The following is a 144,179-nucleotide window of genomic DNA, read 5'->3' as shown; positions in this document are numbered from 1 at the left end:
CTAGTTATTGCTGAAGACTGAGCAATTACTTCTCATACAAGCCAAAGAATGGATTTCTAAATAGATGAATAGCCCGCATCGGCCCCATTTGTGAGCCACTGTATGGAGCTGATGGACAAATTGTTACAAGCCTTAGGCCTCAAAATCAGCCATCAGTATCACAAGTGGGGCTCACATGGACATGTTGGTCATTTTATTCAAATGTTCCTCCAATGGGCTTTCACTTCAATCACAGCACTTAAATGCAATCAGTGTGCCAGGAACCGGAGCTCATTAGCTTTATAAGAATTGATTAAAATCCATCCTCATGGAGAATACCAGTATTTATTCAGTTAATAATGGTTCTTGTATGTAGGTCAGTCTGTGTCCAGTTGTTTTTGTACAGTTTTGTCAAAGTGCTGTCTCACCGGAAAACGCTGCAGCTAGAGGACTCCAGGGCTACAAGTGGGTCGCGGAGGGACGCTTTAGCTCTCTCACTCCTCCTCTCCCCTCCTTGTCTGTCATCATCCACACCCGAGTGCTTCTTTATAGTGTGGCCTTTAGTGAAATGGTCCATTGTGCATTCGTCTATGAGCTCACAAGCTCCCTGTGCCCCCCAGGAAATCTACTGTCCACACTGGACCAACAGCATGCTGATCAGTGGCTCTTTAATTCAGTGCGATAAATCTTGTAAAACCGCCTTTGTGTTTAGATTTTGTTCTTCGGGATGCTTCAGGGAGACAAAATTGTCTGCCTTGCACACACAGTTGCCTTTATCTCAGAATGAATGAAAAGCGGCTCCAAATCCTCCCTCGAGGCTATTTTCCCGGTGAAACCTGTATGTCCACAGGGTGAACACCATGCAATCCCCCTGTCCTCCGCACCACTAATCACCTCTAAATCAGACGCCTTCAGCAATTCACAGGACAATAGTGCTGCCATTTTTAAACCCTGAGGCAGATCACCATACGGGAACAAGGGTAGGAGGTATTTGTAGCAAAATTGGAGCACCATATGTTTCTCAAAGGTTTTTTGATAATAGTTTTCTCCGATACGAGCACAGTGGGATATAGAGATAGGCTGAAGGCTCAGGGAGGAGGGAAGCCCTAGATTGTTCACCAGACATGCTGGTTAAATTCTGACAGAGGTGTTTACCTTAATGCAGACTAGCTGCTTTGTCTTTGTTTCCAATCTTGAAGCTAAACTGAGCAGTATTGATCTTCTCATCTATCTCTCAGAAATGACACAATACTAAAACACACAAGACATAGAGCCGAAACCAAGATGCAGCGTCATGAAAAACTATGCAGTTAAAGCAACAGGATGCTAATGGAGTCTGACAATTCCAGGAGAGGGAAGTTGCTGTCACTCTGAAAATGTCAGCTAGCCTTCCCAGCAGCTAATAAAGACAAGAATATAATGAAGACAGTTCTTCATCAATGAAGATGCTATATGCCCAGAAATTTCAATAACATGCCTTGTTGCATGAAAGCAAAAATAGAAAAAAAAGATTTACATTGAGTTAATATATCTTATCTTCCTTTGATATCACAGTGAATTATTCTGCTAGTGCAAAAAAGATCTGCGGTTTGGAATCATCACACAATGGCTGGATGAAGAGGTAAAGGTCAGAGATGGGGGCATCAGTCATATCCAGACAATGGCAGCAGTGGAGAGCGCTGGCTGGTGCTGAGGAGGAGAAGCCTCAAGATCTCCTTTCAGCAGATGGGGGTGCATAGCAGGGCAGAGGCAATTAGGCTAGCTTTATCCTCCATCTGCTTTTCTCCACCACCATCCCATCAACCAGAAGAGAGTCTGCCCCCAAACCAGAAGCCGGCACCTAACTGTAGCAAGAAAAACCCTGACAGAGCACGATGGAACTAAATAAACTCTGTCAAGCCCTTTTCCTTTTAATTGCGCTCGACCACTTTCTGCTTTGCTTTCATCATCTGCACCTGCTTCGTTCAGGTCTTCTCCCTCAACCACTTTGCATCTCTACTTCTGCTCTTTTTCTTCACTTTCCAGAAGTGAGCCTTCAGCATCTTGAGGCTTAATGGTACTTGCTTGTATGCACATACTGCAGACACAAACAACATTTAGGCACGCTCCTGGTGTAAACAGCAAGATAGTGGAGCTATAATTCCCTGCATAAATAACACCTTTATGGTTGCTGTTGTTGTTTTTTTCACTCTTGTGGTCCTCATGCTGTACAGTTTAGTGAAATCCACAGCAGGAAGACATGAAGTTTTGTGGCTGAACCAGCTGTGATCTGTTGTCTCATGGCTAACAGAGAGAAACACACAGATGGGCCTAAGTAGAAAATGTAAGCATATCCAGCCATGATGCCTACTGTACCTGTTCCTTCTGGTGACAGTCTGAAGCTTCAGTGTGCTTTGGATGAAGGTTTTGTTGGCTTGTCAGACAGTGTCTGCATCTGACAAATTTTGCAGCTTTATAAATCCAACAATGTGAGATTTACACCCACTTTATACAGTATAGTCAGCCAATGTGAGGATGGAAGAACATACATCAGACATTTTTGGAACAGATAAATGCTGCATAAACAGGATCAGTGCACCAAATACAGCATGTGCTACAGTCAGGTGACTTAGGAAAGGAAATATTAAAGGGAAGACAAACAAAGTGTCCTAGTAAGGTGATGGGTCACCATATTCCACAGCGATTCTCCAAGTTTCTGAAACCCTACTGGAATAATGAACACCATCGTTCCAAAGAAAATCTCCCTCTTCTGTGTTTTGATGGTGGAGGTGGACAATTCTATCGAACACTTTGATCCAGAATCTCTTCTAAGGTGTTAAATTTGGATGAGATCTGGTGACTGGTGAAGACCATAGGATATAGTTCAAAAATTTCGAAATTCATCACATCCTTCAGTGACCCCTCGCTCCCTATGAAAGAGGAAGTTGTCATCCTGGAAGAAATCGCTCCCATCAATGATAGAAATGTCTCAACATAGGACAAAGGTGACCAATCAGAAACCATGACAGAGCCAACAGAATCCCTTTACTGTAGGCATTAAGCCATACAGGTTTTTCCTTTAATTTGTCACCTACCTGTCTGTCTGTCTGTCTGTCTGTCTGTCTGTCTGTCTGTCTGTCTGTCTACATGTGATGGAAGAAGCAATTTGATCTACTACTTATAGCCTATTATACAAGAATTGGTATGTTTTTTTCTGGTTAGCCCTATGGGGGATTTGAGATATAGAGTGAGAATGAAAGGCACCATTCTCCCAATTAACAAGTCAGTTTACCATCAAAATGGTTTTGATAATAGGCTGCTTTCCATAGCAGGAACTCATGACAACGTGAAGTGGCATTAACATTAACAGGAACGGCCTCATAATCAGCTTTTTCAGCCTTTCTCTTTCCTTTGCACTGCAGAATCTGACAACTTTCTCTGCGATAGCAAAGCTAAGTGTGGCAAAACAGCAGCAAATAGTAGTTATGTAGGACATAGAACAACAGACGGTTTGCTGTGATTGTCTTTATGAATCTTGTATTGTGGATGGCGATGTTAGAGAGGACGAGAATGGCATCGAGAGGGCAGATAAACTGCATGAGTTTTCTTTCCAAGTTTAACCATTCACACTAAAACAACTGAGTGCCATACCACATTATGGACTCACTAAAGAACTGGATTGAAGATGTTACCTCAGTAAAAGTAATTTCAAAAAAGTCAGGAAAATCTGTTTTAGGTGTCAAAAGTTAAATAATTCTATGCATGAAACTGACCCCACAACTATATAATGATATCATGAAATACATTTTTTTTGTCAATTTAGCAATACTTGTTGACGTGTTGAAGTGGAGCCATTTTAGCTTTTTTTTTTCTCAATTAACTGATTAATTGTTTTGTTTGCGAAACTTGAGAAAATAGTGACAAATGCCATCACAGTTACTCCCAAAGGAAACTTTCACATTGCTTGATGAATACAATTACTAGAACAGCAACAAAGCAATGGTTCTTCACAGGATGCCAAACTATTTCCTATGTTTAAGTCCAGTTTCCACATTCTTATCTCCATCCTCCTCATGCAGATGTTGTAGCACTTTCAGACTGGAATATATTTCAATACTTTTCTTTCAAAACAAATAAGAATTTAGATGCACACGAACAGAATTTTTGTTTTTGGGACCGTGGTGTTAAAGCAATCTTTCATCACTCTCACACTGAGTTGCTAAACTTTCCTTTGTGTATGAAGGTGCGATGATGTGAATACATCAGCCATCATGTGTTGGATGTTCCAGAAAATCGAATAAAGAATGGAATTCAGTAATATGTTCCTTGGTCTTTTCACCTAATGCAACACTAATTGCTGTAATTATCACCAGGTCTAAGGCTAAGTGACAGTCCACTCATTCAACTCAATTAAAACCGTGTCTCACAGCACAAAAACAGACTTTTCACACTGACTTAAGAGTAAGAACAGAATGTGTTTCCGGCAAAAAAAAAAAGCTTCTAGTTTTTAAATTGTGCACACACACAAAAAAAATCAGCTTCTTGATGGAACAAAATTGGCGCCGAACTGACTTTGCCTCCAGACTTCTGTTGTCACTGATGAATGTGAATGCTGCACATTTACTTCCTGATGTTGGAATCAGGCTAATTTTGGTCTGGACGGTTACCACTGAGCAGAAAGAAGTCCTGATGAGTGTGCACATACTGAACATAAAGAGACCATCTGCTCAAAGGTTTCTGCCTGTCTGGAAACAACATGACATTTGCTGGTTCATTTAAGCTGTCAGTCACATTCATTCCCCCATGTCTGTTAGTTACTGTTGTGAGTTTGGATTAGATGCATTATGATGTGTTGTAGTGTCTACAATTAAGAATAAAGTGGCTCATTTGGGTGTTTATTCAGTAATTGTCTATAGAGTTACAGACGTATTGTTCTGAGGTGGCTTGACACATTTTACTGTATGTGGCAGCTTGAAATCTGCACAGTGCAGCTCACTGTTATTTATAAATAAAGCCTTGCACGACAAATATAGATACAGAATATACTGTATTATGGGAGAAACATCCAGAGCTGTCAGCAGAACCAGGATAACCTATATATCATACAGGCTACTGTCTTCACGCCTACCTGCCCCAGGGAGAGTGTACAGCAACAATTCATAAATGTTTCTATTGCCACCAGTGGTACATTGACTTTGTGAAGTGTTAACAGGTCAGGGGGAGTGCAGCTCCTGCCTCAGGAATAATCCATCGAGGCTAAACAGCCTGACGAGAGGAGGCAGAAAGAACACACCAAGCATTCATGTCAATCAGATGAATTGCCTTCACGCAATTTTTTCCGCAGAATTAGCACCCGGTGTTACGCAAATTCACTGTTTATGTAAAAACTAATTTCATCTTGATTCACTTAAGTCCACTCTCACCAGATTGACCAACTCCCAGAAGAGATGAGAAATGAGTCGCTCAGCTAGAAAAAAGTAAACCCTCTTATGTGTAGTCATGCTCCTTCGCTGAAAGAAAAAGCTTTTTTTTCTTTTTTTCGGAGGTTGGTTCATGCTAGCACTCTATCCAGGGGCATCAGCGTTACTCTCTCAATGGTCTGCAGGAACACAGGTCAAGGGGTCAGTGCATTAGTTGCTGTTATTTTCTGAGTGTGGGACACAGAAGCAGCATGAGGCTGGATGGAGGAGAGGTTTTGTTAGAGGCACTTTCTCAGGTAGGCATTCTGTTGTGTCGTACGGTAGCTAATTTCATAACACTTAACGCAAAATTTTAAGTTATTATATTGAAATGTATGAAGCAACTAAGGAGAATTTGCAATTATATGTCCTAAATAAATCTGAATTACAGACTGTGCATAGTTTAAAAGCCACTACTTGAAAACAGACTTCACAGGACTTTGCCGATGAAATTGTATATAATGAATGGTTTTTATACCTCTAAAGTCATATGCTAACCAGACTCTTGATACATTGCTGCTGATTAAGCCCAAACCAGCTGCTGAGCATCCATACACCCATTTTCTTCTGCTTATTCTGAGTCAGGTTGCGGTGGCAGCAAGCTATTCCAGGCTATTCCAGATGTCTCGCTCCCCAGCAGCGTTTTCCAGCTCCTCCTGGCGGATGTCAGGCCAGATAAGACATGCAGTCTCTCCAGTGGGTTCTAGGTCATGTTCTCCTTCCAGGTGGACATACCGGGAAAACCTCCAAAGGAAGGTGCCCAGAAGGCATCCTGCTCAGGTACCTAAACCACCTCAACTGACTAATTTCTTCATAAAGGAGTAACTCACCTCCATGCTAGCTAGCTCTGACTTCATCCTCTCTCTGACGCTATTTCAGCCACTTGTATTTGCAGTTATATTCTTTTGGTTGCTACCCAGAACTCATGACTGCGGGTGAGGGTTAGAGAATGTAGACTGATTAGTGAATAGAGAGCTTTGCCTTCAAGGGTTTTGACCAGTTCCCTCTTCACCATGACAATGTCTGCATTGTTCCCCCAATCTGGCTGCCCATCTTATGTTCCATTTTTCCTGTCACTCGTGAACAACATGACTGTCATCGCAGCTGCTTCACACTCAGCTACAAAGTGCACAGTATATGATAAAGGTCATGGTCTAACAACGGAACCGTGTAATCTGCAAGACATGGTGATGTAACTCTGACATCGCCAAACTCGACACGATGTCACATCGCCTACACCTCGATATCCTGACCATGAAAACACAAAATGGATTGGAGGCAGGGGCAACCTCTGCAGAGCCCAACACCCATATTATACAAACAGGAAATACGGGGTTCCAATCTTAGAACCAGGCCTGGAAGGGGACCTCTCCGGTAAGCATCAGGTGGATTCTTCTATGAGGTTGTCAATGTAAAATTGTTGTCAGTACTACATGAGTACTCAGTAATCGTGGGTTTGACCACACCCATCTTGGTACTTCTTCCATACTTTGTACTTTATTTATTGGATCTTGGTACTTTATTCTTAAGTATTTTATGTGGCATTTGTTCTCTGTTCTTCTTATTGTCCTATTTTCTCCTGTATTTGTTGTTTTTAGATATTGACAGTGCACTTTGAGCTTCTTGTACCCCTTTCCAATGTGGTTTTATACTGAAATGGCAAATAAACTGAACTGAACTGAACTGAACTGAACTTCATTTTGATTTCAACCACGCATTTGTGACTGCATCTTGCATGGCTGTGATTCTAATGTGTTGATGAAAGACATAGCAACTGTCAGAATTTTGCCACAGGCTGTCTTTGGTCATCCAAGCTCCAAATTGGCCAATGGTATGTGTTTCATTGCTTTCTAGGACCACCCTGTTGGATTCACAGCCTCAGTTTTGTTTTTTTTGTTTTTTTTGCTTGTTTCTCTCTTGATTGACAATTTACATTTGAAATAGGTTTGTAATTAAAACTGTATGTGTGTGGAAAACAATATGGTTGGACTAAACACATCAGTACATTATGCTTTTCAGATTTTTCTAGAAACTCCACATGCAAGCCTCCCAATGGCCTTGAGAAATGCTGAGGGTTTAATGTTATGGTGCTGATGTGAATGGAAAGAGTTTATTTTTTAATCCTCCATCACTGAGAGTCAGAGGTCTACATTTCTAAACATCCTTTAAGTGCAAAAAGAGAACCATCATGTTATGAATATAATTTTTACAAATATGTGGATTGATTACTGGGAAAGCCATTTGGCCTCCAGATAGAAAAAAAATACATTTGGCATGGCCTCGCGGCCTGGGCAATCAGCATAACCATGGCCCCACTTGATGAAATGCATTCGGAAAAGGCCACCTCTTCACATTTGTAAAAGTCACCTTCCATTATCTTCCCATGGTGGGAGTCGGTTGTTCTTGGAGCTCTGTAATATTATCTTTTACAAGTGTGGCAAGACCAGTGTGACATTTGTAAACAGTCACTTTGCTTCCTTTTCTCTCAATTCAACGTTTTTACAACCAATCAGCTCCGACTGTCCTCGTGGCCGAGAAGGCAGCCAGCTAGACTGGAGCATCAGAAGCCTTCTAGAGCTGCACTCATCTTTCTGGCTAAATGCCACAGTGTCGTCGCTCTAGTATTTCCCTGAGCAGGTCCTCCAAATTGTGTGTCTCATGCCCCTCTACCAAATGTGACTGGATTTAGATGAAATACACCAGACTAATAATAACAGAGCAGTGTGACTGGTTTGCATTTGATTCCAAATAAAGTGTGTGGGTAAGAAACAATGTGTAACTGGCAGGGAGATAAGGAATGTGTGAGCTGGAAGTGTGAAAGACAAACAGTCCTTTGAGCATATTGGAAAATCAGCAATCTGCAGTCTGTTGTGGTTTTAGTGGTCAAGCAAGAATCTCAAATTACTGAATATTTTATTGCTTTGTATTTTGATGCAATATATATGTGGCTTACAGTACATATGAAGCACTTTCCCATTGTATTCAAATTGAGACATAATGACCACGACCACAATAACAAATGATGAAGCCCTTCATTACAGGCTTTCTTCTGTTTTTCCGTACTTACAAGCTAATTATATATATTTAATGGATCACATGCTGTTGACAGCGTAGCCCTTCAAAGCTGTGGAGAGGTCAATTTCTCCATGGAAATGACTACAAGCTAAACACTGTTAGCTTGGAAAATCCAAACTGAATTTCCATGTAATCTCCTATCTCCATGTTAGGAGATACAGGAGAATCAGTTTGGCATTGGGCGAATTGAATCGCGTTTCCCTCCCAGGAAAGTTTGGTACGACCAATCATAGCACGGGACGCGGGAGTTAATGCTGCGTCATCTTCAGTGCCTGGATTACCCATAAAACATCTGCGCACCTTTCGGCTTCTTGCCATTGTTTGTACAGAGGAAAATCCCGTTCCAAACGTGTGAGTAAATTTAAGCAACTTTTACACATACACACTGACTTGGTTTGGCTCCGATTTAAAGTTATTCCTAACACCGCTAATCGTTCGGAAGGAGTCTTTTGTTGCGCAGCCTTTTCAAAAATAAGTGTTGTACTTGAGAGTACCCCATGTATTCCCATCCGTGTTACGCTGATTGGTTCTTTCTCGTTCAAGCTGCATTCGTTAGCCCTTCCTTTTTGAAATCGTCTCCTATCATCACAATGCCAGACTGCTTTTATTTGTATTTATATTAATACATAAATAAAGTCAGTCTGGATTTTCCAGGCAAAAACACTGTTAATCCAGTAATAATTCTCAGTGCATTATTGGACAATATCTGAAATCCGTTTCATCTTGTTTTATTTATATTGAACCAAGTCATAACATAAACTATCTCAAAGCACTTTTAATAGCATGATGAAGACTATGCAACAGAAACCCAACAAATGCAACCACTGTCTTTAAGCATGAAAGTGGGAAGAAAAAACTCACTTTTAATAGAGATTTTCTAGCAGAACCAAGGGGGGCAGATATCAACTTGAACCAGTTCAGTGAGGGTATTTTTTGTCTCCATGTGCACTGTATGTCATGGCAATTTCAAATATTTGATCATTAAATTAATTACAAATATAAATGTCAGTTCCGAAGCCAATTTTTTCTTTAATTTTATGATTCACATTAACAGTTACCAGTGCGATATCACAAACTTGCAATTAACTGAATTGGATGCAGCAGTAAAACAGTAATGACATAGAGTTTATAGCAAACCTGTTAGCAAGCAACATCAGCTTCTGGTCATTTCTGGTCATCGGGTAAATATTGGCTGCAACATTTCAACCACTGGCGGGTGAAGATGGCATTGATCATGCTGTTACATGTTCTACAGGGGCACTTTGTGGTCCAGCAGTCGATGTTACCTAAATATTCTTGTAGACCAAACACACGGTGCCTCCACCATGGCAACAGCACTCTCCTGCGACAGTGGCATTCCCCAGAAGGACAAATGTATAAAACTTTTAAGCATTTGCTGGGATCTACAAAGCACTTTAGAATGTGTTTTTCATACATCCATTCACACACACAAGTCCCTACTGGCAGAGCTGCCATGTAAGGTGCTTGCCTGCCATTGAGAGCAAATTGGGGTTCAGTGTCTTGCCCGAGGACGCTTCAGCACATGGATCAAACTACCGACTGAGCCACAGCTGTTCTAAATGACCCCCAACACTACTAAAATTGCTAAGGAAAGGCTGGAGGAACACAACCAAGAGGCGGAGATGTTCCACTGGCCTCCAAACTCTCCAGATCCCAATCCTATCAAGCATCCACAAGATTTTCCGGAATAAACTCAATCCACAGAAGTCCCAAAGGATCCAGTGCCAGACACTAGAGAACATATCAGAAGTCCTGTGTTCCGGCAAAACACAATTATTGCCACTGGAAAAGGGAGGCCTGTGCAACATAGTTAAGTGGTTTTAATGTAGTCTGCTATTCACTTTCCTTCTAGTGAAGGTATTGGAGCCAGGTTTTTTTTTTCAGAAACAGCAGGTTGCTGCAGCTGGAAATGGTAAGAACATTGAAAGTGAAGTAAAAACAGAAAACTTTTTTTTTTAAAGTGGTCAAATGGTTTTGTGGAGCTAATATGAGCTGCAGAATTTTCCATAGGTTCATCGCTATAAGAGATCCCTTTTGCATACATATATAAGGATATTTACTGGAGCAGCTTTTTTTTCCCACAAAAACAATCTTCACATCACTGCTCCACATTTTTTCCCCAACAAGAAACAAGACAGAGAGTAGCCGTGGTGTGACAAAGACTGAAATCCAACATGAACACTGTTTAGACCCCAGCTGGCTGATTCATGGCAACAAACTCCACAGAGTGAACTGAGTGAAATATACGCCATGGTCATGTCAAGTGTGGTCATGTTAAAGATAGTGTAGCTGCCAAACCGCATCCAGTGGGACAGCTGCACTGAGAGGAAGAGGAGTCGTGCTTCTGGCAAAACTCTGCTGGTAGTAGTTAATGTAGCATGGAGAGTCTGAGAGACGCTCTGCACGTGCCGTCATTCATTTTCATTATCACTGAGTGGGAGTGCCAATGGACATATCAATCAGTCTGTGGATACACATGCTGGAGCTGTCATGTACCACCGTGCTGGAGTGTGCGGTGACAGAAGAAGATGGAAGACACATCCTGGCACGGGGGATGTCTTTAAAGTTGGAGTTTGTGATTCTGGAGAGATGTTGTTGATATTTATCCTAATGGCATATTTAGATTTAGCGTTGTGCCAGATTTACCATCATTTTTGCCCTACAGAGCCAAGGCTGTGTCCAAACACCAGATTTTGTTTCAGTGTACACAGAAATGACAGGTAGAAAACAGTGAGGAGATGTTCAAAATGCGTCTTGGATACTGTAAAAAAAAACTCAGTTCTAACTTTATTTAAATGTTAATGATCAGCTCATTAGTAGTTTATGTGCTTACTCACTTTAAGAGAAACACAGAGGGTCAAAAATATCTGAGACACTCGTGATGAATGGAGTTAGTCGGAGAAGTTTCATTTTTCAGTGTATGGAATATAGATTTAGAGTTTCTGATATGTTCTAGAAGACTCCAGGTCCTTCCAGTGAGATTGATTTTCATCTGTAGTCAGCTTTATGTCTTTAAAAGTAGGACTCAGCATTTCTCATATGAATGGAAAACTCACTATAGGTTCAACATACAGGAACTCGGGCCAAAGGAAAGAAGTTCTGTGTTCACTGTCATATGATACATAAGCTGGCAGCCATGTTTTTGACTTTGAGAGTGATGCTAGACAGATTTTATATTTATCTCCCTATTACAATGGAAAAAACTTAGCAATGCAAAGTTTTTAACATGTGTTTTGTTTTCTAGGGTCATAGGAATTGTGCCAGCACGCCCTCCACCTTTAACATAAGAAAAATGAGCCAAATGCAATTCAAGCAAAGAAAAACTTTACTAAGGCTGCATCTAGAGCGTTTCAAAGACAGTCTCCTTCTGGAAAAAATTTTTAGTTCTGTCTCAGAAACAACGTCTGCTCTTGATAACACACCTGCATATCCCAACCTTTCACTTACACTGGGCAGGTTGGTGCCAGTGGAAACAAGAAGCAGTCGGTTGGTTGCCTAGTTGCAGTGACTGACCTAATTCAACAGAGATCCAGCTAGCTGATGCAAGTAGTGTCACAATTAGTGAAATAGAGATCACCTGAATGCAGCTGATGTGTGTCAAGTGATTGTAATATAAAAGCACCCGTATATGGAATTTCTGGAATTTCCGATCTCTGGTTCATCAGTATTCCGCCTACAATTGCAACATGAAGACCAAAAGAACACTCCAAGCAATGGGCCAAATATAATGGCCGTGATTTCATATATAAAATCCAGAAAACGGGGGTGAATATTTTTATAGGCATTGTAACTCACAGTTTTAGTGGCCCTAAAGAGTAGCAGGTGTAAACATAGCAAAAGTTCGAGGTTTTAAAATGAAAACGCATTAGTGTGCATGTAGCCAATGATTAAACAAACTCCATGTAAATGTCCCTCGCTGACTTATTTCGTCATAATGACAAAAAGACAGACTTCACTGTCATGCTGCAGACAAGATATTATCTCATTTTGTTTGTTGCCTTCATGCATGTCCAGGTCCACCAGCTAATGAAGTAGGTCACAGAGTGGTAGTGAAGTGACACACCTGAGCCAGTCACTGGCTGGCAAACAGATTTGCGTGGCTCTTGCTGGAGCTCTGCAGCCTGGATGGAGGAGCGTCAGGTGTCTGTTCAAAAGATTTATAAATAGCACATAGCTGCTCCCCAAGCTGCAGATCTGCCTCCCTCTCAGTGTCATTAAGCCCAATTGGAGCGGTAATTGCTTATAGTGAGGCAGTCAACCACATCGCTGATGGATGGAAGGAGACGACAAGACTATTTTTGGAAAAGCCGACATGAATGTGGCGGCAGGAGCTGAACCTTTGAGTGGCAAACAATTTTCTCATCAAGTCCTACCTTACAGGTGCTGCCAAACCCCAAATCTAATGTTCTTAGTGCAACATTTTGTGCATTTATGCTAAATTATAGAGCAGAAATATGCACTCTTAGGACCATTTCTTCAGTATGCACAACATCAGTATCAGAGATCACAGAATCTTACATTTGACTGAGCTGTGGAGTGTTCACACAATGAGCTATTATAGCTTCCCTGATTGTTTTGTCATAAACATTACGCACACCAGCAGCCGGCTGCTGAAAGGAGAGCGCCCATCAAAAAGAAGAGGAACGATGCACTCCTCTTTTTCCATTCATTTTCTTTACTCATGAGGTTTCTTTCTGGCTCTCTGGAGCAACCATCCAGAAGGTTATTTTTCACCTCACCTGTCCTGCGGCCTGCTCAGTGACAGATAAACCCAGTGGGTTTGCTCAGAGTCTTGCGCCTGCAGATGGCACGGCGGTGCTGATGGGGCACTCTGCTGTGCTGGAGTCTGCACAGGGACATGCGGAGGGGAGGTCTTAGAGCCTATCTGTAATAGTAACACTACCCGCACTGTGAAATGCCAGGGAGAAATATGGAGAATGGTTGAGCCAGTGCCATGGCAACGAAAACAAAGGGAGGGCAATAAGACTCCCAAGGCAACTGTTCATGCTCTTTTCCTGGATTTCCCTTATCACCAAATACAAGATGTTCACTGGGACTGACAGCTCATTAATGTTGATGGGTTTGAGTGATTTCTATACAATATTTGTACATTTGCCACAAAGATAAATGAGAAAAGAAACAGAAGCTGCATTGCAGATAAATCCCAAATCAGATACAAACTTCTAATGGATGCACAATTAATTAGATTCTGAATAATGAACTGCATGTGCTCCCCTGAAATAGTTTTTACACTTTTTCAATTAAAACCGCCCTCCTACTCTGCAACAAATGAAGCCCGGTGGAAGATATATAAGCAAAAGACTAAAATATTTAACTACAAGAGCAGAAATGAGGGATAAATGGGGAGCCCAAATTCCAGACAGAGTTCAGTCGCAGCCGCTCCCACCGAGTCCGTGACCTCTGGGTCGAGCAGAGACAGATTCCCCTGGGTGTTTACAAAGGGCTCCTCAAGTTCATTTCCTCCACTGCGGGAGGACTGGCTGCTTTTGGGGACCTCCTGGGGAGACGTTGCAAAGTGACCTCAAGGCTCTGCAGTGGACCAGCTCCCTCCACTGTCTCTCTGCCAGCTCTGTGTTATTGATCTGACAGCTGTATATTAATAAACCTCACCACTCTTAGTGCCACTACATGTTTGCTGTTTTCTTGTTCTGCCCTTGAAACCGCTGTGGCCTTAATTCAGAATGTAACATGGTGTTCCAGAGTGAACAAGGTCAGTCAGGTACGAGGACGAAATGCAGTTTGCATTTTTGTTCGTGCTGCTGCAGATATTCGGAGCGGGTCAAACTGAGGTCGTTGTAAAAATGATTTCGTTTTCTGCCACAATGAGCTCCTCAAAGCCTTTCTTGTTCAATCAATGAAGTGTTACCACAATAAACACAGTTTTGAATTTCTCTAAAGGATAAACAAACCTAATTCCCTCCATTGCACCTTTCTGTATGAACAGAAATAAATGTTTATTGACAATCTGAACTGTAAAGCAGCAGTCCTCGTGCTATAAGAAAATCTGCTAACCTGCTTGTTTATGTGATATTATTATCCTTTTCTATTTATCTTTTTGCAAAAAACAAATTCCCTGCAGGCTGTTACACAATTTCGACCAAAACAAAGACACTTCTGCCTGTCACTGTTTTCTAAAATTGAGTTTATAGTTGTCATGATTTACTGCTTTCTGATCTTCCGTCTTGTTTCTCGTGATGCACAAATTTGCTTTACTTTATTCAAGGTGATGGAGAGAGTATAGGGAGCTAATTTGCAACACAAATCTTGGCCAGATTTGAACTCTGGATGTTGCAGATATGTGACATTCACCAAAACCATTCTGTCACATGAGGTATCAGAAGAGAAACTAAGTACAAATTACAAAAAACAAAGACCATCTATATTAAAGTTCCTCTCTGGTTGTTGGTTTAATCCCTAAAAACTCTTCTCTGTTTGATGTTTAGAGTTTCTTCTATCAAAATACCCCCCTCTTTACACCCGAAAATGGCTTAAATGCAACTTTACTGTCTCTCTAAACAACTCTATCCTACACAATGGCAAACTATAATATTGTAAAAATGAAGCCACACATGTTTCATTTCTGGCAAAGAATAATGACACTGAATGTCAAACAAGTCCGTGTTTTTGAGGCTATCATCTGCAGTTTTAAGATGCAAATGCTCAGCCATGGTGTTGATCACTGCTTTTTTTTGCACATGATGTGTCTCCCAGCATGTAAAAAACACCATATGGACATGTTCACAAGGTAAAAAAACAACAACTTGATTTCCTCCAGAGTTTTTTTTTTTTCTAACTACATCTGACACAAGAGCTGAAGTCTAAGTGCTGGTGAAGGAAGGCAACAAGAGCATGGGGAATAAACTGAGCCAAGACACAAAATACAAGACAAGACGGTACAAGAGACAAAAGTGAGGAACACAGGAGTGGAACTCAGGTGACGAACACAGTCTGACACCTGACAAGGGGAAGGGCTGAACTACAAATACACAGAGACAAAGGTAACAACACTCAAGGGAAAACAGTCACACAATCAGAGCTAAAACACAGCGAGCAAAACAACCGAAGACACACCTAAGGAGAGCAATTACCAACGTTAAACCAGACGACACTAAGCAATGGTACGAGACTGAAGGACAGAAATAGACCCAATCACTACCTCCACGCTCACAGACACTTAAAGGTGTGTTGACGCAAAGTACGTGAGGGTTCAGGGTTGTGCCACTGTCAAATCGTCAAGTGCAAGAACTCTGATGGAGACTTTTAAACACTATCATACACCCTTTCTGTTACTATGTATATCTGCAGACTTTTACAGAGGGGCTTGCCCATAGCTCATCATAACACTGGTGATATATAAGTCCTGAAGAGTCCTTATGTCTTTATCTGTAAGTGACAGCATCTGACTATTGCACATTAGTGGAGTTGTTTCAGTCAAATGTCTATACAGGATTTTCAGATGTTCATAGGTTTCCTGATTTTTGGTGGCTTGCTGAAATGTTTAAACGCCGTAGTGTCACAAATATTGAGAGATCAACAGAGCAGCTCATCAAACTTCAAATAAAACACGAGTCCAAGATCACTTGTGTGTGGCTGTGTAGTTTTCTGGCAATATGTGCTGTCACAGTGGTGTCTTTTTATACAGATTTGTGATTTCACAAGCTCACTCAACAGCTGTGACGCCAGTTAAGCATGACGGTTTAGTGTTTAGGCCTCGGGGTGGAGACTGAGACTGGGCCAGAGACAAATAGAGATACAGACAGGGGTAAACACGAAAGGAAAAGCAAACACTAGTAAACAGAGGGGGAAAACAAGACAACAAATGGCGCCACAAAGAACGTGACGCATTCAGCTACTGGAGCTAAATGCTAACATGCTGATGTTTATACTGTTTGTAGTGTGTTTATCATGCTAACACAAGGTCAGTGGGAATGTTATTGTTTTTGCAGGTATTTAATCCTAAACTAAAGCAACGGCACAGCATTTAAGCTACCACCAGCTTATACAGCATGTTTAACATTACATAAACAGAGTTTATTCTGAAGGATGGATATGAAGGTCTTCCATTGCAATCCATCCCAAAAGGTGCCAGGACATGTCACTAAAAATGAGCAATACAAATCTCATGGTGGCACTAGAAGAAAGCTCAAAAGGTTTACGGTTAGGGTTACACCTCAGTTCAAAAAAGTCAGACTGGTTTTGAAGGACTTCAAAAAAAAAGCCCACATGGATTAACATGAAGGCGTGGCATGCAACCAGCTTATGAAATACTTTTATGTGACCTCGCGGTTAAACTGGGGTTAGTTCAGATTGAGATGATTTATATCAAGCATTAAGGCATTTGATATAGGCTTTTGATGTATGTATTATTTCTAGTCTATAATGTTGAGTGCCACTTTAATCAATTGATATACAGTAAGTGTGTCTCTGCTTTGTGTGTTGAGTGAAAATTGACGTTCCACTTGTCACAGTTTTAACTGATCATGCTAACAGTGTGTGTTTTCTTGAATTTCACTGCCCTGTGGCTGTTTACACAGTTGTGAAAGTCAACAAAATAATATACAAAAAGGAACCACTGCAGGACAGAAAACACTGCCATAATCATTAAATTGCTAAACTAGGTAAATTAACAATTTGTGGCCTGAATACTTTTTTTTTAATATAAAATGCTATACTGTTTGAGGTCCTTAATTGATTCTTGGCATACAATTATGATTTACAGATTATCTGTGTGTCTTTAAGCCAAAAATACCCCAAATGTTATTCTGATATATAATGATTTACACCCAGTGAGCTTTCAAACAAGCCTCAATAAACACACACGCACATTTATTTAACTGGACTTTTCTTGGTGTCATGACACAGTATCCAAGTTTAATCCACTCTCATGCTCTCAAAGTGATGGATATTGATGTTCCATTTAAGTTTATCTTGTCTCGTGTAGCTGTGAGTCTGCTTATCGAGGTTTACTACTTCCATTTCATCTGGATAATTCATGCTCGGTGGTTGTCGCGTAGATGTAGGCAGCTGTAAGTCCCAACATTTAGCTGCGCAAAATGATTAATAATGAATCAAAGGACAGGAGTTCAAGTGAACCAGCCAAACATTTCAGATCTACTTTGTGTTGCAGAGGAAGAGCCTCATATTCCAAGAGCTACAGTCAGCATCTTATAGATATTTATCCTCCCTACAGGAATACTCTCAGCGAGATCTGTTTTCTCTGTCATTCTCCATTTCTTCCTCTCTTTTTCACCCTGCTCCCATTTTAAATTCCAAATGGCACTAATATCCTTGGGCTGCTCTTCATCGTCTGTTTGCTGCATTAGTGCGTTCACACTGTACAGGATGGGAAAGTTTAAGAGGACTCATATAGCTGCTCTTGACACATTTATTAAAATGTTGCAAGTCTCAGGGCTAAATTACTATAAATAGTGTGTTGGGCTCTTGTCGGATACGCAGAATTGTGTGTGGCCGCGTACACAGGGTAGCTATGCTGTGAAAGACACCCACCGCTCTGTGTGATCGCACAAGTTAAAACTGAAAAATCTTGTGGTATCAAATACTTTCATTCACACCAAGGGGTGCTTGGTAAAATCAGGATATTTAATGCTCCAGTCAGATCTGCCTCTTCCAGACTGTGACCCCTTTCAGCTGGAATGAACATAGACAACCTAACCCGAGTCAAGTGTCAAACTAGGGTCACGGCAGTTATCTGGCTGACAAATACCTCATATTAATAGCATTAGTAGCAGGTTAAAGGGTCAGCAGAGGAGGTATTTGACTCAGTAATTGTGAGGCAAAATGAAAACTATTTCCCTCTGATTATAATGAACTATTGTGACTATAGTCCAGTGTTGCTCTGTTCTGGTCTTGTGGGATGGATTTTCCTTTTTGACCACACGTACAAAAAAATCTGCTAAAGCACTTTGTTGAGTCTTTCTATGAGGCATCTCTGTAGTAGTTGTAAATACAGTATTTTCTTCAAAGAAAATGAAGTTTTTTTCAGCCTTAATGTGTCCATATGTTTTCTTTATATGCTAGAAGACACATCATGAATGAAATGAGCAGCCATGGCTGAGCATGTCAGCCTTGAAGCTGCAGTGCTCCATTAAAACATGTATTCATACAGCCAGGGTTTCATACATACAGTTGGGGATTGGAGAGAGAGGCAGGGACTTCATAAATCTGGAACAGAGGTACAGCTACATTTCAGCCATTTTAATGAAGGAAAGGCATATTTTCCTGGGGGAAAATATTCATATGTAGCTTTGATACACTGAGATGAATTTTTACGGTCTAAATGAATGACCAGAGAAACTTTAAAGTCAGTGCACAATATCCTAGTCTACTCAGCAAAGGTGGAGATTGTTGCTCATAGCATACAGTACAAATGGTCACTGGGGGAGTGAATGATGTTACAGGGTGTCCTGAGAGCCAAGCAAACATTGTTTCCTGTGAAGAAACAAAATACAAAAGTCTGAATGCGACCTCAGCATCCAACAGGAGTTATGTGTTTGAATTATTTACTCTGTTCAGGATTTGTAATCTAAAAGGGTTTCATTACAAATACTCTTTTCAGAATTTTAAAGAATTGTGATATAGCACTTATCTTTTATCCTTTTAACTTGTGCTTGTACATGCAAATGGTTGTTTATTTTCATGTCCAGCAGATAAGAATTAGTATTAATTTTGAGTCCTGTTTTGTGTCCATTGAGACAAATGCAAGAACTTTTGGCTCTGTTTAGGCCTGAACCAGCACCTAGCAAAGAAGTCTCACTGTTTAGTTGGTAAATGTTAGACTCGGCTCAATTTGCACCAAAATGGGATGCTATCAGCCCATTAAATGGCCATTGTTATTGCAGCTATTTCCCATACATATGGGCCAGTAGGGAACTCCTCTACCTGCAGTAGGTTATTATCCAGAAAACAGAAAGAAAACCTCAATAATGTGGGTAATCTCTCGTGGTTGTGTGCATGTACAATCTCCAGTGTAATGATCTTCCTGGAAATGGACTAAACTGAGCTTTATGATGTGATAAACAATCACATTTTGTATTTTAATCGAGTAGTTTTGGTTGTTTAAGCAATCATGGATTTAAATTGCAAGTAAACACTGAGTGACAAACAGTGAATGAAAACGAAAGCCAAAACAAGAGAAAGAAAAATTATACTTATGGACCAAGATGGGAATCAAAATCAACTTTTTTTGTGTGAAAATCTGAGTCAGGTGATGATTCTCTGTGGGTTTTTCACTGCAGACGACCCCTCCCACATAATAACTTAAGCCATTATTACTACAGGGAAAATATTGATTAGTGCAGCTTCAGTCGTTTCTGTTTTACATCTGGGGCTACTAGAGCAGCCAACGGTTTTTGCTGGACAGCATCCAAGAAACAACGTCACAGTCTGCAACGTTGTGTTGCTCGTTCTCTGTGGGTTGCAGGCTGGTTAGGACAGAGAGACGGACAGCTGCTGAGAAGCTGCATCTCACATCACCGGCTTCCCTCCAGGACACGAGGCCCTCTTAGGCTCATTAGGCCAAACCGGCAGCTCAAGCGAAAGGAAAGGGGACCACGTACTCGGCTTCCTGTCGCAGAAACCTCCCCATCACTCACAGGAGCTCTCATTACTCCCCCCCAACCCCACCGCCGTCCTGCAGCCGTCCTCCTAAAGGCAGTCAGCTCCATCCATCAGATGTATCGATCCTGTCTCCCCCTGGTGTGGTACCTGTCTGTTTTTTAGACTAAGTGGGAAGGATGGCAGAGCTGGCATGATATTTCAGCTTTCCAGTGACAGCCTCGTCCTCTTGGGATGTACAAGGTGAACCAGAGACTGGGCTTCTTGGACGAAGTGTTCCTCCATAGATCTAAATGAAAGAGCTCTCCCTGGAGGAATTACTAACAATATGTTTTTCCTGCCCGGACATGGGAGTCATAATCAATCTGTTGCTTCCTCCGCTGTTCTCACGGCTTGCTGAAAGAGACGATACCTCCAGTTCTCCTGATACCTCACACGAGACAGCAGTGCCAACACATCCTTGCTCTGATCAAACAGAACCTCTTGTTTCTGAAAACACTGTCATAACTGTTGTTTCAGGTTCACCAGTGATGTTTCAAAACAGCATGGGTACTGTGTCTTCTTGCAGAGATTTGATGGTGCGTCACACAGGGTTTCTCTTGACTTTGATCTTATTACTATGATGGTTTTTGGGCAGAAAAGCAAGCTTAAGCTTTTAAAGCGATTGCCTGTAAGAAAACCCTTTTAGATCAGTCTGACACGAGCACTTGTTTCACTTCTAACTGGGATTAAATTCACAGAGTGAGACATCGTTTAGAAGCATTTGTCTTTTTACCGGATTCATCCAAAACTATTTTAGTACGTTTCCTCCAGGTCACTCAGAGTAAACTGTGACTAATTTACTCAGATGAAGTTCATTTTCTTTATATAGAGAATTTTGCATGTTTGACTGGTAAAATTGATGCACAAGAGAGGCCATCCAGTGGCCCAGTGGTTACAGTGCATAACTCATTATTGCAATATCTACAATTTCAATCCCTCAGGTTGCATGTCAGTAGTCAGAGCTGTTATCTTCTTCGTCTATCCATAAATGTAAAAATATCCCCAAAAAATACAATATATATATGAGTTCCGCATTTCTCCACACATCCCACCATTCACAATATTTTGATCAGACAGCAGGAGTACACCAATTCATTCTATGTCCACAAAACCATGCCTGATGCATCTAATTGCATCTAATCAACTCCCTGAGGATCTGCGTGGACCCTTCCGCAATCGTCTGTTTGTTGCCCAAAATCTGTGTTAGCCGAGTACATACACCGATCAGCCAAAACATTGAAAACACTGACAGGTGAAGTGAATAACATTGATCATACTGGTGCTATGAGGTGTTCTGCAGGAGAACCTAGAATTCTGGCATCCGTGTCGATGAGACTTAGACACCCAAATAAAAGTTGTCCCAGAACAAGCAAGCTCCCTCATGCAAATGGCAATCCTGAATGTCACTGGCCTCTTCCACACTGAAAAAGCACCCCACTACATGGCAAAAACTGCTCAGGAACATCTTGAGGAATATCACCCAAGATGTTGATTTGACCTCCAAACTTCTTAGACCCCGTTGTAATTAAGCATCAGCAGGATGCCCAGAGGCCCCACTGCACAACCCAGAGCACCCAAAGGATCCATTGCGCAAATGTCCTGGTATCAGACACCATACAACACCCCAAGAGGTCCCCTGTTCCATGCCCAGTGGTTTAGAGCATTTGTGACGACATAAGTGGGACCTATGCAGTGTTAGGCAGGTGGTTTTAATGTTGTGGCTGATCGGTGTAAATGGAAAAGCAACTGAATGTTTGTCACAAAGAGAAACTGTGTCAAAAGATTCCTCACTATCTACACTTCATAAAAAGAATCAACCCAAGTAGTCGCTGCCGGATTTGGGAAGTGCTTTGATTTGTTCATGCTCTCCATCAATGGAGCCCAAACACAACGAAGTTCTAAATTCTCCAGAAATCCTGTGATACATCTGCCCGCTGTGCTTGGGATCGCAAAAAAACTAACTACAGCTGCAGGCTTGGTACACCTCAAGAAAAATCATTGACACGGTGCCACATGTTTGACCTATACCTAGCTGCTATATTTTTTTAAAAGGGCAACATTGCAGCCAATCTTCCAGAAACATCCATTTCAGTGTGTGTTCCTGTGTTCAGTGTGAGGGCTGGAAAATAGAATACTATCACAATTGTCTTGGGTGCACCCAGGATGCTATGACAGTGCCTCTGCAAAATAACTTATTTTGGAGGACATTTTGCATGTAGGGAGGTAAGCACTGTCAGTGACCCTCTGAAGCCTTGGCTATTTTTGAGGCAATTTAACTGCCTCACAATTCAACCCCTTTTCTTGGTCATTAAAAGATCCAGTTATGCATGGTGTATTGTATATGTATTCTTAGTGTCTACAGAATATGTCTAAAATTTTTTTAACCGTACTCTTGTGGAAAGTTGTGAAGTTCCACTTGATATGTGCTGCAACTTACTGAAATAAATACTGAACTGAACTGCGAAGAAGTGACGTGAATTTGAGCACAAACTGCATTTGTTGGGTTTTAATGATTAAAAAGGCAAATTGAGCAAAAATAAATGAATAAAAATAAGCCGACCTGCCTTATGTCACTGTCCAAATCTGCATCAAAATCTACTGTTTTCAGCATGCAGGTTGCAGCTTGGAGCTTATTATTGTTTTAGATAGAAAAGGGGATTTTGAAAACGGTAATATGCAGATAATGGAAGGAGAGGACAGTGTCATGTGAATTAAATTCTGAACATAAAAATACTAAAATTAGCTTATGCTGTACCAGCCACCATGCATTAGCACACAGCTTCCTAAGGTTGCTGAACAATCCACATTTCCAGAAAAAAAAAACTTTAGTCACAACCTTAGTTTCCTCCTTGTAATTATCATTAACGGAGTCTCTCCTTTGCCTTGTTCAAGCTAGTTTACAATGATTTTTATGCTACCTGCACAGTTCTATTCATTACAAACAGCTGAAAATGAAAAATACATCAGTGATTGTGCAAAAGAGCCGTTATCTTGGGAAGGAACTGCCAGAAACCGGGGCTCAATCACTGTTTATTCTTCAGTGAAAATTATATTAGTTGGAGTGGAGCCACCAGAGCTTACCGTTACCACAATGGTGTTAGACACTCTTCAGTGGCTTCTCGTCGCTGCAGTATTATCATTGTATAAACCCCTACAGTCCCAGTAGGTTGCAGTGCTTACAGACCCACCTGTAATATCAAAGAATATTAATATCAGATACTTTTGTCATGAAATACTTCAATATCTTTGGTTGGAAATGTTGGTTTCTGTCCTCCTGCTGGCCTCTTAGATCAACTGCAGCTCAATTAATCCACCTTAGAAAGCAGAAATATGTAAATAATTGTACATGTTGCACACATCCTCTTCTGGTCTCCCAAACTTCAGTGTTCCTTCAGAAACACTCCAAGTTGATTTATTAAATGCCAGTCTGTCAATTTCATTATATCAAAATACAGAGTAAAACATACAGCTTTGAAAATAACTATTAGACCACCTGTTGTTTTCTTTTACAAAGTCGACTCAACAGCCTTAATCCCTCTGATCAGTTCAGATTTCAATCATAGCGTTTAAATAATTACAGCGTTTTCTGAAAGACTTGAAAAAATCTAATACTAATTCAACACGTAATATATTTAAAAATATGAAATATTGCAACTATATGATGGTAAAATTCATGCTAGAGTCCACACTTCAAGAGATAATACAAACTAAATCATCACTAAACAATGCCTAACAGAAGAGAAAACAATGATCATAGTGGTCTACTTTCAAAGCTGCAGTATATTTAAGTTCATTTATTAGTTTTATTATAAACACCAGCCAACATACTGTATGAAGACTCTGTATAATATCAATTTCTCTACATATGCAAAAATCTGTCCAGTATCATTTATTGATAACAGTATCTTCTATTCCTGCAACAATCTGTGAGATACTAATGTTTATTAATATCACACACATTCACATAAATATGGTTTTTATATAAACAGGAAGCTGCACATCAACAGCACTTCTCTATTTTCCTTTTTTTTGTCCTGATCTCTAGATATTCATCATTTATTTGAAGCTAAACATTTTCTTTTTATCCAAATAAAAATACATATGTACTAAAAATATATATGCATGTGCGTGTTTCTGGGTGCGTTTCATCCAATCCTGTGATTTCTCATACAGCAATAAGTGATGGAAAAAAGGTCTGTTTCTAAGGAGACTACAGCTCCCTCAGGCACAGTGTTTATAATTGAGTGTGATTTTCAGCATCAGGCTCAGACCACAGGAAGAGAATAAAGCAGGATATTTCCTGTTGTACCAGCCCAGTCTGCTCTGGTTTTCATTTGTGCCTTACTGCTTTCACCGGTTTGACAGAGAAATATGCAGATTTGGAGTTGGGAAGACTTGCAATTAAATGATTTAAAATGCTTATTAATTCCATGGGAATTTCCCCCCCTGTTTAATTGCTCCGTTGAATTTATTCAACAGTTGAGTAAAGTGCAGAGTGAATTTGAATGAGCTCCTGAAAACACTGGAAAGAAGCGAATTAAAGGCCACTTGCAGACAGCGGTGAGTTTTGTGTCCAGTTTTGCTCGGTATAAAAAAAAAAACACCTCTCAGGAGAGTTAGCTTCACTGACTCAGTGACCAGAACTGACATGCAGTCGCTCACACATAGCAGAGGTGTCAGTTTTGGAGGAGGATACAGAAAACCTCCGAGGATGTGAAAGGCTCGAACACAAGAGAAAAAAAAAAACTCAATTTGCATTCATTAGTGGTGTCTGTGACGCAGGCTGAAGGGGTGCGAGAGCAAAATCTGCAACACGATCTATGATTCTCCCCATGGTTCAGAGAGTTTGTACATGTACCTGTCAGACAACACAGCAACTCAGCAGGGAATCCAATAAACAAATCCACATCCCAGAGCCAGATCCCCTGATACCAGACACATTCCTAAAATCACTCATTCATTCATTCATTTTTGGTCAGAAAATATTCTTCATTAAATCAGTAAAACATTCAAACAAGAGATGGAACACCACCTGCATTTGCATGTCATTTTCAGATGCTAAATTGACTCCTCTTTTTATCACTTTTTTCATCATTTTGAAGGTAGACAGACTTTTCCATGTACAAATTAATTTGGAAAGCTTGTTGCAATCCCAGCATTTGTGGCATGCAGGAAGTAAAGCTTGAGCAGAGGTAACAGAAACTAAGAGGATGTGACTGGATTGTAGAGGATAAATATGGAAATGTTTGAAAAATACAGCATTATAAGAGCATTGTACAATAACCTAGCAACCAGACTGCAGAGACAAAGGGCCCTACGCCGCGTGGCGCTTCGTTTTACATCAAGAAACATCTCGCCATGCTATATCTGCCCGCTGAAAACCATCTGGGTTTTTCTCTGTGGCCATTTCATGAGCAGAGCTGCCACGTGGGGCGCAGCATGGTGCAAGCGCAGATTCAATTATGAGGTGGGGGTGTCTGGCAGGAAGGTGTGTATGTGCCAGCTTCTGCCTGTCTGAAGCTGATAGATGTGGGGACTTCTGGCCTGGCAAGTGCTGTGCAACCTGGCAGCAATGTGAGAAAGGCCCATTGTGCCGTGGCGGAAAAAACCCCGAACACTCAGCTGTGTTTATAGCCCAGAGTGAGGAACGACAGATAGAGAGAATCCCCGAACAGCCCCCTGCTCCAAAGACGACACAGGGCCAAATCAGATGGAGACGGAACAACAGCGTCCCATTTTTCCTCACCGTGTCCTCTGTGAGGCTGCCTACCAATTAGCCACAGTGCCGCTGCTGAGGTGAGATAACAATAGAAGCCCATGTATCCCCTCAAGACCTCACTAGAAGACCTTTATTGCCGTATTGATATCTCCTACATGTCACCGCGGCCTCGTCTTGCCTGGCAGCATGCCCGCGCATTTTCTGTGAGGGAAAATCACCAGAGGGGCTGTAACTCAATACAAGAAGAAAACAGCAGGACACGACATTAGGCTGAACGGTACATGCTGTAATTAGTGAGATGCTGTAAGGAATAAATATGAAAACCAATACAGCGGCTTCAAGCTGCACAGTAAATTAAATAACCGATTAATGAGCGAAAGTACAAATATGCTTTCTGGCAAGAAGTCAAGTGACACCCAGTGAAAGTATTATCACAAATAAAATAAAAACAATCAGTGGCAGTCAGTAGGAGAACAACAACAAAACAGCAGTTGCAAATACTTTATGTGCCCGCTGATATTTTATCCTTCACTATTTCCGACATGCACGAAGCACAATTTGACTATTGTGGCAGATGAATTTTAAAAATTCAGAGCACGTCTACACTGCTTGAAGAGAGCAAAGAAACAATCTAAATATTGCATTTTCCACACAAAGAAAATAAAGTGTTCAAGTTAGGTCACATTTCGTAGCACCACAAATGTTATTTCATGGACAAAATTACATGGAAGTGAAGTCCAGTCGTACAGAGAACACACAAAAGTGGCCGGACGACCTGAAAATTAAACATAAGTTTTAGTTTATGTGCAAAACTGTTATCAGTAATACAAAAAAATAAACACAACGCACACAAAAAAACACCTTTAGATTGTCCACTTGGGCAAAATTCAACAAGTTTGTTCCTAAGAAAAGTTGTAGTCTTACTTTAATTTTAAACTTCTGAGACTTTGCAAATGACAACAAAATTGGTTGTTTATACAGTAAAAATTGAAAAAAATATAAATTGCTCAGCAAGACATGGCATGAAATCCAAAAACACCTTAATTTAAAAATAATTACCATATCAACTTGTTGGTCAAAGGCACTCTCAAGGTTTGAGAAACTTCTAAAGTTTGCAGGAAAGTGTCTCACATGTTGCATTTGTATGAAAATTCTTCATGTTTCTCCAACTGAAGATGGACGAATGTTACACAGACTTTCCAAGGCTTTGTAGTGGAAACTTCCAGCAGTACCACAGAGGCTGGTTGTGAAGCGCTTTGAGTGAGGCTGTACAGTAAATGGATATGGGGTCACTTCTACTGCAAAGCCGAGGTCAGGCTCTCCGAGAGCCCGTCTGTGTGAGAGCCCATAAAACACTACAGGCATCCATTTCAAATGTCCCAGCTGTCACTGAAGTACTGGTCCTCCTCCTCTTCCTCTTCTTCTTCTTCCTCAGTCCCATTTTTCATGAGGTCATTCAACTCATTCACTTCCTCCTCCTCTTCTTCTTCTTCTTCCACCTTGAGCTGTGCGAGCATAGTTTGTAAAGTGGATTTCACTTCCTGAACTTCTTTTTCTAAAGACTGTGAAGAGTGAATTAAGGAAGAATGTGATGCGACAGACAGACACTTATTAACATGTAAATAAAAAAGCATGCTGGCAGACAAATATCAAGGCAAACGTGACACTTGTGGCCCCCGATGGTTAACGGTAATAGCAGCGGACAGCTATAACCTGATGAAGTCATCAATCTCCAATTTGGCCACCAAATGGATTACTGGGACAGATCATCAAGTCATACCCAATTTAACCCCATCCAATTCACTATTCATGAGCTCGTCTCAACTGGGAAGCTGGGCGGCAATGTGGGGACCCAAGCAAACAGACTGCCCAGCTAAATTATTCATAAACCATCAATGAAACGGGATAGAGGCTGTCATCAGTGGGGGGATTGTTTAACCTGCTTAGAAACTCAAATTAATCGAGAGTGTCCAGCTTAAGTGGCAAATCAAAGGGATGGCTTTGATGGCAGATGGGGCCTGATGGCTCGTTTTACTGTCTGAATGGACACAGATTGTCCTCATTCATAATTAACCAGCCGCTAAAGAGATTCTTTTTGAATGCTGCAGAAGGTTCGACAAGCCTTTCAAGGCAACATGGTCCAAAATTGAAGAAGTTCAGAACTGAATAAAAAAACCTTGAAATAAAGTCTCAGCCATTGACAGAATTTTGCCTGTTCTTGTCTTCGTTTTAGTTCAGTCCCACTCTTTGTGGTTGTCCATGCACCTCCTGTTATTGAGAGCAGGGACTCAATTAAGACCCTTATAGTCGGTTTGATCTCCCTGTCACTATGGCAACAGTAGCGCCATCACTGGGTTCAGTTTCTTTTCAATTTGTGCAAACCAACAATGCCGTCCTGTGTTGTATACTCAGTGTCCTCAAGTGTCTATGGCCCTTTGCATGAGTCCAGAATCCTCAAATATGAGAAATAAATGGCACATAAGGACGTGGAAACAAAAGGTGGAGAGAGGCGGCCGCTCACTGTCCATCTGCGACTGCCAGGCTGCACTGATATCATGCAAACAGTGGAGGAGCCTGTCCTGACCCCTGACAGTACAGCGAGGGATGAGAATCTCTGAGAAGATGCAAAAACAGTCCAGCAACATTTCAACAAAGAGAGAAGGGAGCGTGCTGCGCAACACTCTGCTTTCACGGATCTCAAAACTAAATAAACCCTCTTCATCGCTTCGAACAGATTGCGGGAAGGTATTTTTGTCAGCCCGAAATAAGAGACGAGATGTGACAGAAAATAAATACATAAATAAGGTGGCAGGTTAGGTGACACATTTTCTTCATCCCCATGCTGGAATATCGCCTTTTCAATCTGCCTTAATAAGCTCGCCATGCAGAGGGGAAAAGTGGAGCGAGAAAAACACACTAATCTATTTCCAATCAGCTTTCTAATTAGCGCAGAAAATGATGTATTGTGACCTGTAATCAGCTTCAACAGTTTGATCTGAGTCATTATCATGGATATTGTAATTTCCTCCGAGCCCGATCCAGCAAGTGGAAGCGGGCTGATGGGGAAGGGGAGGCGAGGGGGGCTGAGGGGAAGAAGGGAGGGTCAGCAGGAGGATGGATGTTAAGATATGACCGGGGTGGAGTCATTACAGTGACATTCCTCTATCTGCCGCAGCACTGCCCCTGTCAGACGGCTTTAATCTCAGCACAGGGTGACTGGCAGTCCACATCAGCAGCCCTCTAATAACCACGCATGGACTTTCACTATTTCATTTTCCAGTTGGCATGTCCAGCCTGTCAAGTAAAATCCTCTGATCCCAGTTCATCTTCAATTCCCCCCCTCAATGGACCCATAACGTCAGATAAGACAAGTTGATTTTTTTCCCCCGCTGTGAAGGTGAAGTCACAGAAGGCTGGCATCAGTCAGCGTAAAAGGTAGTTTACTTCTGAGGAGTGAAAGGACATGAGGAAACTAGGTCCTTCAGATGGATGGACAGAGACACACATATATAGTATCATTCAGGTATATTAGAGAGATTTGGAAGGATATGGGTGAGGGCCTGATCCCGGTTCAGTATGGCTGTCTGCAATTCATCCTCTAAGGTCATCAGTCTGTCACTGATCAGTTCGCAGCGCTCTGTCAGGTCTGTAGCCTCGGCCTCGCTGCACCCGTCCTGGGTAAGAAAACGAAAGAGGATCAACACATAAAGCTGCAACTGTTCAAACAGATAGGTCTGATGTTGAAAATGTGGCAACACAGGAGTACAGGCTGTCCATACAGTCTCTTTACAATTTTAAGAATTTAATACAAAGGCAGCTGATAAGCTATCTTAACCAGATTTGTTTTATTGTAATCAGTGTTTATTAAAGTTTGTAATCACATTGAAATTGCGTGTCTCAGGTATCCTGTTGGTGAAAGAGGTGCTGTTAAATGGATTGGAAGGGATGGACCAATTCCTTGGCCACCATGTTCACCAGATATCACTTCCTTGGACTTCTTTCTATTGGGTTATGGAAAAGATATTGTGGATTGAACAAAGGTACGGGACATTACTGACTTGAAGCAAAAGATTTCTGATGCCATTGCCACCATTGAGGATATGCTGCAGTGAACAGCAAGAAATCGAGTACCGTCTTAATGTGCTTCGTGCAACTAATGGTGCCCATAGAGAGATGAATTAAATGAGGTACAAAAAACTTTGACAACCACTGATTACAATAAAATATATCTGGTTAAGATATCTGATCAACTGCCTTTGTAATAAATTCTTAAAACTGTAAAGAAACTTTATGGACAGCCTGTATATCTAAGAATAACTGCATGCATGCTTGTCTCAGTCCTGCAGATTTAGCAAATATCAAGTCGAAGCATCAAACGTCTTTAATTCAACTATACTAATTGTCATATTGTTGCTTAGTGCATCAAACTAAGCCCTCCTACCTAAGATGTCTCTGTGCTTGTTTACTCAAGAGGCTGTCTGACTGCAGTGGATGTGACATTTACTGTGCTTCATTTCACTTGCATCAAAGTTAGCAGAGTGGCTGCTTTGAAGTTTTAGAACATCAGTGTGTGCTGAGTAATTGCTACGAGGCTGTTATTCACTGTCTAATTTCCCGTTTTGATTAAGCCAAAGTAAAAAGCCCCATTTCTGTTGGAGTTTTTCACATCAAACTCTGTCTCTCGGTGATGATGATAAGAAGGCTGATTGTGTTTCAAAAGTCTCCCAAGTGTCTCTTATTCATAGAGTCCAAGGTTGTTCCGTTTGGCCTCACAGTTTTGCAGCTGCTACTCGCTACATTTTAGGATGTTTTTTTGGGGTGGAAGTTTTCAAAGTAGGTCAGCATTTACAGATTCCATGCAGGGACACTATTGCTGAGCATGCGTGTTACTGCCCTGGTAGCAAAGCACAAATTTGGAGCTCCATGCTTGTGGACTGGATGAGATGACAAAACTTACATCACGTGGATCCTAGCAGACCCTGGTACACTAACAGATTCATAAATATAAAACTAGTGTCATACTTTCTAAGTCTCAAGGGTCCAGTAGGATAAATTTCGCCCTCTATTCAGTCTGTGACAGTCCATATGGATACACCAATCCTACAAGGGCAGTACGCTCAGCAGGACATGTGAGGAAAACATAGATGCTGCATGCATGGTGTGCACATCTGCAAGACAGTATAATTTAGGCTCAACACTGACCAGACACTGGCTTTAGTCACAACTTGGCTTAAGCTCTAAACTCACTGGATAGATTTCACATAATGCAACTGGACAGGGTTTTTTTTCCCCCTTCCTGTGTGTGGAAATTTCGGGTTCCTAAAGCTCACTGTATGCAGACTCATACTTCAAAGCCTCTCTTAGGTTGCCTCCTGATTCGCAAAGCTCCCACCAACTTTGCTCTTCAGTCAGATGACATTCTGATGACATATTAAGCCACTTTTAAACAGCTCTTTGAACCAGCAGCGAGTGCGACTAAGCCAAAACATAAGCCTGCCAAAATCTTTATCTGGTAGAGTGCCAAGGTCACAATCTACACGAGACACAGCAGGTGAGCGGCGTGTACAACATTCAGCGGTATATCTGCAACCCACATGAGAAGATGCTGCAGGGCTGAGGGGGTTTTGAAGGATGGAGGGGGTGTGAGGTTGGTGGCGGAGCAGAGTGCAGCAGGGCAGAGCATTCAGAGAGCAAAGCTGGCCATAATTAGAACAGGCCCCTTCGCTCACGTTGTGTCCCAGTTTCTTCACACTTATCAAGCATAGAGAACACAAACACACACCCAAAAGTGCACTACAAGCAAACAGACACACACACACACACGTGCACGCACACTCAGTGTTCTCCTCAAGCAGCACATAGAAAGCCTAATCTGACTTATAGCTGCAGGTAGAAAATATCAACTCCCTGCAGCTCAGAGGTGTCGGAACAATCACTGGAAAGTCGTGTCTCTGGTCCCTGTCCTGGAATAGCTGCTCATTCTCTGGATGATGTAACACCCCAAAAGAAATGTACAATAGCAGCAGGCCTGAGGCGCAACACAATGTACAAGACGGTCCTGATGCAATTAAGGAGTTGTGCTCCAAACGCAGAACAGCCCACAGTATTTAATATTTAAATGAACATCTTTCCGTGTTTGAGGAACTTAACCTGAACAAACAATCGGTACAGTGAGTGTAACCTCAGTCTTCACTTTAGATGATACTGCACTGCAAAAACTGAACATCTAACCAAATCTATTTGTCTTATTTTTAGTTAAAACGTCTCATCCCACTTGATTTAAGATAAATTCACTTAACAAGTGACATTTCAGCAAGCTGCAGGGACTTGTTTTAAGACAATGCATCTTAAATACCTTGTTAAGTCAAATAATATTGAAATTATCTTGTTTTGAGTTGAATATTACAAGAAAACTCAAAACAAGTTTAATAAATTTCAAATTAGGAGGTTACATGAAAGTAAAAATCTATTTTTGAGTGGAAAAATTGCAATTTTTTTTTAGAATGGCTGGCTTATTTCTTAACAATCCTGGTCAAATATAGCTTAAAATAAGTTTCCCCAGCCAATTTTAAGATCTCAGTATTCTAAATATCATATCTTATTTCAAGAAATCTTACCAAGCCATTTTTCACTTGTTCTATTGGCAATTTTTTCACTTATTTCACGGTAAAAGTCCATTGAAATAAGTTTTTTTTTCTTGTTTTGAATGAGGCAGTTATTCCAGTGTGCCATCCTTGTGCTCCTATAACAAAAAAGATGACAACGAACTTATAGATTCGCCGAGCTGCTTGTTCATCGAGGTTGGGGACATCTTCAGCAGATAAGAGCGTTGTGTTTATGCAGCTGATTGATTCTTTACTTGCCAGTCTGCATTCTGCTTTTGTGAAGCCAATACAACCACAGGACAGAAAACAAAAGCTCACTGTGAAGAGTGACACGGCTGACAGTTTGCTACCAACTTCAGTCACCAAAAAAACTTGAAAAATGTATTCAGAAACTGTTTTGTTGCGCTAAGCGGAGATCAAAACAATACAAACCATAGTCTCTGCTATCCCTGCCTTTGACAAACAAGAAAATATTAGAAATGGGATTTCGATTTGCATAATACAATCACTGGCTTACATGCATTGATGTGTTGATTCCTGTTGCACATTAGTGCTAATGTTATTAGACCAAAGGTAAACAAAGCAGACTGCAGGAGCATGAAGTTGAGCAAATTATTTAGGAATTCAATAATCAAACTCATGTATACACAGGTACGATTATTCAAGCAATAATGAGTGAGAGGCAGCAGGTAATGTGAACGCTCCCATGGGTGCTGTTCTGCCTGACACTCAGAGCCAGACGGACAAAACAAAGCAATACTATCACACTGATGTTACACTGAAGGTTATAATTGTTTTTTTTATACAAACAATAAAGAGGCTTAATGTCAGGGTGGCTGTTGCCAGGTCTGGATAGTGCCCTTCCCTCATGCTCTTTTTAGGTGTTTCCTGTGGCTGGGTGACAGGTGATCACCATCTCTTTCATCAGCGGGATCCGTGACAGGTGGCGCACCTGCAACCGTGGCTGCATAAAGGGAGACACCACCCACCCTCCTTTGCTGGATCGTAATCAGTGCTCGTAGGGTTCACTACCTATGTTCTTAGATTCTGTTTGAGTTCCTGTCATCCACTAACCGCTGCTGTCCTCCGTTCATTTCAGGATTGGACTATCTGGTCTGGCGACCACCCACCTGGCAGTCATTGCGCCATCTTCCACCCGGCACGCCGTTCCCACCGGTTTCCAGTTCAGCTGTGACCCCTCCCGAGCATCCCCTGCAAAGACTAGTATTGTCGTAATCGTAGTATTGTTGGTTGAGACCGCAACCGTAGAGAACCGTAGCATTGCTCACGTAAGAGCAGCCGTCTGTTAGTTTGGTCTACTAGAGACCGCCGTAGAATCAAAGTGACTAGTAGTATTGCTCAGTAGGGAACAGCTGTGTCTAGTTTGTCTGCTAAGTGCGGCAACCGTGCCGCGGAGAATTACAGAGGTTCCAAGTTTTGTTATTTTATAACGCTATTGTTTTCAAGCCGTTGGTTTTCGCTTTACTTTCCGTTTTTATTCATAGCCCGATCTGTACGTTCTTTAATTTGGTTTGTGAATAAAGTTGGTGTTGCATTCACGTGAAGTCTGTTCATTCCCTGCACCTGAGCTCTCCCTCGTATACCGTAACAGTACGATCCAGCCAAGAAACATGAGCTCAGCGGGGAATGAAAAGACCTCGGGCGAAGCCCCTGGAAAATCTCTCCAGGTTTTTTCGTGCATTGAGACCGCTTTAGGTCGACATGATGAGACACTCCGTTCCCTTACTACAAGTAACTCCGCCTTGCATAGACAAGTAACCGCTTTGACTGAGAAGGTAAACCGGCTTTCCCACCGCGTGGATTTGGCCACCAACGCCTCAGCTGAGAAAGAACCTCATGCTCCCACTCCTGTGCGCTATGACGGGGATTTTGGGACCTGTCAGGCGTTTTTAACACAGGTGTCACTTGTTTTCGAGCTTCAGCCGTATTCTTATTCTTCCGATCGTTCCCGTGTAGCCTATCTGCTAGGTCTGCTAACAGGCGATGCTCGGGATTGGGGAACGGCGATTTGGAGACGCCAAGGACCGTTATGTGACTCATACGACGCGTTTGTGGAGGAGATGAGGAGAAATTTTGATTTCCCTGTCAGCGGGAGAGACGCAGCCACCCGCCTAGGTGACATTAAACAAGGATCCCGGAGCGTAGCGGAGTACGCCCGGGAGTTCCGGACCCTGGCAGCCGAGGTGGACTGGAATAACTCGGCGCTCAGGAATTCCTTCTACCGGGGTCTCTCCGAGGGACTGAAAGATGAATTAACACTCAGGGAGGAACCTGCGGATTTAGATCAATGGATTGCACTTGCCATCCGGCTGGATAACCGCATCCGTGAGAGACGAAGAGAAGGGAGGGGCCGCCCTTCGCCGGGGCAAAAGTTTCCCGGAACCATTGGCGGTCTCAAGCGTTCTGATCCTGTCGCTGAGGAACCGGAGCCGATGCAGCTGGGTCGAGCCAAGCTGTCTGAGAGGGAGAAGGAGCGTCGCCGAGAGGGAAAGCTCTGCCTGCTGTGTGGGGAGCCGGGTCATTTTGTCGCTACCTGCCCGCGGCGCCCGGCAAAAGGTCGGACTCACCAGTAGCAGGGGAGTTCCTGGTGGGTCGAGTTGTGTCATCTCCCCCTCGTCGTCTCCAGGTACAGACTATGCTTTGCTGGAGATCCGTCTCCCTACCTATTGCTGCTTTGGTGGACTCTGGCGCTGAGGAGAGTTTCCTGGAGGCTAACGTGGTAAGACAGTTAGACATTCCTACTGTACCTCTAGATCGACCTCTAAGTGCTTGCTCCTTAAATGGAATTTGTTTAGCGCGGGTTACACGACGAACAGTTCCTGTGGATTTATTAACGGCAGGAAATCATCGCGAACAGTTGTCGTTTTGTGTATTTGAACATTCTGACCCCCCCATGGTTTTGGGCTATTCGTGGTTGGTGCGGCATAATCCACAGCTGGATTGGCAGCGGGGGGAGATTTCTTCTTGGAGTCCCGCTTGCCACCAGAGTTGTTTAGTCTCTGCACTGACTCCATCTGCCCCTGTGACTCTAGAGGAGACTGAACCACTTAATTTAGAGGCAGTTCCCCCTCAGTACCATGATTTAGCAATGGTTTTTAGTAAATCGAAAGCCTTGTCTCTTCCCCCTCACCGACCTTATGACTGTTCTATTGAACTTTTAGATGGCGCTACATTGCCCTCCAGCCGTCTTTATAGCCTGTCTAAGCCAGAACAGGCGGCCATGGAGAGCTACATCCGGGACTCGCTAGCCGCAGGAATAATAAGGCCCTCTTCCTCCCCTGTCGGTGCAGGTTTTTTCTTTGTAAACAAGAAGGATGGCTCCCCTAGACCTTGCATAGACTTTAGAGGGCTAAACAAGATCACTGTTAAGAACTCTTACCCGTTGCCTTTGATGGATTCCGCTTTTACCCCTCTCCAGGGAGCTAGGGTTTTTACCAAGCTAGATCTCAGAAATGCTTACCACTTGGTCCGAATTAAGGAGGGGGATGAGTGGAAGACCGCTTTTAACACACCTTTAGGGCATTTTGAGTACCGTGTGATGCCTTTTGGGCTTACCAACGCCCCAGCGGTGTTCCAGAGCTTCATCAATGATGTGCTAAGAGACATGATTAATCGTTGGGTATTTGTGTATCTCGATGACATTCTGATTTATTCGCAGACCCTGGAGGAGCATGTAGGTCATGTACGCTGTGTCCTGGAGAGACTCCTGAAGAATCGCCTCTTCGTTAAAGCTGAGAAGTGTGAGTTTCATGCTACAACGATCTCTTTTCTGGGTTATGTTATATCTCCCGGGCAAATCCAGATGGAACCTGGAAAGCTGTCCGCAGTGCAGGAGTGGCCGGTCCCAGCAACTCGGAGACAACTCCAACGTTTCCTTGGCTTCGCGAACTTCTATCGAAGATTCATCAGGAACTACAGTAAGGTAGCGTCCCCACTCACGGCACTAACATCCACTCTCAGACCGTTTCAGTGGACCCCGGAGGCCGAACGAGCCTTCCTGGAGTTGAAGCACCGGTTCACCACTGCACCAATACTCACACAGCCTGACCCTGCTCTCCAGTTCATCGTGGAGGTGGATGCCTCTGACACCGGGGTAGGGGCGGTCCTTTCGCAACGCTCCTCGGAGGATCAGAAGCTTCACCCCTGTGCCTTCTTCTCTCGGCGGCTCTCGGCAGCAGAGCGCAACTACGATGTAGGTAATCGCGAGCTGCTAGCGGTCAAACTGGCCTTGGAGGAGTGGCGGCACTGGTTGGAGGGGTCAGAGCAGCCATTTATTGTATGGACAGATCACAAGAATCTGGAATACGTCAGGTCAGCTAAGAGACTGAACCCCCGCCAGGCTCGGTGGGCTCTATTCTTTGATCGTTTTAACTTTACTCTTTCCTATCGCCCTGGTTCGAGAAATGTTAAGCCTGACGCCCTCTCCCAGGCAGTTCACGGTAGAGGAGGATACTGAGGTCCCCGACCCTATTCTGCCAGAATCCTGCCTTGTCGCCTCTCTCACTTGGCAGATAGAGAATGAGGTACTTAGAGCCCATAGACTGACTGTGGTTCCAAATAACTGTCCTAATGGAAGATTGTTTGTTCCAGAGCCTGTCCGCCCTCAGGTTCTCCAATGGGGACATGCCTCTCGGATCTCCTGTCATCCCGGGGCTACCCGCACCCTGGAGGTGCTCCGCCGGAGGTTCTGGTGGCCGACTATGACCACTGACACCAAGGAGTTTGTCGCCGCATGCCCCACCTGTGCACGAAGTAAGGTCCCAAACCAACCCAGCCCCGGCCTCCTTCAACCGCTCCCCGTTCCTCGACGTCCTTGGTCACACATCGCTGTGGATTTTATCACCGGTCTCCCTGTCTCCCGAGGTAACACAGTTATACTCACCATTGTCGACCGGTTTTCTAAGGCGGCTCATTTTGTCCCCTTGCCCAAGCTCCCCACGGCTAGGGAGACCGCTGAGGCACTGATTCAGCATGTGTTCCGTCTCCATGGGATCCCCAAGGACATTGTCTCGGACCGCGGACCCCAGTTTACTTCAGAGGTCTGGAGGACCTTTTGCAACGCGCTGGGAGCTAAGGTTAGTCTAACCTCAGGTTTCCATCCCCAGTCCAATGGCCAGACTGAGCGGACTAATCAGTCAGTGGAAGTATTTCTCCGTTGCATGGTGTCGGAGAACCCCTCTACGTGGAGCGAGAGGCTTCCCTGGATAGAGTACTCCCATAATTCCCTGACCAACTCGTCTTCCGGACTGTCCCCATTCCTATGTTCTTTGGGATATCAACCACCAGTGTTCCCCTCACAGGAGGATGAGATAAACATTCCTTCTGTCCAGATCCTTGTCCGCCGTATGCGGAGTACATGGAAGCGGGCCCGTCAGGTTCTCCTGCAGTCTGTCCGAAGGATGACGGTCCAGGCCAACCGTCACCGGCGACCAGCGCCTGACTACCGGCCCAGACAGAAAGTCTGGCTTAAGGCCAAGGACATTCCTCTCCGGGTGGAATCCAAGAAGCTGGCTCCCCGCTACATCGGACCATTCGACGTGGAGCGCAGGATCAACCAGAGCGCTGTGCGTCTCCGTCTTCCTCCGTCTCTGAAGATCCATCCCGTTTTCCATGTATCCCAGCTGAAGCCGGTGGTGGAGAGTCCTCTGGCCCCCCCTGTCCGTCCCCCTCCACCTCCCAGGGTCGTCGGTGGGGCTCCTGCCTATTTGGTTAGGCGGTTGTTGGATGCTCGTCGCCGCGGCCGGGGACTGCAGTTCCTGGTCGACTGGGAGGGCTACGGTCCGGAGGAGAGAAGCTGGGTTCCCCGTTCACGGGTGCTTGACAGGACGTTGGTCTCGGATTTTTTTTCCGCTGGCACCCGGACCACCCGGCTAGGGCACCTGGAGGTGCCCGTAGAGGGGGGGGTACTGTCAGGGTGGCTGTTGCCAGGTCTGGATAGTGCCCTTCCCTCATGCCCTTTTTAGGTGTTTCCTGTGGCTGGGTGACAGGTGATCACCATCTCTTTCATCAGCGGGATCCGTGACAGGTGGCGCACCTGCAACCGTGGCTGCATAAAGGGAGACACCACCCACCCTCCTTTGCTGGATCGTAATCAGTGCTCGTAGGGTTCACTACCTATGTTCTTAGATTCTGTTTGAGTTCCTGTCATCCACTAACCGCTGCTGTCCTCCGTTCGTTTCAGGATTGGACTATCTGGTCTGGCGACCACCCACCTGGCAGTCATTGCGCCATCTTCCACCCGGCACGCCGTTCCCACCGGTTTCCAGTTCAGCTGTGACCCCTCCCGAGCATCCCCTGCAAAGACTAGTATTGTCGTAATCGTAGTATTGTTGGTTGAGACCGCAACCGTAGAGAACCGTAGCATTGCTCACGTAAGAGCAGCCGTCTGTTAGTTTGGTCTACTAGAGACCGCCGTAGAATCAAAGTGACTAGTAGTATTGCTCAGTAGGGAACAGCTGTGTCTAGTTTGTCTGCTAAGTGCGGCAACCGTGCCGCGGAGAATTACAGAGGTTCCAAGTTTTGTTATTTTATAACGCTATTGTTTTCAAGCCGTTGGTTTTCGCTTTACTTTCCGTTTTTATTCATAGCCCGATCTGTATGTTCTTTAATTTGGTTTGTGAATAAAGTTGGTGTTGCATTCACGTGAAGTCTGTTCATTCCCTGCACCTGAGCTCTCCCTCGTATACCGTAACACTTAATTCATTTTAAATAAGAAATTAACTAGCTTATGATTAACTTGTCTCACTGTTTCCATTGCTTCCCTGTTAGAAAGTTCCTCTTTTGTACTCTCCATTATCCATTCTGCCAAGACAAAGATCATCTACAAATATGTGCAGTAAAAATATGAAACGCTACCAGTTCTGAACTATAACTGTGTGTCAATGCTACAACTTCATTCAGGATAGGTGTTGAATTTGCTTGATTTTTGAATCGGTTTTCACATTCTTTTTTACACACATAAGACAACAGCTGGTGCACCAAAGTACTTTCCACTAAAAAAAGATTATGACTATAAAACAAACCCAACAAACTGAAATATTTGGGAAAAGACATAGTATTATTTGTGTTGATTTAAACTGAATGATATACACAAAATAATATAAAATACTACTTTACCTGACTATAATACAAATTAAAGCTAACCCTACACTTTTGTTGTTTATGGAAAATAACAGAACTAATATAATAATACTGCTAAGACTATATAGTATTATAACCATACTTACAAATACTTAAAGGCAAAGACCCTTACAGCATTAAATCAAGGCCTCCCTCGATCATGTTTGTAAATGCCAAGAGTCTGATTACATAGAGATCTATGAAAAAAATAACCCAATGTCTCTCCTAATTTGTTCCATTACTAAACATTTTCCCAAATAGTTGATGGTCTTTATTACTAGTTGCAAGTCTAATTTAATACATGGTGTTCATTTTGTAAATTATAGTCCCATTCACAGTAAAATATGTGATAAATCAGTGTATTCTTTTCAGTGTGGGGCTAAGTTGTGAGTGACCCGTTGCTACCAAAGCGTCCATCTGTCATTTGTCACCTCCTATTTGAAAATGACAAAATGGTGGTAGTTTAATTCCAATTTTGAAGCTTCTGTACAGAAGTGCAAAAACCAGGGACTGATGCCATGATGTGTAACTTTTATATATAGTCTGTGGTTTTGGCTTGTAGCTTTCATCAGGATCATAACTTATATATCAACTATATACCACAAGTGTCCCTGGAGTTTTGCTATGTTAAGGTGTTTCCCCCTTTTTTAAACTTTGGAAATGTTACCTTAATTATAAAAGCTACATCTGTGCACAGTTTAATAATGATGGAAAGGTGCAATACTTCTGCTTTTGGACATGAATCTAATTGCAACCTTTTGATGTTACTGACAATTGAACTTCAAAAATAGAAAGCAAAATGTTATTTTTTTAACAATGCAATTCTCCCAAAATTTTCCTGGGACTGTGTCACCACCATTTCCAACTGACTTTAATGTTTTGCTTTTCATTAGGAGACAATAGTGGTCATCAACAGAACACTCAAAAATCAGTCATTTCATAGTTTGCATGATGACAGTTCTGAGTGTACATAATTTTGCCACTATTCAAGAGTGAAGTGGAATTTGAATACAGCTTCAGGTTTGTGCACCTCTGTCCAACAATGCACAAATCTACACAGTTGTTAAAAAATATCAAGCATTTTTTACGTGGCTTTTGATTGGCAATGATATTCAAAAGTTGCAGTTTGACTAACATTTGGCAGCACGTGTACCTGATCACCTACTACTACAGACAGTAGACCACATATGAAGATTGTGCAGTTATTAGGCTGCACAGAACACAAACACAGTTGAGGAATAAAAGATTAATAAAAGAAATTAATGGACCAGTATTAAAAATAAGTATTAAATCTTTCAAAAGTCTTGAACATGTTTTTTTTAGTAAACTGTTAGAAGTATTACCGAGTCTCACTTTGATGTGTGTAAACATGGAGGAATTTCCAGTCGGTACAAAGTGGAAAATTCAATATACTTCTTGTTAACCGACTACAACAGCAATATACTGATATAATTAGTATACACTGGGCACTTCATGCAAACAGTAAGGAACAGTTGCACAGTAGTCAGACAAATCTAATCAAAAACTTTCAACACTTTGATTTGATATTGTCTCTACTCATGTCTGCTGCTGCGGGTCAGTGTGAGGAGGGGCATGTGAGGACCTTGAGAGGATAAAAGAATAATTAGTGGAGATGAGAAGAAAACACACACACACACACACACACACACACACACACACACACACACACACACACACACACACACACACACACACACACACACACACACACACACACACACACACACACACACACACACACACACACACACACCAATCAATCTCCATTGTGGCGGCAGGGCAGCAGCTAAGTGGAAATCATTTACTTAAAGTCATTATGGAAAGGAGAAAGAGGTCAGACGCTGTGCACGAGGCAGAGAATCCAGCTCCTCCACAGCGCTATCACAACACCATCAGGAGAAAGGTGCCTGCACTATTAAACCGCCTTCATATCCTTTGACTCAGCGATGCATCTTACTTTATTGTGATTGAACCATTTGATGTCAGCTAATTTTTCAATAATCCAGAGTGATTTAAAGTTGCACAGTTCATACAAAGAAGCCACTGTTCTATACACCTTTTGAAACAATGGATCCTTGATTTCAGACACACTTTCCAGCTGCCATTGTTTGACTTTACGGCTAAACTGTCACTCTGTTTCGCACAAATTACAGCCGAGTTTCAGTCTTTTTCATCTGATGTATCTCCACAAGCCTGTCAGCTGGCCTTCTTGGACCTTCTTTAACACTTAAATATGTACAAGTAGATACTGCTAAAACATTTGTCATGTAGCGAAACTGTCACTCCCACAAATGGTAAATGGTGACAGCAAATTTTGTGGTGCATTACTTTGCCAAAAATAAAAACGATATAGGTTTGCTAATGTCGGCCACAAGGGACAAACTTCCAGCAATATTCTGCTAATTAGGAGAAGTTTGCAACTTTGCAAACATGTTCACTGGTGGTTTTCCACCGCAGTTTGCCAGAAGCTTTAAACCCCTAGGGACCTTTTTGTGAAAAGTTTGCAATTAGTAGCAAACATGTCAGTTCATGTGTACCCTGAACAGCATTTCCAGTAGTAAAGGTGTTATTCATAGTTTTTCGGCAGAGTTACTGGTCAGTTGTAAACTGTGTACCTGCTGGTTTCCTCCCACAGTCTAAAAACATGCATGATAGATTTGTTCAGTGGTTCTAAACTGACTAAAGGTGTGTGAGCATGAATAATTGTCTGTCTCTTTAATTTTAACACTGTGACAAACTCTCCTCTCTGCCACCATTAGCTGGGAAGAAAGCTGAAGTGGATACAGCCAAAGGATAATTTTGTCCATAAAGTTAACTAGAAGTCGACTGCAAATCTGACACAAATATGAGCTTGCTGCAAATTTGAAGGCAAACATTAACCACAACTGTTTGTCAGAAACTTAATTTTAAGTTTAAGCTATATATTTTACATTTATCCATCACTGTCAGCTTTCAACAGTTTCAACAGTTAACCCACACGCTAACAGCTGCTAGTCATACCTGTAGCTCAGGGGTCGGCAACCTTTAACACTCAAAGAGCCATTTCAACCCGTTTCCCACAGAAAAGAAAACACCGGGAGCCGCAAAATTCTTTTGGCATTTAAAATGAAGACAACACTGCATTTATCGTTTTTTTTTTTTTTTTACTTCTATGCCCTTGTTAATCAGTCGTGATTAATTAATTACAAAGCCTCTAATTAGATTCATTTTTTAAATTGTGTCCTTCCACTAATATTTACCTTACCTGGTTAATGTCATTTTTGCTCCTGGACCTCAAATGTTACATAATGTTAGCTGGAAATCAATATTTTGCGAATGTCTATTTGACCTGTAAAATCTATTTATCTATTTATCTTAAGCTAATAGACCTTTTCGCAGTGACGTCAGAGTCTGGGACACGTGACCATACCTTCCTTAGCAACGCACGCCGCCATTTTAAGAGGGGGCAACAAAGTCATTAGCAACCGTGATTTGACCGCCGAAACCACGCGGTTTTGACCCGGAGAAAAACGTCTGGTGATTATTTCGGAAATCTTGAGCCAAAAGCCAAGCTACGGTATAAAGAAAAAATAGAACTGGTTGGTTTGCAGTCATGTCCGTACCAAATTGCACTGGGATCATGGGAAAACGACCCTACTACGTGTCCAGATCTTCAGTGGCACTCCATTTACGAGTACCTTATCAACAGCCCAGCCATCCACACAATGGAGAAGATGAAGACTTATAAAAGCCTGGACTCATACGTTTTCTTTGAGGTATGCTTATATTTATACGTTTTTGTGCATACAGGTCAATGTCAGAATGATAAATGCCTTGTAAGATACGGCTACACCAGCTCCGCTATGCTAAGCTAATGTTAAGCTAACGGGGTGAGCCATTACACCTTTTAATTTCAAGTGGAAGTAGTGTATGTATATTAGTTAGATGTGCATTATCAAAACTAAGAGTCAGATACCTGTAAATGAGCTCTACCCACCCTAGGCCCAAGGGTATGAGGTGCTAACAATAATGAGGACAATGCTGCTGATTACAGCATAGTAGTTAGCAGAACGAAAGGGAGGAGAGAAGGTTTAAAAATAGCAGTGTGAGTAGAAAGACCCCTGACTTTTTGTGGGAAGCACAGCTAGCACTAGCCTAAGCTAAGTAGCTAGCCCTCAACATTTCAGATATTTATAGACATCATAAGCTGCAGTCAATTCCAGCCATTTTCAGTACAAAAAAAAAAATGCTAATATTCTATTTGTAAATAAAAATATGACGAGAAATACAGGGAATATTGGACGCGCATCGCGAGGTGCATTTCCTTGAAAACGACCTATTCGTGGATTATATGCCGACTTCAAGATGTTTTGGACAAAATATGTTACTGGCTTGTGTCGTCTGGATGTCCAAGGTTGGATTATGGCCGTTTTTTGAGGAATATTTTCATCTGTGTGTAATAATGAATCCGGAAATGTGAGTCGCGCTGTGTATGTTGAAGCCGTGTATAGAGAACAGATGGATGGATATTCGTTGTTTGTCGGACAAATGTGTGTATATTACCCGCTGTGGTAATCACATCTGAAAGTGGTTTATGTCGGCGGATTCATGAGAATCTAAGCTTTCCATCGGCATATAGTGTTTGTATAATCGCGTTTGCAGTTTCAGACATTTAGCAAATTCCTTATGCAGATTTCAAAGTGTACCGCGGGCGGGACACTGAAGCGCAACTGGTTAAGCTTATTAATTAATAATTTCAGAAAATCAGTTAAGGGGTAATAATTTCATGAAACACAACATACCATTGACGAAATGCTGACTGCAAACATAGGACCATTTTGACTGTGGGCTCCATGTGGTTCCATTATTGTTTATCCGCCTCAATGCTGTGAGCCTTTTCTGGCCCTTTTCAGTCGGAATCCTGTAAAAGGAAATGTTCTTGTTGCTCCATGACTGAGAACTACAGCCAAAAACAGCGCAGGTTTTGGGCATATCTGCTTTTGGTCGTTCAAATCGGGAGGGAAACGTGGGAAAGTAATGGTCGTCAAGGCAAAGCATACCCCTCTTAAAATGGCGGAATCGCGTTGCTAGGGCCGGTGACCGGCGGTGACGTTCGAGGATGACGTTTCGGAAAAAGGTCTATAACTTTTCTCCGGTAAGTCGCAGCCCTGTTTTCCAAGACGTCACTCCTCTGACTCTCTGACCTGCTGCCGTGTTCTTGCGTGTAACGTGTATTACCCTACCATGAGTACTTTTGACTCAAAGACAAGACGTGTCTTTCTTGGAGTGGAGCTTTAATATACAGGCTTGCCATTCTTGAGTACAAAACGATGTGAAACTACAGGCGTTGTTTCTCCATTTCCTCCGCATCAACCTTGCGCTCTCATGCCCCAGCCAGGGGAAAACCCCAGCAGCACATCCGGTGAAGTGACACGTTAAAATAAGAGCGGTAATTTCACAATAAAACTCTCTATATTAAAATGCATTGAAACGCGCCTGAAAGGCAGAACAATTTATTTTCCAAAGTTACAGGGAGCCACAACAGAGGGCTGAAAGAGCCGCATGCGGCTCCGGAGCCGCGGGTTGCCGACCCCTGCTGTAGCTAATAACTTAGTCTGTTTATCAGTTTTAGTTTGTTATTTCAACTGTGCATCCATTATGGTTAGCTAACATTTAAACTTTTAGCTAAAAACTTAAACTGTTAGACAAAAAAAATTAGCAAACAATTTAAGTTGTCTATATTTACTTTTAGCAAAAGGTTTTAACTGCCATATTTCTAGGTGGCTAGTGGAGTGTTTTATTCACTTTTTCACTTTTAATTATCTGTTTTAATTATTTATATGCTTCTTTTTTCTGCTTAAACCTGTTCAGGACCATTGTATTCTTTAATTATTAAACTATAATTCCTGTGTTTTTCTGATGAGTTGAGCCAGTCTTTCCATGTAGCCCCTGACTACTACATGCATTCCTGATTAAGAATCAGTGCATTACAGTATATTGAGCTAAAGGGCTAAAGCGGTTTGCAGAATTTTAAAACCAGTATCATACATCCACATACTGCTATCCATGCACGTAGGTTGCACTCAAACATTGGGTGTCTGACCATTACACAGTTGTTTATCTGCATTCTGGTAAATTTGTATGTTCTAAATTTTGTCTTTTCTGCATCAATTCATGGTGGAAATTATTTTGTTATTTTTATTTTTGCAAAAGAAAACACCAAATTCAGGGAGCAGTGACATTTCAAAATATAACAACACGATACTGCGGCAAGACTTTCAGGCATTCTGTCCTGGTTTTAAATATTTATTTTACTTGTATAACAGCTTTTCTCCTTTACTATTAGGCTTGCTCAGTTGGCCAACTTGCTGGATGGATTTACTCTTCTGCCTTATTTTTGTGTTTTTTTTGGGGGGGGGAAAGAACATCTTTAAATGTGCATGTGATACCTTTTCCAAACAATTATAAATTATTTGAAATGAATTCATGAAATATTACCCACTGTGGACTCTGCTGGCTTATTTGGGTTTCAGCAAGATGTGTGCCAATGTCAGAACTTTCTCTACATTCAGAACATGGTACACATATCTATTTTGAGGTATGTTCCATCTTTGAATGAACATTATAGTTTGTGAAAAATAAAGTTGCACATGTGCATGTTCTAAATCTTGAGGAAGAAGTATCTCCTGCGTCCCACGTGAAATCTACTCCTCTGCTATTGTCAGTTTCTTCTGATTTAAAATTCCTGCATGGTACGCTCCTTTAACAAGCGTAGTTGCCTCTATACTGTTTGGTTATCCGGTGTGAATAAATGAATGAATACAAAGCAGGAAGGTGCTGGAAGGAGAACACATACTCAGCAAAACCCTCCACTGGATAAATAAAGGTCTTAAAAGGCGTGGTGCAAACTGAGACAGTCTGGGACACCAGGCCAGGCTCCTCATGTAGATCAGTATTGATCAGACAGGGAAAAAAGGTGACAGGGGTCGTGTTTAACTTAAGGTCAACTAACAGATTCTCCTGCTTCCCCCAGCATCAACATAACTTCAATTACACTGATGACATTCAACCATGGGGTGACAGAGATAACACTACCAACCTCTGGGTGGTTATCCTCCATGCAGAACAAAAACTCCTCCAGTTTCTGCAACAAAAGGGGAACATTTGTTAAGGTCCGTCATGAACCTGCTCATGAATTATTGAAAACGCAATTATGTTGGCTGTGTACTGTATGTGTGCAGAATCATCATAATGGGAATGGGTTGTAATTATTCATCACCAAAACTGACAAGAAGAAAATAGATTAACTGCCTCATCTGTACTGCAAGTTCCCTTTGTTAGCATTCAGACTATGTAATTGTACATTCTCCACTAAGGAAGGAGGTAATTACTGTACCTACTGGAGGTTAACATATTGTTTGTGGCTTTAGGGTAAGTACATAAGAAGTTTTAATTATAGTTTTTTTAATTAAAAATTGCCAAGCATCCAACAGCGTTCATTGCTTTGCTCTCAGGTAAACGCAGTTGGCCATCTATACGTCTTCATGCAGCATTTGAGCGTTTCAAATGCTGCAATTTTGAGCCACTCACACGAACATACTGGATCACCGCTGCGGTCTGTAATTACATCCATCACACAGCAACATGTAATCTGTCACATGTAGTTTTCTACGAAGAGATTGCACAGATAGTCTGGCATGCAACCAATAAAGCACTCCTCTACTGTGTGTTGCCTTGAGATGAAAATACTCATATTGGCCAAACCAGCGGTCAAATGAAAAGACATTTTTGATGGGCATGTCCTTGAGCATTCAGAAAAAGGAAAGGAGAAGCTTTATCCATGGAGAATGATATTAAATGGCAGAAACACAATATCAGTAAAAGGCTATTTGCTTCCTTCCAGCTGCACAACAAAAATTGTCCACTAAATGAGCTACTACACATATTTCGTCTTTTATTGGCGACTACCAGGGGCTTGTCCTAATATAAAACATGTTAGCTGCTTAGTTGACAATTAATTGCATTTTTATTCATGTTAAATTTACAATACCAATCTGTTTATACTCTCTGTCTGTGAATATTAGAGATTCTTTCAGCCATTTTCGGAAAAAAAAAAAATCTAAAGCAAGCACGTCCCACAGGATTTATGCTGAAATGTAAAACTAAGAAAAGTGTAATTCTGCAGCCACATGATAAACTCCAGGGTGAATTCTACTACATGGAGCTCCGGTGTTTCTAGCTCAGAGGACACAAAGAACAGAGCGCATAGGACAAAGACAAAAGAGAGAAATGGTTGGCTGTCTCACCTTTTAGTTCTTGGAGAAATGTTAGGAGGGGCCAGGCTTCAGGAGGAGAAAGAAAAGCAGAGAAAAACAAAGGGAAAGAAGAAAATAGATCCATGCAATTTGTAAAATGCAGTCAGGGGAATGCAGGGAAAGAAGACATTAGTACAAAGTGTGTTTCTATGGATGCACAGAACAGATCTGTGAGGGAAGTTAAAGAGGTTGTAAAAGAAGGGGAATTAAACATGGCAACGAAAATCCACAGATTCTGCCAACAGCACCAGTTAAGACTATTGACAAACTTTTGCTTATGCCTACGATGCAGTAAATCACTGCATTGTCTACTGAAACAGGTAGATTAAAGATTTACAGCAAACATGATGGTAAACACCAATCTGTGAGCTAAAATAACAAATTATAATTGCTCAAAAACATGCCTAGAAAATGTGCAATACATCTTTTTTGGCTCTGTTGGCTTTGTTCCTATCTCAGATGAGTCTGACAGACTACGTGGGAGGAGGAAAGTGTGAGAAGTGGAGAGAGGGAGTCGGACTCGGCCCCGAGGCAGCGGACCTCAACTCACTGTGGGATAGACCAGTGCAGAGAATTCACACAGCACACACATGCATTCCAGCTAAACGCATGTAATCGTGCAGAAACAGACTCTCAGATCTGCACTCCGCAGAATGAAATTTTTCAAGGAAGCCAAAGTGTTTCCAAGTGGTTGCCTCCCTTACGCCCACATTTTCCTCGTTTAGAAATACCTTCAAGCAAACACGCTAATAGACTTCTGCTCATCTGACTGCAGTCGACAGAATTCAGACTCTTACAATAATGAATGTATGAACTGCAAATGTCCTCTCCAGTCAAGTGGTAAATCTGACAGAGGGGGCAGACTTTATTTGAGGTCACAGAAAAGCAAGTAAATCTGAAAATGTGCCATTCATAGTTGACCTTTCAGTGGCATTGATGGGCTATCTGCAGAAAACATGTAAGAAGTCAGTGGTTAAAACTCTCATAAGGGAGTCTGTTATATTCAAGGCACTCTAAATCGAAGCCCCTCTCGTGCACTGTGGCATCTATACATAGAGATTTTGATGAATAATACATTGTGTTTTGTTGACAAGACTTTTCCTGTTACCTTAGTGAACTCTGAGTTCTGTAAGTTGGCCTCAGGACACCAGCGGCCCCCTAAAGCAGTCAACATGGCGCAGTCTTCTTCCTCTTTGGTGCATAGCTGGCTTGGAGGATAAACTGCTGCGGGGGGCAGGTCTTCCATATCTGCTCCACTGCAGCTGGGAGTCCGCAGCTGGAGACCTCGCAAGAAAAGGTGACATGCTTCGAGGTCGGCTTCCCAGATTCGCTCCAAGCCTGGACAACCACAACTAGAGAGAGAGGGGGATAAGTGTGTTATGCACTGCGATACAATTACATGAAATACACCGCAATATGAGATACAATGTGATATTTTATATTATCTGATATTCAACATGATATATGATAGGAGAAACACAAGAAACATCTCTCTAGGCTGTACAATGTAACATAACACTATACCATGTGAAATTATACGGTGTGGCACAATAGTACAATAAACTAGAATTACCCCTTTGTGGTTACATCCTATTCCAATGAGTGAGGTTAAATTTACAACCATGTCTGTCCAGACTTGTAATAAACCCTGAAGTGTGTAAGATCCATTGAGAGAAACAAAAAACTCCAAGTCCTTGCATGTGTTCACACGTCTAATAACACTGATTCTAATAGGACACTAAGTTGTAGCCATGACAGTGAACAATTCTTCAAATACGGATTGTTGCTGCAAAGAAACTACAAACTCTAAAACACATCTTTAACCCCGCAGCACAGAAGGTCTGTACAGCACAAGCACCACCTTTTCAAGGGAATCCAAAAATCAAGGAAACAAACTCAATAGTAAGTTCATAAGTTATCGTTACTCTGCCAAGGAATCAGGGCCTTGGTGGAGTTATGTGACGATTGGCGTACATTTATCCGTTTGTATGTCAAAAACGGACAAATGGATTTGGATGAAATTTTCAGGGAAAGTCAGAAATGACACAAGGACCAAGTGTTTAGATTTCGGCAGTGATGTGACTTATATTCTGTATCCACGGATTTGTTAAAGATTTCTCTATCATTGCGAGGTAGCGGCACGGCCTCACTGTAACTGTGACAACAAATGAACGCTACGTCAGCTGCTTGCTGACGATCACGATTACGATCCTACAATAAATCGACTGCTGCAGACTTGTTGGGACTTATTTGTTGGAAATCATACAAGGAACAACTGATTAGATTGCGGGGTGTTTCTGAGTCCCATCAATTCCTGTCGTCCACTACACAATTTGGTCACATGATTTGGTATCTGTACACAACGTACACATGCATAACACACACCTGTGCTCAACGCAAGGTAATTTTGTTTGTGGGTATATCTATAATAAATGGCCACAGTCTATAATGTTTTGGTTTCTGCGACAAATTTTTTTTAAGATTTCAGCCGTCGGAAATCATACGACGACTGAGCAGCCTTGGTGGAGTACTGTACTCTGAGTACTCTTCTTGTTTATTTATCCATTTTATTTATGTTAATCATCTATTTGTACTCAGTTCCTTATGTTTACTTTCCATGAAACAAAATGCAAAAATATGTATTTTTACATTAAGCTAACCAGGGCTCTCAGCATAACATGTATGTGCGTCATACATAGGAGGGTCAAGAACAGAGACCTCAGGCACTCATGAGGAATTGGTTTCAGTCTGAAGAAGCTCCTTTGGCAACATACAGAATACAGACTGAGAATGTCTGTGATTGTCGAGAAGAGCTCTGAAGGTTAAACTTGCTGAACCATTAAAAACAAGCCCATGGAAAATGGTTTTGTGTATACTCTCATACTATAAATAGCTGGCACTTTTGGATTTCTCTTCAGAGAAAATTCTCCTTCAGAGAAATTTCTCTTTCAGGCAAATGCTGGACAAATATCTACCTCACTCCTCTGCAAAAGATAGAATTACCAAGCAACCTGTCAGAGTTTCCTGTTTTATTTCCTGAGGTCATAAACATCGTCATCAACTCAGGATCCAACCAAAACCGAGCTCCCACTTCTGTTACTAACTTATGGTGTTGAATAATGGCTAAAAAAGGATTTTTGCAGAACATTATGATGTTACAGAGAAGTTGGTCTTTGATCTTTTGGATATAAAACATCATCCATTCACTATTTTATCCTGTTAAACATTTGTGTGTAGTTTTGCCATAAATCTGACTATATACAAAATGTGTCTGAGGTTACAGTAGCTTTGACTGCCAAATTCTAATCAGTTCAAGTTTAAGCAAAATTTGTTCCAGAAATATCACATTCACAAGAACATTGCTCCAACCATGACTATCACATATAAACATGATAAGATAGAATATGACATATGCCTGTATATATAAATAGGTAAACAGTATGTACATATTCTCTTATATACTGAAGAACAGTGAAATATGCACTGACTTCACATTTATATGTCTTTCAGATTCTAAGCACATAATACGTTGTGAAACAATGTAAACAAGAAGTGTAGGTGTCACAGCGACGCTAATATCAGCACTGCAGGTGATGAATATAATGAAAATGTACATTGAGAGACTGCATGTCTGTCCTGATGGCGTAGGCCGAGGCACAGCAGTTATACAGACACAGTAAAGGACATCTTGAATAGGCATCTCTAAAATAAAGCACTGAGTGACAGTGGAGGAGTGAATCATTCAGAGATTATAATTCCATTGACAAACTGTAATGAGAGTGAATGTTCTCCTGATAGGCTGCCCTTTTCTTCAAAGAGCTGCAGCAGAGAGAGAAAAAAGAGGAGCCTGGAAGTGTTCATCTCTGCTGGGGTCACTGAGCAGGAGTTCAGAGGGAGGACAAGAGGACTGTTTTTTTGTTTATCTACCCATTGAGTCACAATCAGTCATCCTCCTTCACTCTCCCTCGCCATGACCCTCGTGGCATCCAAGGTGTAAGTACGAAAACAGAAGAGAACAACTAAAGGAGCTGCAGCTGTTTGAACGTACTTCGAAAATGAACAATAAGGTCACCAACTTGGTTCATTGTTTAGTATTTAAGTTTCGTTGGCCAATAAGACATTGTGTTTTACAGTAAGACCAGACTTTTTGTTGTATCTGGCAATTCATTCCAATCATGTTACCTGTAAGAGGATGGGAGGATTGATGTTGAATTCTACGAAACTCCCCTTTTTCTAAATGTAGCTAGCTCTAATTCGAGACCTCTGACCTTTAAAATATTCATACTTTTTTGTTTTACCTCCTTCTTTCGGTGACCTTTACATAACAAATTCCCAAATGAGTGTGCTCCCAAGTGACATTTTAAGGCCCGAATCCATTGATCTTGTTCGAAAATTTACCTTTAATATATTTTAGACCACACACAAAACGCACACTCAATATCATAACTATTAAAAAGTCAGAGAAGATATTTTCTGTCTTTACTTCACAAATGGGGGTCAACTTTATTTCTAGAAATCCATCGCTTGTAGAAAACAAACTAAAGCTGACAGGATGCAGGGACAAAGGTTTGAGGATTTATACATATGAGATGGATCAAACATCCTTAAGGAGGAAATGTCCTCCATCTATCTCTATGCGCCAATTTCCATCCCAGGAGGAGATTCTCTGTCACAAATATTAATTCTCACATTGAGTGACTCAAAATGATAAAAACAACAATTTCACACTCCAAGCACAAATATACTTGCACATAAGCCTCTATAATATATTCAGTATTTTCACCTAGAGACTGCTTCCCTGCTGTGCAGTCAGATTTGAGAAATTGCTCTTTCTCCATCATATGTAAACAAACTCAAAGGCAAAATGCACCCAGACAATAATGTTTAATCTCTCCCTCTGTTCCTTCTCCGTCTCTCTCAGTGATGAGTCCCACTGAAAATTGAATGCCACTTGTTTTCCAGCCCATCTCCTGCCTGAAAAGGCTGCCAACCTCTGTACCCTGCCAGCGCACGCCTCTCAGCCGCTCTCTAACCTTCATTTGGCAGACAGACAATAGAAAAATTGCTCGGCCCAGCCCCTCCCCTGCCCCTGCCAATTCTGCAATAGTAGGGACGCACCCAATGAGCCGTGCCATTGTTATTTGTCTCTTCTGAAGTGGAGAGCGACGCACACACACAGATATGGCTTAGCACACATGTGTTAACTTACACACACATGCCCATAAATCACTCTCTGCTGGGATTCCATGTTGTACAATCATACATTCCTCTAAAAATGTCAAAGCTGGCCTCATCTATCACAAAAAGCTTCTCTTCAGCGACAGCCACAATTCATTACAAATAACTGGCTTTGGCATCAGGGCTCTGTGTACTGAAAATTCGGGCAACATGTCAGCGCTTAAGCATCCCGGTGATTGTGGCGTCCTGGTGCCCGTCGGTATGAACTTCTCGCCCAGGGGTTAATTGGTGGCAGCCGCTCGGCCTGCCATCTGACGGTGGCCGGGTGTGGGCGTGCTGCGCTGCTGATGGCCCAGTAATAAGAAGGAGAAGCAGGCAGGCACACTCCTTCCACAGTCCTCCCTATGGGACTGCTGACTGACAGGACTGCTCTTTCTCCTCAAGGCACTACGCACTCAGACAGCTACTGAGGACGGATTATAAATACACCGCAACTGCTGAATGGGTTTCAAATTCTGTCTGACCAACAGTCTGAACCAAACCCAGCTCATATGTTCGGCCGCATCTCCACGTCTCTCACACCAGACTATATTAACAGACAGAAAAGCAGCTCCTGTCTTCATCCACAGCTGACGTCTATATCAGTAGATTCTGAGTGAACTTAGAGCTCTCTCCCCAAGAAATAACTCACGTAGAGGATAATCAAAAGTCGTATACAAAAGGAGAATTCACACATTAGAACGGAAAAGGGAGAAGCTAATGTTTCACCTCACCATTGCCATCTGAAATAACACCAGCTGTGGAGAGGTGCTAATAATACGAAGAAATACAAGATGGGAACTATTGGAAGAGGTGTGATAGATGGTGGGTGAAGGCTGTTTTGGCTCGGGGATGTTTTTACAGCAACCAGCTAAGCAACTACGGTGCCTCTGTTTCAAAAACATTTCTCTGAGGTGCATTCAAGGGTTTGTGCATTAAAAGTGATAAAGGAGCACATTCCTGCTCAGTTTTCTTGCTTGGATGCCCACAGCGTGTCTTCTACTTTAACTAAGAGAACACGTCTGAGCATTTTAATGACACCAGTTGGTTTGTTTCCATCACACGGGATGAATGGCACCCAAAACGGCATAGAACAACAAATGTAGGACAAATACGAGAAGCATTTGCTAATGAAACATCCACGAATTGCATGAATCAACCGTATGGTGCTGCTAATCTGAATAAAATGTTTTTTGTTCTGGTGACACACTTACAGCATCTGCGCTGCTCTAACATCCTGTTCCAATCGTTAGCAAGGAAGAGATAATTGGTTTTTTCAACACCATCCGTCTCCACGGAGACCAGACATCTCACCATACTAATCTGCCTCTCTCCTCCCCGCCTCCCATCACCACGGCACTCCATCAACGATAATGTACATTAGAGCTGACTGATAACATTTACAGTGGATGATGGGTGCATGTGTGTATCTGTTGTGTGTGTCTGTGTGGTGTACGCACATGTGGGGGAAACTGCACATTCAATCAAACCAAATATGTGTCACTGTGCCAAGCAGGAGCTGGTGGAAGCTGCCGTTGTTCGCCAGAAGTCAGGGCTGCATTTGTGATTGGAGCTGGACCGCCTCTGGTTACAGAGGATGATCCAAGGTGGGAGAGCCAATCAATTAATAGAGCATGCGATGAGCAGAAAAAGGAGTTTAGAGCCACTGTAGAAGACGTCCTTTAATGTGATTTTTCTTTCGATCATGATGGCAGATGCATACAAACTACAGCATATAATCTGTATTCTCTGCAATAAAGTATCTGTTAGAGAAACTACAAAAAAAGGGGCTCCACAAAAAAGAAATAAAACAGCCAGTAGTCAGAGTGTTTGGAGGCCAAACACTCACTGATGTATTTTTGTTTTATTGGTGTTGTTGGTCTGGGACTAAAAGGGGCTGATGCTGAAACAGAAGCAGGCTTTCTGGATTTATAATCTCCAAAGTTTACAGCAGAGGAAAATAAACAAGCTATTTTTGTAATAAATTAAAGGCGCAACTCCACTGATTTATACACCAAGTTCTGTTTATTTTTGTTGAGGAGTTTAATGCTTTCTGTGGCCCCAGAGGAGCTTTCCAAAATCTGAAAAACAAAATAACCCTGACAATGTCATAGACTTGGAGAAGTTATTAACAGAAAGCCTGTGTTACAAACAGAAGGTCACAGACAGGGAGGGTGTTGCAATGATATCATTGAGATGCATTATGGGAATTTTGGGCTGCAGCATTTTCACATTATTTTTCAAAATTATTTTTTTAATTTGACCCTGAGCCTTTTGGCTTTATGGAAATGCAACACTGAATCACCATATGAGCAATTTTTTATTTTATACTCAAGGCTTTAATTCGGTTGTCTGTTCTCTGACATTTAACACAGTGTTTTAATATTTTGTTGATTTTTTTTTATGTTTCTGTTTGTAAATGTGTTGTATACTTTAGGGTCTTATAAACTGTTGTATGAAAATGTTCATAATGTGAGTGCGAGTACCTGGAGAAAAGCCACGCATGCACAAGGAAAAAATGGAAACTCCTTGCAGAAAGATCCCGGGAAGGCTTGGACGCAAACCCGGGATGTCCTATTTACAAGGCGAAAGGGCTCACCAAGAAGCCGCTGTGAGAATGAAATGCCATTCTTTCAAAAAACACTCCCTCATGCAATGTTTTCATGATGGCTGGAAGAGTTTTGTCTCACACTGGTCCAAAATCTAAAATAAATTTCAATTAGGTCAAGATCTGGTGACTGTGAAGACCACAACATATGATTCACATCATTTTAAAGCTCATCAAACCATTCAGATGCCCCTTGTGTCCTTTGGGTGAGAGCACTGGGGTGAAGTGTGATTCACCCCATATTACTTTTTTTCCATATCTGTAAGTAGTCTTTGCTTCCCTCTCATATGTACGTACATTCATCATTGTAATGAGATCTTCATGTAGCCTGCTCTAATATCCATCTCTATTTTTAATAATCAACGGACTGTTCTTACTGCAAATGCGTGCAGTCGACCATGACTTCCGACCCTATTTACTGATATCTTTAGTCCCATAGATCTAAATGCAGATGCCATTTTAGTCACTGTTCCTGTTGAAGCTGGTTGTGCAGTCTTTGTGACTACAGCTCCTGTCATCTGTGTCCCAACAATGAACCCTCTTTCAAAGTCACTTAGATCTTCTCGTCTTGCCATCTTGATGTAACATCTAAATCAGCTGGGGCTGCCCAGCACTTTTAGACATGCCATGGAGCATGACTGCATGTTAACTGTATGGCTGTACACTGCAAAGCACTTGTGTGGAATCTGCATTCACTGGGTCATTTTTTGAGGGGGTTTCCTTTAATCTGTCAAGTGTCTACATGAAGAAACTTCAGAAAACTGTCAGAAGTTTTGCCTGTATATTTTTTCACATTAGACACATGGTGCAGACAGGTACTCTCAGAAATATCACACAAACACCACACAAAGTAGCCATCTGCCCTATTGACAGAAAAGATCCACAGGCATACTTCCCTGCTGGGTGCTGAGATCGCAGCCATGTTGCTCTTTGACCAAGCAGACCCCCAGTCTGCACATTCCTCAGTAACAAACAACCCTGCAGTATGTGACTGATTCCTGGCTCCAGTCCAAGGAGGTGAAGTTGCCTCTCCAAGGACGCAACACAAAGAGCTAAACCTGCTCACACACTGCAAACAGAGACAAGGGTCAAACAGACACACAGGGTTTCTGATAATAAAGGCTTTTCCCATCTCAAACTAAGCCCATTCTGCCTCACCTTCCTCTTCAAAACACCTAAAAAAGAAAGTAGAAAATACAGCTCATATGGTGTACACAAAAACATTATCGGCTCTATTTATCCATCTGTAAAACACAAATTGCTCCAAAATGCTGCAGAACAAGAACCAGTCGCATCACAGCTGCTCGGTGCTGCCTGTCTGCCGAGGAGATGAGCTAAGCAGCTCTAATCTACATAAGGAAGCATAAGCAGCCGTATGGTGTCAAAAGTTGACCGGGTTCCAAACCCTCTGCTTGAAAATTCAGACACTCAGCTAACCAAATCTTTCAGGTGGGATGGGCATCCACTCACAACACAGCAGACCTGTCCTCAGTGGTTTGGAAGCTCTGAAACAAACAGAAAAAGACGCTGCTTTGTCTAAAATGGTTTACACAAAAGAAAGGGGGAAGGGTGGACGATGAGCTGATGTAAACGCCCGAAAAAGAAGGTATAGGAAAAATGTGAGACGGTGGAAAGAGGAAGACAAATTGTACAGGTGACAGAGTGAAATGTGAGAAAGGGACTCTAGGAGACAACAGCATGAGAAAAAAAGGTGTGAGTGCATGATGTGGTTGGTGAGGTGATGTGTTGGGGAGATGGTGCTCTGGTTAGAGGACAACGGAGGTGAGAGGAAATTCCTTGGAGGCTGCTGTTCTGTTTATTTCTCCTTGTTTATTAGTCTCGGGGAACACCGAGTCTTCATGGGTGCATTAAAAAAAGAGAAAGACAGAAGAGAACATAATTACCTGTGCAATCTGTCCTCCAGTAGCTCGATATACTTGGTAGTGTTCTCTTTCAGGCGGCTTTCTGTATGGAGAGAGAAGCACAAAGAGTGCAACAGCCTGTTACTTCACTTTATTTAGTACTTTTATTAGCAGCAGTGGGGTATCCTAGCAACAAATCACAGTCATAATATCATTAAAATTGACTTGTCATTAGGTATTTCATACATGGACTCTGTTCACAGTTGGTGATGGCATTGTGCACAGAAACTGCAACAGTACAGTTCAATACAGAGGACCAGCTGGCTCTCTCTCTCAACGCAAACACACAATCGAGGAAAGATCACTCCCTCTGCTCGAAGAGGAGATAAAACCATAGACGGCCTGAGGATAAAAGGGGATTGTATCGTGGCATACTTCCTTATATCATGCCAGATTTTCTGTGGGGCATGAAGTTGGATGGATAGCTTATGTTGCTTCCTGTGCCCTTCTGCCAGCAGTGAGCGGTGCCTCAGGAGGCAGACGGAGGCTGGCTGAGCGTTAGTCAGGATGGAGAGGAGGGCAATCTGAGCACCGTTAATGAGCTCATGTATGAAACATGAGAATATGCCCCCCACAGCAGCAGATCCTCCAACACAATGGGATGCACTTATACCAAACTGCGGCGTGTATATATGAGCACAAAAGCTATAACGTTCAATTTAAGCCCTCCTCCTTCTCCTCCTTTCTACTGAGATACAGACAGACAAAGCTGCTGGCCTCGTAAATCTGCCCATCCCAGCATCTTTGCAACTCGACAGACAGTTAGAATCAGTTCTTTCCCACAATCTGGAGCAGTGATTCCGACCTTTGAATCTTTGGGTCAAAGAGCAAGTCAGCCACAGACTTCTCTTTAGTCAATGCCATTTCCTTGCAGAATACTTGGTACTTTTATCCCTTTGTGCCTGTAAAAACACTCAGAAATCTTTCTGCTAAACTGAGCCAAACAACTGCATATTTACTTTACAGAAGCATCAAATGTCTCATTTAACTCTTGGCATGAAAAGCAAATAAAGGTAGTTCCCCATAAAGTCGAACTATTCCTTTAATCGAGCACAAGCCTTGATGAAAACCTCAGATTAAAGGTTACAAGAAGACAGTGTTTCATTTTAAGGAGAGATGAGCCAAAAATAGCAGGAAACTACACCAGTGTAATGCCACTTAGCCTGATCACATTGAGTAGAACTCACACAGAGACAAAGTCACCTAATTGGGTGTTCTGAATCACACTGATGCTTGAAATATAATTTGTATCATTGTCTTAATGGTGGTTATTAGACAGCATCAGCTCGGAGATGAGACAGGCTTAGGAGCAGGCACAGCAGGAAGAAAAGGAAAATGTCTCTGAGAAAGTGGCTGTGACAGACACAGACACACAGACACACACCTGTCTGTACTTTCTGAAAGAGCTGCTTTGGAGATAGTCGGGCTATTTATGGGGGCTGCATGCGTGTGTCACAAAAAGTGATCTTGCCCGAGTGTCCTTTTCATTCAAAGTGCCCAAATCTGCTCAATCAGAGTTACAGTAAGAGGGAGACCGCTGGAGGAGCTATCGCATATCTGATGAGCAGATCTGGTGTACGTGGACCAGACAGCTCACTTACCACCCCTCTAATTGCTACGTGAGATCCTGCCCTACCTGACAAAGTCTCCCTTGTCAACTTCCATTCGCGCTGGCTCCGTTAAGCAGCGTGCAAAGAGATAGCCACTGAATAATACATGGGGGCATTAAGCCTGACTTTGGATGGCACAGAGCCCGTACAGATGCGAGACGACTAAGTAGGCTATGTCTTGAACACGAGCCAGATTTAGAAATAATACAGTGTGAGCAATCAGAAACAACAGATGAAGATGGGAGGTGCAAACACAAATGTATTAACTGTTAACTTAATACTTCTTGCTGTGCTAATACTGTCACACGCAGGGGAGAGTCGGCGTGCCATCCAGTCGCCATGCCAACCGGTGGCACAACTAGTGAGCCTTTTCGGGCGTGACAGATGAAAATAATCTTTCCTTTATAGAACGGGACAAGACATCAAGCAGCACGGCCTCCTCCTGCGCTGAGTGGAACCAGAGCACTGGGTGCTATTACCACTTCCTGTAAGTCTGCGGGGGGCTGCTGTCATTGGCAGACCATGCGAATAAAATCGGCACTAAAAAGCCCATAAAGACGACAGCCAGTCCCTTACTCCCCGATACATGCGGCAGTATATTTGGTGTTGAAGGAACTTCACAAAGGCGTCTACAGAGCCTGCATTGAAAATTCATGAGCTCAGCCTCCCCCTCACACCAATGATCTCAGCAGGCGTTAAACATCACTGATTGCTGCCAAGGACCTTGGCCAAAATCGAAGAGGCCATTCATTCATAATACAAACAGGACTGAGACACTACTGAAAGATAAGAATGTGTTGCAAAGAGGCTGTTAGCTTCATATAGGTCAACATATGAATTCACCCGTCGTATGAGGAAATAATTACTTCTGTTAAATAGATAAGGTTGATTAAGATGAATCTGATGATTGAAATCAGTGATGTAGAAGCAGGCATATCACACAACTGATGCATCGTTCCCAATGATGAAGTTCTGGTCTTTAATTAGGCTGCAGAAGTAAGCAACGGCAAGGTGTTTAAATTTCTGAATTATGAGCATTTGAGCAGCTCTCTAATTGAAAGTGAATAATGCAGTAATTTCTTCAATGCCTTGTAACAATAAAAGCAGCCAACATCTGTGAGGCCTTCGTGTTGTCAAACAAATTAGAGGCGGCTCGTTGCTAACACAGCACCAGCGATATGCGTGTTATGAGAGCCCGCGCATAATAAGGCAGAAGAGAAATTGTGTGTCTTTGTAATTGAGTTGAAGGCACCGACTGTGATTAATGTGTTTAAGCTCGGCTTGGGCTGCTCGAGAGCGACATCACTGCAGGTAACACAAACACATAGTCAGCATACGCAGACGCCCACAATGTATGAATGTATCTGAACGGAGCTAATGGAGGAAGAGGGACAAGCTAATATCAGACATACACTCAATAACCAATGATGCTCTCGCTGTAGGATCACAAAGCGGAGCTGTACACAGATTGCAGCTGCCACTGTATCACATATTGTGGGGTTATGCTCGAATGCACAACAAGAAGAATCATTTGACAAAAAACTGCCTGCGCGTCCAAAATCCGTGCTTGGGTTGATGTATATCTCATTTTTAGATGCTGAATCACTTGGCTGAAATCTTAAGACGCGTTCACTGTCATTATAACTGGAATTGAACTTGCTAAACAGAGTTTGCTTAGAAGAGACTTTAAACTTTAAATCCACTGCTTCAGGCTGCAAAACAATATTTTCTCTGAGAACTGAGTCTGGAAAGCAGTAAGAGGGCCAACAAAGAGGAACTCTCCCAAAACATGCCGTCATAAAAACTGTAACACTTCACCTGCTCACAAACTGGCTCCACTGAACATCTTATTTTTTCCTTGGCTTCTTTTGGGAACTCCAGGCTAATGCATTTTCCACAAAAACCCATTTCTGAATCTGCCACTGTCACCTTCAGCAGAAGAATTTTGTCTAAACAAGACTAAGCGCCTATAGCCATCGGCTCTCTGAGGCTGTAATTAAACGTTGTTTAACCTTCTGAACCCCAAGCAGTTTCTGGGCATATTTTGCTTCTGTGACATTTTTATTTGCTGTGGGCTCACAGTTATAATGCCATAAATCATAGAAAATAAAAAGACTAAACCTGAATTTCTTTGACTATTTATTTACCTATTATTTCAATACTGTCATTTTTAAAAATTTTTGTCTACAAGCTATAGGTATTTTAGTATTTACATTTTATCAACCTCTACCACACCAGCTGTGCACATCAACTCTAGAAAGATATTTCACCATGCTGAGTGTATCTTGTACTAACAACTTACTCCTTCCTCTGTATGCTGTTTTTGAGCCATGCCAAATTCATTTTATTGCTCAAATATGTTTTGAGAAATAAACTAGATTTTTCCAGATTTGTCTTTTGTCTGAGCCTGCAGTTCAGCATAGTCCCGTGGGTAAATTATGGCTGCTCAGTTGTACCAAGAAGTATGTAATTTTTACACTTTTGATGAAATATCACAATTTTAAGTTTAGATTTGGTTAATTTTCCCAACAGAACCAGAAACCACACGATTACTTTTTTTTAAAAAAAAGTTCCGAAAGTTGAAAACTTAACCATGTTTTTAGAGTTTCTGGCTTTGACAAATGATATGATGTCAGTGGCTGTCTAAAGATCAAATATCTTTCAAACCCATCAGCATGTTTTTAGAGTTCAGGGGGTTCAGCTGGTGGTTTAAACTGAATGCTGACGTCAGCATGTTCACAATGATGATGCTAACAACTCGATGTTAGCACTATAAGCTATAGTTTGTCATGTTCAGAACCTTGGTGTGTTAATTAACACAATGTACAGCTGACTGTGATGGGAATATCATTTTTTTTTTGCAGATATGTGGACATGAGCCTAAGTATTAGAAAACCATCAATAGAAAGTCAGTTGGCATTTCATTATGGACCAATATGGTGGACAGACAGACAGACATTACAGAGGCACTGCTAACATGGCTGAAAACAAACTGTTGTAAGAAGTTTTGAGCTTTTCTTTGTTTGCAGTGAAGTGTAGAAGTGATATAACCAAGACAATAAAACTTCCTTCTGAGCTGTATTGATTTGAAGAAAAGAAACTGATTGATGCGCCCAGACTGGAGTGTCTCCTCAATCAACTTCCCTTTGTTTTTGCTGTAGTTCGTGATACTCCCGACAAATTCACAATGGAACCACATCCTCTAGTGAACCGCAGGAAAAATGAGCATTGCCAAAACTTCAGAGACAGAAACTGGAAAATATTCTCAGTGGTCCACTTAACCACCACGCTGCTCTCACTCATTCAGATGTTCTTCAGGAGAAGAGCTGTCATACGTTCCATCATGTTCTCAACAGAAGCACCCTGAAAGAGGCAGAGTCATGAATAAATCATTTACATCCTCGCCTTCACTATTGGCACTCCAGTCAAAGGAAATTGCATTTGTTTAATACCACAGAGTGACAGTTTTCTGATGTGCACTTCAGACACTGGACTAGTATGACACAGTTGGCCTGAACAGTCTCCAGAATCCTGCACAAGCAGCAGGAGCTGTACAAAGACGGAGTAGATACTGGAGGTCCAGTAAAACACAATGTAAACAGAAGTAAATGTGTTCAAGTGGAGTCATGTGAAGCAGAAAACTTGCCATCTTCATTACAGATAACCAAATTACCTGGCTGCTACGGAATATACTGCCAGCATACTAACAAAAGCATTAAATAAGCATCACCAGGGTGCTTGGATAAATCAAGAGGGATGCACGCTGATACTGCCTCCACATTCGAATGTCCTCACTCCTGGGGGCCATTTACTCATCTTATTCAGCTCTTCAATTATTTATTTGTAAATTTAGTATCGCTCGAGATCTCTCTTGGGGACAAAATTATACTCTCAGCAGGGAATCAAACCTCCGGCTATAATGGGTTTGGTATTCATCAGCACTCGCGCCAATGGCAATTAGGGACATAATGGCTCCCAGGCCAAAAAGCTGCCACACTACAAGGTACTCAGGGCAGAGATGCTCAACAAGCTGGAGCCGTGTAGTTTAACTGAATGTATGTGCTTCAATTGTGTCATTGAACTGCATATATTCAGCTCTAGAGCTTGTGCCAGGACAATGAGCCTCTTCAAGAACAGACATGCTGCCGTGTTTTTATAAGATGACACTAGTATGACAAGTGCTTGCTACAAACGCCTCAGAAACCAAAAGGATGGCCATCTTGAGTTGGAATTAGAAAGTAAATTCCAATCCCCTCCAGCTAAAGAAGTGGTAATGTGCTGTTTGTGGGCTATCAGTTTCCAGCTAGTGTGTGCCAGCGCCTTATTACCAAATAGGATGACAGTTTAATGAGCCCCTTGCTCGGTGTCAGCAACACATTGTGAAACTGCGCCTGCTGCCATATTGTGTGTGCCCACTTGAGCATTTAAGCGAGCCGCACAACCAATCATTAACTTGTCGTCTTCTTTGTGACGTGTTACCCACCTGACTCCCATTCCTTTGTTTGGCTGCAGCACTTGCATGTCGCTGATGTCACAGCCGCGGTGTCCCTGAGAGACGTATCACTTTATATGTTCAGGACACAGAGGTGAACTTAAACCAGTCACTGGTGCTTGTCATAGAAGAGATTAATGTTATCGCAGGTGATTTAGTAAGTAATGATGTTTAGGACTGTGTGTCAGCAACAAAAATCGAGGACGGTAACTAAGCTTTATGCATACAGGTGAAAGGAAATAAGACATAATTGCTTTGAGGTGAAAATAGCTGGTTTGTAGTTATAATATTATAAAATTATAGACCCTGCATGAACAAAAACACCAAGTCAATGCATTACCGTACACCCCATAAAAACTCAACAGCCTGAACAATGAATTGCAACAATAAAAGGGTGCCCCCTAGTGACGGCAGAGGGTGTTTTCAAGAGAAGACAATGGCACTCATGGTGACACTGCAGCCACAGACCTTAATGATCGAGATAACAGCATGTTTGATGGCTGGTTGCACGCGTTGGTGTTCTAGCAGGAGACTGATCCAGAGCTCTCCAGTCCTTCACTACCTGCTCTATCCCCGTCATTTCCCCATTCCTCTTCCAGCTCTGTGTTCCCATCTCAGCGTCTCAGAGAGGGAAGTGACCTTTTATAGAAATCTCCCTGTGACTGATGGACTAGAGAGAGCAGCACCGCAGGTGGCGCCGTCAAAATCCATTTAGATCTCTGCCAGTGCGCCAAATCAATCCAACACTGTCCCCACCCTCAACCCGAAAACACAAGCTCCTTCTTTAAGCAGCATTCAAATCTGGTAGGAGAGTATGCCAATGCTGATCCATCATGTGTGCACCAGACACACATGGAGTTAGCTGGCTACTTCACACTATCTAAAGCTCATTTCCCCTGCACCCCCCACTCACTAACACCCTTCCTCTTAACAACTGCCAATCCTGCTGGTAAGCCATTTGAAGCAGAGTCCCCACTGACAGCAGATCACTTCTCCTTCATTTGGGAGAGAAGTCATTGTTCACTGATGTCCTCACAGTGTGAGGCAACATCAAGAGAGGACTTGTTTGCAAAGAGCTCTCATGATTCACATTTGAATTGGTATTTAAAAGGAACATTCAAAGAAAAAGAAAGGCACCTTTCAAATATACAACAAACGTTTCCTTGTCTCAGTGGGCAGCAGGGAAAATGCAGCAGTGCTCTTACAGGTAATGGCGCATTTATTCATATTTTAAAATGGTTATTCAGAGCTGCTATAATAATCAATCTCTTTATATTAACAATGGAACAAATGACTAACTGCAATATGAAAGGGGTCCCATGGAGATTTAATACATGGCTCAGTTCTCGACTTTCTTTTAAAGCTATTTTAGCCTCTTTCAGATCATTGTTTTTACTTTGCAGTCCTTAACTTCACAGATTTGATTCATAAATCATCAAGGCTGCTTCCAGACGCAGCAGGCAAAAGGAAGCTTTGAAAAGTCCACACCAACTTAGCTGTACCGGGCCAGAAACACGACAAATAAATGATATGGGGATATCAACTAAAATCCTACTTATGTCAGTTTTATGTTTTCTGTCATAAATATACAGAAAACAGCAACATAAAAGCACTGATTCTATTAGCTTTAAATAACCATAACAACAAATTAAATTGAATATATGCACCTTTATCTGAAGCAACACAGCTGTAAGTAGTGGTAGTTCTGGACACCAGTTTCATTTACTTCAGCTTTGTATCTGAGAAATTCTGACATGATAGACCTAAATACTGCAAAATTGATGAGGTCTGGCTGCCACTGCCTTAGAAAAGAGGTCAGTCAGCGGCATGAAACAGACCGGTATCAAATTAAAAATTCTTCACTGCCACAGTTCAGAGCAAAACGCAGCTTCATGCTTATGTCAGAGTGAACTGATTCAAGCTGCAGCGTGTTTATAATTTTATCAACCGAGTAAGTTTTAGCTTCCTCAGAGCGTGAAACGACTCTCTGAGCTCAGTGTTTGGACGTTTCTTGCCGCGTCATACCTTGGGAGTCACAGTTCTAATCTAGCTTGAAGGTTTAATGGGCACAGACCCGTACGTTTGAGTTTTTGTCAAAGAACCAGATATTGTAAACATTGCTCTTCATCTTTTGTGCAGTTGATTTAACTGAGACACTTTGACGCTACAGCTGAGTCACATGAGGTTGTTTCATGTAAAAATGAATGGGAAGTTTTACTTCTGTAACCAGGGATGTCCCAAAATAGCCACTCCCATTTTGCAAATTAAATCCTCCATAAAACCACAAAATTGTAAATGTTTACACTTCACTTTTAGTATGAGTTAAATAAGCAAGACAACGTTACAGGTGCTGGTAGGTTGAGTTTGTAACCTTTGGACAGATAAAGGATAGCTGTTTCCACCTAATTCTAGTCTCTGTGTTAACAATCGTGTCGTCCTGTGGGTCAAAATTGATCGGTTTTAAAGTTTGAAAATGTGGAGAAAAAAAAAATTCACAGTGAAACTTCTGATGTCCACATTTTCAACATTTTTGGGAAGTTTTTGAATATTTTTTGGTAGAAAAAGAAATGCTAAAAAAAATGTTTAAGAACATTCACAAAAAAATCAACCAAAATCCAGCGAAATTCGCTGGATTTTGGTAGATTTTTTTGTGAATGTTCTTAAAGAAAATATTAGAAGTTTTACTGATATGTATGTAATCATTTTAGATATTTTTAGGATTTTTTTTAAAGAATTTTCTTGCCAAATTTGGGGAATGCTTAAAATATTCTTTAAATAAAACTTTCAAGGGAAACTTTTAAAGAATTATTGGAATTTTCTTCCTTAAGGTTTTGCAAATTTTCTGAATTTTGGGAATGTTTTGCTGAATTTTTGGATTCTTTTCGACAAGGAAACAATATTTTTTGGTGACTGTAAATGAAGACAACAGGAGGGCTAAACTAAGCTAACTGGCTGTGAATGGTGACTTCACACTGATGTCATCAAAGAAAGTGTATTCCCAAAGTGTCAAACTATTTCTGTAAATATACAGAACTACAAACATCTATGAAACTTTCGATAGCCAGTAGTGATGAGCTCTTATTAGAATAATGAAGGTGATTTGTTGCTTTCAGTTGTATTGAATACCCTGCAGCAGAGCGGTGACTCACCATGCTGGGCCTCCCTCTGCTCCAGCTCCTGCCTCAGCTGCTGCCGCTGCTCCTTCATCCTGGCCAGCTCCTGGCTGCTGCCTGAGCTGAGGCTGTGCAGCCTCTTGGCCAGAGCCTCCAGCCGGTCCCGCTCCAGGTACACCGCCTTCATCTCAGCTTTTAGCTCCTTGGCACTGCTGAAGTCATTACCTGCACCGGTGCACCACAGGAGGACATTACGCGTACACCAGCCATTAACGAGCGTCTTGATCATTAATGGCGTAATTAAGTGAGGCTAATGGTGGACGATTCAAGTAAATGAGGTAAATAAAAGATGTGTGATGTAGCACGGATGTACTGGGGTGGGGTTGAGTGGAAAGTTACCTGAGATGGCTGCCAGTTTGGCTTCATGCAGTGCCAAAAGCTGCGTTTCAGTCTCGCTGACTTTCCTCCTCAGGCTGCTGCCCAGCCTCTGACTCATGACCACCTGGGGAAAAGAAGGAGGAGAGGATGTAGAGGAGCGAGCGGGGGGAGGGTGGTAACTAACAAAACCTTTGCAGACACATGGATCCCAAAGGACGCTTAGCTCATTTCCAATTCCGCTTTCATTTTCTTTTTGACACTCATTCTTACAAGACCTTACAGATTCATTTCCGTCCTTCTGCGCCCGCCCTGCTTTGAATACACAGCAGAGCATCAACGCTGATGTGCCACCTTGTCTATAACCTTTAGAAAGGCAAGAGAGTGCTTCTCCTTTCACATAGACAGACAGGGAAATGTGAAATCTCCATAAAAGATATCATTAGAAGGTCAGAGAGGAAAAGGCCCTGAATGTCACTGCGTGATGGGGACGCAGTACCTCAGCTGCAGAATTCGCAGAGGGTTTGATGGCGTCAGATAGAGTCTGTCTGGCCTCCATCTGCCCTCACTGTGTCCTTTAAACCTCTGTTCTTTCCAGTGTATACACTTTGAACTACAGCTAGATACAATCCCCATGATGCACTTCCTTCTTTTGAGGAACTATTTTCACTGCTCAAAGGGATGTGGAGCCGGATTTTCTGACGCATTTGCTCCTTGAATCTGACACACTTTTGTGCAACACTTTGAAAGCGCTGTCAAATAGGTGGGTATTTCTGAGGCAGAACATCTCCAGGGAGTTTTCTTCCCATGGAAATACAGAAAACTGTTTTTTTTTTTACTATTCAAAGAGGCTTGGATAATTTTATTTCATGCATTATATGAACTGGAAACAGCTCTGGAGTGCTTTTCAAACTGTAGAAATTCTACCATTGGTGATTTAATTTCAAAACATCAGGCGATTTGTCAATTTCGGAAAAGTCAATGGAGAACGAGAAAGTTACTTTCATGCCGGCAATCATTTTGTCACAGCAGGCGTGCCATTTTGCACATGGTGGATATCTCATTGAGGAAGAAAACTTTTCATTTTGCCTCAACAATGAACAATCTTGTGATTGTGGTGAAAGTGTCTGTTGGTGGAAAGCCTTCCTTTGAGGTGCATCGGTGGGAGCATCAACCAGTCATTTGATGATGGCTTTCTAAAGGACACAATGGCAGTAAAAAGGCCCCTGCCCCCTGCTGTGCCTCTCTCGCTGTCCTTACACTCCCACTTCTTACAGATTTCCACTGCTTCTCCCTTTCTCCAGCTTCAGAGGTCTCTGTGTAGTTTGAAGGAAAAGCAAACCCCTGAGAAGCAGGAGGAGATTCCAGAGACAAATCATATAAAGGGAAGCATGCAAAATTATGTACACACAGGAATAGAAACACAGAAAGACCTTTTTAAATTTACTTATTCAGCTGCTCATCAGAGAAGCAAAAAAAAAAAGTTTTTTACCAGCACTGTATTGTATTAGAGAGGATGTCAAATGTAGGGAGAATTTATTCAAAATGGCATCTCCTGCTGCTTCTGACTTTTGCATACAACTGTGGAGAGTTCACTGTCTTGTCAAATAGAAATAAGCACATGAATACAGACACTGACATTTAGTATGCATATTGAGCACGCTGAAGCTGGCACACAGCACTTTCTGTCTGTTTTGACTTACTACTCATTAGATATTCATACACATTCAGTCATTGTTGGCATGCTGAGGGGAGGCTGAGCTGCTATGGAATAAATCGGGTCAGAGAAACAGTGGCTTACTTTAGCTGTAGCTTCCTTGATGGACAGATTCAATGCCTGCTCCTGCTCCTGGAGTCTGCAAAACGGAAATAAAAATGTCACAGAGCAACTCAGAAAGTTATTGGGTTTTTTTTCCCTTTGGGAACTTTAATCAACAGATGTCAGTAAGAAAAACTATAAGGTCAAGACTTTATTTTGGCATCCACTCATCTGGCTGCTAATGACAGAATAACGTCCCAGCTACTAAGAGGGTTGCTGATTCTTATGTAACTTTTGCAAAGGACATTGTGTGTGGGGTTTGCATGTTCCCTGTGCTTGTGTGCGGTTTTCGAGACACAGTCCAAAAACAAAATTAGCTTAGTGTGAGCATGTGTGAGAGTCAGCTGGGGATGGATGGATGGATGGATGGATGGATGGATGGATGGATGGATGGATGGATGGATGGATGGATGGATGGATGGATGGATGGATGGATGGATGGATGGATGGATGGATGGATGGATGGATGGATGGATGGATGGATGGATTACAAAAGCTTGTCCAATGAATGTGAGCAGATAAGGCCTTTATTATTCAATAATAAGTTCATCATTGCATTCAGCAGCCACAACTTTGGGCAAAAACCTGCAAATATATCTGTAAACAGAATAGCAGATGGTATATTTTGTATAGTGTTAAGCTGGCACTGTGTGGAAACGCAAAATAAAAGGACTATACTATGAGATTTTGCTCACAGAGGCCGGAAACAAGGCAGAAACGGTAAGCCTTAGAGTCCAAATCAAATGTCCACTAATAACTAACAACAGTGTATCTCTTTTTTTAAAGCAGCACAAACACTAAAGTGTGAAAACATCAAGTATGAGGGTTTGTACCAATGATATAAATATAAATAGATAGATATAATAGATATAAATCAATTAGAAGAAGGTAAAAATCCATTATGCACAACACAGTCACCTTGAGACGGTCCTAATTGTCTCATATCATAAGAACCACCACGCCCTTTGCATGTTATTCAAGCTGAATGAGTCAGAGTTAAATGTCTCTGAACACCCTGTTATTTTAGGGATGCAGCTGCTGTGGATAAAGTGGATTCCTTTAATTCAGTTCCCATAAGAAAAACTGCCACGATATGAGAAAGAAATGTCCTGTGTTCTTTGGAAAGGGAACTGCAACACAATCATCACAATGACCCAAAGCGCCGCCAACCAGAGATGCACAGCTGAATATCCAATCTGAGGTCGCAGTTTCAATCAGCAGCGAGAATAAATGCGTTCCAGTTGGGGTGACAATATGTCAGATATCAAATTATGCCAGTGATGGGGGGTCACACCACCACGAAGGCGATAAGTACAATTTACATGTCTTTCTAACGAGTGGCAAGACAGAGAGGCTTTCCACGGTGCTCCCTTGAAAGCTATTAACTTCAGAGGATATGATGCAAAGTAATCATTAGCATCTGAGGAAAAACCATTAAAATTCAAAGCAGGTTCAAGCAGGTGTGAGAGAAGAGGATTGAGGGCACAGAGGATGCAAGGAATGAAGAAAAAGTTGTTGTGATGGCTTGATGCGTCCTCTCTGAACCCGCAAATAAACAAATCACTCCTCAAGTCTTACAGATTCTTGCATTGCATTACCTTCATCCTTCAGGGACTTTTGCTTCTAAAGACCTACAATGAGTACATTCAGCCTCAATAGAAACAAGAGCTAGATGTCACCAAAAACGGCATCAATCAACCAACAAAATGAGCAAATTTAGCAGATAGCGGAGAGAATATTGTACATCCAGTATGAGATGTGATTGGCCCTCTGGGCTTGTATTTGAGATGGTAATTTAACTGAAAAGTGATGCTGTGATTTTCACTCGCACTTTCTTGGCACCAGACAGGATAATCCTGCAGTGTGATTTATTAAAACTGCGTCTTTGTCAGAGGACGGAAAAAGCTGGAAGGCAAAGAATACTGAAACAGAAGACCCTCACTTAAACATCCTCCCCAAAATAAGCAAATTTAATAGTAAGGAAAGTGCGTAAAATGATTAAAGAAAAGCCGTTCATGAGCTATTGTTTGCTGTAGTGTTACTCGCATTCACAGCTCTTCAGCAGCCCCAGCTGGTGACGTAAGGTACTGCAGACACTCACAATTATTCCATCCATCTAGTATCTGTACACACGGCTGAATCCTCTGTTGGAACATGCAGGCACAGGGAGAACATGCAAACCGCACACAGAAAGAACCCAAACCAAGATGTAAACTCAGGAGTTTCTAGCAAATTTTGTCCAATCATACAGGCCAGTGGAGTTTGTTTTTAATACAGTGTAAAGGTAAAATCAGTCTGATATTGATGGCTACTTTCACCCAACTAAATGTTTTGATTATTTTTATATTTTAGAAATCATCAGGGCAAATTAACATCTATTTTGTCTCTCTTTCAGGATAAACTCACAAACTTTCCTGGATGAAAACTGTAAGCATCTTTCAAACTTGTTCTGTGCTGCCTGTTTGTTGAATCAATATTCTTGAAAATACAATAAAACCGGTCTTTAACGCACAACTCCTGCTGATGACTGACATGGAGACTGCAGTAGTATTCCTCAATATTTGCAAGTACCAGTGCTTGTTTTTTGTGAGCACATATTTAAGGTTTTTCTATAAATGTCAGCAAATAATTTCCACAAGGATGGTTAGCAATGTCACCTGAACACCAGGTTCTGGTTCTGCATGTTCTCCCTCTGCCTGCACTGGTTTTCCTCAGCTTCTTTGCTACAATACATGTTTTTGGATTGATTCTAAGCTCTTGAGTCATGATTCCAGATTGCCTGTAGACATGAGTCTGAGTAAGAATTGGGTGTATGTGCCTTTGTGTTAGCCCCCTGATGGATGGAAGAGTGTGGTGTTCAGGAAAGTAAAACCCATCGCTCTGAGGTGAAAAATACAAATGTATAAGGTGCGAATTTTCTTCGCAACATCCCAGCGTGTCATTTACATATTCTACATACATTTGCATGTTTTCTCAACTATGCTGGACCAACCCGGTCTCATGGGGATTCGTGAAACTGTCACGTAAATTTTTGTTTCGGTTTCGTGCGCACCAACACGATTTCGTCATGTTTTTCGTGCCGCTCACCACGAAATGTTTTTCGTGTTGCTCACAACGAAACCCGCTGTGGTAATCACATCTGAAAGTGGTTGATACCGGCGGATTCATGGCGATCAAAGCTGTCCATCGGCGTATACTGCTTGTGTGATCGCGTTTGCGGCCGTCGGACATTCTTTAAATTCCTATGCAAATTGGTAAGTGTACCACCGGGTTATGGTTAGGTTATGGTTAGGGACGATGTCATGCAAAATATAGCGTTGGATTCGCCACGGTTTTACATTAAAAATATAATATACACATTCGTTTGAAATACGTTCTGAGTGGCACGAAAAGTCCGCCGTTTAAAATACATTGTAGCGCATTTTGTGGTGAGCGGCACGAAAAACATGACGAAATCGTGTTGGTGCACATGAAACCGAAACAAAAATTTACGTGACAGTTTCACGAATCCTCGTGAGATCGGGCTGGCTGGACAGCAGAAACAAATAACAAAAGCTATCAATATGCGCAATAATCTGCAATGAAGGCTTTGATTTGCTCTTTTAGAGTTGACTCTAAATCCAGTCCTGTTCTAGAGAACAGCAGGTAATACTGGTGCTATGTAATGGAGTCTAATTTTTGATTAATGTTGAGAAAAGTAGGCTTATGTTAGTCTGAAAATGTCTCATTTAATCATATCAGTGGCACTAAACCATCGCTACAAAATATGTTTGAAAGGAAAAAGCTGGTATGAACGTTTTATCTTTGCCATTTTAGCTGATTGCACACTTTGGTACATACGGACAAAACTTGTCAGAATCACAAACGTAACATTCGCACAAACAAATTATCTGCTGTGAGAAGAAGCAGCAAAAATATTCGGGGGATATGTGATGCTGACCTGAGCATGGAGGGTGGAGGAGACACGGAGATCTGTGTCCGGTTTTCAGACGTGACGAGGTCCTGCAGGGTTCGGCTCATGTCGCGGAGCTGAGCCACGGAGCAGCTCCTCAGCACGGAGCCCTCCAGCTCCTCGGCCTCCACCTGCTGCTCCTCCTGCTGGATCTGCTGCTCCAGGCATCGACTGCGGTCCTTCAGCTCCACCAGCCGCCGTTCCAGCTCCACGATTTCCTCCTGTACAAGTTTCACATGGTTCATTTTTAGGATTTTTTTTCATTTTAGTTGATTACGTTTATTCACTCTACATGTGTGCTGGATGAAACACTGTTCGTACAGCAGTGATGATTCAAAAAATAATCTGATTTTTAAGAGGCTAGTCGGGATTCTAATGTAGGAAAAAGTGGGCATAATTACTTCCATACAAATTTAATTATACAAACCAGTACATTTAGCATTATAGATACACGACCGTTCAAAAGTTTGGGGTCACTTAGAAATGTCCTGATTTTTGGAAGAAAAGTATTTTTTCCCAATGAATATAACATTAAATTAATCAGAAATACAGTCTAGACATAGTTAATGTGGTAAATGACTAGTCTAGCTGGAAAGGGCTGATTTTTAAAGGAATATCTCCATAGGGGTACAGAGGGACATTTCCAGCAACCATCACTCCTGTGTTCTAATGCTACATTGTGTTAGCTAATGGTGTTGAAAGGCTCATTGATGATTAGAAAACCCTTGTGCAGTTATGTTAGCACATGAATAAAAGTGTGAATTTCCAAACAACTCAGTCTTCCTATGAATTATCAACATTTTTCAGAATTATCATATTATGTGAGTTTCATATCAGAAGCATCAACAGAGATATTAGGGATTTCACTTTTATTTATATATTTTTCAAATTCCGTGAGGAAAAAGAATCTCATAGAAATGTTCAAATGGACGATCAGACAAAGTCAGACAAACCTGGGACACACATAAGTACCACAAAGGGACGTATCGTACCTCTACCAGCCGTTTCTCTTGAATGAGACGTTCTCTTCGTTGCAGTGGACCCTGCGATGAGTCGGATCGCTCCCCTGCGTCAGGCTCTGCACCCTCCCTGCCAACCAGCCATAAAAAGACACATCAGTGGTGTTTCAACAGCTTTAATCCTAACTTTTCTGCACTGTATTTTTTATAACCTTCATTCACATTTTTGATCCTTTTGGACTCTTTGAGTGACAGCAAATGTGAGGTAAAGAGGCAGTAATGCACAATGTAGAATGCTGATCAGTTTAATTAGTTCGTTATTGCCTTTTTTTTTAGCCAATCTGTAACTCAGTAAAACAGGGACAATGTTTCAGCCTGTTTTATAGAGGTATAGGTACAGTTATAGTATGGAAAACACAGTAAGACAGCTTTAAGCTTTACATTACTTTATTCAGGGTGTCCTCTGGAGAAGCCCCACCTGATTTCCTTCCTGTGACAAAAGCTATTTTTGAGAGCTCTCCCCTATTGCTCTGTGCTACAATATAACAGTGAGGGAGAAAGCATTGTCATGACCACGAAACAAAGCTTATAACCTCAGTTTAACCCAGAAAGCTGAATAAAAATAGAAGGCGATTGCAAAAGAAAAAAGAAAACAAAGCAGGAAATGTAATTTTGAATTCAAACACCTTATACTTTAATTTCCGTGCAGTTAACATCAATTTAAATGCTAATCAAAACTATGATGATCTGTGTGGCAATGTGAAGCAACACTACAATTCACACAAACACAGTAACTTGTGATTGTTGTGATTTTCATTTTCATTGCATCAGAAAAACTAGCAGAACTTTGTCATGATGTTCCTCCTGTCCTCTGGGTGTGACCATTTTCCATAATGATCATCATTTCATACCATTCTGTCACTGACCTGCGCTGGCTGCAGTCAGCCCTCTGGAGGGCGCTGTGCACCACCTGTCTGAGCCTCTCCAGGAACAAAGCCACGCTGGGCTGTCTGGAGGGTAAACCCAGCTGCAGAGCTCCTCGCTCTCTGCACAGCTCCTCCAGCTTCTTCCCAAAACGCTCAGCTGAAAAGTCACACACAGATAATGAACAACACGTAGCAACATCTGCTAAACATTTACTAAACGAGGTCAGCTATGAGTTCCAAGTCAGCGGAGCAGCTTATAATGTCTGTGCAGGTACTGCTGTGTTGCGTCTGCACAGTAAGCTAATTATTGTGGTGATCAGTGTAGCCTACATTCCCTAGAGAAACATGACTGTACATCCATCACCTCCGATTCAATTACTTGATTATCTCTTAACTGAAAGGACCTTCAGGAGAGCAGACTTCTATCACTACGGATCAATGCCAAGCTGCTGTTTTTGAGAGTTCTCTTCATTTAAACCTTATACAGTCTACATTCTCTGGTTCTATCACATATGTAAGATTGTTTCAAATGACTGGAGTTTAAAAATAATCTGCATGTCCAGATTTTCCTCTGCAAGAACATCTAATCAGCTCTCTTTTCTTGTGCACAAAATTTCATGGAAAGCTGTTCAGGTTTTCAGGCACACTACTGGCAGAAAAACTAAAAACTAAGTCAACATGGGTAGGAAATAACTTCCCTGGTAGAGCTTAATATGTCAGAGAGAGGTTTGTCATATACAGTATCAAAAGGCAAACAAAACCTGACCGTGACCCAAATGGTCCCTCAAACAGATCTACAGGACACCGGCAGCAGATGTGTCTCATGCATTTATTTCTGTCACAAGGTCTGAGAAATAGGTCAGGAAACTTTCCTCAGGTCAGCTACAGAAAATATTCAGGTCAAACAGGCTCTTAAATAAATAGGGGCAATTCAAAAAATAGTGGATTACATTTGTTAGGCTTCAGGACATTCTTTCCAATGAAATGTACAAGGTGAAGCGTAAATCAGTGCGCACAAAGTCCCCAGGGCTTCTTGTAAACAAATGCAGACTTTGATTCTTTTTGATTCGGTTTCACCTACGCTACTTTCTTCCTACGACTGCTACTTTTAGCTTTAACCTTTTCCTTTAGTTGATTGTCGAGATGAGCTAAGTGTTTTAAAGTACAGATACACAGAAGGAGATGAAGGATCAGAGTGTTTCTGTTCAATGGTTCAGCTTATGACAGAGACTCAAACACTTAAATTGTAAGTTTTGTACAATACAACTAATCCTAAGACTAAGGGAACAATGAAAATTATTAGATTTAATGCATACATTTTTAGTCATTTTTTAAAAATAATTTGCCTCTAATTCTTTATAATCATTAATTGAGGGCACAAGAAGACTTGAGTAAATGTTACTGAACTCTGCTGACGTGGCTATAGTCAGTAAACAACAGCTCTTTTCATTAGCTCTTCTAATGTGCGTTCTTCCGCTCTCAAACACTTCAGTATGATCAACAGCGAATTAGCAAGAAATCTAATAAAGGCAACAGGGCAACTTGCTATATCTGCTTCATCTTTACTGCACACCAACTCACAAATGTAAGGATCTAAACACATAAGTGAAACTTCAACATGAATGAGTCAGAGGGATACCAGCTTTAAGTCCAAACAGGCAGTCCATTTTCACTTTGTACTGTGCTAGTTTGATTGGGAGTGAAATAATTTCTCATTTTTAAAAAATATTTTTTTAAAAAGAAAGACATAAAAACATGCCAGAGATTTAAGTCAGTTCAATGTAAGCTTTCATCAAACCATTTAGCTGCTGGCAAACCAAACCAAGACGTCCTTATTAAAACAAATGTTCAACTCAAAGTCTTAGTTCACCTGCGTCATAGTCGTCATCCAAAATGGCTTTCTGCTGAAGTCTCTGCAGCTTCAACATCATGGACTCAATCTGAGAGATACGCAGCAGACAGAAGACAGAACGGGTTACCTCACAGTCAGTCCAGAGGGCAATGCTCTTTAAAAAGTTGACACAGGTCAAAAAGGGTGCAATGACCACTATGTCAGAGTGACACAGGATTAGCAGTTTGAGTACTAACAGTAGATATTACTAGTATTCTTACTACTATTTAGTACACAAGTCACAGCCAGTAAATATAGATATATGCATACATATATATTGCTTCATGCAATTATATGCACATTTTGGCACATTTCTGCAATCAGTTTCTGTCAGGTGACATATTAGGCAGTATTATCACTTTTAGCCTGTAAAGAAAACTTCAAATTAAACTATCTGAGATACCAAAGCTCACTTTTCAAAGGGAAATATATGAATAAAGCTTTGTGAGTAAGTAGCTGTATGTTGAAGTCTACAGTACAAGTGTAAATCTGCAGGCTAATGGTAACTAATTCATATAACTTGATAAACAATGCATTTATCCTTAGGTAACATTTTGAAGGTTAATAGTAGCAATAATAGGCATTTTGGGAAATAAGCTTATTCATTTTCCTCTTCCTCAAAGTTGCATAAAAACATCAGCATCACTGTCATGTCTATGAAAAGCTACAGCCAGGAGCCAGTTAGCTTAGCGTAGCACAAACATTGTAAACAACATACACCTTCAAAACACACAACTTCAAGCTTTTACACATCAAAATAAAACAAACTGCATGTATAATGTGATAACTAGAGTTAGTCTTTTGGTAGGCAAACAAGCCGTTTCCCTTGTTTTCAAATTTCTGCTATGCTAAGCTAAACTGTTAATGGCTGAAGCTTCCTAGTTACAGTACAGATATGAATGTGAAATCCATTTTTTCATCTAATTCCCAGGACAAAAGCAAATAAATGCATTTCCTAGAGTGTCAAACTATTTAAGAGGACATCTTGATATGTTCTAGTCTCAGTCATGACTCTGGACCTGTCAATGATTGTGACCTGTCATGTCAGGCGTTGTTTTTGCCCACCTTGGTGTGCGTGCGGTTGTTTTGGAGGCAGTCCTGAAGCACTCCCTCGTACTTCTTCACCAGGTTGTCCCAGCCGTGCTCCGAGGCAGGCGTGGCACTCTCGTAGCCGGAGGTGACGGAGGAGGCGGAGGCGGTGTCAGAGTCCACGGACAGCGAGGAGGTCACCTCTATGTCAAGAGGTCGAGAGTCACAGTGAGGCAGCCAAAACCTCCCACCTAATGACAGCTCCTCTCTCTCTGCATGGCTGCCTGGAGAGGAGACAGACAGTGTTTGGACAGGAGCTGCCTGCTTTGAGAAATTGTGCTCAGTGGACAAGGTTTCTGGTTTTGTCTGAGGTGCTTTACTTGACGGATTTAGTGGTTCTGGTTCCCGTGCTGGTGTAGTGATTGTGCCCGTCCTCTGGCTGGAGCTGAGGGACTGCTGGATGAAACTGAAGCTGGAGTTGAAGGAGTCCTCTGGTGGGGGCTGGAGGGCCGGACTCGGACTTAACCTGAGTTCCTTGTGTGGTGTTGAGGACTGACCCAGATGGCTGTTAACAGAACTGCAGTCCAAAGGGGGGAGATGACGGGTAACACAGCAGAGAAAGCTCTTACTCTTACAGGAGGTACATGTGAGTTTATCAGGCTGCTGTTGACTCATTAAAGACACTCTGACAGCAGGAGTTAGCCTCTGAGCGCCCGTTGCATGATGGATGTCAGCGTGACGTACAGATTTTCCGTTCCTCATACAAGTAGTCTTCCCATCCTCGTCCTCCTCTTCCTCCTCTTCCTGAGAAGCGCTCTGTATTCTGGACTGCTCTCCCCTCATGTACCCTGGTCTTCTGTGGAGCCTCTTACGGCCGGAGCTGCCAGCTGTCCCTGATGCCCTGCCACCTGTCGATGCAGAGATTAACCATTAAGCTGGGAAACACGGTCATGAGGAAAGATAAAGCATGAGCTCACACAACTGGCAGGATTAGCTGTGCAGTCATGGACTACAGCAGGAAAATGTGACGATGAATGTGCCAATTAGACAAGAATGTAAAGCATCATATCGTTAATACTCTCAGTATCGTTAGTACTCTCACAATAAGACTTTCACCCAGCCCCAACCCAGCACTCTTAAAGCTCGCATCACTAACTGAATGAAAAACAAATTGGGCAGCTGTATGAAATTTCCCATGGTTCTGCTCCAGCTGTTGGGAAATACCAAAGCCACGCAGTCATTTTAGACACGCCTCTCGGTGGAAAAGTGGCTGCATGGACTACATTTCCTGAAGTTACGTTTGAATTTGTTTATTTTTGAAAATGCAGCCATGTTGCTCAAGACAACAAATTTGTATAGAACAGTATAACAAAATAACACTGATTCACATTGTAACAACAGTAAAACCGCTCTGATCTCTGTTGCTAGCAATGCTGTTAATTTTTAAAGTAGAAAGATTATTCTAGTCAGCGAAATGACCAGCACTATGACATACTTAGATGTTTTTTGCATTTTTTTTTTACAGGTAGGACAAGAAAAAAATGAGCATCAAGTTAAACCATCAATCAAAATCAATATGATTAAAGGAGCACAACTGATGTTTTTCTTTTACCAAAAAGAGAAAAAAGTTGCCTACACACCCAGCAGATATAGAGAAACATTCATTTTCATTTGAAGTTGTGTCACATATGACTTTCCAACTGAAATACTTAATTACATTACAGACAGGTGATGAATAAAAGGGAAATACTGAATAAATGAATAGAAAACCATTCAATAACGTCATGCTCCAAGGCATATAGAACAGCAGTGAGTAGGCCCAGATGATTTAAATTTTCAAGATGAAAAGATGTGACTTTGAAAGAAGGTTCCATATTCGGGCACAGATGGCAGGAGGTTCAGTCACATAGGCTCCACAATTTCAATAGGAACAGCGACTAAAGTAGCATCTGTATTAAGAGCTGGAAGAAATTGTTGATTTTAGCTAAGAAAGGGCAGATCTATAAGACAATAAACAGAGACAGAAATTGCCCTCACAAGAGCACATTTGATGAAAGGGATGATTGTACATTATTGCAATATGAAAGAACAAACAGAAGCCGCTGACTCAGAGCATCAGTGCAGGACATTTTGTACAGTTGAGAGTTAAATGCAGCAAAACTGTAGTTGACAGACATGTGGAAAAAGTAATATGGTAGGATAAGTCATCCCTCGACATATTCTGAAAGAGGTTGCAGTTGCATGTGTGGTGTACACTAGGAAGACAGTACAGGTCTGAATGCTTCACCCATATATTGAATACAGTGTTTCCCCTCCTATATAAATGATGAGGCGGCCCGCCTCGCTGGAATAGGCTATCGCCTCATTAAAATTTTGCTGACACTGCTGCCTCACTGGTCCACACCAAAAAAAAAAAAAAAAAGCAATGCTAAATATTAGAAAGCATTGACACATAAGTCCGGTATATTCGCCGCTGAAATCAACAGAATGGCAGCCTTTTTCTCGCCGTGGGTGAAGACAGCAGGCACATCCCAAAAAAAAAAAACATGCCTGTTGGTCGGTAACACTCAGTTCTCGTATGACATCCCGCGAGTTCATGTGTCAAATGTCGGTCGTTCCGATTGGCGAACAACGAGCATGGCGGACAAGAAGCGGCAGCGCTCCATCGTTTCGTTTTTCGGGGCTAAAAGCAGGTGTGTATCACAGACATATGTCAAATTAAGTATCAAAACTATCGCATGTCATCAAAATAAAGTGAGCAACGCAGTGTAGGCATCGATCTCGCTTCCTTTACCGAGTTTGCTTACTGTTTTGTTGTCCGCGGCAATACGAATTGACAGTGACTGCAAAAATGGCTCCACATTTAGGCACGACAAAACCCGTTCTCACGAATGAGACAAATGATTTCAACGGAATATAACGTTCCTAGTTTCTTTTGATAAAATGATTTATAGAGTGCCCGAAATTATATCATTCAATGGCAAAACAAATTCTGTGTTCAAATTCTAGTTCTGTGTTCAAAAAGGTAACAGTTTTGAAAACAGAACGAACTCCTTCAGAAAACCAGTTGTTAACCCAGAGTTGAAGTTTTCTTTCACATTTTTAAGTAAAATGAAGGTCATGACAAAACCTTTTTATTATAAATAAAAATGAAGTGGGAATTTGGTACCTAACATGTAGTTGTTTTTAGGAAAAAAGTAAAAGTCACCACTTGATTCCAGATTCAAGTCCTTTGTCATCTTTTTCAAATTTGTAATAAGAACTGATGTGGCATTTTGGAATGGCTTGTGGAAATCTGACCAGAATATAATAGACTGGACTAGTTGACATGTTTTGATCGCAAGGACAAGTGGGTTTATACTTGTCATATTTTCTCCCTATCACTAATTTTTAGAAAAGAAACATGAAAATTTTATTTAATTTAGTTTTTGGAAATGGCTACAAATACAACAAAACATGCTCCAAATTGTGCCAGAATGCCCCATTTTGCATCTTGATTTTCTAAATTTTTACGGGGGGGGGCATGCCCCCGGACCCCCCTAGTTGCTTCGTGCCTCCGGCGCAACCCACCACCTCACAGCCATTTCAACCCAGGAGAAACACTGTATTGAGGGGATCAGGTGGCTCTGTTAAACTGTGGGCGGCATTTTGCTGCCATGCTTTGGGCCCACTTGTTCCATTAGCAGGAAATGTCACTGCAAATCAATACAAAGCTGTTGCGATTGATCACCTTCACTCCGTTACTATCCTGATGGGACAGGTCTCTTCCAGGATGACAATCACTCCATCCACGATGAAAATGGCCCCATTTATACTCATGATGAGTACGAAAATGATGTCAAATATACGCTATGACCTTCAGTGCAAGGTGCCTTGGGACTGTTACTAAAAACACTTACATTAGTTTCTATTTAAATTTGCCAACCTTCTGTAGTCATGGGCCACTTAATCGAAAAAGGTGGTGAATGATGCAAAAGAACAAAAAGTCCAGAAATAAACGGTGAATTAACAGAATTAGGTTATAATTGCATATATAGATTTGTCACTTCAGGCAGCCACTTTCACATTTCAAGTATTTTTGACCAGTTTGCTTATATACAAAAGACTTTGCAGTCAATTTTGTGCAAAATCTTTAACAGTTTGTGAGAACTAAATGGACGATTCAAACATGAATATATAAGTAAGGATTTGTTGTTGTTTTTTTTTCCAAAGGAGGCATAACAGAAATTGGTTGCGAACCGCTAGAGACAGACATAGCAGGTCATACCAACAAGAAACGGTAAAATATTAGGTGCAACCCAGGATAAAAATCACAATACAGCTAAATGCAATGTCCATATCGCAAAAGCTGCAATTTTTGATAAGGGTAAAATGTGTCACAACATACTGTCGTAAATGTAGTATTGTGGTTCTACAGATAATTTTCTTCGGACATGAGAACATGCTTGTTGTCATCATTCTCACTAAAACCCAACTTACATCACAAACAAATGCGATTTTCTTGCGAAGCGGAAACAGTAGTTGGTCTGAAAGTGCCGCAGGAAGATAAAGGCCGGTTTGTGATGGGAGCGAGACACCTGCTGCAGCACCGCCATTAATACATATAATGTGTAGAATTCAGAGGAGGAGGCAGGCTGCAATGTTGGGAATCAACAGCCCCTTTGTGTACAGCTGCCTCTCAGTTTTCTCTTCCCACTCATGCACACACCAAAGACACACAGACACACACTGACACTTTTGTGCTGAAAACAGGAATCAGTCACATTGCTGCCATTGCAAAACCCTGTTACAGACTTTAACAACAAAGCCATCCAAGATAATACAATAATATAAACTATTTCTGGTTTTGTATTGGAGCAGTTTCTGTGTCTGCAGCTGTGTGTCAAGACAAGAATGCATTGCATCAAACAAACCGTGACCACTAACCAACCACAGCCTCCGCCTCAACACCCTGTGACCTCCAGTGATGTCACTCCTCAACCATCCCATGTGACCGGAGAGGAAGACACACAAAAAGACACCACTTAAGGGAGAGTTGGGACATTAGACTGACAGGAGCCCATGATTTGTAGTGAGAGTAACAGTGGGGTGTTTCCATTGCACCCAGACTGAATGTGAGAATAGAGAAGAGGACCCTGGTCAATGAGACTCTCTGTCCACTGGGACCACCACACTGAAGATCAGGTTACAAGCAGCTCCATTAGTGTTTCTCTGTAGACGTGGCCACTGTTCCATAACCAATTTAAGAAACCCAACACTCTCAGTAGGTAGCAAATACAACCGCAGACCATCCGCCATCTGGTGTGGTCAAGATATTATAAAGAGCCCTCACTCAGGAGGTAACGAGGGGAGCAGCTAAAAGGAGACTTGTTGATGGAGTTAGTGGAGTCCTTCACCATACTTCGATTACACAAAGACAGCTCTTCTCAGTAAAGGGGAAGGAAATGCCTCAGGGCCTTTTGTGTGTGTGTGTGTGTGTGTGTGTCAGGGGGGGCATCCACATCTCCTTTCAGAGGTATGTCAGTGGCTGCTTCCGGTCAGCCTTTGTGCTGAAATAGTTTGCCAGGAATTCCGGCAGAAAATAAGCAAAAGGAGACCTAAAGTGGTTCAACACCCACAATGAACCGAACCCCACTGCAACAACAGTAGTGTCATCACTGCAACTCGCCGCTTGTGTCAAAGAAACTCAGCAGAAAGTGTGAGAAAACGAAGCGGCTCAGTCAGAAGAGGCAAGATTATTTACCTTTGGAGATTAGAGAGGCCCTCCTCGGAGCCCTTAGGTTAAACACTGCATCCCATTGGTCGCTTGAAGTACTTCAGCCAAAGAGCGCAGGAATGCAGAGGATCTCATAAAAACACAAACGTTTGAGGAACGAGCTCAGCACCCTTCGGACGCACACATATACAAGCAGATCCGCATGTCAGCAACCTCCTGAGCAGCAGCAGTGCTCGTCAGACGTGCAACTCTTGGCCACATGTGACCGACCGAAGCAGCAGAAACAGGGAAGCGAAAGTTGGCCGTGATGTCAACTGTATCTTTCTGGAAACAGGCTTATATTAGCTGACAGGAAACTGAGCTACACCACATGAAAATTCCAGGTTTGAATCTCTTCTCTGCTCTTGTGGGACTTTAATAAGAAAACAGCCCAGTCACATGAGGATCATAAACCAGATGAATGTAGTGGTTAGAGCTGTAGAGGTGTATTTACATGCTGCGAATAGTCTTTAATAGACTGTTTAACTTATTCTTTGTTGCATTAGGTGCTGTTTAGTGGTGGAACATAACTCAGCACATTTACCAAAATAGTACACTCAAGTACAATTTGAAGTACTTCACTTGCATATTTTATTTTCCTGCTACCTAATACTACAGTTCTGAGGCAAATATTGTAATTTTACCTACGCTACATTTATCTGCTGACATTGTTTGCAGAATTAGTTTAATAACACAAAATGTAATCTGTCAAATAATTATGATTAAATTAAAATGTATTGATCTGTAAGGGGAAATTTAGAAGCTATTAAACAGATTAGCTATATAAAGTAGTTTAATCACATTTACCATCTCCAAAATTAAAGTGATGAACACATGAATGCATCAAAAAGCCAAGAATATATCTCAAACATGACATTCCTTTCACTTTTGGTACTTGAAGTATACTTTGATGCAAATATGTTTGTACTTAAGCACACATTTAAATGCAGGACCTGTACTTAAAACACTCTACACTGGTGGTGCTTTTACTGAAGTACATCATCATACACAGAAAATAAATTATTTCTACCGCAATGCTATAAAACTTTGTTGTTTACTTTTCATCATTGCCATTATAGATTCATTAGGGTTGTTAAGAGTGTGAAAATGTTAACCTGAAATACAAACTAGACCCCAGAAAGGTTTATCACATTTACTAGCCTCATAGCTGCCACAATTTAAAAGGTTGCAGCATGATATAAAACAATGACACCTAATGTGCCACATCTAAAAAGGCACAAAAATCACTCTAAAGTTGCAACTTAGCTATAATATATTTATTCTTCTCTATCTTACAGAGGATAGGTCTGCTTGTTGGCATCTTGCCTGGACATAACTATACACAGGCAGCCATGTAAGTTAGTTATGAAAAACAGATAAGATATATGAGCTTGTATATTCATCCTTCCTTTGTTCACAAATTCTGGGGAAAGCATTCTACAACCATGTGCAACTCATCACCAATCATCATTTCTAAGAGGCTCACTGGTGAGATGCTTCTGACCTCAGTGACCTGGTGGACTGGGAACCTTTAGACACACTTTCCAGATACTACAGCTGACACAATGAACCACCAGATTGATCCAAAAAAACTCTCTTGTCTCTCGTGGGCTGGAAAAGCTTGCAAAAGTCATTTATACTCCACTGTGTGCACTTCCATGTGATAACGTTTACCCTCATTATCCACCCAACAACACCAGGGACTTATTACCTCCTACTTTTTTGCTACAATCATTATATCAAAGTAAAGTAAAGTTGCTGATGGAAGGGAATTTTGTCACAGAGATCCTGGTTTGGCTCATGTGAGAGCAGCAGCTGATAGTCGAAAAAGTTGTTCTTTACCTTCCGTGACTTCGGAGTGGTGAAGCAGAGAGCTGCTGCGACAGTCCAGTCCCATCAGTCCAGCAAACATCTTTCCACCAACAAAAAAGTGTTCACATCCAGTAGAGAAACGGTGTCAGATCCCGGCTCTGCGTGGACTTACATCGACCATGTTTCAGCATAAGTGGAGCCAGCCAGGCACAGGGACTGATCTCATTTCCGTTGTGGAAAAGTGAACCCAGACTGCTATTTTTTCCTCCACTTCGGAGCGAGGCATAAAAGCGGCTTTTCGGCGCGTAACAAACATTTCCTGACAGAGGTATCAGCTGTAGATCAGTTTCTAACAGTTCTCCACTGAGTCAAAGAAGTTGGGTTCAGTTACGCACGAACGTCTGGAGGGAAAAGCTGGTCTTCACGTCATGTTTCTTGTTGGGGAACAAACGGAAAAACATCCGACGGTACAGCTGTAACGGCAGAAGGAACAGCCGAGAGGAATCTGGCATCTGTTAGTCGCTCATCCACCGGTTGACCAGTAATCCGTTAGTCGCTGCGCCGTGCGTCATGCGTCGTGTTGGAGCAACGTGAGGAGCTCCTACGTGTTTAGGAATTTGACTCCAGACTCCTTCAGACCGCCTCGTAACCTCAGCAGGCTGCATTACACACCGCTGCTGTTTGAGTTCCAGCAGGCTTTATCTTTGCACCACTGCAGATGATAGAGAAAATACTCAGAGAAACAATAATACGTTTACATGTCCACACTCAAGAGGCAGTAGTAGTTATTTTAATCCCACACTGTGGAAGACTCCCAAGTATACAGACAACAGTTTTGCATATGAGAAACCCATCGCATCTTGATGTGTGTAGCAAACTGTCTTTTTGTTTCTGCACTGGAGGAATCCTTGAGCTGAACAAAACTCTAGACCCCACATAGAGCAGAGTCCTTTCATCCTCCTTCCACACATCCAAATGCCCCTTTTATTCAGCCTGACTGGCTGATGGACAAGACTCAGCTAAAAGCTGCAGTTCACCAGACAGCAGAATGCAGCCCTTACTTATTATGGTGGATATATTTTGTATTTCTATCGATTTTCAAATCAGAAGTGTTTTCTGTAGTATTGTACAGCAAGTTTTTCAGAGTATATACCAACCTTTAATGTTACTGTTACTAACCTGCCTATTTTTGTCCCTTTGTTGTTGTTTTTGTTGTTGTTGTATGTAAGCTGCTGAACACTTGAATTTTCCTCGGGATTAATAAAGTATCTATCTATCTATCTATCTGTAATAGAGAGAGATCACATGGCCACTATTTAAAATTTAAATTTTGGTAATCAAATCAGCAAGCTAGAGTCTTTAGTTTCCATGAGATTCATTTCACTAATCAGTCAAAACAGGCTATAACTCGTGTCAAGGAACAAATATTTTTCAGGCACTTTAACTGAATCCTCATGCAGTCTTGGGAACATTTTTGTCTTTGAGGTCCTACTTGTGTTATTTTAAATCTTACATTGCACCAAAAAATGAATCAGAATCTTTGTTGGTTGATGTGACCCAGATTGTGATAAGAAAAATGATCATCTTTTAACATTTAGCATGTAAAATATTGTATTTTTGGACAGCAACTGTGCTATCATGCAAATAAACTGATATTTAAAGGGTGAAATTTCTGATAAAAATACGAATATTTTGTAATACTGACTATGACTGACACTGATTAACAAATTATTCAGTTAAACTGCAACAATTATTTTATGGCAGGGTTTTTCAACCAAACATTTTTACCTGTATGTGAGAGTTTGTTTTTTAATCTGACACTGTCAAAATAATAATAATAATAATACATAATAATAAATAATAATGCATCATATTCAGTGTTGTTGTTAATCACTGAGCGAATGTGTGATAATCAAAAAGAACATTTTCTTTCTAATGTTTAATATATGCAAAATACTGATTTTTTATTTTTTAATGTTTTTAAAATTTAAAACTAATGTTACATTATGTTAATGAAGTAACATTCAAAGAGTTCATAGTCTGAAAAAGATAAATATTTGATAGCTATGATCAGGACTGTTTGGGTAAAAATTAAAGTGTAAGGCAATATTGATATATATCATATTTTATTGCAGTTTTTGACAGACTTTTTTTGTTTTTAAGGTCCTTTATGTAACTTTTTTTTCTATTGACACCTAAAGCATAAATCTTTAGCTTCTGTGAATTTCTCTTGTGGTCTTACCATGGTTAACTTTTTAAAACATCAGAGTAGACTTGTGTTGATCGTATTTTCATTTACAAAGAAACAAGAGACAAACATGTACAGTGTGTAAGAAACTTGAGAACAGACAACTTTAGGTAAAGTGAAATATTGACATAATCATGTTTATTTTACATCCTGATGAAGATAAGTTATGCCAAATGAAAAGGAAGTAAATAAAATACTTCAGCCCTCGCTTACCTGGCGGACAAGAAACGCACATGACCAGGAAAAAAGTGGCAAGAACCTTCAGTAAGATATTTTTCACAGCAGGCATTTTGGCTCATCTCACACACCAGAGTGACTAACCACAGCTGCAGTACAACAACTGCTGGAAAGAATCATCTTTAATGTTGTTTGTTTCGCCCACAAGAAGAAGCCAAACTGTCTGCTGGCAGCACAACAACATCTACGGTACAACAGGACAGGCTGAAAAAAAGATACAGTGGTGATGACTGGTAGCAAGAAAAGGCTGAGAAATCCTACTTCAACAGCAGAACAAAAGACAAAGAGAAGACTTAACAACACACTAATATTACTGCAGATCCTCCCTCACCCCCTGCTGCTGTGGTCCGGCCCACTCTGTCTGTCTATCCGCTACTGTTTCCCTCCATTATAATCCACACAGACCGGCACTGCACTCTTTTACACAGTTTTACCCATTTAGGTATCACACAAAAACGCCACAGCAGTGGTCCAGGTTTTAAGGATTGTAAAAGAATGGCCCCTACATGGGATGCCTTTTTTTTTCCCTCCTATCATGTGTCTAACTGTAAACTGCTACAATGAAAAAGTGTGTCTATGCATTTGGAGAAAAGATTGCGTTGGAATTAATGTGCCACCACACTTGTGTATCTCTTGTGGTGTATCCTGCTTCTTTCACCAGCAGATGTCAGACTTCACACACATGATGATGTGACTTAGATATACAGTCTATGATCGCCTCAGCTTTAACCCTTGGATGCATAAGTTGAGGTCGTTTTCTTCCAATATCTTTGTAATGAAAAGCTTTCATCATTTCATATTCCAGCTGTTACTCAAAAACATGTTTTTGATATCATTCCATTGAAAATTTTAAGTGACCTTTTGTACTTTTAAAGAAATTGTAATATTTGTATTACTATCCAAAGCTCTTTATCACTGATAGTATCGTACAAGATGTGATGATGGGATGGAGAGGAGCAACAGCTGGAGGAAAAGAAAATAGATGTTGACATTCTTATATTGCTGTTCTGTGTAAAATTCTTCTTTTTCAATCATCAAAATGTTCAGAATGTGTTATAAAGCGAAAAACAAACATATTTCAAACATAAAATCATGAATTTTGTGTGGGCCAAAATATAATGCAAACAATAATATAAATGATTATTCCTGACAAAAATAGCACAAAAACACATTGATTCTTATATGGGTTATTTTTGACCCACTTATAGAAGAGTGTAGGGTCCAATTATTTGTGCATCTGAGGATTAACTGAGCTACTTTTAAAGGAAAGATTTTGTTTTAGTTTGCGCACAAACGTGTTATTCCTTTAAGTATGCATATTGTCTACCTTTAGTTTTTGTCTGATACATTTTAAAGTCTTGATTCTCATGTGTCAGTGATGTGTTTCCTACTTCTGATTCCAGATATGGCATTAGATTAACATTATATATTCCCAAATTTGATCCCATTTAGGTGTCATCAGTGGCACTGCTTCAATCATTTTCACAGGTGAAGAATGACGGCAAGATATCTTTCTTCTCTCTTTATAAAATACGCAAAAAGACAGAAAATGTTTCAGACTGACATTACTTTCTATAATTATGTATATCAAGAATTTGCAGTATTTGCATTGAAACATTTAAAGGTGAGAAAATGATTTCAGTTTTCATGGGAGCTAACGTCAATGGAGGACATTGGCCAGCAGGCGGCAGACTGAAATTACAACAGCAACTTGTCCCTCACTGTCTGAAACATAAAGAGAAGCAAAGAAAGGATCTTTTGCATGGTTCTAAGTTAAGTTTGAACATTGTGGGGGACGTAATGAACGTCACACAAACTGATTCTCGGCATTCAGGGGAATATTTTGCAACAACTTGTGCTTTCTCTGCATGTGTCTGTGTTGCTGCATCTTTAATTTTCTAGTGGCTTCTTTAATGTCTTTATTGGGGAATGCATGAGATTTAAATACTCATGGGGCCATACCCCCCCCCCATTTTCCCATCTACCACCTTTAAAAATCTGCACCCATGATCCTAAGAGATATGTGAACAGACACAAAGCTACTAGGCAGCACACACATAGCAACAAGCAGTTTATATTTAGGCCTAAAGCTGAATTAGTCATTAGCAGATAAAATCTCTCCTCGAGCTGTATGAACAGCAGCTGCCCAGGAAAGAAATGGGAAACCTAAAGAGGTGTTGGTTTGAATAATCTGACTCATAAAATGACGCTTACAGTGTAATTAAATACAGGCTTCAGTGGCGGATTAGAGGTTTTAGTCACTACTTTATGGCCCTCCACTGACACAGGAGGACGGTTTCTCAGTGCCTCAAACATCCATCTGGACGGTAATAATAAACACCACCAGGTGATGAGGAAACAGCAGGAGGAAGATATCAGTACTCTGCCAGAAATTTACCTCCGCATGCTGCGATCCCTACTCTGAATTTACGTCACGCCAGTGCAATGAGGACCCACTGAGAGAGGGGAGAATGAGGAGGTAAGGTGTTGTTTGCGTGTGTGCCTGCCAGAGAATAGTGATGTGCAATGTACAAAGGTCGCATGTTCCTCCTCCACACAACGCAGTGAGAGCAGGCAGCCGATGGCTCTATAGATAGATGGAGGCAGGGGAGGGCAGAGAGAGGAAATAAAATAAACACACAAGCATTTTTCAAAGCAGCTTAAAGTCTGGGAGAGCATGGCATACTTGGCAAGGAATTTTTATTCATGCAAAACAACTGAAGTCATCAGATCTTTATCATGGAAAAAAAAAAAAACCATTGTCTATTGTAAGACTGATGTGGTAATAACAAGAAAAAATGAACAAGCATGTCACGAAATGTATGAAACATCTGTCAAATCCCATTAAAAACACATACAAACATCAAACTAAGGGAGACAATGATACCACAGAGAACGTCAAAGGTGTTTTTGCAGCAGCGCAGGATTAAACCACTCCTTCCTCAGGGTCGATGAGTGTGGTCCGACTGGAAAACACGTCAGCCAGCATGTGTTTTGGGATCTCTGAGCCGCGCACTCGCAGGGTGTAGCAGGCGTCTTCTACCTTCCCCAGGCTCTGTCGCAGCGTGTGCAGCTTCTTGGACACCTCGTACGGGCCCGTGTTCCCGATGTAGGAGAAACCGTCGTGGATCTGACGCAGGAACTGGCTCAGCTGGAACGGGGTGTCGATGTCGCCGTTGCCCACGCTGCTGATGCACATCCGCATCAGCTCCCCGGTCAGGTCGGCCACACCCAGCAGGTAGTCGGACGGTGTCACCTGGAAGGTCAGGACCTGAGCACCCGGCGGCAAGGCTTCAGCTGAGCCCTGAGATTAAATAAACATGATCAGAAAGAATGTAAAGATCTCACAGGAAACATCCATCCATTCTCTATACACCGCTTAATCCTCATTAGGTCTGTAGGGGGGCTGGAGCCTATCCCAGCTGACACCCTGGACAGGTCACCAGTCTATCACAGGGCTACACATAGAGACAAACACTCACATTCACACCTACGGACAATTTAGAATCACCAATTAACCTCAGCATGTTTTTGGACTGTAGGAGGAAGCCGAAATACCCAAAGAAAACCCATGCATGCACAGGGAGAACATGCAAACTCCATGCAGAAAGATCCCTGGCCCAGGATGGGACGTGAACCAGGGATCTTCTAGCTGCAAGACGACAGTGCAAACCACCGAGCTCTCACAGGAAACAAAATTACACAGTCTTTGACATCATTTATTTTAACACTTTGCACAAAACGTCGTCCCTACACAAGATCCTTGACGAAACAACAATATTTACAAGATGTGCTGTGGCTCTAGTAAAAGCCTGGGGCTACAAATAAGCAAAGTGCTGCTGCTCTGTAGCAGGATGGTGCTTTTACTAGAAAATACTGAGATCAAAGCAATTTTGTCTGCGTCAACATACACCCATATACACTGAAAATTACAGACAGAGTGGACAAAATGACACATAATGCAGAACACAGTAACACCCAGTGTTGCTTTAGTGTGACATTAGCACTGCTTTAAAAGGAAATATGCAAAATGAAGGAACCTAATTGCTTTATTGCTGAGATTTAGATTGAAACAGCTTTTTGTCTGTACTTTAAATGTGAAGCTAAAGAGCATATGTTTGCACAAAGCAGGGTCTGTGCTATGCTAAGCTAAATGTCTACTGTTTCATATTTAGAGTGCAGGCATGCAAACTAACTCATGTCGCACATTTCTTTATTCTGGAATTATTCTTAATTTTTTCATTTTTTTTTTTTACTAATTTCTACATTATTTTGTTCACATCTTTTGAAAAAAAATTAAATTATCCCTCTTCATTGTGAACTACAGCCATGTATTAGACTAAAACTAGGTCAGTCGTGTAATATAAGATGACAAACAGCTTAACCATGAAGTCTTCTACAAATGTACCTTAGGATCTGCTTTCTCTGTTCTCATAAACACCAGTCTGGCGTTGATCTCCTCCAGGCTGATAAGGCTGCGATGACGGATGTAGTGCAGGAAAGACACGGCCTCCACATACTCCTGAATCCCTAATGCATAAAATTACATTTTAATGGATCACGAGACATTGACAGTGCATCCAGATATTTCACTGATAGAGCTGATCACGACTGTGGAAGGTGCATTTTTTGCGATTTACAAAAAAATGACTTGCTATTACTGGAAAGCAGGTCAGCTACGTATCAAATAAGCGCAGCACGTAGAGAGTGTAAACACAATATGGTATCTGCACAGTATAGATCACAGATGTAGATAATGATTCAAATAAAACCTGTTTCCTGTCTCTGTCTTTTGATAGAACAACAGTAGTTTTTTTGTGGTGGGCTGAGATGACCCCTCATTTGTTTTCTGGCCCTGAGCAAACAATAATCAAATAATCACAGGACGGAAGACTTTGTGTCTGAAGTTTACTTTTGGAGCGGCAATTGAACTTCAAAGGGCCTCCTATCTCCCTGTAGCTAACCACAATACGCAGCACAGAGCAAGCAGGAGGATGTGCGCTTCAATCTGAGTAACTTGCACTTCTCTTACTGGGATTTTGGTCCAGTCACACCAGCATTTACATCGACCAGAGACAGTGGACTGAGCTTAGCATGAGAACTGAAAAATCTCAGCTCTTCAAAAGGTGCTTCAGTCAAAACATTGCTACTTTACTGTTCGATTTTCTCAAGCCACAGACCTCTCTCTTCCTATGTCACCTATCATCCACATCATTTAATTTTGACATGACACTACTTACGGTGAATTGTTAAAGACCAACAAAATCTGTTTTCTCATTTAACTTTGATGGAGTTTGACCTGAACATATTTTTTTTATCAAAGTTATCGTCACTTTGGTTATTTCACACGACAGATTTCATTTACTGAGACTGAACCAATCAGGCTGCTGCAAAATTTGACTCCCAGAACTACACAGATTTAGATTTTTGCTTTTTAAAGATCCTCTCTGGTGAAGATCAGGTGTTTTTCCTTGGTAAAATTCACATATGCTATTTCTACATGCTGCAAGACACGTCATAAGTGAAACAAACCATCAACGCCATGACTGAGCATTTCAACCTTGAAGCTGCAGTGAACTGATGACGAGCTTTACACAAAAAATGCAAGAACCCAACCCTGTCATTATTCTTCTTCAGAACTGTAAACCAGTTCTGAAGAAGAAGAATGATACAGAATGAAACATTTATGACTGAACTACTGCAATGGTACAACTTGTCATTGTGTAGCATAGAGTAGGAAGCCATTATAAGGCAACAAAGGATGACTTTCATTGACAAACCTTTTAAATATGTAACTGTCACCCTGTTAATGAGATAGCTGTATTACCTTGGACCCCCTAGTAATCTGTAATCATGGTGGAATTATTCTGTGATTTTAATCCTACATGAACCTGCCACGTCTCTAATTTGTAGACTAAAAGTTCCACCACAAATACCCTGCAGCGGTCTTGTGATAATTTTGTTGTTGTTTTGTTTTCTCTGCACCTCCTGCACCTCTACTGTCCAGTGGTAGGGAGTATAAATGAATAATTCAAAGTTTGGACAGGATTTTGGGGGCAGATTTAGGAGGCTTATGCAACTACACATCATTCACAGAAAGCTGAAATCCATCAGAAGAGCAACATCTCAGTGGATAATTAGAATGATGGCATACATAGCAGCATGCAGTAAGAACTATCTGACTGTCTTTAATAGGACTATTGATATATCTGTGCATAATGTCAATACATTTAAGTAAACCACTGACTTTGCTTATGCCTTGTGAATGTGCTTCATTTCTAAATTGAAATCCCAGTTGGGCTTTTGATCCACAGAGATGATAGCCTAGCCGCGCTAGACAACCCACGGCAACGAATTTAATTCTCTGCCAGGGTGGGTCTAGTTACCCTCCATAAGGCTTGAGGCTGGATGCTCCTAAAACTGGCCGGACGAATCACCATGAAGTGTAGAGTCAGAAGGCGGACGTAACTAAGTGACGACAGAGGCGCGACGATTCTGACAGAAACAACTAGCCTAGCCGTGCTAGACAACCCACGGCAACGAATTTAATTCTCTGCCGGGGTCGACAACAAAAACGACAACAGTCGTTGAGCTCCATTAGCACCGACTCTGAATAATCTTTCTGTTAACATGTCTGTAATATACTTGAGCTTCACCCATTGACTGTATAAATAAGGCTTCATCGAACTACCATATCCTCTGATTTCCGGCGCTCTAGGAGCCTATTCGCTGCGCTGATTGGTTGTATACCTACCCAATTGCTGCAGAGTGATTTGATAGACAACCTTTTAGGCCGCCTCCCTCCCTGTCAAGCGTTCCTAGACCCTTGTGTCTTAAGAGCTGGGTCTAGCGCGGCTAGGCTACAGAGATGAGTCTTTAAGAGTTAAATCTGTGACTGGACAGGACCTTCAACAACTTGCTGTTGGACTTTTAGATGAACTGCTTTCTCACGAGTGCATATCCTATTGTTATGCAGTGCATCCTCGTAGCCACATATTTCCAGCTCAGCCCTGAGCCTTTTTTGTTTACTTCATCAGAACCTTTATCAACAGAAAAACTGCGACAAACATCTAAACATTGACGGCAGCCACACAGCTGTGTCACCGGTTTACAGTGAATGCGACACAATCTGAGGCAGACAGGATATGCCAAGGAAAGGTTACACGGGCTTTGAGGCAGGCAGGGGGAGTTCAGTTCCTGAGTTTACTGCCAGGAGCTGCTCATGTTATTTACTCTGAAGCAGCAGTTACCTTTGGTCAGTGAGCCCTAGAACAAAAAAAAAAATACTAGACACGATGTCTAAACAATGACTAAGGAGAAACCGAGTGGAAACTACAGACATTTTACTGGCACAGCAGTTGGAAAAGTTAAGGTCAGAGAGGCTGATGGAATCAGATCTGCAAAAACAGACCTGAATACTGCTCAAATACGGAATGTTAGAGCTTTGAGAAAAACATATGGTACATATTCATGCATAGAGAATACTCAGGATTTAAAGGTTAATGTTTGACCACAGAGCGGTTCACTGACATGCAGGCGAACCATGGGAAAAGTGCTAATAGTACATGTGTGTTTACACTGCCTCAGAGCTGTTAGCTGGGTCAAACTAAAAAGCTTATCAAAGTGCCGCACTGCCCTGTTATCAGCAGCAATTACTTTTAGATTCAGTCCACAATATCTTTGATGGTCGTTATATAGAAAACAGGCCCATTACACATGACTGGAGACTTCTCCTCCAGCCAAGATTATCTGGAGAGCCCGTGCAGCGGGCCCCGTCTCAATCTAATAAAGACGATAAAAATGGGAAAAAAATGAAACGTCTAATTGGTGGGAACTGCCACTAGTCACGTTGCGGAGGATGCAGCAATGATTCCTGAGTGACCACAATCTAAAAATGACTTCCCCAGCTGCTAGATAACAGCTCACCCAGCAATGTTTTTCTCCAAACTCTGCAGACATTATGGCTACACTAACAAAACGATATTGATGCTAGTCCGAAAACAACTTTATCAGAGGGTGTGTCTATCATATCCAGGCCAGCATCAAGGTCATGCTCTCACACTATCAGACACTTTACAACACATTTATGGAGGATAGAAAAAATGAATAAAAGCAAATCCACTGTGGACTAGAGAGAGGATGGAATTAAATAGATAAAATCATTTTTTTTTATTTTCTTTAACTTATCTATTACTGTATTTGAACATTACTTATTTTTTATTTATTTGTATAATTTGTTTATCTATTTTGTTATTTATTTGTCTTTGTATATCTCTGGATTCTACATTTTTCAATTTTATATTTCAGTTTTTACATTTCTTCATTTATTTGTTTCTTGACGTCAACAATTTTTTGCTTATTTTAGCCATTTTTAATTATTTAATTTGTGAATTGCTACATTTCTACATGTATTTATTTCTCTATTTTAACATTGTTGTGTGTGTTTATACAGTCCATAAATGCATTTAGTCAAAAAAAAACATTTTCCTTTAAATTTGCTGTAAATATCTTTCAGGAATCAGAATAAGTTGTCACTTCAGGCATGAATAAAAACAGATCAGTCATATCAAACATCAAGGTGAGAGCTGAAACAAGAAAACAAGAGTCTCTTCTGCTGCACTGCCAACTGTGTGTCTCTGCTTGACATTAACTGCTAATTTGTAAATCTACCTGGAAACACTTTTGAATTGAGCTAATGAACCATTTGATTCTGAAGAAAACAAAACATTCACCTTCACCACATGCAATAAATATCTTACAAAATAAATATTTGCATGAGATATGAATAAAAACTGATCAGTAATATCAAATATCTCTAGTGAGAGTTGAGGTGAAATCTAGTAGTTCTGCTGCTTGTCATTTGTATGTCCCTGCTTGACACTAGCTGGTGATCTGTAGGCAAACGTCTGATCTTTTTAAGATATTTATAATTGGCCACAGTGATTTGAAACTCCCCCCAAAAATTAGACACACATGGGATGGGTATGGGATTTATATTTATAGCATATTTGTGGGATATAAAGAACTTTGTACTGATGACATTTTTGCATGCACTCTTATGCGAGATGGGCGGTAACATCACAGGATAATAAAACAACCACATTAGGTTTATTTGGAGGTTGTTTGTTTGTTTGTTTAGGAGCCGTATGATAACTCACCTGCAGTGAAAGCTCTGTGAAACTGAAAAATGTCCTCTCCTCTCAGCTCTTCAGCAATGTGACCGATCTTCTGCCTGACTCCGTCCAGTTTCACATCAGCCTCGTTCAAAACATCCTCTGCATCTGGTACACTTCACACCAAAAGAAAACAGAAATGAAAGGTGTGTTTACTTACTTCCTCTGACAGGAAGTTAAAGCATGAATGCTAGAATTGATTATATCTCCAGGTGATGTGTTTTGAGTTAGCTGAATGACACTGAATGATCTTTTTTGGAGTTTTTCATCATTCAAATGACTGTTTTTCAGTTGTGCTTACTGTATCAGTGATATAAACACTTCCAGAGAACAGACACCACAAAACACAATCAAATTCAGAAGGAGCCCTCTTAAAATCAGAATAAAGTAAAGAAATCTATTTTACTTTCCAGCTGAGACAGCAAACATTGACATGTCTTCATAAAACAGTACATACTTGGTCACTCTATGCAAAAGAAAAATGGTCCTCTTGCTTTCGATGGTGACGTCTCGACTGATCTTAACGAGTCGCTCATATTTGTCGTGTTTGGTGTCAAGCTCCTGCTGGAAAACTAAAGGGAGAAAAATAAATAATAAATGCTTGATGTTTTAACATTAAAAAAAAAACATCAAGCACTGAGGGAGGAAAAGTGCAGTCAGACTGCTGAGGACGCAGTTACCTCTGAAGGCAGCAATGACAGATGAGGATGGGCTGGCACTCACATCCTGCTCCTGCGCTGAATCGACATTTTTCCGTGAAGATCCTTCACCTGACACAACACAGGAGAAGTGAGGTGACGCTGCGGAGTGCGTTTAATGATAAATGGCTTTGGCTGCTGTCATTTTCAGTAAACTGACTTTGTCAAATTAAAAGCACACTGCACCAATTTTGCACATGCACACCAATTTGCTAGCTTGTTTATCCTAATATCATCACAGCGGTTATGTAAATTGTGGGTATGCAATTTGGAGCTGATGGTAAAAGAGGCCACAGAGTTGTATTATGCAAATTATAGACCTAAAGTTTGTTTTTAAAACTTCATTTAGGTAAAATACATCTGGATATGTCAACCTCTGCTCCACTGATTTTGACAATTTCTAAAATAAATCTATCCAAATTATTGCACTTAATGGGAGTGCAATGTTAAATTTGCAGAAGAATCTTGTTAAATTGTGAACTAAAGATGAAACAATTAGTCGCTCGACAAAAAATAACTTTTGATAATCTATTAGGGCTGAACAATAAAATCAAAACCACGGTATGAACAGATGCAATCAGCAAGTTACAAAGGAAGCAATTTATGATATTAGAGGTATGGTTAATAAATAAGGAGACTAGTGAGTGTTCATTTTTCCCCTTTGATCATTTTACGCTTTGTGGTTCATTCATGTCTGCCTGACATGAGCTCAGTCACATTATTTAATAACCACACATTTTGTTAGTCATGCTTGGAAGGTATGTCATGTAGTAATGCTCCATCACAAATTTTAAATCTATTACACTATGGAATTATATGTTAAAAAACATACCACAAATCAAATCAGAATATTGTTTAAAAGAAATTTACTTGCATATTTCCCCCACATTTGTTCAGCCTTACTATTGATAATTTAGCTCACAATTGTAGTCAGTTTATAATTTGTAACAAACAACCTTCACTAATTACAGCTTTCTGAGGCCTATATGATAATAAATCTGACAACATCCAGATTCTGGATTGACAGTCAGACAAACCAACCATTGATTTAGAACCTGGGTAAAATATAAAAGGCATAGGGTCACTATTTTATTACCAATGTCATTTCTAACGAACTATTTAATAGACTTTAGTTAAATTATGTAGTTTTGGCTGCTGTCATTTCAGCAGGACAGACTTGGAGTCACAGTAACACGTGAATTATTCCTCACCACAGTTAACTCTAAACAGCTATCATACAACATGTTATTTTTATATGTATGTACTGTCAGCTAACTAGTTAATGCAAAGCTAGTTGAGTTATATCATGCTGGTAGAAACAACTAACAACACAACTCGCCTACAAACGTTTTAATTAGAAAGTATAGTCTGAAATGCTGGACTTACCTTCTCGCTTATTCATGCTATCAGCGTTGCTAACTAATATCTGAATAAACGTAACCCTTTTAAGCTCGGCTGTATTTGAACTGTTTTAGCCACAAAGGACCGAGCAGCTGAACCAAATGTAACGAGGCGGAGTGTTTCACATGTGTCAGGGATTATAAAGATCTTTAAATAAAACAGCTAAGTTTACTGAGAACAGTAACCATGTCTAAACGATAATAAACCGACTGAGTGAAGTCAACTAGTCCTTTAACGAGAAAGAATTTGTATTTATTTGTTTTTAAAATCAGGCATTAAGGTGGACATCATGCTACGCGGGGCCTTTGCGCTACTCACACGCGTCGCAGGAAATGAGGAGAAGTGCATCACGGGACATGTAGTAGTACGGCAGAATGTAGCGCTTATTTTAGTACACGACTTATTAAGGATATTTTACATTAATTTGTAATAATTTGAAGCTGATTAAAATAATTAAAATAAAGCTCACAACAAGAATTGGCTTTTTGTGTAGCTAGTGAATATAACAAATTGCATTTTTGCACTCACTGTAGATTTTTTTTTTCAATGAGCATTCAGTATCGTGCATGGTTGATTGTTGCAGATACTGTATCTAATTATAGGCCTATTCCTGCACTTAACTGATTCAGTAGGGAGCGACACAGGGCAGCCTTTGCAGCCGAAAAACACTTTATCTTTGCAGTCAAAGCCCTGATTCAGCGACATGTCATCTCCAGGCTGCCATCCTAGATTGACCTGTGTCATTTGCTGCTATTTAAGTATGTATCATCCAACCTCTGTTGATCAGATTACTCTTCTCGCCATAACCCCTCCTCCAGGGACTCCTGTAGACTGTGTACGTGCCTCACGACTGGTGCCAACTTGAGCTTGCGCCTTGCCTCTGCACAGCGGACCCTGTCATTCAGAAACCCGCTTCAGTCATTACAATGAGGACTGATAGACCCCAGAAACACCCATGATGACATATTTATCAAAATATGCTCATGCTTCATTAAATTCTAATTAAAATATGCACTCCATTAATCGATTCAAGCCCCTCTCTGCCTCAGTCACGAGTCTCATTAACTGCACACCAACTGATCAGCCTATTATAAAAGCAGCGAGGTCTTCATTCAAATTATTCTTTTGTTGTATGAAAGGAATTTCATATATGCGAGCCGGGAATGAGGGCACAACACACTGACGTTTACTGAAGATGCCTTCAGGGGCTCCCTTTATGCTCCTACAATCGAACTTTCGACCCGCTGGGTTTTCCAGTGTTTCTGTTGTAGAGTAACGCATCTCACAGTGTGATAGATTAGCTTCTAACTCAGTCTCAGTCAATGATGATCAAAGCCAGAATTGTAACATCACTTCTCATCGTGCTACATTTCTCCTGCACATGGGGTCTGGGGTCCTTGAGCAGAACATTTTGAGCATCAAACACTAAATTTCCTGCATTCTTCTGCACCATTTTGTGCCTATTCTGCATCAATTTATTGTGAAAATCATGTCTTTATTTGTGTAAAGCAACATAATTCAAGATAGGCGTACAGTAACAAAGTACTCAAGCGGCACATGGGTCCTACAGCAGAAAATTTTGAGTATTAAACATATGATTTCCTGCATCATGGGGATTTGTTTATGTTGTGTTTTTTGTGTCTTTCTGCATTAATTTATGGCAGAAATATTCTACTGTATGTAACTGAAAAACAAAATTCAGTATTCAATATTATCCCTGCTGAGTCAACAATCAAATATAGCAGGCACGATTTACTCCTTTGTCCACTTCTCTGTCTTTTGTTTAGGGACGTAACCTCTTTACATACGCACATCACATCTTTTTGTATCAATCAGAGACTCATATTACTTCATTTGTGACTATCTGTCTCTTTATTTCCACTATGCAGTGGTGGATCAAGTATTCAGATCCTATATGTTTACAGTGGGTACGGAAAGTATTCAGACTCCCTTAAGTTTTTTGCTCTGTTATTGGAGCCATCAGTTGCAACCAGTCATCCTGTCTCTGCAGCCTGATGCTTCCACCACCAAGCTTTACTGTCACAACCTGGAAATCCTTCGTGTGGTTTTTGGCAAACTCAACCTCATGATTCTCATTTACAGCACTGTGAGCTGTAAAGTCTAACAAAGACAGGTGTGTGTCTTTCCTAATCAAGTCCGTTTATTATAATTAAACACTTCTGGACTCCAATGAAGGTATAGAACTCTATCTGAAGGATAATCAGAAGAAATTGACAGCACCTGAGTTACAGTGTCACAGCAAAGGGTCTGAATGTTTATGGCCGTGGGATATTTCAGTTTTTCTTATACAAACCTGCGAAAATGTCCACAATTCTGTGTTTTTCAGTCAGTGCGGGGTGCTGTGTGTAAATTCATGAGGGGAATAAAATGAACTTGAATGATTTCTGCAAATGGCTGCAATATAACAAAGAGTGAGAAGTTTAAGAAGGTCTGAATGCTTTCTGTACCCACTGTAGGTATGATCCGCAAAAAAATGAAAGTATGAAGAAGACATCCTCTCAGATTGCCTTTTAACTATAAGTATTATAAAGTAGTAGTAATTTATATTTTGAATTGAGGCATTCACATAGATTTCACCTGAACAGCAAGAGAGCCACAGGGGAATTAAAAAAATTTTGCGCTACTTTTTGCTTTTCTGCATCAATTTATGGTGGAAATGTCTTTATTTATGTACTGGTACACGGAATAATCCAAGCATTAGGTTACACTTTAAAATATAAGGAAATATAACACAGCAAGCCCTGCTGTATTTCTCTCAAATTTTAGTCCTGTGTAAATCAATTTTCTCGTTTAATATTAGCCATGCTGAGCCTACACACATATATGGTAGGTATAATTTAAGCTTTTGTCATCATTTGTTTAAGTAAGTAACCTCTTTCAGTCTATATGTATGTATATGTATGTAGTAACTGTAGTTATAAATATTCAAGAGGATGTTCCCCGGTACTCCTCCTGCACATATCGATGAACTTTGGATTGAATGTAAATAAAAGCCCTACCTTTACAGACCTATTACAGATTAGCTCTATAACCTTGAAAAGACTGAAAGGAAAAAAAAGCTGTCCTTTTATTTCTACTAGACTGTATGCAGTGGTGGATTAAGTATTCAGACTCTTTATGTTTAAGCATACTGGGCCATCTGGGTTTATTATTTTCTTTTTCTCATTTAATATTATCCTTGCTGAGCCAACACACTTATACAGTAGGTAAGATGTAGTCTGGATAGCAAACATTTTATACTAATAATATGAAGATTTTTTAACAGCAAAGATAAACTGAAACGTTTCAGAGAAAGTAAATGTCTCAGTGCTATTAGAACTAATGGGACTGTACATTATCTGAGTCTATAGGTCAGTGAACATATGACTATAGGGAATAATCACTGCAGCTGAAGCAGCCAAGATAACATTACTTTTTATCGACCGACCACAGGGACTTTATCATGCATGGGCTCCTTAGCGCATGCTCCCTGCTGCCCTGCCGCGACGCCGTTCCGCCAGCTCCACGTGTATCTAACCGCTTCCACAAATGTCCGACGGCCCGTGAAGGCAGCGCTGAGGGGGGCGGAGCCTGCGTGCTTACATCAAAGCGGGCTGGACTCAGACGGGCTCTGCACACACAGAGCGGCGCCATGCACTACCCTGGGACCGACAGCTAGCCTGCAGAAATGCCTCCCGAAGACCTCGACCCACCCCGGAATGCTCGGTCCTGGGCGCTCATTGTGGCGTTATTTCACTGATAAAACACCCGGAGAGGGATTGAGTGCGACAAAATGGCGAGGTTTTGAGTGAGCTCGGTGAACCGCGGCAGAGGCAGCGGATCGTTTCCAAAGTTGTCGGTTAGCAGGGCGCGTGTGAAGGATCGGACTTAAAGGAGCAGCGAAAAACCGCAAACATGGAGAAGCAGCAGAACGAACAGGAGCGAGAGCGGCAGTACTGTGAACTTTGTGGGAAAATGGAGAACCTTCTGAAGTGTGGTCGGTGCCGGACCTCCTTTTACTGCAGCAAGGAGCACCAGAAACAGCACTGGAAGAAGCACAAGCTCATTTGTAAGGAGGTGGACAAGGCGCAGCTTCCCAAACAGAAGCCCGGGAAGGCGCCGTCGCCACCGCCGGGGGACGACGAGGCTCCGGAGAAATCCCGAGACGAGAAAAGCCCCAAGCAGGCGAACAGCGCAGCTTTACAAGAAACACCCGGGGTCTGTGACAGACCTGGAGACGGCACCGCCACACCTAACGGACAAACTAGCTCATCCCCTCAGAAACTTGCCATGGAGTACATCGTGCCGTGTATGAACAAGCACGGCATCTGCGTAGTGGACAACTTTGTAGGAACGGACACCGGTCAGGGCATCTTGGAGAACGTGAAAGCTCTGCACAAAACGGGCAAATTCACAGACGGGCAGCTGGTTAGTCAAAAAAGCGACTCCACTAAAGACATCCGAGGGGACAAAATCACGTGGATTGAGGGGAAGGAGGCCGGATGCGAGAAGATCCTCTTTCTAATGAGTCGCATGGACGACCTGATCAGACATTGTAATGGAAAACTGGGAAACTACTCGATAAATGGAAGGACAAAAGTAAGTATCACAACCAACTGTGTGATTGTAGTGAGGTGACTGTCCCTGAGGATCCAGAGCCCTGCTGGTCTATGGCTTACACCTGTTCAAGGGGGTCCAGAACACCAGCAGGACTCTGCTTCTTTGGGGACCAAAATGAAAAGTCTTGCATGTATGTGAAAGTATTGCACCATTCAGCAGTAGTTGCAAATCTTTAAAGCAAGTATTCTGTCATCAAGGCACCATTACTTTTAAAGATCAGCCCTCTTTGCTAATCAGACCCGCTTTAAGTGTAAGAGGCTAGTCAGTCCTGTCCAGCTCCAAGTTAAAGCATGGCTAATGCCCTGAGTCAGAAAGGTGGATTATTTCCTCACTGCAGAGCTAAGTGAGTGTTACTCAAAGCTTCATGTTGTTAATGTTAATGAATTTGCACAGAAAAGCACACACCCAATGACACCAGTATGAACAAGCTGGATGAAACCAGTTACATGGAAGCACACCTCTAACTTTTTCTTACATAAAACCTATACCTGAACTAGTACAAACTAAAGCAGAAAGGTGTTGTCTAATGGCTTTAGCTATTAAGCAACTGAAAGAATATGTGTTTAAGTGATTAATCTATGCTGATATCTGTGCATTTTTAGCACTCCAGTCTCCACAGAATATTACTTCAGTGCTTGTTCTCTGCATATCACTGTTCTAAATCAGATTTCATTCCCAGGGCCTGCACTCAATTTCAGTTTATTATGGTAAACTAATACACCAAAGTCTAATGCAGCAGCCCTGCAATAAATCCTACCTTCGTTAAGGGTATAATGTTTAGATTTTGTTGAAACTCTTTTAAAGAGGTGTTTTTTTGGCTCCTTTTAGAAGCTGTATTTTGTAGGCATTTCTAAGGCTCTACAATGAACATCAGGCTTAAAAAAATGCCTCATTAAAATCCTCTGAGTTACTACTGGACAATCTAAAATTAACTAATGTAAGATTTATTGCCGGGATGATGCATTTGACTAACTAATAAACCGACTATATAGTGGCACAAGTAGATGACGCACTGAGACTGTATAATACACTGCACACGTTCTTCTTGTCACGCTGTTCCAGTAGACACGTGCTGCTGCTAAACACACATCAAAGGATGCATAATGTGTTTATCTTTCATTTTTTATTGAACCTAAATAACAGGATTTACATGCAACCGTTTGCCAAACATCAGCTTGATTGTGCTGTGAATCATCTACAGGGATGTTGTGCTGTAGCGGACTGTGGCCTCTGACCTCCCTGTACAGAGGTGCAGCTGGTTAGACAGAGGATTCCTACGTTGAGAGGAGGACCTGCATGGTTGGCAGCGGAGAGGAAATTGTGGGCACAAACTGTTAGGCTGAGGTGTTCTTTCTCAAAAAAAACGTTAAAGTGATAGGTACTCTCGGTTTCATGTCGGGTTCTCCTAAGACAATTAGCAGCATGTGTACATTTAAAAGTCGTCCTTGCATGTTTTTTTTTTTGGTGTTGTTTCTAACTGTTACTATGAGCGCAGTTTCAGAAAAGCAGGCTAAATGACCTCGCGGTAACCTGGCTCCATCTTGGCTGCTGGGTTGCGTGTAACCTACGACTCTTCTTTCAGTCGGATCTGGTCGCCGTGAACTTGTAGCATGGGACTGATCCGGGAGGAGATGGGCTGCCTCCAGCCCCCCCGCCTCTTCCTCCTCTCTTGGGGGAAATACTCTGAAGGCGACTGTCACTATTCATTTTGCAGAAGTTGGGCTAAATCCTTTTTGAATAACAGGCACATTAGACAAACATGGCTAAAATAAAACATCCTTTTTTGTCGAAGCCGTTTAGTGAGCGTCTCATTTTGGAGACTGTAGTTTGAGGGTTGTTTTTGTAATGTTATATCTGAACCATATGTATCAATTTGACTAAACGCCTGTCAGTATAGGACAATCAATTCTACAGCAGATACCGTCACGCTATCTTGAGAATAGTTAGACACTAAGTGATCATTATAACCGTCATGAAGGTCGGATTTATTGCAAGACTGCTAGTAGTATTGATCTAACACCTCAATCTAAAGTTACCACCTTACGTGGTTATTTCACATGCTGATCTGTGCACTGAGTTAACTTTTATTTGCTTAACTCTTCATGTTTTATGGAGGTAGCTGTGTTTTTTGATCTTGAGACGTACTCGAGGCTGAAGGTTAGTAGGTAAAGGGAGACTGGCATAAAAGTCAAACAGTAAAATTACTAGGATTACCAGATATATAATACTCCTGCAAGTTAAACTAACCACACAGAGGATAGTCACTGTTTGTGCCGTTTTCTTGTCGTGTCCTGTTCTAACAGTGCTTGACATTTAAAGGATCTAGCGGTGACAGAGCCCACACCGGATTGAAGCCCGTGGCCTTTGCTTGCTTCAGGTACTTGGTTTTCCATGCTGGCACAGAGCTCTTATTGCTCTACGCTGTTATTTTTAGGCTGCTCCTCCTGTTCAGTTGTGCTTTTTCCCTGGCTGGTTCTTGGTAGACATGAAGCGTTTTTCAGAATGCACGTTACTTCAGGTTGTGTCGTCGATCCGTGCGGCTGACTGCTCAACAATCAAGTTCTCAAACATTGTTGAGAACTTGACTTCCTCGCCTACTGCCCTAGTTGCCCTGGCAAACACACGGCTGGACTGTGACCAGCAAAAAATCAGCATGACTTGCACAAATGGAAGGCCGCAAGTATCAATGGCTCAAAGGGACAGAACACAATGTAAGCACATTTCACATTAGGAAAGACCGAGGAAAAAGATTTTGCCCAAATAGTTATTAAATGTCATTGTTTCCATTTCCCCTTTTCACTTGATAACATTGTGGAGAGTCGCAGGCAGTGGGATGCGTTTGTTTCTTTGCAGATCCAGCATGTTGAATGCTCTCTGATGCCATTATAGTATTACCAGGAAACATAAAGAAGCCTGTAGCAGAAACATGATTGTCCTGCCAGTGACTCACTGCTCCACATTGATCGTTAGTATGTCCTGAATGTTAACCGGTAGCTTACTAAGCCAAGGCTACGTTACACAGATTGTTACGCCTCAATTACAAAGCTATTATTAATACACTTATGTCGTTCACGTGAAACATGATAACGCTACATGTTGTCACTAAGTAAAGAATTTAAACACTGGATTTAGATATTCCATTATATGGCCTACAGGGACTGGAGACTTAATATAATGCAGTCCGGTACAATAGTGAGATGTGTCTCTTATTTGGTGCAGCTGATAGATGGGCCACTTACAGTATCCTATCTAAAGACAAAATTGTACTGACATTTAGATGCCAGCAGCATGTTTGCCTGAAGCAACTTTTCAGTCTAAAAAATAATTTATTCATGGGAGAACAAATTACCCTTAAATTGACTTAATTACACAAAATATAAATACACTCAACAGTTAAAACAGTTTCTGGAGGTTTACTGCATGAGTTGTTAGCAGAGACAAGTTGTTTATATTACCATGTAACGCTTATTACCTCAAATCTTTAGTGCCTTCTGCTTGCCTGTATACACTACCGTTAAAATGTTTGGGGTCACGTAGGGTGCTTTCACAGCTACGCCTTTTGGTCCGCTTAAAGCGGACTGGAGTCCACAACACCTGCAAGTACGGTTCGTATGAGCTGGTGTGAAAGCAGACCAGATTTTTTTGGTTCGGACTAAAGAACCGGACCGAGACCACCTCCCGAAGGTGGTCTCGGTCCGCTTCTATGTGAACTCCAGTTCGGTTCGCTCCTGGTGAGAACACAAACCTGTCTCCATTCGGACCGGCTTGATGGTGTAGCAGACTTTTTGGTCTATGGGAGCTTCCGTAGCAACCTGCACAGGTTGTGGAGCATCACCCGCTTTCTCCGATAACGTCTTGCAATGCATCTTCTCCGTGCCAAAAACGACTGTGCAATGTTCTCGTACCAAATGCGAGCTTCATGCTGGAACAACAGCAGTATTTGTGCTTGCTGCATAAAGCAATGATACGAATATATGGCAACAAGAATGAACAGGAGAGCATAGTTCATTGTTTACGAATAAACCTCGATCCATGGAATAAACGCAGCCTGTTTTCTTCCGGGATTTTTCCCTCTTCACATGCTGCGCCAATCAGCGTTCACCTACGTCATCTAAAACACCTTATTTTGTGAACAGCGCCGCCAAACGACTGGGGGGAGATATAACATTCATCGTAGTTGGTTCAACTGCGAAAACACTGGTGTGAATGCGAACTGAACCAGTTGAAAATAGCAACATTGTAACAACTTTTGGGTCCAAACGAACCACTCTAACGGACTAACAGGTGTGAAAGCACCCTTAGAAACGTCCTGATTTTTAAAGGAAAAGCATTTTTTCCCAGCGAAGATGACTTTAAATTAATCAGAAATACAATCTAGACACTGTTAATGTGGTAAATGACCATTCGAGCTGGATACGGTTGATTTTTAATGGAATATCTACATAGGGGTACAGAGGAACATTTCCAGCAACCATCACTCCTGAGTTCTAATGCTACATTGTTAGCTTATTGTGTCAAAAGGCTCATTGATGAGTAGATAATCCTTGTGCAATTGTTTCATGGAAAGCATGAATTGTCTGGGTGACCTCAAACTTTTGAACAGTAGTAATATTAGAAAGGCTTTCTGTGTGAATTATAATGAGATATAAAGTAGTTGCTGGGATTTAAAAAAAAAAAAATCACGTCTACCCACTCAGCGTTTAGTTTTAACATTTTGAAATTTGACAAATGACTATATGTCAGGAAATACTAAAAGTTAAAGCCTGAACTTTTCACTCTGATTTCTAATCATGCCATCGATGCAGAATCTGTAATATTGTGCATCAAATAATCTCTTAATATGGGTGAGTTGAATAGAGGGCATATAATTCTAGATTGCATTAGGTAGATGTGTTGAGAGTAAAGTAACTTTTCAAGTACAGTTTTAGAAATTCTGTTCAACCTGTCTTTCTGAATTAGAATATCAATGTAAAACTGTCTTTCATGAAGTAAATATCCAACAAGTCAAGCCAATTTAGGTAATGGGTGACAAAAAGTACTGTAAATTCATCACTGCTATTAAACGGTCCTGCACTGATTCGCAGCGTTCCATTGGTGTTGTAAAATCCCTGTTGTCTCGTGGCATAAAGGTGTGTTGCCATGAGATTTAGCTGTAGCTCACAACTAGCCAACTCTCTCAGTTTTAGCAAAAACTGCAGACAGATGCAATGAAGCAATTTAACTTCAACAGGATAATTCAAGCCCCTCTCATCCCAAAGTGTTGAGGTTGTTATTGAGCTGGTGTGTTTTTATGTTGTTGACTGTTGCGTTTGTGTTGTCATGTGTACACACAGTGACTGTGGATATGTGTGCTTTCAGAAGGAAGTTGACCCTTAACCTAAATCTTAAAGTTCTGCAGAGTAAGTAGACTAGAGGAAGTCATGTGACGGTGGTCCTCTGTGGGCTGGAGCTGGCTGTACGTTATGATATAGGCTGCGAGAGGTGCTCATTCCTTCCGCCGACGGTACCAGCATGACCGAGGCAGCACCTTGCATGCCACCTTTTTCCTGCTTATTGTTTAACCATGACGTGTATGTAAAACCATACGTAGTTCTGGTAAGTCAGAACGCAGGCTCGTCTGTCATGTATGAAGAGCCAGTCTCCTCCTAAAACCCTCCGTAATCCAGCCGTGGATTTCTTCTAATGCTTGTAGTAACATTATTATAGTGTTCTGTGATTTTTAAGTATGTGATACACACTAGAAACTGAAGCGAAGATGGGTAGTTTTTCATGTTGCACACATACAAAGAGTTTGTTGTAGTTAGCATCGCAATTAATTTCCATTTTGTTCTAGCTTTGAGGTGACATTTATCTCTCTGTTAACTATGCCATGACTGTCTGAGCAGCACCTGGCTGTTATCCAGGTGGAGCCGTGAGAAAGGGGTCTTTGTTTCTGACTTTTTGCAGCTGTAGAGATGAAGACGAGGAGGATTTATAGTGGGTGGAGCATGATGCTAAAAATTATTGCACATTTAAAAACATATCTCTTTTACTGCATCAGCTCAAGACAAAATGTTTATAAATAATACCAGTGATGCCATTCTTTATAAGTAGCCACTTAAATAATTGCAGTTGCCTCTTTGCCAAGCTCCATCTTCTGTACAGTATGAGAATGGAGCTCTAATTGAAGTGGTGCTTAATGTAGAGCTCAGATTCTATATCTATTTAACTCAGCTCTTCATTTTAAACCCTGATTGCCGTTATATCTTCAGCTTTTCAAGTGGTATTCTTCCTATGCCCAATCTTTGACCACTGGCAAAGAAAAAGTATCAGTGACTGATCCAATTACAGAATGAGTTCACTTGGCTCTCAGACAGGCACGGATGGAGCCACTGAGTGAGCAGGCACTGAGATGTTACTGTACTGCACAGAACACAGTCCTTTTATATATCTGCTCCGTTAGTGAGCTCATGTTGTACAGAAATACAACACAACCTGACTAATTGCAGGATAGTTTTGCGGATAAACAGATGCTTACTGATCCAGCGAAATATACTGACTTATCGAATTGAGCATGTGCAATGGTAGAAACGTTGGACCTGCTTATGTGAGTGCATCCCCACGTCGAGTTTATTCCAGATAAATCTATAAGCTGCTCACAGAAATCAGCGTATGCATTCATCTCGTGTTTGTCAGTGTGGGAGTGTGCGCGTACAAAGCTGACGACTTTACACAATTCCCTTCAGAGTATTTGCGTAACAATAGCAGAGGCTGAGCTTGTGTTTCCGCTGCAACATGTAGAGGGTAAAGGGTATTGCTGCCGCTGTATACGTCCCCCCTATTGTTTACGGCCCACCATAAAGAAGAAAAGAGTAAACTGGGTCATTACTTTAAACATGGATTTCCTGTGAGGGAGCACCACTCTGTAACGGATAAAACGGTGAGCTATCCCGGGCTTGGACCCAAACTGTCTTGGTTCCCACACTCTTTTGTGCTACAAGGTCTCCATCCGAACTGTTGAGCTCATGTTTGGAGAAGTTTGAGGTGAGCCAACCCTTTGCAGCTTAGCGTTGTGCTTCACCTCAGTGAACCTGTGTGTCCCTCTGTGTGATCGGGTTAGTGTGGAATGAAAGTTCTCTCGTCTTGTTTGGATGCAGCTGTGCGATGGATCTAGTTTTAAAAAACTTAAAAGTACGTCTTGACTGATGCCAATTTTTAGGACGAAATTCTGATATGGATCTAACAGTGAGTTAATGGTATTGAAAAGGGAAACTAATGGAGGTGTTGCGTGTTAACGGTCCAGCTATGCATTTACCAAACTAGTAATCAGCTTACTGTGAAGACACCACTTGGCTCCGCACCACCATCTGCCCAGCTGTGCATACTCTGCTACATGTGCTGCAAGTTGTATTAAGAGTTTTGTAAATGATGGAATTGGAGAAACTATACTGAACAAATTGTGTAGTGACACCGTTTCTAAATCACCTCAAGCATATTTTTCTTGCATTTTGTTCCATTAAAAATAGGTTTTCATATTGGGCAACATATTTGTACTCTACTAGGCACAGCTTTATGAAACCTTCTGATTTCATAAAGGATTTTTCATATTTTTTTTCCTCTGTGGCTGTAGTTACAACCACAAACATAACACATATGATCCCATGAAGCAGAGACACTGAGCCTCTCTCTGGGTTCACAGAATCTTTTTCACACATCTTCCTTCTATGCAAAACCTAACATTTTGTTGATGTTTGTAATTTAAGCAAAGAAGGGCAATTTGTACCTGTCGGCCATACTTGACATCAAAACGGTAATTTTGTACGAAGTATCATTATTCGATGCCACAGCAGCTGGTCTGGAATCATGTACGCCTGCTGATTGCACTCACGTAAATGTCAAATCAAGGATTTCCAATTTTAGCACAGTGTTGTATTCTAACAGGAAAAGTGGTTGCTGTGTTTTACTGACCAGTTATTCACCATAATACAGGGCTTTAGTTAGATGAAGTCACGGAATGACAAATCCACTACATGTCTGATTCATTTTGATATTAGCCTGTAAATGTGTTGGCCACCTGTTAGATCTTACTATACTGACACTGGAGGTCTGGATATCTGTAATATAGCAAACCATAAACCTTCAAAGCAACTCTTCTTATTAAATGTAATTGAATATAGCATATACACTATCGTTCAAAAGTTTGAGGTTACTTAGAAATGTTCTTATTTTTTTTAAAAAAAAAACGTCTTTTTTTCGATGAAGGTAACATTAAAGTAATCAGAAATGCAGTCTAGACATTGTTAATGTGGTAAATGACTATTCTAGCTGTAAACGGCTCGTTTTTAGTGGAATATCTACATAGGGGTACAGAGGAACATTTCCAGCAACCATCACTCCTGTGTTCTAATGCTACATTGTGTTAGCTAATGGTGCTGAAAGGCAAACTGATGATTAGAAAACCCTTGTGTAATTATGTTGGCACATAAATAAGTGAATTTTCATGGAAACCATGAACGCCTGAATGACCCCAAACTTTTGAATGGTAGTGCAAGTGTAGTTTTGTTCCAACTTCAGTGTTTGGTGTACATTTCTATTATGGTTACATTACCACAGTCTTTCAACCTATATATGTATGTATGTGTATATATATATATATATATATATATATATATATATATAAATAAACGCAATATTTAGAGCAGGGATGTTCAGCTTACAGCCCAGCTGTCAGGGTGCAGGGCGCCCTCTGGCCCCCTGACCAGTTTTCGAATTCAAAAACAAAATTAATGTATTAACAATTGGGTGTTTTTGTTTGATTATATAGTAAATTTTCAATAATATAAGACCTCTTGGCTCAGTTAATTTGAAAATGAATAATTTCAAAGATGGGTTATGAACCTTTTAATGTTCATTCATTTTGTCTCATAAATATTATTGTTTGTAAACTGGCCCCTGACTTCGTGTTATTTTGCCAAAATGTCCCTGAGGGAAAACAAGTAGAGTATCCGTGATTTAGAGGATCATAGGTGACAGTTGGTTTACAGTGAATCAGTTCTGCTGGCAGCACATAAATCATACTAATCTTGCTAATGCTTGTCAGGGCCCATCCAGTCTAAGCAGTGTGAGTTGCAGTCATCTCAGACAAATTTAAAAGCATGACTTGTGTGGAGTACGATCTTTAGAACACAGAGGAAGCCCTCATTTCAGTTTGCACCTGCCAAAAATTTATTACGTTTAACAATATTAATGCTCTTGTGGCATTGTAGGCAGGGACTTTATCTTGAGAAAGAAATACTATGCTGTCGTCTAGAAATTGACACTTGCAATAAACAATGGGAATGATGAGTTATAGTCATGTTTACATGCACTGTAAATTTCTTACCCACTCCACAGATTTAATGTTAAACTATAGTTTTAAAAAGTCAGTTAATCAGACTTATGCATGAAAAGTATTTTTTCCAACAGACATGTCTTTTGGCTTTCAATTTACTATATCACATTTCTGCTGGATCAGATGTTTGGCTATGCTAAATTGTGGCAAGATAGCTTTTAAAACAAGAAAGTCGAGGTATTGTAGAGGCCATCCCAAAGCCCAGACCTCAGTTTAGTTGAGAATTACTGAGCGTAACTGATAAAGCAGTTGTGAGCACGGAGGCCCACAATCTGAATCGGTTCAATCCAAAGGAAAGGGTCAAAACTGCAGCAACTTATTTAAAGAAGCTTGTGGAAGGCTTCCTGAAACGTCTGACCCAAGGTTAAACTATTTAAAGCCAATGCTGCCAAATACGAACAAAGTGTACTTAAACCTCTAATTCACTGTTGCTGTGATCAAAGAAAGGGGGGAAAAAAAGCTGAATGCATAATTCCCTCCCTTGTCTCTGACATTTTACATTTTTTGAATGACGATCCTCCCTGACCTAAGTCAGGGGATGTGAAAAACGGCGTAAACTTCCAACTTAAAACTGTGTCCATTGAATACAATTGGCTTTTCCTTTGGCCTCGCTGAAGGCCTCTCCAAGCGTATTTTGGTGACCTCTACTCCTCTCGTTCACAAATGCCAGTCTGCCTCTGAAGCTGGATGTGGAATGTAAACAAACAGCATGAAGAGCAAGGTCAGCCTCCTAATGAGGGCCGCAATGGAACGCGGAAGAGTTGGTGGCTGCAAGAAGGGAAGCTCAAATAGATATAAAGGTCAGGGGTGAAGATGGAAAACCCTCCTGCTGTGTAAAGGAGTCATGTTAAGATGGAGAATTAAGCAGAATTTTTGCACTAGTAGTTGTTACTCGCTCATTTGAAATCCCATCTGTGAGATTGTGTCTGTATGTTGTGTTTTCATTAATATTTAAGCTGCAAACTGTTTGTGATTCTCTGATAGAGAATAGTAGTGTCTCTTCTGTGTGCTTCAGCTTGTTGGGTTCCCATGACTGAATCATGTGAAACTGCACTTCATACAAAGTTGTCATTTTCAGATAGTACCTGCTCTACATGCCAGTGTCATTTCAGTGCATTTTCATTGCACAGTTGTTTCTATGTGGCATCAGTGCTTTTAAGTGTTTTTCTTTTTTTTTTTTTGTAATGTTGTACGCTTGTATATGTTAGTATGATCCTTCCTGGCACGCTCACAGGTACGTAAATACATGCAAGCTGAAGTCTTGCGGTGGATGAAGCTGTATAGAGGTTCTACAGGTGTCCAGTTAAGCCAAGTGAAAGGCGAAGCTGCTCTGTCCGAGTTTTTTTGCGGAGTGCCGAAGCTCTCACACCTTCGCTCGGCCCACACACACACACCCCCCCCCGGCCCTGCACACATCTGAATCCACACAAACATGCTGTTCAGATCAGCGGCTGTTTACCCATCTCCAGCCTTGCAGCGTGAGCCCTGCAGTTAAGGGTGGGGAGGGGTGACATAGCCGAGGATCAGCCAACCTTCCTCACGCTCTGCACGTAGCACAACCATTAAAATACTGCTCCCTCTGGAGGGAAGCCAGGAGTCAAAGTTTACAGCAGTTCACTCCTCTCTTCTCTTCTGCTCCACCCCTTTTGCCTTCTCTGTCTGTACCCCTCTCCCTCTTTCTCTGTCCCACACACACCGAAAAGCTCGCTGTGTTGCGTCTTACCGACAGGAAGCCTTTTGTCACTTTGCGTGCCTCTCACTTGGCCGTTTTCTTCTGAGAACCACCCTCATTTTTTTTATCGATAAAGTTCACGCGACCAGAGTAAGGCACGCCACCCCCCTCATTTTTATGTTGTAGTTTTGTTGTTTTTCAGCTTTGAATGCCCTGATAATGTGCATTCCAGTGGTAACCTGCATCATTCAAGATGTGAGCATAATGTGCACTGACGTAAGCAACTGCTGTCAGATGCGCAGGCTAGTGGGGTTCAGACGTATGTGTGTGACGTAAAAACGATTTTTCTGTTTTTATTCCTCTGACTGGGGGTTGCAACATTGGAAAGGTTTTGCACGCACATAAAGATTTTGTTGTCCAATTATTGTGTAGTGCAGTAAAATGCCCCCTTCCGAAGTATGTGCCGGACAAGAGCACGTTCTGCTGCACCTCTGGAAATCCCAAATATTTCAAAATATAGCATGTCTTATAGGATAGCTTTAGCTTTTCAAAATTTAGACATATAGTCTGACAATATCTCCCTAGTTTGAGACCAAGTGAAGACGTTTGGGAGTTTTTATAATGATGTTGCCATGGTTTATGTTGATGCAAGCTCATGAAAGAATGTGGATGAACTTGCCTTTTGTCTGTCATATCACTGCTTAGACACTGCTCTGTATGAGGGCTGAATCTACCCTCTGTGTTTGTGCACGTTTTTCCTCTCATCTCAGCTCCACTTTCAAGTCAGAAAACACACACACACTTGTATGCTGTCCAAGTCTTTGTTGTAATTTCCAGTGAAGGTATGCTGGGTTTTTAAGATGATGGAGACAGATGGATTTTATTTGCTCTTCGTCATTTCTTCCAGGGACTTCTCATTTCTGAGGAAAGCACAAGTGTTTTTTGTCGCGGTCGCTCCCGGCAGCGTACGAGTCACCACTTCTGTCTTATTCCTGTGGGGCGTTCTGCACTGTAAGAGTGCGTTCGCTCGATGTTTACACCAAGAAGTTTACAAGAGCTCATAGGGGTTCACTGCCAACACCCAAGCAGATCATGCGAGTCTTAATAGAGCAGGAAAAGGCAGGAGGAAGTTGACGTGCAGCGTGATATCTCCGGTTTATTTTCTCGCTAGTTTAAAGTTTATAATGAGGCAGCTGGGGTTGTAGGCAGCCGCTGCTTGTGCCAGTCTTGGTGCAGGTGAGGCAACAATACAATCCGCCTGTGCCAAGACCGTCTGCTGCATCCACGTCACGTGCCCACCGATGCAATCTGAGCTGCCTCCAAAGCTCTGGTTCTGCCTGATTGGATCTTTACTGGTGCTTGGATTTGTGCAGACACACGTCATTTTACCTTCTTTCTTTTAATGCGGTACATCTGTTTTTTGATGACGCGTATGAAAACTAGACGTGTGCTTTTCTCACTGCATATCTGTTTTTGCTAATCTCATCATTTTATCTTCCTCTCTTCAGGCAATGGTGGCATGTTACCCCGGAAACGGGACGGGCTACGTGCGCCATGTGGATAACCCCAACGGCGATGGACGGTGTGTCACATGCATATATTACCTTAATAAAGATTGGAATGCCAAGGTATGTGAGTAATGTGGAGGAAATGCCCTTTTTTTCTCAAAGATTGATTTAAAATTATCACTGAAATAATCATCAGATTAATTTGCAGAATGGTAATGTGTCAGGTTCTTTATATTTCAGTCTGACTTCCTGTCACAAGCATATGACATGTCAGCTCAGTTCTTGTCTCTGTAATAGGATTGTCACCCTCCATCCCACTTTATGCCATATTCCACACCTGTGAAGGTTAAGCAGTAGTGGTGACCTGTCAGTGCATGCTTTATGGCCACTCTCACTGTTTATAATCCCATTAAAACACAGAAATCCTGCTAATTCAGCCACACCCAATCAGGGAGAAGAGTGCCCCTTGTTGTTTTCCCCTTATCTGCTGCTCTTCATGCAAGAAATTGTATTTAAAGTGAGACAGAAGAAAGACATAGAGACGAATCATTTTGATTAATGTTGTCTTTTGCTGCAGAGATACGCATATAGATTTCTAATATTTGTACCAGCGTGCAGCTTAACTCATTGGCTGCCAGCTGTTTTCAGAGCAAAGAGCCCCCTACTGCCAGAGTTTTTAAGAATTTTGACAGATTTTTCAAGATCTACAGAATATCAAGTTTTAAGACTACATAAACATTGAAACTATCGAAAGAAAGTGTAGATTCTCTTCTTTCATCAGGAAAAAAAGTTTGTTTCTAGCATTTTCGGTTCTAAAGTTATCGGCAGCAGAACATAGGGTCGTTTCAGCAAAAACACCTGTTTTTGACCAAAAAACAGAGATAACGAGGTTTAGTGACAGCCCACACAACTGAACAGTTGTTTACTTATATGAAACATCAAAAACAACTTGGAAAAAGCATTTTGAGGTCAACTTTTTAACCTTTTGTTAGCTAAATCATTTATTTACAAACAAACAACACAAGTCAACATTTTGTTTCAGAACAATACATCTTACAAAATATAAACAATCTATTTTTAGGTGTGTGTGTGTGTGTGTGTGTCTGTGTGTGTATGTGTGCTTGCTCTAAACTCATCTGACTCGGCTTCGTCAGATGAGCTCAAGAGAGCGGTGGTGGCGAAACCGAAAACTAGCGCGGCTTTGATCGCCAGCGGCTGTTGGCAACGTCACTTTTTGCTGTCGCCCCACCATGGTCACTGTCTTTGTCATTCTTTTGGCCCACCGCAACACTCTTACGTTCCAAAACTCCAGGATTTTCACCGACAAGCTCCGACAGACTATCCTGCAGCCCCCCAGTCAAAAACATGATTGACGTCTATAGACGTCATTGGCAGCGAACGTTCGGATTTTAATTGACGTCTATAGACGTCAATGGCAGCGAATGAGTTAAAAGAAGATAACAACATACAGTATTCTGTGTAGAGTAATTTAACACATGGCGTGACACGGGATGTGAGCGATATCAAAACTTAGTTACATCCAGCAGTCCTGTTCTTGTGAACATAATATCTTAAGAAGGCCTTGGGGGAATGAGTTTGGCCCAAATGTTCACTTAACTCAACAATGAACTGATAAGAACTTGCTGGTTAAAGGTCAGTGTGATCTCACAAAACAAGCTTTTGATCGTAACTCAAGAATTGAAATGTAAATTGACACAATTTCACACAATGTCTATTATGACAAAATGATGAAGTGACGACATTTCATATCAAAAAGGTCAACTTCACTGACATGGTGTTCTGAGAAAACATTGGACCGTATTTAACACAACTCAGATTCACCATATTTCATGTTTGGTCAGATACTGAGTTGGTGACACTAATCCTGGGTGTTCACTTTTAAACTGTAGTGATTGTGTAGTATTTTGTGCTGCTGGGTGAAACATCAGGGTTTTAGAATTTGTAGCTCTTTAGAAACGTAAAAATGATCTTACACTGAAATTTACTCAGTCTTTATTGCGTATATTATATATGCTACCATTTAGAAGTTTAGAGTCACTTAAAAATGTCCGTGTTTTTGACAGAAAATCTTTTTTTCAGTGAAGATAATATTAATCAGAAATACAGTCTAGACATTGTTAATGTGGTAAATGACTGTTCTAGCTGGAAACGGCTGATTTTAATGGAATATCTACATAGGGGTACAGAGGAACATTTTCCAGCAACCATCACTCCAGTGTTGTAATGCTACAATGTGTTAGCTAATCATGTTGAAAGGCTAACTGATGATTAGAAAACCCGTGTGCAATTATGTTAGCACATGAATAAAAGTGTGAATTTTCATGGAAAACATGAATTGCCTGGATGACCCCAAACTTTTGAACAGTATTATTAGTCTGGAGAGACATAGTTGTAAACTACTACATCCACAGGAAGTATATCTGTTGTCCAAACAAGAACAAAAGTACATTAAAGCCGAGCACTTAAGCAATAGACGGCTTGCAGTGTTTACTAACACAAGCGTCAACATCGGTATGCGCGCGCAGACCCGGTGCAGAAAGACAATGGCACAGCCGAAACTTATTGTTAAGAAATCATACCTTGACGAGCTGTCACCTGCCGATCGTACCAGTTACTTAAACAAGTTGACACTTAGTACAGGTACGCAACTACCGGACCCGTACTCATTGCCGCAACAAGAGTGGTTACAGAGATATTAGGCAATGGCCTAATAGTCAGTGGCCGGACATCTATTTATATTTAATCAACTCGCCAAGCATTTACACAAAAGAGAATTTAAAGGCATACAAATTGCTTGATGCTGTTAATTTCATGCTTTGCGGTCACGTACAAGAACTCGCATACCATCCCGTATCAGAAACGTGGTGTGAGTGTACAAATTACCTGTCAATTTTGTTCTTAGCTTTGGTGCTGTTGGCACTGTCAGGCCTGTGAGGAAATACCGAAGGCACGAAATCAGGACTGTCTGAATCGTCAGATGCACGACCTGTTAAAATTGTATTTATTATAATTATTAAAGTCCCGTAAAACAAAATAACAAGGCTAAGTCAACAAACATATTCATTGCGGTAATGACAAAACACCCTATTATCGCTCACATGCATAATAATGATATAAAGCACTATCCACGGGATCTTATCTCTACATATCTAATTTTTATATTGGGTGATGTAACATTTACATGATTTTAAAGGATTTTACAAATATAAATCAAAATTGAATGACTGTTTACCTGAAATGAAATGTGCACTGCAAAGCCGCATTCTTTATTTGTGCCTCCGACCAGCTATCCCGGTTGATCACACGTAGCCACTCACATCTGTACATCTGCAGACGTTTCAGTTTCTTAGGAGGACGTGGTGGAGTTTCGGGGTTAGACATTTTTAAATGCCCCGGTGCAGTGCGCAGCAGTCTGTAACTAGCAACTTGTGACAGGACCGTGCAGGCAGGCAAACAAAGACGCAGACGCTGGCTTCTGAGGTCTACCCGCTGTATGTCACGTTGGGTCCTCACTAAGTAGGTTCTACTAAGATGAAATTGGCTGTCCTTAATATTTCATGTGTTTTATTTGATTCATTATACAGTTTTGATGACTGTGTGACAGACGTTTATGATACATTTATGAAAATACGGAACAAATTGCGTCCCGTATTGAGTCAATACGAGACGCAACAATTAATTGTCAAATAAAGGACGATTCCGATTCCGTTTTTTTCGGGATGGGTGGCAACCCTACTTCCAGGTATTGAATAAAATTTTAAACGAGGGTTGTCTGTACTGCGATTCTGACAGCCGACAGCACAACAAGAAGGCATATTTAGTGTAATATGTGTATATAAAAACACCTACTCGAGCTTGCAATATCAGGCATTGGCCAGGTAAACAGGCTGTGTTTTGCACCGGGTCTGCGCGTGCAGCTGCCTAATTAAGTATGCATACGTCATGTGAAAGGGGTCTAATGATCCAGTGATCGAAGGGTCGACGGTTCGATTCCCGCTCTCGCTAGTCATGTGCTGTTGTGTCCTTGGGCAAGACACTTAACCCGCCTTGCCTCCAGTGCTGCTGTCACGCTGGTGTATGAATGTGTGTTGTGGCTACAAATGTAGCTTACCACCACCAGAGTGAGAATGTGTGAGTGAATGAATATTGGGTCCAATGTGAAGCGCTTTGAGTGGCCAAAAAAGCGCTATATAAATCTAATCCATTATTATTATTATTATTATTATTACCTACAACCATAGCATGACAGCCTCCAGTGTTTCTTTTGCACAGCATTAGACTACATGATATACAATCTGTGCAGCTAACTGGAGAGCAGTCAGAGCTGGTCTGTATTACTCAACCCATTGATGAGATGTGACTAACAACTGTTTTCTCTTTTTTAAATAATCGACTGTGTTCATTAATCAGTTAATTTTAATTTTCTTCTTCAAAAGGCATAAAAAGACTAATTCATTTAAATTAGTTTTATTTGGAGATTTACATATTAAAGTGTAAAACTCTAGAGTCAAACTCCAATATGATAGAAATATATTACAACAGCCTGTTAGTGTAGCTAATTAGAAGTTGGTTCTACTTCAAAAGCAATTCAAGTCAAAGGACTGAAGCAAAAAGAAAAATAAAATGATTGATGTTGGCGCATTATTAATGTTGACTTCATTCTTTATGGCATCTAGTAGTGACGGCCCTAATCCACTGTAGCTTCACATTGATGTAAGAGTGTTGAATGCAGTAATTTAATCTGTCAACATTCAGTATTTTAGGGCACCTGAATGACTAAATGCACCTTCTAACCTTTCACTGATGCCCCAGGTGCTCCAGAGTTGCCATAGCAACCTGTAACTTTAGTTCCTGCCACTACAGTAGGTTAACAGAAACATGAGAGCACATATGAACTGATTAGTTTTTCCCGCAATATCTTTTAGCCATGGTGTCTGCCAAGCTTGACCTTTTTCCACTATAGAAAACGTAGGCTGCTGCACTGTAACATGCTTTGAGCTCACCTCCTGAGTAAATAAACAGGATGCTGCAAATCAGGAAGCAACAACAGCCTTCATAACAGAAAGCAGCAACTGTAAAGTGGGTGACAAGACACATTAGTACACAAGAGGTTGTCTTCCAGACTTCCGCACATACTTGATCTCCAGACTAGCATATGAAAATGACATAATTACAGGAAACTCTGTTTTGGCTTTAGGTTGTAGTTTGTGGTGCAATGCAGCCCATGCATGCGCCTGTCGTCACAATAAGACTTCTACTAAACAGTTTGACCATCATTAGCCGTCATAAAGCAAGCAGTAGGGCAAGTAGATGTATAGATATTAAGGGTATCTCTTCTGCTGAGTGAGGGTAGACAAATTAATATAATGATCTCATTCAGCAGCTTATTAACATTGATTATTTTGCCGTTCAGAAACTGCATGTCCATCATTTCTTGGTCGGCTGGTTTCTGTTGCTGCTGTTCTTCTTTTGCTGAAGCAGTTCCTTTCATATTTGTTCGGATTTTCAACGGTCACTGACATATTCTATACCTGGTAGGAACAGCAGGCTTCTCTTTTGACCAATATACCTGCTAAATGAGCACAAATGACTTGACCTGCTTGGAGTATATTGAGTTTCAGAGGAAATGAAAACAAGCATGTGAAATTCTTGTTACCACATCACACCTTTTTATAACCAACAGGTGCTCACTTGTTTTATAAGTGTTTTGAATTATATCTTCTACCGCCTGTCTTTCTTTCTCTTGTTTATGACAAGAGAAAGTATTTTCCTGTTAATACCTGCATCAGTTCTGAGGTGGATCACATTGGCTTGATGTTAATCAGCGCGGCTGCTGCATGCTTTCTGTTATGTTCAGTTATTTAAATGAGCATGAGAATAATTTCCTGGGTGGTTTCTGATTGACTAGGTTGTTGTAGAATACGGGAGCTCCATGAGTGAATGGCATCGCTTTCAAGTGCTCAGGTTTTCTACAGACTGCACTGCAACATGTAGGCGTCAAGCTAATTGTGCCATCATAAATCAAAAATGAATGCATTATGTTTCAGCCCAGACCCCCTCCAGTGAAAATCAAATGTCTTTGTAACATTTCAGTATGGGTTTTTTTTGTTGTTGTTTTTTTGTGCTGGAAGACACATAGTGAAGGAACTAGACAGTCAACAGCACAGTTCAGCATTTCCATGTTGAAACTGCAGTGCACTGCAAACATTTTCAGAGCTCAGAGTTTCACACCTTGCTAACCTAAGGAACTGATTCCGTTAACTTGCAGGGTGGGACTTTCTGTATCACTGTTCATCATCAGAATCAGTTTCTGGTTTCAACATATATGCCTGAGCTTCTCCAAATGTACAGCTTATTGTGTGGTGTATAGTAGTTTTACTGTGTTTTGTAGGTGAGCTGGTGTGCTTGAGCTGTTGTGAGTGGGGAGGAATGGACAGGAAAAGATCGCTGTCAAAGAAGAAACTTACAAATATGCCACTTACACACAATCCTTAAACAGACGATGAGTGTCAACAACCACAGAGGGACTTGAAGTATTTATTATATTCTCATTTGTCAGTTGTTCATTAAAAGTCAGAATAGAAGACCCATGGCAAAAGTCGATACCGTTGAGCAACTTCCTAACTGAACTGAAATTAATCAGCCATGATTTTTTTTTAACTTTGTTACAAGTCCAACGTCTGTGTAAAGTATACATCAGGGTTTGTTCCCTTAAATATACAAATCCTATAATCTTTGTAAATGTAGCTCATAAGATGGTGACCATGTGACTGTCTGCTATTTCTACAATACCGTATATTATGTAGTACAACATAAGCATCTATTTTGTTAATCTTGTACAGGCTTACAGGGGGTGGGCTTTCCCAGCATGCATTGGGTGAGCAGCAAGGACAGGTCACCGGTCTAGACAGACGCAGAGAAACATCCACACAGCTCTTTATTCTGTGCATTAGCTGTTATTACTGCCCATTTTTTTAAAAATAACTACAGTTGCTGTGTCGGCTTCCTGCTCCATCTAAATTAACAAACACTTAAACACTCGATAAGTTCTATCACTGAGCCCTGATTTACAGTGAACTTTGTTATGAGTGATAAACATTTGTACTGGTATCTGTGGGAACACCATGTGACTTCCTCTGGCGAGGAGGAGCTCTCTCAGCAGTCATGGGGGTGTCAGGTTTGGCAAGATTTTGTTTGGTTAGCTTGGTCAGGGTGTAAAAAAAAAAAAAAAAGCATTTCGTTCCGACCACTGTTTCCACCACCCACTCGTGGAAAAAAACTTGCGTTAATGATCTCAGTATTGGTCTTTCATAACATTTACTCTTCCACTAGTGGGAGGCTACCACTATGACAGACTGCTAATACAAACATGTCTTATATGTTTCAGAGAGTAGGAGTCCCTTTCAAATGACAGCGCAGACCAGAGTAAAACTTATGCTCTGTGTAGGTGGGTGTAATAGGGTTTTAAATAAGTATATTTGCATATCTGTTGCAATTCAGGAGGAGGATTTTGATTAAATGGGATCCATACCTTTTACATCCACATGATTTATTTATGTTTTGCCAGGACCCAAAATTTCCTGGCAAAATATTGCATTGCTGCGGCGCTTTCAGTGTTATTCATTCGACCTGTCAGTGGATTTAATGTTTGGGCAGATACGTGTGCTTACATGGAGATACTGCAAATCAAAAGTGATGGTGGTTTATTAACTTTCCATCAATGTTTATTCACAAAATAGTTATCAGCTTGCCGTGAAGGTACCACTTGACTCCACAGCACTGTCTGCAGTACGTACAGCTGAGCAAACGGCCCTGAGGGGCTCTGTTGGTAAATAAAGTAATAAATTTGCACTTCTTTTGATAATCAAGCACTTTCGTCAACTTTTTTCAATAAAAAAAATTTGAAACCATGCATTTTTGGAAATTCTAACAAGAATACTTAGACTAATATAAGCTAGTTACTACTTTAAGACCTTTTATTGATGAAGTAATTAGTTGAGAAAAATCAGTGTAACCAAAATAAAGAATTACACTGTTAGTCTAGAGCATGGGTGTCAAACATGCGGCCCACAGGCCGAAACAGACCCTCCGGAGGGTCCCATCCGGCCCTCAAAGTGTAAAAATTAGAGAAGACAATAACTGCAGGTTGTAAATTTGTAAAACTGTAAATTCAAAATTATTCCTAGATCAAGTTGTTTTGATCATAAAGTAGAATACTAGATTGTTCATTGATCTTTAGTTGTTTTGTGTCTCATTTTTGTAATATTTTGTCGTTTTTGTCTGACATTTGATGTGTTGTTTCTAGGGTTGCAAAATTCTGGGAATTTTCAAAGTTGGAAACTTTCCATGGGAATTAACGGGAGTATGTGGGAATAAACGGGAATAAATAAGAAATTTACTAAATTGAAGGTTGGCCCTTAACAGGGAACTTAAATATAGTTAGAGGGAATATATTGTAGCATAGTCTTGGCTAAAACAACCAGATTTAATGCAAGTACACTCCTCAATCACATGCACACAGCACACTGCTTACTGCAGGGCTATTGAGGCCACGCCCCCTCCGTGCACTGTGCATTCCTCCATCACATGCACAGGTGATTTCTTGAAGCCTGGAGGCCACACTTTTGACCCGACTATATAAAGTTTTGATAATATCATGGGGTAAATATATTTACCCAAGCCCTGTTAACTTGCAAATATTAAATAAAAATGTATTAATACAGTAGCTAACTAGCTGGTAAGTTAGGTGCTAAATTAAAGCTATTTTTCATTTCATTGACCATTTAAGAGGCTAGCTAATTATGGTGGTAGCTACCTCAAATTTGATGCTGTTTCTTCTGACTCCTGCAAGACGGTTTTCTGTAACCATACAAGAATTTATACATCAATTGTCAAATATTTTGAAGACCATTCCAGTTGTTTAGCCAACTATATTTCTGTTCATGCCATTGCTTTAGTGTTTTTACAAGCTTTTTTGTTTTTTTATTCTACAGAAAAATGCCACGTTTGCCATCTGATGTGTGGAAGCATTTCACACAAGCTAATATTGAAGGAAAGGAATATTTCCAAAATTCCCCAGCTTAACTTCCCATGAAAAGTTTCTGGAAATTTACCGGAAATTTTCCGCCCCTTTGCAACCCTAGTTGTTTCCTTATTGTCTCGCTTGTGTTTTTTGTCTTATTTTTATCCCCGGCCGGCCGTAGGCCAAAGGGGGATATTGGCGTGGGCACGTCCGTCCGTCCATCCGTCCATACGTCCGCATTTTGTTTCCGGAGCATATCTCTGAAACTACTTGAGGGATTTCATTCATATTGCACCCAGGCCATCTCTATATAGTATAGATGTGCCTTTTGGGGTGTATGACCGTGACCTGATTTTCAAGGTCATAGTGAGGCACTCCAAATATTTTTTGGTTTCCGGATCATAGCTCAGAAACTACTTGAGGGATTTCATTCATATTGCGCACACTAAGCCTGTTGGTAATGTAGATGTGCCTTTTGGGGTGTATGACCTTGATGTGACTGTTTTTTTTTTTTTTATTGTAGTGAAGATGTATCATTTCGTAGGTGTATCGTTCAGTATATATTATTATTTCTTGCACTTAGAGGTACTATATATAAGGCGGGGGATGTTTTAAGCGGAGCCTGTTTATTGTCATTTACAGTCTTGCTTTTTTTTAATCATTTTTGTCGTTTTTGTGTTTTGTTGTCTCGCTTGTGGTGTCAGTCTATTTTTTGGCATTTTGTTTCTGCCTTTTGTCATTTTATGTCTTATTTTTGTAATATTTTCTTGTTTGTTTTTTTGTCTGACTTTTGTCATTTTAGTCATAAATTAAAATACTATATCATTCAGTTGCAGACACCTGTGACTGAATGTTTTGTGCCTTTGTAGACACTCTGATCTGTAAATTGTAATATGTAAATGACAAACTGAGGTATGTTTTTGAAATTGAATTTATTTTTAAGAAATTTCAATTTGTTCTTGATTTATGTATTTTTTTTTAGTAAAAAAGTGAGTTCCTTAAATGTGAATATTTTCAGAACGTACTTCTTTTTGCGCTACAACAAACCAATATTTTGGATTTGTTGTTGTTTGTTGGTTAATGTGTTTTGATTTTACTGGCGCGGCCCACTTGAGATCAGATTGGGCTGAATGCGGCCTCTTTTGACACCCCTGGTCGAGAGGAAAACAAACTTATAGAAGATCAGTTCCTGTCATCTGTTGTAGTTGAGTGAGCAGCTTCCACTCAGGTGATTGCACAGACTTCACTGCATATCTAAGGACACAGATTGTGATGGTGTAATTAGATATCTTTTGTGTGTGTGGGTTTTCTAACTCGCATTAAACAGCGCTACGAGTCTACAGCCAGGCTAGAGTTGGGCTGTGCGTGGTGACATTTCCCATCAGTCCACTTCAGCTTGATGTAGATAATGAGGTCACGGCCTGTAGGGTAATCTTCATGTTCAGCTGGGACACTGAACTCTGCTATCCATGCAGTCAGTTGGTGGTCTTTGGTTGATTGCATGTTGCAGAAACAAAACATTTCTCCTGTCTTCTTTGACCCCATTGTGCTTTATTTCATTTAGTCACAGCGCCGGCATTCCCCCTCATTGGGTGTAATTTAAATGGAATAGCATTACTCCTCGGACAAAGGGTGTGAACCTTCTTGCTCTGCTGGTTTGCGTGTGAAGAGAGGGCCCTATCATATCAGCTGTGTGAGAGTTTAAGCGGCACACTTGCAGCAATCTGCTTTTTCACTCTCCAGGTCCTTTATCCAGCCAGAGCAGTTTTCCTGTGGGTTATTCTTCCTATCCCTCCACAGGAAAGCCGTCCCCCGCTGCTGCTTCCTATCCTGAGCTTTCCTCCTAGCCCTTGGAGTTGTACAACCCTTTTCCTTCGACATTGTCGTTCTGCGTTGATCATTTAAAAAAGCCTTTGCGTGTCCTTTTTATGACTCGGCGTGTGTTTCTCCTGTGAGACTCTTCTTTCCCTGCGTGTTTATCTTTTAATGCGGATGAACATTAAACCCAGAAATGTGATCGCCGCTGAGTGTTTTCTTCCTACAGTCTTGCTTTACCTTCCTGCCATTGCTTCGTCCTGATTTGTGTACATAACGGGGTTGCTTCTTCTTTTTCTCTGCTCTTCCAGGAACACGGTGGCCTTCTTCGAATCTTCCCAGAAGGAAAGGCCCAGTTTGCCGACATAGAGCCAAAATTTGACCGCCTGCTGCTGTTCTGGTCAGACAGACGGAACCCTCACGAGGTTCAGCCCGCTTTCGCTACAAGGTCAGCGTCCACGTCTGTCCGCTGCAAAACGCTCGCGTTATTCGGCCCGCCGTGCACTGACTCATGACTCTTAAATCTGTCTCGCAGGTATGCCATCACAGTGTGGTATTTTGACGCAGACGAGCGAGCCAGAGCTAAAGAAAAGTACTTAACGGGTAAGATTTCAAGCACAAACCCCGCGGTCCTGCTCCTGCTGTTGAAGGCGTTTTGTTTTCTCTTGCATCATCTCTCGTGTGTTTCCTTTCCGTGCAGGTGCAGGAGAAAAAGGTGTAAAAGTTGAACTCGACAAATCATCGGATCCCAGCTAATGAGATGCCTGCATCCCCCCCGAAAACAGCCATTAAGTGCTCTGTCCTAAGAAAGTGGCCTATAGAGAGCATGAGTGTGTGTGTGTGTGTGTGTGTGTGTGTGTGTTTTGCATGGCAAAACGTCCGTTTTGCTTGAGTGGGTGGAAGATTTGTGATAATGGAGACGAAAACAAACAGTGATTCTGTTCATTTTCAGCCAACCTGGGCCTCCCCAGCAGACCTTGAATGTCATAACGTTGTACTGAAAGGGATTGTATGCGCGTTTCTCCTGTCACTGCTACGGCGAAGAATGCTTACATTACAGCTGACATCTTCAGAAAATCGCTTCAAGCAGGAATTGAGCTCAGAGAAAATCTTCATCTTTTTGTATATTGGTTTTTGCAGTTAATTCCTTAAAGGTACAGTGTTCTGCATATGCGTCATGTGTTATGCTTTTCACATGGAATCGGCTGTTATAATAAGCTACTGTATGTGCTGAGTTTGCAATAATTTTAAAAGTGATCTGACTAAAATAAAGTTTCCCTTTTCTGACAGAACATTGTCGGTCTTAGAGTTAATTATTTTTTAGGAACATCGGCTACAGAGGCTTTTATGGTTGTTTTCCTCCTCACTGACATATGAACTGTTTGAATCAGCACTTAGTCACCATGAAGCATAAGTCAGTACCTCTGGGGACGCAGTGCTGTACCATCCTACAGTACAGAGATCCATGCTGCCCTCTGCAGGACACTTGCTGCACATTTTTATATTTGGCTTGATTTCAGCATTGTGTGTAGTGATCAACACACATCGCACATCATAGGATAATTATTCCTCAAACGGCAAAAAAAACCAATAATAAAATATCGTAGATTCATTCTCTCATTAGCTATAAACACATAACATATTGATCAAGTGGTAAGTGACATTTACCAGCCAGTAAATGATCGTGCAAATTGATTTAATGTTCTCTACCAGAGCTGCCTCTCTGTTTTCAGCCTATGATTCATCAAATGGCTTTATATTTATGCTCCACATGACAAAAGCATTAGATAACAATAGTTAATCAATCTGTGCCATCTTACAGCCAGTACATGCCATTTCCAGGACAGTGTCTAAAATTCAGCATCTCGTTTTGGAACTGTCTTGTAAATAGTAACTTTACATGGTAAATGATGTGTGTGTGGTGCCTTTTAAAATGCAGCCATCTTTAAGAAAACAAATAAGTGCAGAACACATCCAGTCTGTTGGTGTTTTTGTTCTGCCACTCTGATAAAACTCATTTTGGAGGTTTGAATGTCCAACTCTGAATCAAGCTTCTGCCTCTCTTGCTGCAACAATGTTTTATTTTCATTATTTTTATTACTCTGCTGCTTGTTTAACCAGTGTGAGGTCACTGAGAAAACTCTGTTCCATGCTTTAATGAAAACGGGCTTTTTCAGCTCTGATAAGTTCACCTGTAAATGCTCAGAGGTGCTCAGGGTGTTATGGGAAAAAATGTCAGGTTCCATAGCTTGTATATTACAAGGCAGTCATTATTATTATTATGTAATATAAATGGTAATCTATAGTGAAAGGCAATGTTGCATTCTCATAATGTTTTAAATCAATATACTGGAATAAACAGACATTTTAAAAATGGAAAATTGAAAAGTTATGTGGAGAAGTGGACATGCAGTCTTGTGAAACAATGGTTATGTCTCGTGGAAATGAATGATTTTATTTTATTTTATACATTTTTGAAGAAGCACTTGATCCTCCTTAAAAGTGATATACTCCAGTAAGCATCTGAATTTGACATTTTCATAATTTAAATAAACAAAAAAAACAAATCCGTCACATGGAAAAAGTGAGCCCATTTATCACACTATCAAATACATCAAATCAGAAGGGGTTCCAGATTTAGTGGCAGTAATTCAAACCTCCTGAAGGATCGACAGCTGGAACCTGTCTTATTTAAACATTTTAACCTCCAGGCCCTGCTCTTCTCTTTGCCATTAATGCGTGTGGTGTCACCATGAATTCATCTGATGAGCTCTCAACTGTCGTCAAAACTGAAAGGTTGCTGATGACTTTGAGTCTGGCATGATCTGATATGAATCATTCCACTGTGAAGGGAATCCTCTGCAAGTGGAGTACAACTCACACGATCGCTTTGTTTTCCACCAAATTCAGCTCAGGAGCAGCCGCTCTTATGAATGATCCTCAAGAATCCTATCATTTTATCCCAGGACCTACAGGTGACTGCTGCAACTGTTGGTGTCAAAGTGTTCGCATCTTCAATCAGAAAGAGATCACACTTATTTAACCTGCATGGGAGGTTTGCCAGGGAAACAAAACTTTGCTGTTCAAAGACAACATTAGAGCAGAACATAGAGGCAAAGACCTTTGAAAAGCCTTTTGGATGGAGTTGTTTGGCTTCAATAACAACAGACTAGTTCAGTGCAGACCAAAGTCGACCTTTCAGGAGAAGAACTTCATACCGACTGTGAAGAAGGTGGTGGAAATGTTGTGGTTTGGAATTTGCTTTGCTGCCTGAGGGACTGGGCAGTGTCCTCTCACTGACTTAACTGTGAATTCTGCATCACAACAAAGAGAGCTTGAAAATAATGTGTCTGAAAGTTAAAGTTGGACCAGAAGTGAACCTTTCAGCAGGATGATAGTCTTAAACACACTTACAATCTACTAAGAAGTGGCTCTAAAATAGGAAATGGGGGTTTATGGAATGAGCTAGTCATTAAAAAAACATTGAAATGTTGTGGGGAGATTTCAATCAAGCAGTACATGCAGAAAACCCTCAAACATCTTGCAAATGAAGGGAATTTTTTTCTTTTTTTTTTTTTACCAGAGACTAGTGGACAATTATGCAAAACACCTACAGGAAATGGTTTCTGCTCAATGCAGCACTGCCATTTCCGAGACCAGAGTGCTCTTAGTTTTTCAAAAGAAAATTATTTCATCTATTCATATTTTTATTGAGTAATGATTGAAAAAGATCACTCTCCTTGTTTTGTTCAAGCATGTCTCCTTCATCTGTGTGCGCCGTGTCAAAGAGGATCAAATGTTTGCTTCTGAAAATATGTCAAAAAAAATCCCATTTTCAACTCACTGTCATGTCATGAATGCAAAACTGAAGCTGTATTTGCTTTTTGAAGCATAAAAATGCGTCACTTTGACTGTTTAAGAGCCACGCGGAACTGTCTATAAAACACAGGCGGCCCACTCCGCTTTTATCCTTTGAGCGTTGGTGTGATATCAAAAATAAACAGCATTTTTAGGACATTTAAACTTGTTTTAATATGAATTAAAAGAACATCTCCTCTATATAAACCAATCTGTATGAAAAAGAACACCATTGACAGTACATAAAATCGTAATACAGTACGTATTACAAAGGTCAGGAAATATATTAAGACGTATTCAATATAAACTATACAATGAAAAACGTTTAAGAGCAGAACTTTGTACAAGGAGTGTGCAAAACTAATGTCCCATCACTGGGTCTGTATTTACTGACCAAAGTCTGTTAGTTCTTTTCTACACAAAATAGAAAACTGAATGTCTGAAGTGGAGGGAGACGTTTGTCCCCATGTGCCTCGTTCGGAACAGAGACTGTGCAAAAATATACAAAAGAAAACTGAAGCCACAGGTGAGCAGGAGCCACTGATGAGCTCCGGTCAGTAGTGGCTGAGCTCCTCTGGAGGAGGAGGGAGGTTGTAAGTGTCGTCTCCTCCGATGTAGGCGCCGATGCCGCTGCTTTGGCTCCCCCACTCATAGCTGTCGGCAGCCAGGCTGGAGAATCAATAAACACGTCGGTTTAAATGTCTCTTTGCATTTAGAAACGTTCCTGATTCACGCACAGCAGTTTTCTGGTAGGTGTTTGTACCTGGCTTGGATGTTCTGAGGCATGACGCTCCACGCCAGGTCATCGTCGCTGTCATAACGTCGCGGGTTGTCAAAGAAATAAGCCCGAGAGGAGAAGACATGACTAGGGAGGCCAGAGCCGCTCTGCAGGACGAGAGAGACACAAAGACAAAACAGTAAATGTAAGATATCAGAGTGAACAACGGCAATTTCTCACATAACCGCATTACACATGACTTGAGGCAGTGACTCCCAACCTGTTTGCTCTATGAGCTCTTGAAATAAACCAATAACCTCCTCAGACACTGCACAGTCTATTACTTGTGAGCACTTCCAACAATCGTGGTATTTCCCCTTAAATTGTCCAATTTGTCTGAAACAACCAGTGTCCAGTTTCTCACAAGAAAAAAACTAAAATTGACACTTTCGTACAGCTGAACTACAGTTTGCTTCTTTTTCTTTTTTTTAATAAATCATCTTCTGACCGACAGGCTGGGAACCGCCGGCTCAGACTAACTGCTGGCTCACCTTGTCCAGGTTCGGCTGTCGAACTCTGAAGAAGAAAACCACAAGAGAGGTGGGGAGAAGCTCCCAAACAAACAAAATCACACCGAAGACGATGTAGCCAGTGTCGCCCAGAGTTGACTGTAAATCCGCCTGAAAGAAACAACAGTAACATTATTACACACCATTCCAGCAGCTCTTTAACCCTCGTGTCGTCCTGCAGGTCAAAATTGAAAATGTGGAAAAAAAATATCTATTTTCACAGAGAAACTTCTGATGTCCACATTTTCAACATTTTTGGGAAATCTTTAAACATTTTTTGGGCGGAAAAAAAGAAATGTTAAAATTTTTTCCTAAGAACATTCACAAAAAAATCAACCAAAATCCAGACAAATTCGCTGGATTTTGGTTGATTTTTTTATGAATGCTCTTACAGAAAATATTAGAGGTTTTGCTGATATGTATGTAATCATTTTAGATGTTTTTATTTGTTTATTTTTTTTGGAAGATTTTTACTCATTTTAAAAAAATATTTACAAGAATTTTCTTGCCAAATTTGGTGGATTTTTTTAAAAATAAAACTTTCAAGGGAAAATTTTAAGGAATTATTGGAATTTTCTTCTTAAAGGTTTTGCAAATTTTAAAGAATTTGGGGAAATATTTTGCTGAATTTATGAATTTGTTTTAGACAAGGAAACAATATTTTTTGGTGCCCGTAAATGAAGACAGCAGCAGGGTTAAAACGGTGATGAAGACTTCCAAAACATATTAGTTTCACCTTTAGCCTTAAATAAACTATGACATTGGTATAGCAAAGATGTGAAGAGGTGAGTTCTCCTAAAATGTGAACATAAGTCTAAGCAAACTTGATAAACTGGTCTGAACAGTCACACAGCAAGATGACATTTTACAGGAATACTTTAGAAAATACACTTACTGGGGTTCCTACATAGAGGAAGACTCTCTAGTTCAGTAGCCAGTTAGCAATGCTTAGCTTGTAACTCTCTGTAAAATCATAATTAGTCATTTTTTCATACTCTGATTATTGTAATATCAAAAAGGGTAATAAAGTGTTCAGGAGTGAACTTTAGAGGTACTGGGAGCAGATTCTAATACAAAGAGATGTACAAACAAATAAGCCAGCCAATAAAGGCTTTCAATTGAAATATCAGTATTGGCCTCAAATGAACACAGACAGTTCACAACAAAACAAAAGCTCACAATGACGGTCGGAATAATTAGGGATTAAATCCGGCTGGAGCCCACTGGAGCTAAAGCCACACCTCCTGAAATCTGAATTGACTCCTGTTGGACCTCATCATGATCACAGTATACCCTTAAATCATTTTTCTCTAAAAAAGGCAACAGACAACACAATCATGAAAATAGTGCCGTAAAGTTGTTGTAGATATTTTAGTCACGTATTGTGCAAAGCTATGTCCAGAATGTGATAGTGCAGTACAGAATGGGCTGGAAAAAAATTACTGCAACTCCCTTTTATCGGGTTTTCCACAAAAATCCCGATCCCGCCTCCAACTGGTCCAGAACGCAGCAGCTAGGCTTCTTACTGGTTTTAACATACGACATCACATCTCCCCTGTTCCAGCTTCCCTCCACTGGCTCCCTGTCCATTTCAGAACTGATTTTAAGATTTTACTGATCACTTTTAAAGCTTGCCAGGGCCTTGCTCCTGGCTATATTATATTATATACATGCTAACCCCCTATGTCGCAGCCCTCCTAGTTTTTCCAAAGTTGAGGCTTAAATCCAGGGGTGACGGGCCTTTTCCATCAGGGCCACTCGGCTTTGTAACGACCTGCCTGAAGAGATAAAGCTTGCCCAATCAGTACATTCTTTTAAATCACTTCTTTAAACCCACATTTATAGACTCGCCTTCCTGTAAAGTTCTATTTTATTTCTTTTTTATCACTGAGTTCTACCTGTCAAAGCACTTTGTGAATGTTCTTCTGAAAGGGGGTATACAAATAAAGTTATTATTATCATTAGTTATTATTATTACTATTAAAAGGAGAGACTAATGTTTCCTTCCATGCAAACTGTAACAATGCAGTTTATTTGAACATTGGTATTTATATTTAGGGTGTTGTATTGTTGCCATTTGGGACTTCACAGAGCTTCAAGGAGGGTATTTTTCTTGAAAGTTCACAAAAAATGTAAACCATAAATGAGAATGTTCTCTCTTCCCACTTTCATTTGAGAAATCTGAGTCGAAATTTTGACTTAAACTTTAAGTCTTTTCAGTTGTCACTCTGGACAATCCACATCCACAGAACTATGTGTACATTTTTCACTAGAACTGCTTTCCTCTGACTGAAAAAATAGTCCCTAATTCCACTGCCTGCAGTCTGCTCTTTGACCCCCTGACCTCAATGGACAAGAGATCATCTAAATCCCAATTTAGCCCCTGGGAATAATGTGCTGTTCTTGGGTTCTGTCCATATTGGTAATCAGTAAATCGGACTTGTTTCCTATTTTAATCCACAGTTCCTGCAGTCATGAGGAACATGAGGTTGCCAGGTAACCAGGAGAATCTCATTATGCTAAGCTAACTCCTGCTTCATATTTACTGTAATTCCTCTCCTCTAACTCACTGAGAAGGAGATGAAGTGCTTTTCACTACAAGCTGAAGTGCTTCTTCGTGGCGGTGCGCCCTCTGGTGACTCACCTGGTCTGAAACGTTGTACCAGTCGTAGTCAAAGGAGTTGATGCTCTTGTTGGAGAGTCCCAGAACGACCAGATTGTAGCACGCCCTGGATGCATAGAGGAGGATGACGATGGCTCCTATAACTGTCACCTGGCACACTGACGTCCCCTGAACAGGTTGAAGAGTCACATTAAGATGTTATATCTCAGGCATATGTTCACATTTGAAATGAGGCGTAATCTGATGAAAACATCTGTGAAATCATATAAAAACAACACGGACGCTGATGAAAAATGGGTCGTTCGGTTGGTTAAGTATGAGATAACATACTGTACAGAGCAGATGCACCACTGTACAGTCAGTCATGCACAAGAACCACACCGTGTTGCCAGGAAACAATCACAAAGCTGGAGCAATGTGTAGAATAAAGTAAATAAATCAAAAGCCAGGTTTCTTCTCTCCGTAGAGAACCAGAAAGTCTCACCTTGGACTCTAGGTAAATGTTGGCCAGAGACATCTTGGCGATCTTGTAAAGACATAAAGAGAGCGAGATGGCACACAAGACGAAAAGTGTGTCGTTGATTGCGACTCTCACTAACACGATGGTGTGAGCTTCTGCGGCGGACATCCTCACCAGCAGGGCACAAACTAAATTCACCACCAAAAACACCAGGCTGATGAAGAGGAAGACGAGGTACAGTGGCAGCCTGTTGGAAACACACAAAAAAACCAAAACAAAATATTATAAAATGAACTGGAAATCAGACCCAGTAAATGAATAATCTTCATCTATTAAAGCTCACTGTCTGGTCTTACCTGTACCTCAAAAGCTCTGGTGAATACTTTGACTTAGCCTTGAAAACAACCTGCCAAAAGAAAGCAAACAGTGCATCATGCAAATGCGTCACGCTTTTACAGTAGGCTGGTTTCACTTCTGTATTCTTGGTCTTTGAAAAGCTTCTTATGAAAGAGGAACCTGGCAGCGGAATTTCAAACTTCACAGCGGTCACACAGCAGCGCAGGGCCGCAAAGATTTGAGCCTCGCCGTCAATTCGCAACTGTGACTCACATCGGCGCAAGAGGATTATGCTAAAAATAAAGCTTCAGGCAGCAGCCAGAGCAGCTATTATTTGAAATGTGGATTATGTAAGCGGTTGAAGAAATGATTCGGTGCATCACAGTTTGTGGGCGATCTGAATGAGAGTCTGTTACACTGACAGCAACAGGTAGCACTCACTGGACGGTGTAGTAGAATCCTGCTGTTAAGTCATAGGAGAGACTTCTAGAGGCAGAACAAGTGTAACAGTTGCAGCAGGTGGACAATAATTCAGCGTTAGCATCAAACAACCTTCAGTTCACTTGGATCCTGACAAATTCGTGTTATTGTTATCATAGTTTGATTTTTAGAGGGAAAACTGTAAAGACAAACATAAGAATAGAGCACAGTTTATTATTCAATATTTCGATTTGATGACATTTGCCATTAGATGAAAAATATTTCTATCTAGAACTGAAATGACTGCTGAACTCATCTATTAATGAGTTATTTCTCTGAAGCCATCAGAGCTTCCTCTCATTTTATAAACCCAGCCTTCATCCCTCAATCAAAAGTAACAGAAATAATCACAGTGCTCTCATTGCATAATTTTACAATCAAAACTAGAATTTTAATAGGACCGTTACACAACCCTAGTGTAAGTTTTACAGCTCTTACTTCAAAAGCTGCATGTCTAATTATTCTTTTACTGTACAGTTACTGCACGTCATTTGAGATTTTGTCCAATATAGTTGCATAATACCAAGGAACTAGATCACATGAGGACAAATATCCCCAACGCGCCTGACATGTGAAAGGTTTCGACTAGGAATGATTATTTAGGTCACTACAGGTAATAATTAAAGCTGCAAGAAAAAAGCAATAAGTTGTCAACTAGTAAATGAATGACAGACTTTGCTGATAATTGACTAACTCGTCTGAGTGATTTTTTAGAAGGGAAAAGTCTAAATTCTTGAGTAGTTTCTGATTTCTTTCCTTCTTTGTGATGGCAAACTGATAGTCTTAGGCTTTGGGAAACACAGATTGACATTTTTCGCCATTTTCTGACATTTTACAGACCAAACAGCCGATCAATCAACATGTTCATTGCTAATAAAATAATCATAAAAGGTTCAATTACACTATCATGATATGTTAAAATGACATGTGACCTCTCTTGCTAAGAATCCAGAATCTTTATTTTATTTTATTTTAATTGTCTCTTACTTCACTGAAAGTCCTTTCTCGTTCTATCTCTTTGTATTTACACTCTTTGTATCTGCTGGTGTCTGTACGTAACCTCGTGTTTCCACATCACATGTGTGGAAGCTGCACACTGAACCATAACCTGTTTACCGTGTCACAAAATCCTGCTCACACGTACATCAACTCAGAGAAAGAAACCTCGACTTCATCAAATGAAGACAATCTTTGTGAATCAATTTCTGCACAGGGAAGCTCAAACGTTTTAGCAATCCAACAGTAAGTTAGAGACACCTTTAAGTGGAGGGAAGTCCTTTAAAAGTCACACAAGCCTGGTAGTTCTGTCAGTAAATATATTCTAAAAAATCATGTTTGGCCTCAAGAAGAAAAGTTAATGCACCAGATTATGTTGGTCTATTTGAGCTATGGCAGCTTCTAATGGAATTATGTTCAGCCAACAAACTTCATTGAGTTAGGATAGTTAGCCTTTGTTCTATAATCAAAGTTATTTTTTGTTTATATGTCTTTATTGTTTGAAACTGTCAAGGCATGTTTAGACAGAGGAATTATTTAACTGAGCTAATCAAAGGCAGAAATTAGAATTGAAGCCACACAATATTGAGCTGATTCTAATCAAATTAATGCTTGCAACTTGAATAGTTAATCTGAAATAGCAAATCTGATTTTTCTTTTTATCCAGCGACTATGCATTGTGCCTAAAGGTGATGGAGACAGGTCCCTTGGGTGACCTTTCAGGGTGTCATCCTCTGAACTCACCTTTGCAAAGTACAGGTTCATGAGGCTGAGGGTGAAGAACTGCAGGCAGACAGGGAAGCAGTAGAGCAGCCAGAAGGGGAAGGGCCCCAGAGTGTTGGCTGTCACAAAGTTCCTGAAGTAGAAGGAGAAGAGGACGGTGCGCAGCGCCGACCACAGCAGGCACAGGAACAGGAACACCGTCTGGTAGCTGAAGCGCTTGTGTCGGTACCGGAGCACCAGCCAGAGCTGCACGTAGACGAAAATGAAGAGGAGGGAGTAGAAGACGGTGTACACCACTGTCAGGCCCAGAGTCACGTAGGGGGGCACGGCCGGAGTCAGGGTGGGCAGGGGCGCCTGGTCCATCGGCTCCTTCTCCTCCACCAGGGCCTCCATGACCCGCTGGCCGGAGGAGGAGGGGAGCGCAGCGGAGGGGGAGGCTGATCTGCTGCCGGTCTGTGGCTGCTCAGCCCCCGGCCGAGGAGAAGTGAGAGGCGAAACCCGGAGAAAGAGGAAGAAGCTGCTGCGGATGGGGGCTGTCAGGGAGAGGAAACAAGCCCAGCTTCCTGCAGCAGAGCCGGAGACAGCCGGAGAGCGAAGCACATAATCAGAGACGAGAATGAGCCGTTTGTCAGGAGCAGCGGCGGCCAGGAAGCTGCTGAGGGCTGCAGCTCGGAGCTCCGTGGAAGGACCGGCCCCCTCCAGCCTCATCCAGCCTCCACCAGCCTCCTCCTCCTCCATCCCTCTCCCCACCCAGCGCTCATTACGCGCCGTTACGCAGCATTTGACGCACGCTGCTGTACCTTTAACCCTGTGATGGGTCTTCCCACAGGAGGCACTCTTATTTACCTTCATTTTACTCAGATGTTTAAAAAAATAGAAAATACAACACAATTATCATGGAAAGAAAAGAAGAATGACCACATGACGCTGTAAACCTGGTAAATAAAGTGGGAGTGTTGCTGCAGCTGCACAGACTCATAGTTTCACTTCCTGTAACTACATTTTACAGTCAGTTAATGAATGTTTTAAATAGCAGTTCAGTTGCAGTTTCAGTGATTTTTATTTGACCAGTAGATTTCTTCAGTAGGGTTCTGGTTGAAAATGATATAAGCTAGTGATTTTAAACTTTTTCCACCCTTTTTTTGCCCTTTTTTTCTACAATGTCCTCAATTATCAGTGATCGATGGAAACTTCTTCATTTCCTAACACATTATTCAAACAGTTCTTGTAACTTCTACACATTTTCTATGAAAATACAGTAAAATACTGGCGTCTGCTGTCACCACCACTTCATCATATTTCAGAGTTACTCTTGTAATTCACTTAAAATGTAAATACATGTGTAATAGATTCCAACACTGTACAGTAGAATATGAGGTTTAATAATTAATACTCTACCGAGACTTTCCATTGTCATAACATATTTAATGTTGCCACTCTATTCAACCTTATCTCTACCTGTAGTTGCCTGTAAATTACATTTTTTTTCTTTTTTACACCCAGATAAATTTCTCTCATCTACCATACATAACAATAATTGACTTTTATGATCCATAATTGAGATCTACCAACTCTGTTTATTATTTAAAATGCATATAGCAGCAAAAGATCTAAACAATATAATATATTGATTAAGATGAGTTACATTTTTAAGGATTGGGAGCATGTATTCAAAAATTAGAGTTTATTTAAAACATTTAAATGCAATGAAAAATAATTTAACTTACTATTTTTTCATAAAAGGAAGAAAAATTGCAAAACAACAGCAGCAAACAAACAAAACATCCTGTCTCAGGGCATCAGCTACAACATTCTTAGTCAACAATAATAATCTTAGCTGCCCAAATAAGGTTGTACATGTTTTTTCTTCACACCATCAGTCTTTGCAGCGGTCTGCCACTCCCCCAAAGGATCCAGTTTTATAGTATTTAATCATATTTTGTAAAAACTGTACACTACTGTTAGGATTAGGCTGTAATTTTTGGAGTTATTTATTAGAGCGTAACAACCTTTCTCCACTGAGACTCCTCTTTCTGATGATCTCCAGGTTTTTAAAGTTGAAAGCCTTCCCTCCTTCATCACTCCGGTCTTCAGTTTTCCTCACAGATTCTCAGTAGGATTCAGATCTAAACTCTGATTATCTTGTTTTGTTTGAACCATATTTTGACAACTTTTTATAGTTTAGATAGCTATCTTGTTGGAACATGCAGTGCTGGAACTCTATCTACTTTCTGGTTAAACTTTGGACTTCGGCAACCGGCTCAGCATCAGCAGTTCCCAGTTTACTGTGTATCAGAATGCTCTAAAACATGATAGAAATGATCAGGACTATTATGGATGTTTTTTCTCCAAAAATTTATGAAAGTTTTCACGGGTATGAATGTTTTTGGATATTGCAACCATTTTTAATCATAAAAACATGCAAATCATTTAAATTAATCATTAACATCTCTAACATAGTGTCTTGTCATCTTTTTTTCACTTGTTTATTTCATTTCCAGTTGCAAGGAACCTAGTAGTAATGTAAGATTTACCACAAATTTTGGCAGGGATAGTTTTTCTATACACATAGATAGATAGATAGATAGATAGATAGATAGATAGATAGATAGATAGATAGATAGATAGATAGATAGATAGATAGATAGATAGATAGATAGATAGATAGATAGATAGATAGATAGATAGATAGATAGAAATTCATCTTCTCAATATACAGAATAATATTAACTTAAACAAAGCCTGAAACTGCTGAACAAAGCTGCTAGTGACTGCTGTAGTCGCTTACCATGAATTAAATACTAATTAGTTAATCAAGGATTTGTAATTATACAAACTCATGTAAACAAAGTAAGCAAAATTGGATTTTTATGTAACTTCTGACATATAAGCTCTACAAGATAAGGCCTTAGAATGCGGTTTAAATGCTACTTTAGTTTATAAAAATCAGCTCATCAAATTATCACAAAGTACTGAGCACAAGTGAAACTGAGCTCTTTGAGGTCCTTTGGATGGAATCCAGTCTTGACAAGGAATGTTTTTGGTTCCTAATAATGTCAAAGTCCAAAATCCTGAATCCTACAGCTTTCACAATGCACACAAGCCTTTCATTTGGCTCCCTGGAAAACACCCACACCCCCTACCATCACAGCTGTATTCTGTAACAAAGATTAAATATTTTTAGTCTCATGACTCTGGTGATATCATCAGAATTATTTTCTCAGATTTTTGAAACCTCTTTCAGAGTTACAAAATATATTTGACAGTTGTTCTAATCTGATGATAAACTTTCTTTTTATTTGTAAAATCGTTGGAGTTCCCCCTCAATTCCAACCAAAAGTATTTCAGTATTTCTGCTTAGAGCTGAAGAACTTTGGAGAAACTTATCTACCAGCCACAGTGAGCAGCAGGGTTTTTGTTTCACAGGACTGGGGCGTGTGAACACGAGGGAGGCCCAGGATGGAGGTCAGTCTGCCTCACCTCTGACTGTTGTGACACATTAATCTTTTATCACACTGGGACACACTGAACAGGATGCTTTCAGCTGCAGTGCTTCCTCCTTGGCTGTGAGACCCCATTTTTTATGTCCACTTTATCCCAGATATAATATTATGTTTGGCATTTTAAATGTTAAGTACAAAAATGATCCCAAATGCATTCCTTTTTTTAATGTCGTTTTGCATGTAGACAGGCTATAATTAAACTGTAACAAAAAGCTGAATACTAAGCAGCGAGCTTTATCTGCTGAATGAAGAACTAAATGTGACAGAATAGAACATCGCCCACATCTTTGGTTCCATCTGTAAATCAGAAATAGCAGTAATGGAGCGTTGATGAAGCAGCTCTTATCGGTCCACAGCGTCCTGTTATAGACACACAGCAGCCTGCTGGTTCCCAGGCAACACGGCGGCACTAAACACTCTCACTCAAACAGTAACAAGTCACAGCTAACGACATCACAGGCCTCAGGGTAAATATCCCATCAGACACTATAAGTCCAGCAAGGGCCCGATATGTATCACCAGTTAAGTGCACTGAACTACATTTAGATTCATACTTACAAGCGCTGCACTCACTGTAAACAAATGCTCTCTTTTGACAAAATCTAGGAGTCACTACTCAACATTCTTGAGCATATTTTTTGCCATATTTTGTAAAGCAGTAAAATAAGTAACAACATGTACATCAATTATGTAAATGTACCTGCTTTATGTATATAAACCTTAGGCATATTGATCTCTGAAAATCATAGGGGTTGTGTGAAGAAACCATCGATGCACAGTTCACAAAATGACCACAAGGTGGCACCTTCTGACTGTATAAGAAACAGCATCGATGCAAAGTTGTCTTCAAGGCAAAAGGTTGACGAGAAGGATCTAACATTTAAAATATATTTGAGCAATGAGGTGCTTGTTTGTTTGCTACATTATAACAAGCGGATTATTACTGTTCTGTGATGTAGAAAACTGTATAAAAACAACAAACAAACACAAAAATTTGAATAAGACAGTGAGTCCAAATGTAGATTGATATAAATAAAATTAAAAGGTGACTCCACGGGAGATATTGTAGTATCTGATGTGGTGCCCGGCTGATTTGATTTATATATATATATATATATATATATATATTTGTTTTATTTTGTATTATTTTATCTTTAATTTTTTCTACTCAGTTTCTTACATCATTCCTGCACTGCCTGCTCTATGTGCCTTTTAATTGCCCTCTGACGATAAATAAAGTTTTCTGAATGTGAATCTGAATGTGAATTTTGAATGGCACGAATGTACAGTACAGGCCTGCAGGTCACTTATTTCTTTGAAATGTAAAAGGACAAAACCTTACGTCTTATTTGTGGCACATCCACTTTAAATTCTGGAGTTTTTGAGAGCCTTAGTTTCTACCAGCTGCCGAAAAAAATCTAATAACCCAGCAGAAAAATACTAGAATTTAAAACCTGTTGTGACTGGTGATGGTACGTGTTTAATCAGAACACATAAGCAGCTAAGCAAAGCCCCACTAGATGCTGAAATGTTCATTTTACCACACTATTGTTTGAAAAAGAATCTCATCCTAAAGTTCTATGAATAGGAGGGATAATAACTGTCAAATTTGCCCCGACGGTGCCACAAAACAAAAGGCCACGCAACCATTAGCATCACATTAATTCATCCCTTTTTCACAGCAGTGTGAGCATTTTATCTTCTTTTCAAAACATTTTGGCCTGAGGTTTGTGTAAAAAAAGAAGCTCCTTAAATGTCAACAGTAGAAGAGACTAATCTCACATGGCAGCAGTTCCCAGCCTCTTTGCCTTGTGACCCCTTAAAACAAATCAGTATCCATTTGGGTCCTTTCGTCGCAACTTGTGACCTCAGTCTGGACATGAGCTGTGACCACTGTGACCACACTAATTTGGATTTTATCAGCTTATTTAATCTGAAGAGTTTTAGTGGCCCGTGCAGGTAAAATTATCCAGTATTTCAGAGGAAAGGAAACAAAAATGAAACACAGGACCCATAATCTGCACTTTCAGCCTTGATATCACTTGTGTGATTAAATCCTGGCCTGGGGAAGGACATGAGAAAGGTCACACTGTCACCAAAAACATTATGAATCATTGTCAGGGGGGCGTGTTTACCCACATCAAATGTCATGGAAATGTTTTCATTAACTTTGTTGTCTCATTTCATTTTCTAAATAAGGCGCTAAGTGTTTTCTTGCAGACATTCTGGATGATGTGAGCTCCACACGAAAGGTCAAAGGTCACTAAAGATCGTTAGAAATAATGGGGGCTGTGAATACCAAATGTCATGGCAGTGTGGCCAACAGTTAAGTGGAGCGGAGTGCTGGATGGATGACTGGCCATCCGTTAGCAGGGCAGAAGCAGCTCCATATTACCAACATGCCCCTCATTATCCCAGCTGGAGAGGAGTCTGATAGCCTCAGCGGCATGCTTCAAATGATTAGAGTATGGTACAGTGCTCTGTGATATTGTCCTTTACATAATGTTTCAGTCAAACCGGGCATGGGGCTCTGTTGCCAGTAACTGGTCCATGCTCTGATGGTCCACTGGCCAGAGTCCAAACCTGCTAATACAGATCCAGTGTTGTCCCTCAGCAGACCTCCTACACAGTGGGCCCTGTATTAAAGGACATTACCATCTAAACACAGCCTGCTGCTTTCTACTGTATTGGCAACATTGGAACAACCAGTTTCAGAATT

The 144,179-nt window shown here is 41.1% G+C and overlaps 4 protein-coding genes across 7 annotated transcripts; 1 reads left to right on the top strand and 3 right to left on the bottom strand.

Moving 5' to 3' along the window:
• Positions 1-26,134: 26,134 nt before the first annotated feature.
• Positions 26,135-86,484, bottom strand: disc1 (DISC1 scaffold protein). 4 transcript variants are annotated; one of them, XM_051960084.1, is made up of 15 exons: positions 85,440-86,478; positions 78,223-78,750; positions 77,879-78,126; positions 76,793-76,862; positions 74,923-75,079; positions 74,030-74,126; positions 73,026-73,258; positions 69,068-69,122; positions 67,291-67,393; positions 66,928-67,116; positions 57,659-57,719; positions 49,038-49,281; positions 46,714-46,758; positions 29,421-29,543; positions 26,135-27,434 (listed from the first exon to the last, which is right to left on the bottom strand). In XM_051960084.1, the coding sequence occupies exons 1-15, from the start codon at positions 85,507-85,509 to the stop codon at positions 27,240-27,242; spliced, it is 2,418 nt and encodes an 805-aa protein (XP_051816044.1). In that variant the 5' UTR covers positions 85,510-86,478; the 3' UTR covers positions 26,135-27,239. The 4 variants fall into 4 exon arrangements, with proteins under 4 accessions (XP_051816044.1, XP_051816042.1, XP_051816045.1 ...); XM_051960082.1 differs by having other exon boundaries at positions 77,879-78,750; positions 85,440-86,479; XM_051960085.1 differs by lacking the exon at positions 85,440-86,478 and adding an exon at positions 83,586-83,802 and having other exon boundaries at positions 77,879-78,750.
• A 4,093-nt stretch (positions 86,485-90,577) lies between these two features.
• Positions 90,578-99,478, bottom strand: tsnax (translin-associated factor X). Its single transcript, XM_022191268.2, has 6 exons — positions 99,152-99,478; positions 97,748-97,837; positions 97,525-97,639; positions 97,053-97,183; positions 92,303-92,424; positions 90,578-91,198 (listed from the first exon to the last, which is right to left on the bottom strand). Exons 1-6 carry the CDS (start codon positions 99,165-99,167, stop codon positions 90,821-90,823), a joined length of 852 nt encoding a protein of 283 aa, XP_022046960.1. The 5' UTR covers positions 99,168-99,478; the 3' UTR covers positions 90,578-90,820.
• Positions 99,479-102,772: 3,294 nt separating this feature from the next.
• On the top strand, positions 102,773-128,486 carry egln1a (egl-9 family hypoxia-inducible factor 1a). The gene is made up of 5 exons (XM_022191269.2): positions 102,773-103,765; positions 116,337-116,456; positions 127,506-127,642; positions 127,730-127,797; positions 127,895-128,486. The coding sequence occupies exons 1-5, from the start codon at positions 103,082-103,084 to the stop codon at positions 127,948-127,950; spliced, it is 1,065 nt and encodes a 354-aa protein (XP_022046961.1). The 5' UTR covers positions 102,773-103,081; the 3' UTR covers positions 127,951-128,486.
• Positions 128,487-131,200: 2,714 nt separating this feature from the next.
• Positions 131,201-138,726, bottom strand: gpr137ba (G protein-coupled receptor 137Ba). The gene is made up of 7 exons (XM_022191270.2): positions 137,979-138,726; positions 135,779-135,828; positions 135,447-135,669; positions 134,984-135,130; positions 132,322-132,450; positions 131,816-131,937; positions 131,201-131,721 (listed from the first exon to the last, which is right to left on the bottom strand). The coding sequence occupies exons 1-7, from the start codon at positions 138,693-138,695 to the stop codon at positions 131,607-131,609; spliced, it is 1,503 nt and encodes a 500-aa protein (XP_022046962.2). The 5' UTR covers positions 138,696-138,726; the 3' UTR covers positions 131,201-131,606.
• Between the last annotated feature and the right edge of the window lie 5,453 nt (positions 138,727-144,179).

Source organism: Acanthochromis polyacanthus, chromosome 15 (genome assembly GCF_021347895.1).
Source record: "Acanthochromis polyacanthus isolate Apoly-LR-REF ecotype Palm Island chromosome 15, KAUST_Apoly_ChrSc, whole genome shotgun sequence".
In the NCBI taxonomy this organism is placed as follows: Eukaryota; Metazoa; Chordata; class Actinopteri; family Pomacentridae; genus Acanthochromis; species Acanthochromis polyacanthus.
Note: the sequence above shows the minus strand (reverse complement) of the source record. Positions and strands in the feature narration are given on the sequence as shown.

Excerpts from the sequence above, each read along its gene's own strand:
- tsnax (XM_022191268.2), bottom strand. Across the intron at positions 97,640-97,747 it reads TGTCATTGCTGCCTTCAGAG|TTTTCCAGCAGGAGCTTGAC; the intron begins GTAACTGCGTCC and ends TTCTCCCTTTAG. Across the intron at positions 92,425-97,052 it reads TCACAGAGCTTTCACTGCAG|GGATTCAGGAGTATGTGGAG; the intron begins GTGAGTTATCAT and ends TTTATGCATTAG.
- disc1 (XM_051960082.1), bottom strand. The coding sequence starts at position 85,509 with ATGTTTGCTGGACTGATGGGACTGGACTGTCGCAGCAGCTCTCTGCTT. Across the intron at positions 75,080-76,792 it reads GGATGACGACTATGACGCAG|CTGAGCGTTTTGGGAAGAAG; the intron begins GTGAACTAAGAC and ends GTGACTTTTCAG. Across the intron at positions 73,259-74,029 it reads AAGAGAAACGGCTGGTAGAG|GAGGAAATCGTGGAGCTGGA; the intron begins GTACGATACGTC and ends AAACTTGTACAG.
- egln1a (XM_022191269.2), top strand. The coding sequence starts at position 103,082 with ATGGAGAAGCAGCAGAACGAACAGGAGCGAGAGCGGCAGTACTGTGAA. Across the intron at positions 127,643-127,729 it reads CAGCCCGCTTTCGCTACAAG|GTATGCCATCACAGTGTGGT; the intron begins GTCAGCGTCCAC and ends TCTGTCTCGCAG. Across the intron at positions 127,798-127,894 it reads TAAAGAAAAGTACTTAACGG|GTGCAGGAGAAAAAGGTGTA; the intron begins GTAAGATTTCAA and ends CTTTCCGTGCAG.
- gpr137ba (XM_022191270.2), bottom strand. The coding sequence starts at position 138,695 with ATGGAGGAGGAGGAGGCTGGTGGAGGCTGGATGAGGCTGGAGGGGGCC. Across the intron at positions 132,451-134,983 it reads GGTACAACGTTTCAGACCAG|GCGGATTTACAGTCAACTCT; the intron begins GTGAGTCACCAG and ends TGTTTCTTTCAG. Across the intron at positions 131,722-131,815 it reads CCTCAGAACATCCAAGCCAG|CCTGGCTGCCGACAGCTATG; the intron begins GTACAAACACCT and ends TTGATTCTCCAG.